Source organism: Acomys russatus, chromosome 22, assembly GCF_903995435.1.
Source record: "Acomys russatus chromosome 22, mAcoRus1.1, whole genome shotgun sequence".
In the NCBI taxonomy this organism is placed as follows: Eukaryota; Metazoa; Chordata; class Mammalia; order Rodentia; family Muridae; genus Acomys; species Acomys russatus.
Genome location: NC_067158.1, coordinates 32,619,849 through 32,743,419, shown reverse-complemented (window position 1 = coordinate 32,743,419; position 123,571 = coordinate 32,619,849). Strand labels below are relative to the sequence as shown.

Here is a 123,571-nt window from a genome sequence, read left to right as displayed (position 1 = left end):
CTATTTCATTGGAGTCCTTCCCCCTACAACTGACTCTTATAATCATTCTGCGTCATTGGCATAGATCCTTGAGCCTTTAGGTGGGGAGTTTGATAAAAACATTCTATTTAGGGTTGAGGGCCTCAAGATGTTTCACTTTCTGCACATTACCCAGTTGCGGTCTCTGTATTAATCACCATCTGTGGAAAGAAGCCGCTTCTCTGGTGAGAGTTGAGTGAAGCTCTGACGTATGGGCACGGCAGTGTGTTGTTAGGAGTCATTTTATTCCATGTCTGGCTAACAGGATAATTGTAGTAGGTTTTCTCCTAAGGCTCTTGACCTACCTTGTCTGAGGTTCTTGGCTCCAATAACAGTATCAGATATGGCTTCCATCATATAGAGTGAGCATTACAATAATTCCAGGGGGAAGAAAGTTGGTTATTACCCTAGCAGTTGTTCCACTACTGGGTAGGAACAAGGATTGTACCTTTTTTTTTTTTTTTTTTGCTTCAAATTGCAATAGTAACTCTTAGATTGTTAAGACTATAAAAAAAGGGGCCCAGCGTAGTGGCTCTCCCTTAATCCTAGCATGTGGGAGGCAAAGACAGGTGGATCTCTTCAAGTTCAAGGTCAGCCTGGTCTATAACAGTTTCAAGCAAGGGTTGCTCAGTGAGACCTTGTCTAAAAATTAAAAAGCAAAACCAAAAAATGACTAGAGCAGAATGATTTTGGAAATTACTTTCATTAGTGATGAGTAATAATATTTGAATATTCTTGCTGTACCTATCCATGAGTTGTTGAATTTTAATCTATCTGAAACTTTGTTGATCTATTATTAGTGTCCCTTTTTGTACCAGCTTCTTGTGACTGCTACGTAGCCCATTACCATAAACCTGGTAGTTGAAACTAACAAATTTCTTTGAGGTTGTCGGGACAGAGGTTCTAAATCAGTGCCGTTGGACTGAACTTAAGGTGTGGTAATGTGTTCCCTCTGAAAGCTCCACAAGAGAATTTGTTCTGTCTTTTTGCCAGTTTCTCCTGGCCACCAGCATTCCTTGGTTTGTGGCTGCATCACTGCCATCTCTGTTTTCATGGTTATATTGCCTTTTCCATCTGAGCCTACTCAGATTCCAGTTTGTTCTTATAAGGATATATGCGAATGAACGGGGTCTTGCATGATAGCCTTCTGGCCACAAGATCCTCAACCACACCTGAAAGTTACTTCTTCTAAATAGGTTACTATTTGCCGAGCAGGCTCTCACATCTTTATCTGACCATTTTGTAGCCCACTACACTCTTCTTTTAGACTAAGTCCCACACGTTTGTTCACTTCATGTCCTCAGTGCTTAGAAGAGTTGTGAAGAAAGCAACACTCAATACTACTTGACAAATTAAGCATTATTGAGTTACCTTAAACATCCACAGAGTGGGGAGTTTTGGTTTGATTTGAGAAGAAATTCATGGCAGAGCAGAAGTATTACAATACAATTCGAATTTGCAGTGAGAACCTTGGAGAGATTATTCTAAGGACTAGATCTTACCAATTTATAGTATAGGTGTCTCATGCATGAACACACTCCTTGAATGGGGCGGTATTAAAATACAGTGTGTATAAGACTGAAAAGATGTTAAAGTCGGCAATGCAGTTGCAAAGATACCTCATTTCATAAAATGCCTGAGATTCTTCTCAAAACCTTTTGTTTATTCCTTGAAGGAAGGGGTCTAGTACGTGATCCTGTCATGAACACTGTACCTGAGAATCCACAACAATATTTTTATAGTTTGTGGATTAGTTTTATTAGTTATCCATACAAGATCATCTTTCCCGTTTTTGATTAAAAAAAAAAAAAAGCTTTAAGTTTTTAAAGTCTGATTTAAACCTTCTCCACTTGTCGCAGATCTTTAAAATACAAAACTATAGTTTCATTTTATATAGCGGCACCATCCTAAGCAACTTCATACACAACAGTTTTCCTCCAGCAACCTACACTTGTGAGATCCTGAGTGTGAAAAGGGCAAAAGATGCGCTGATCCTCCTGAGGAAGGTTGTTTTAACTTCATGGGGCCCCAGGGTTCTCCGGCCCACAGGTGAAGGCTGTGTGGCCAGTAGGATGGCACCCAGTTCACGCAATTCTGCCTTCCTAATGAACTTTGGAGTCTGCCTGTTGAGAGGAACGCGAAGAGTTACAGGGTAAAAGAGGACCCAGCACAAGGGCCCCAGGTCACTCCAAGACGACAACCTCCTTTTGCTCCACTAGCTCGGCAGGCGCCTCAGAATCGATCCTATGCGCGCGCAGTCCGAAGCGTCCTTGGCTGCTCAGATACAGACCCCGCCCCTGTGCTTCTCCTAGACTCCAGGCTTCCATGGCAACCAAACCTCGCCATGTCCCCGCCCCCTTGGACTAAAGCACTGATGGGAGTTCTGTTTTCAGACTGCATGGAAACAAGAAAGGAGGACAGACTCCCGAGAGATACTTTCATCCAATGTGGTTTCACTTCCATATAAAAACACGCTTGCTTCTGTCTCCTAACAATGCCCTCCGCGAGCACACCGCAACGCCCGGACCGCATTTTCCTTCTCCCCCATTGCAGCGTGATGGTTGGAGCGGGGCGGGGCGTCGTAGGAGTGACGCACGGGGGCGGAGCCTTCAGGGGGCGGGGCCCCGCGGCGGGAGGGGAGGAGGGCAAGATGGCGACCGATGCGTGATTCTCCCTGGGTTCCTTCAGGCCTTAGGAGACGCCGGGGCGGGGGGCCCACTCGTAGTGCCTGCTGGTCTTCTCACCCCCGCCCCCGGAGGTCTCCTCCTTCCCGTCCTCCACCTTGAGGGTGGGCCAGCATCCCGGGACACCATGTCAGACTCTGAGGAGGAGAGCCAGGACCGGCAACTGAAAATCGTCGTGCTGGGGGACGGCACCTCCGGGAAGGTTAGTCCTCGGTCGGGCCCAGAGGTCTGGGCTGCAGAAGCCATGGTGCCGCCAGGCTTGATGGGCCCACGGGATGCTGAGCGCTGTCCAGCTCGGCGTCCTCCGCTTCCGTCCCGTGGACTTGGCCTGGCTCGCCTCTGGCGGCGGCCTTCCCCCTCGCGCCTGCGCCCTGTGCGCGTGCCTGCCACCCGCCGGGCAGGACCAAACTTCTGGGGCGGGTCACTGCAAAAAACATACACGCACGGGGACGACGCACTGGCCGGGCGTCCTCCCTACATCTCAGCGCTGCCTTTTTAGTGTCCTATCTCACTCTAGTTCCATCCTTAGCACCTGTCGGTGCAGGTGTTCATTCAGAAGGTATTTATTGAGCTCCCGTGGCGGGCAAGATGTCCAGGGGACACTAGGACTTCTTCCTTAAAACCTAGCCTTCTGTGACCGTTGGTTGCCTGAATGACCGAATGGGCTCGCGCGGGAGAATACCCTCAGGCAGTTAGTCCCCTTCCTCTTAGGCAGGAGTTCTGGACCCGAAGTTGTGAGCTGTAATGGGATAAACATTGATTGCTTCAATGCCTGGTCCCCTAGGTGTCCTCGAGGGACTGGGGTTTACCTTCCAAATAAAGTGATGCCCCCACGTCTGGGCGCCCTGACACCTGTCGCTTCAGTCAAAAGCAATCACGCTCTTGGGGGAAGGTAGCTAAAGTTTCTCTTCCTGGGCCCATTCCAGTGCAGTGTCTTAGGGAACCCTTCTCCCGCTTCTGTGACTGATGCAGGTGGACCTGGTTTCCGTGGTGATGGCTTTTGCATCCTTCCCGGAAGGAAGTTCTGCACACACTTCGTGCTTTGGTTCTGAAATTTGGGTTGCTAGGTAGGGCAGCTACGGAAGGTTTCATTCTTCTGCAAAATCTGGAGGCGTCTGTTAATTCCTTCGTTTTCCCAGGATACTTTGCTGTAGAGTGCTATCCTGAAGAAAACAATTCACTATGATTATATTCTTGAGCAAAGAGCAGAAGTTGGCTCTAGGAAGTGTATGAAATATTGTTCACTTAGACGTTTGAAATAAGCAAATTGCTGTACATGAACATTATTTCTAAAGTTTCATTCAACAACAAATTAGATTATTTTTTAGGTTTCATTACTTAGCTTTTCTTTTGAAGGCCACTTCATGTTTTTATTTCGTAAATTCAGTTGCATTCAGTGAATAGCTGAGCTTTCCACTTAAAACCATGACCCTTCATAATATTATTATCCAGAAGACCCCTAATTACCTATTAAGTCTACTATTATATTTATATTTAAATTTTAAACATATCCCATCCAATATCTAAAATAATTGATATTTTTATCATATTTCTTTAAATTTTTGCTCATTTGTCTGCCAATATTTAATACACACTGAAATTTATTTATAGTTTTATATCTATATTTTAAAATTTAGACAGTCATACATTATTTTGCCTTTGTTACTAGTTTAGGGTAATTAGTTTTCACCTCTGTTTAAGGTTCTGTCCAGTGTTGAACAGCGTATAATTTTTTTTCTTCTGTATGTTTGAGTTGATGTTATCATTCTGTCCTGAAGAATGAGTGATTTTCTTATTATGGTGCTTTATCCTCATAAGTAATGTATTTTAAAATACCATAACTGTTCCAGCTATATATTTTGTGAAACGAGTCCCGGAACCTTAGCTGTGTTGCATTATTACTATAGCAAGCTTTTTAACAGTCCATTCAGCTCTCAGATTACTAACACCACCCTTTTCATCCTGCTTCTTTTGCTGTCCTTTCTTTAATGAAACTCAGCCTCATTTTCATTCTTATTTGTATCCTCATTAACTCTTTACCATTTGTAATATTTGTAATATTTGAACTCTCAGCATTTTTATACCCAAAGGCAAAAGCAATAAAGAACAGCACTGGGAAGACCAGTAATAGTCTGGAAAAGATATTTAGTTTATCCCTTTGGTACCATGTGTTTTTAAGCCTTTCTTGTTCTGTTTCATATTTTCAATTAAATTACACATTTTAAGATCTTTTTTTGAAGCAAAATACTCTTTGGTGTCATAATAAAGACAATGATACTTTTTTGGTATCATTTCAATATATAGTTTGGATAAAGAATATTTCCTAAATCAACACAAACACCCTGAATATATGTACATCAGCAACCAAATAGGAATATTTCAGATATGGTAACTGGTTGCTAACTTTAAGAAGGATATTTATATAATAACTTGTAAGAAATTACTGAATATGAAAAATGACACTAAGGGTAAAGAGCCAGAGAGAAACGAAGTGCCTCCCACAGATCCAGGTGATTCTCTAATTTTTATACCAAAATGTCAGATGATTTAAGAACCTAGATTAGTAGCCTGTGTGTGGTTTATGACCTAGACATTCAGCAGTTTATTACTTTAAATTTGAAAGTCTTGTGATTTTGAGGCATGTATTTGCCTTGGATTTTTGAGAGCAAGGCTTTACAAATCTGGAAATCCTGTTTTTAAGAAAATAACTTTACTCAGAAATTTTCCAAATATATATGTTAGTAAATGAAGTATTAGTTTTCATTATTGCATTTTTCAAATAAAATTTGCTTTGTTGTTTTTCTTCCCTGGCTTTGTTTTGCACTTGTGTCCATTTCTGAATATTACTGAATATAAAATAGTAAAATTTGAGTATCTTAAATGAAAGTGAAAAAATACCTCAAGTTTATGCTCTTACATATGCCTTGTTTCTTTGGCTTTGAAAGATTCTAACCATTCATATGTGAAACATTTGAAATACTTGCAGTAATGCAGGTAATGGCATTTTTCTCTAGATCGATAAGCCTCTTCTCAGATCCTTTGGTGCTCTGTGCTTCCCAGGCTCAATGGAATAATCAAAGCTGACTGAAAACCAAAAGGTCTTTGAAAAACAAATACTTACCTCTTTTATTCTGATTTCTCATTTTGATACTGTTACATGCTTCAATGATATAATAAATGTGAGTTTATTTCTAAATGTCTTGCTGAACACTTTCATGTGGGAATGCTCAATGAATACTTGATGCAAAAATGTTAGAAATTTATTATAATTACATTTCTGGAATACTAAAGAATTTGGAGGAGTTAGAGTGTGCAAATTGTCCTTTGTGGGAAAATAGGCCAGTGTGTAAAAGAAATGTAACTCACCTTCCTAAAAGGACTTGAAATATGGCCAAGTGTTCCTTAGAACTTCCATTCTTAGTACATAATTAACTAAAATGCACTATCTTGGAAACTATCCTAGTTTTCTTTAAGAGTTGACTTCAAACTTTGACTTTTAAAATATAACAAGTTTTTTTTTTCTTTTTTTAAAACTCTAACATCCTGTCCTGAAGCCTGTTAGTGAAACTCCTTTCCTCTACCTTTGGGTAGGCTTTCAAATAAGAGCAGTGCATTTCAAATCCACTTCATTCTGAGCTTGAAGTCGTTTCGGTTGTTACTAGAAGGATCTCTTGCTTTGATAAGAAATGACTCTCCAAAAGAAAGCCCTGGAATCCTTGAGTGACACTTAGAGCTTTTACTTAAAAAGTGCATGAATATCTGTTGTTTATACTATCTTGTGACTTGTTAGCACTATCTTCAGATAAAGAATCTTTATTTTGCACATTTCCTACTAGTCTCATAATATTAGCCTTTTTATTTAAATGGTAGATACTATTGTGACGATTCTGTATAGTTATTTTTCCTGTCCTAAGTGTAGAAAAAAAAAATGAACACAATGTTTCTTGTAGGAAAACCAAACATCTACAAGCAGCTTTCTCTTCCCTAATCAGTGCTGCTTCTTATTAATGTACAGCTACCTTCAGAGCATATAACCTTAGAAGGAAACTTAAAGAGTTCTCTGGAAATTTTATTGAAGAAATATGCAAAATTCAGATCTTAATCATATTGTCTAATTTCCATCAAGGAGAAGGAGCTTGAAAACCAGGGTACTTAATGAACTCTGGCTGATTGGATTAGTCTGCTGTCTCCACTGCTGGTTGTAGGGAAGTCCAGTTTTCATGGTGAGGGTGGGTCTCTACACTTGTAACTAATTAGAGCTGCTAGCGGTTGTTTGTTGGATTAATTAGAGTATAAATGTTAAGATTACTTAGTAAGTTTAGCAGTGGTCTTATCTTTTCAATAAAGAAATTAATTTTGCTCTTTTGTGCATCCGTTTTTTTAGACCTCCTTAGCTACGTGTTTTGCTCAAGAGACTTTTGGGAAACAGTACAAGCAGACTATAGGACTGGATTTCTTTTTGAGAAGGATTACTTTACCAGGTGAGAGTCTATAAAACCTACGAGATTGCCTAAGTCTCACTCATAGCACAACCTTACTAGGTAAGAGACTCTGAAACTTTGCCTGTGTGAAGTTACACGAGTCTCTCAGGAATATGTACAAGAAATTAGCTATCATTAGCATCTAGTGTGACAGTGTATTGTCCACTGGGGTAAGAACAAGTTTATACATTCCCCTATTCCATAGCTGTTACTAGCAACTGCATTTTTTTTTTTTTTGAGGATAAACAATAGTTGCTTATAAAATTCCAGAAGACTTTTAAAAAATCAAATGCTATACATTTGTTAACTGCTATTGTATTAATTAAATGTGAAAAGATTGGAGAAGGATTTAAAATACTATTTTGATTAGCTTCTGTTCAGTTTTTTGTTTTGAAGCTGGAACAGAAGTATAATGTAGCTATGGAACTTCTGTGCTCTAATATGTGAATGCTGTTTTATGCAAGGCAGCATGAAATTGCTGGCATTTAATAGACCACTAAAATTTAGGGTCCCTAGGCACTCATAAAAATACAGTTTGAGCATTCACGATGTTTCAGTTCACCATGCAAAGAAACTATTTAGATGCCAGTTGCAGCACATTTTGTGGGAAGTACAGGGAAATAATAACACAAAAAGAGTGGTTTATGTGTTAGGATAGTTTCTGAACAATTGGAGCTTTAAAATGTATCCCATTAAATTCAATGATTAAATGACATGTTTCAAATAATTTATTAAAAGTAGTTATCTTGATTTTTAAAACCATTGCCGTCTTTCTTATGAATTATAATATCAGATTCGTATACTGAAATGTGGATAAGTTCAGTATTAATAGAATTAGTTCCCTTCTCAAATGCTCATCAATTGGTAACTCTCTGAAAATTTGCGAGCAGTTAAGGAAAGCTTTTGGTAACTGGAGATGGTTCTTTATGTCTCGTTACTACTATCCTCTGTTACATATTTTGATGGCTTATGTTTGTGCCTCAGTCCAGAGTGGATTAGGTGATGTAGCATGAGAAAAGACACATCTGAGCTCTAATTTTTCCGTACTCAAGTATTGTTCAGAGGGTTAATGAGAAGCATAGTATATAGTTTGCTCTTTATTTCATTTATATTTTCTCTTCCAGTATTCAAGACTGAAAATGTCATGCCAGCCTGTCTTAGTTATGATAGTTGTTGGATGCAGGGAGCCTCAATACAGTATTTTGTTATCAGCTATTTTCCTGGAATGATTAATTAGTCAAAGCAACAATTTACCTCATTACTTTTGTTTAAATTTTCTAATTTTTTAGTAGAAAGGCTGAAGTAAAGGAACAAAACACGACCCAAATATTAATATTATAAACAAAGGGTAGTTTTGGGCATTTTATATATATTTGTGATGATTTCGGAACTGTTGCACAATGTTATGAGTTCAAAAATTGTGACTACCTTGTAAAAAATTGTGGATATTTTGAAATACAAATTTGTAATATGTTTAGATTTAGAAAGTCTTTAGGTTAAAAATGACATTAGGAAACGTATGCTTTTAATGAATATGTTTTAATTTTTCTGATGAAGTTTGATGAGCAGAATTCTATAAAAGTTATCAATATTTTTAGAAGACAGTTTTAGCTACATAATGGATTCAAAATTACCACAGATACTTCACTTTGAAAAATCATTTCAGCATATTTTGATTTAATATAAAATTATAAAATTATGGTTGTCTATAATAAGATACTTTGCACACTCTGATGCCAATGTCCTCTCATTGTACTGTCTAAGAATGATGATTAGTATTTTTATCATTTGCTAACTGAAAAAATACAAGAAGCTTTTTAAAATTTATAGTAATGTAGCATAGCACGTGGATTTAATATTTGTTATGAGTTTAGTCACATTGTTAGGGCTGTAAATTCCCTGTTAGTTTATTCACATTTTCTTCATGCACCTCTTCAGGGTCATTACTTTGCTAATACTCATCCATTTTAGTATTTCATGATCTGGTATGCTGTATAGTCTGGATGCAACCACTGTGCAGCTTTTGCTGCTTAAAATAGTGTATCTGTTAGTCAGAGATTCTGCTGATAGAGCTTCTTAAGAGCCTTAGTCAAAACATCTTCAGGAAGCTCGTGGTACAGTCCAGTAAACAGCGCTCTACTGTGAAAAGGATTTCTGAGTCTTTGGCACAAGCAGTGGGCAGTCCTGTGTTTTGAGTTCCATCAAGACTATGCAGCACTTTAAGTAAGGTTAACCAAGGCACCAAGTGTACTTATATAAGGTCACTGTTGAGTCCCTGTTGTGGCTTTGACTCATAACAGATGTAACTTACCTGTACTTTATCTTTTAATATAAATGCTGCTTCATTTAATCTTTTTTCCTAGTTATATGTCATTTCTTACAGAGGACAAGGATTGTATAGCAGTACAGTATTTGAGATTAGAATGCTGACAATTTCTTTAATGTTCTTTATTTGTTGGAAATTTGGTTTAGATAGATTTTTGTTTTAGAAAACACTATATTGATTAATGAACATCCTTCTATAGCTTTATAGCTGTATCATATTGAAAATATAATGGCTTTCACATGATGTGCTTACAAAAACATAAATGAAAATAAGTGTGAATCACAGCTTTAGGTTAATTTTGGTCCTCAGATAGAAAGTATCCATTTTATTTTTAGTACTGTGTACTAATAAGTCTAAAATTAAAATGTAAATGTTAAAGTATTTTTCTAAGTATATGAAATAACTGTGACTTCAGTATTTCTCATTGAAGGCATAATCCATAGTAATTGTTTTTTGCTAGTTCTTCTTTGCAAGCAAGGTTATGTTATTAGGTCCCCCTAATAATCTTAGGGGAATTTTACTTATTAGTCACTGGAATCAATATCTTAAGAAAATAAAATGCAAGCAAATAACAAAAAATATTTATTCAGAAAGATAAATATTTTTTTGTTTTTTTATTTTAATTATTTTATTTTTGTACATATGCATTTATATTATTACACATATATACAGTAAATTACCTATGGCAGGAAGAACCGTGACACAATCAGGAATTATATAAATGTTATATTCGTAGTGTTTTGGCTATTTGTATTTGACAGCTTTGAAGAAGACATCTTTCTTATCTTGGTGCATCTAAATTTCTGAATGTAAATCAATCTCCATCACATATTGTCATTATCAACGTAGAACAACTAAATAGACCTGAAAACACAGAAAGATAAAGATTTTAAAAGTACCTTCAATGCATGAATGTAAATCGTCTAGAAGGCAGACAGTTGAGTATCTGAGCTAGCTGCATAAGAGACTGTCACAAGAATTTGGAAGCATACAGAGAGAGTGTGCTTGAAGTTACAGCAGAAATATTCATAATGTGTAATTCAGAGAGGCCCTGGATATCAGAATGAAAAGTAAGCAGAAGAGGGGGGAAAGCATCATATCTGGCTGTTAGGTTAAGCAGTAGGGATTATTAGGCCTTGAAGAAATAGGATTAAATACTTAGTAATTGTTAATGTGTGGACTGGTATCTTACTCTGTGAGCATTACTACTGGGGAGAGCTGTCTTTTGCTGTAAATCGAGGACTGCAGCTTTGCAAGTGAAACGCAGGCTTCAGAACCTCATGGTACATCTCTAGTGACGGTTCGCTTGTTCCCACCTGATTTGAGATGGCATCAGAAAAGAAGAGTTTAGCTCTGGTTTTCATGTAATTTAGAATTTTAAGAAATTGGTTTTATACAGTCTGTTGGCCAAATCTTAGTCTTTGGTATTTGGGTTTCAAATTCATAGAGCTTTAAGAACATTTTGGTCATTACTCAACACGTAGGAGCTGTGTGTGTGGCAGCGATCACGGCGATGAACTTCAGTAGCCCTCATTAGTGCTAATGGATGTTCCTCCTGGACATCCCTGCACTGTAGCAGATGGAACACATCCACATCTAAATAATGGAAATCTTGTAATACAAGTCCACTAAGCTGAAGTGTAAAACCTTGGTGATTAATTAATTCACTGTTGTGTTTCTTTTCAGCAGTATAGTAAATGGTGCAACAGGCATTCTCTGATTTTAGTGTTTTACATTGGTTTAAAAATTTGTCTTTTTAAAATGTTTTATTTTTGAAGAGAGATAATTTTTTTTCAGCTTCTAAATTTTCATTTAAAATTTTAAAAATTTGTGGATCATTCCAAGTGTACCAGTTCAGACTTTGGAGAAAACAGTATAACTTTATGAGAAAAAAGTTTGGAATGTCCAACTAATATACATTGTATAGAGTATTTGACTTTTATATTCTAATAACTAGTTGTATTGTTAAGAGAAGTTTATTTAATAAATTTTTGTTCATGCCAATATTTTATAAAATGCATAAGTGAATTTCAGAGATTGCCTTTTACTCCTCTTGGATGCTTTCATAATGCTTGCATAGGGAAGGACATTACACTGTTAGGAAGGCTTTCAAGGACCCACAATAGTTTGTTTCAATTGCCACACTTTGTACAGATATGAATGATAAAGTTTAGAAATAAACTTTGTTTGTAAACACTGTTTGGTCTTTAAATAGAGTTCTAACACATGTATATTAGAGATTAAATATAGTATACAATTATTGAATGTGTTTACTTTTACATATAATAGCTGACATTCAAATTAAAGATTCATTTGAATTGAAATTTTGAGTCCATTTTTATAGTCTGTTTCGAGCACACAGAGTTCAGAACTGACAGCACAGTTCATAAGTGATTGGGTAGGTTTGTGAATAAAACTTCCATCTTTATTTTAAAAGGATTTTTCTTTCTCTTTATACATGTGTTTTATATTGATTCATTCTCTGATAAAAAAAAGGTCGTTTTTTAAGGCTTAAGTTTTGTAAATTAATTCATACAGCATCTTATTGATCTTATTTTCATCTTGTGAGCGGGGTCTCACTATGAAGCCCTGGCTGTCCTGGACCTCTGTGTAGATCAGACTGACCTGCAACTCAGGGAGAGTCTCTTGGAATGCTGGCATGAAAGACTGGCATCACCATGCCAGGCACTAGATTTTATTTTACATTAGTGAAATTATAACGATGTTTATGTAGAATATGGGGTAAAGTGTACATTGTTTTCAGTCTTAAATACCTGACTATGTAACCATGCAGAACAAAATGCAAATTGGCTTTGAGTTTATCATTGTTACTTACTGCTCTGTCATACTGTGCTTAGTTGTTGGACTGTTAGTCTTTTGTATCCCTATTTTATATTATTTTTATATTCTAGGAAATTTGAATGTTACTCTTCAAGTTTGGGATATAGGAGGGCAGACAATAGGTGGCAAGATGTTGGATAAATACATCTATGGAGCACAGGTATGACGTAAATTCTATGATTAACCTAATATTTTAAATACTTTACTTACAGAAACATTCAGTATACAATCATACATGTATAAACACAGATTTTTTTTTTTTTTACTTTCATTTCATGTCTATGGATTTTTCAAAATTGGTGAACTAATTTTACTTATTTTGCTTGCACATTATGTTTGGGCATCACATGCATGTGCTGCCTAAGGAGGGCAGAAGAGGGCGTCGGATTCTTTGGGACTGGAATTCTAGATGGTTGTGAGCTGCTACGTGGCGTCTGGAATCAAACTTGTGTCCTCTAGAAAAGCAGTCAGTGCCATCTCTTTAGATGGCTAATTTTATTTTTATTTTTTATTTTTGGTTTGTTTTGAGACAGAGTGTCACTGCATAGCTCTGGGTGGACTAGGCTGGCCTACAAGTCAGTGGTCTGCATGCATCTGCCTCTCAAGTACTGTCATTAAAGATAAAGGCTACCACATGTAGCCTGCTAATTTGATTTTTAACTGATATGTAGAGATTAATTTTATATGTGCTAGTCATTTGGTTTTATTCTTTCCAGACTACATTTGCAGTGGTTTGGTGAGAATTGGAAAACTCTTTAAACCTTTCACATACTTATTTTGCTAAATTTTACTGTCATTAGTTAAATAAATACAATGATGTGATTGTATGGTTACTGTCAGTAAACTGAATGAAAAATATTGAAGGAAATATATTGAGAAATATTGTTGGAAGGAACAAAAGATAATTTACATATCTGTCTATTTGACCTATGTATTGGCTTATTAAATAATTATAAATCATACTAATATATATAACCTTACACTGTACCAGACAAGTGATAATATGTATGGAATAATACAATAGTGTAATAACAACTGTTTTCAGAGGAAATTCTATGTAGAAATGACACTTGAGTATTTGCCTAAATTTTTTTTTTATAATTTGAACTTGTAACAGATAAAATTTAATTTATATTTGTGTGTGTGTATGTGTTTTTTTTTTTAAAGAGTGGATTTAATTCTATGGCCCAGGTTTTTCAGAGGAAAATCTATGTAGAAATGACACTTGAATATTTGCCTAATTTTTTTTTGTAATTTGAACTTGTAACAGATATAATTTATATGTGTGTCTTTTTTATTTTTTAAAGACTAGATTTAATTCTATGACCCAGGTTAGTTTGCATCTCATTTGTAGCCCATGCTGACTTTAAACTCAAAGTAGTCTCCTTCTGCTTCAGTCTTGTAAGAGCTGTTATTACAGGCGTGAACCACTATGCCTGGCTATAATTTATGTTTTAAATAAAATTATACAAATAGAAAATATACGTGTTAGCAAGACTCTTTAGAAATTACTCCACTTTAAAGATACCCAGTGAAGAATAATCACTTTTTTAATGCTTTGGCAGATTGCCTTTTCTGTTTTGACAGAGACTGTAGGAATGCAGTAATTCTGTTTATGTCATTGTCTGCTGAAGCAGTGTGTTTGTGGGCAGCTGAAGAAGTGCATGACACTTACTGAGCTCTTACATAGGACTGTGTATGGACTATTTGTTTTCGCTTGTGCTTCTGGTTTTAGTCTGCAGTTTCTTCATCATCATGAGGCATGAGAGGAATCTCTAAATGTTCAAAGTGCTTTATTAGAGTTTGATGTCTTAAGTATAGAAAGCATAATTTGGTTAAGTGAAACTATGTTTCTTGTAAAAAATGAAACAGTAGGGTAAAGACAGTACTTTATACAGTTTGGCTCTTATCAGTTACTGTGGAAAATTGAATCTATTTACTCTAGAAAATTTGTAAAGTATTAATGAGAAAGACAGGGTTTTGAATCATGTGTGACAGTTTTAGAGGCAGGTGTTTTCACTTTTGTTTGATTCGTAAGCCTTTCTTCTTTGTCTTTTGTGCATTATCTTGTTTCTTCTACAAAGTCTTTTGCTTTTGTTTCACATTTATACTTGTGATTATATGACCTGATAGTTTAGGCACATTCACTTTTTAAAGCTGTAGCTCATATTTATTTATTTATTTATTTTGGTCCTTTTTTTGCAGTTGTTTAAAGTTTTTTCCTCTGTGATGCTGGAACATCAGTCCTACAGCCTTACACATACTGGGCAACATCCCTAGCCCTTTTCCTCTCTTGTTAAACTGATTATGTTTAAAATAGATATTAACCAGAAGAGAAGTGGCTGGGCAGAGAGACGCAGGGAGCCACACTCCTTGTTTTACTTATGAGAGTGGTTAAATTGGATTTGAAAGCAAGACATCTTTTTCTTCTTATCCCATTAAATATATCTGTAGATCACGTACCTTTTTTGTTTTTCGTTTTTGTTTTTGTTTTTGTTTTTGAAAAAAATTAGATGGTCTCTATTCTAGCAATGATTGACTCAATGTGTCACAAAGAGTAGCTTTAATTTCTTTTTTAACTTTAATTGTGTTTATGTGTACTCACACATACATGCTACAGTGCACCTGTGGAGGTCAGAGAACAACTTTGTGGCATCTGTTCTTGCCTTCCACCTTTGTGTAGGCTTATCTGTTGTGCTTTCTTGTCAGCCCAGAATAGCTTTGTTTATGGTAGACAAATAGAATTACTTTATACATCATGGAACAGATAATATAAAAGTTGATTAATTCTTATTTCCTTTACTTTAAAATTGCACAATATACTGCACATGAATTGGATTTTGTTATTTTTGCTTTACTTTCAATCATGTAAAATATACCATTTAAATTATTTTAAGATGTATTACTTTAATATAAAAATAAGTATTGTTTGAAAGTCATAAAATATGCTAACCATTCTCAGGTATCTAATTTACTATATTTATAATATTTTGCATCCACATCCTTAAGTCAGTGTATATTTTATGTTGTTACATACTTGCGTAAAATGTGAAGTTGTATAGAACTTTTGTCAGGTATTTGTTTGTTTGCTTTTGGTTAACTTTTTGTTTTTTTGGGTTTGCTTTTTCTGAGATAACGTTTTTTTTGTGTAGTTCTGGTTGTCCTAGAACTGACTGTTTAGACCAAGCTGGCTTCAAACTCAGAGATCTGCCTGCTTCCCAAGTGCTGGCTTTAAAGGAATGTATCACTACATCTGGTATCCATAATTCTAATATTTACTTTTAGAGAACACTTGGGTTTGGTTAAATGAACTTCATTTCCTAAAAGAAAATAAGTGTTATGTGCCTTCTTAGAATGTGCTATGTATGGCTCTACCTTCATGTTACATGTTTACTTTTTATTCACCATTTTGTTACCAAGCGTCTACTTTGCTATGCTAGATAACAGCTTAATACAGTAATACAGTGTTTCTGAAAAATTCATCCTAAAGTATTTGGAATTCTGAGATGAAATAAATTTTCATAAGTCAATGATGATGTAATAACTTTTTATGCTTTCCAGAAATCCTTAACTCTAAAGATATGTAGAATATACAAAAGTACATTTATCAGTAGATTATTTTGTTGAAATATATGTAAATAACATACCTCAGCCAAGGATACCAACATTTGGGGAGTTAGATTTTAATAGGACATAAACTCTTCATTCATGCTGTTTTGTCAGTCTGTCTTAGGATGCCAGCTTAGTATGCTAATAGCACTCTGGTTTATGTTTCTGACTTCTGCATTGTTTATAGAATTATCTTCTGTAGTTCTCATTTCTGTACTGTAGAAGTCTTATATCTTATATAAGTCTGGGTCATTAAGTAATAGAGCATTCTTTCTCGTGTACATATGAATGTTTTTAAAGCATCAGTATGCAGGAAGAAATTTATTTGAAAGATGGAAGTTTACTAGGCTTTAGATAAAATTGATGATTTTACTTTCTTCACTTTTTCTCCTAGTAACATTAAAGTTTAGCAAAAAGTTCATTGAATAGTGATTGAAAACAAGTGAATTGACTTCCAAAAAGAACTGAGATATTTTGACAAGAAGTAGTTTTAAAAATTAAAATAAGTCTCAGTTAAAATGCCTGAATTTTAAATCAACTTAAAAATTTCTAGAAGTCTTCAGTAAGATGTTATAGGCTATTTTTCCTAGCGGTTAGGAGCAAATACACAGTACATAGTGTTTAGTGCCCTGTAACCTGTGGCTAACAGAGGCTAATAACAAACCTCAGAGAAGGACTGGACGTTTCATTTTGTAGCTCTTTCCATCCTGGACTCTAAGTGGTTTGCAAACAGTGCTCCACTGAGCATAAACTCAATGAAGTGTAGTCATTTGTGAGGGAGAACACAACTGGTATTGTGCATCAATGCCCCACACAGACGAATCTGCCTGTTAACAACCAACAAGATGATTTGGTGCCAGCATGACAGCTAGGGAAGAGTATATCTAAAAGCTTGACTCTTGAAACATTCTACTATCTTTTTCTATGATTATTTTATTGGATATTTGCCAAATATACCTATATTTATAGCCTTCTTGCACTAGCATTCTTCATAATTTTTTTATTTGCAGTTTTAAAATTTAAATATATTATTTCTGCTTTCTCTCTCCTCCCTCCAATTTCTTATATTTTTGATTGTGAGTCTAGTCGTTAATGACTGAGCCATCTCTCCAGCCCTCCTCCCTCCAATTTCTATTCCTCCTTTTGGCTCTCTCTCAAATTCATGCTCTCTTTTTCTTTAATTATTATTCTTATGTACTTATAAATGCATAAATACATAAATACAACCTGCTGACTCTGTTTGTACTAATATTTTTCTAGATTGTAAGTGTACTATGTTATAGCCATTGCATAGTATCTATGATTTAATTACTCTGTATAGCTACAAAATGAAATAAATTATTTCTTTTGCAGGTTAGAAAAAGAAAATCACTATTTTGAGAGTCACTATTTTTGAGATTATGATATATTCAATATTTTATAGTTATTAAGACTAAGGTTATTATACTCTTAAAATTGTAATAAAGGTAGTCACTAGGAAAATATTAAGATGATGAAATATTTAATTAAAATTATGGTATCATTTGCCAATTGTAATAAAATTATAATAAAAATGAGGAAAAATTGTTAAGGCCATGAAATATTGCCACCAATGTATGCTACTTCCAAACTATTTACTGTGAGAATGCTGTGTAGTTGTTGTAAAGACTAATGCTTATTAAATACATGAAACAGATGCAAAGCAACTACTCCATAAAGCAACCTTGTATTTATGTAGAAGAGTCTTGACCTTTACAAAGAGAAGTGGTCAATTTTCTTGAAACTGCAAGGGAAGGTCTGGTACAGCAGAGACACTGGAAAATTGAAACGACTATTTCTTAAAGTTGAAATATGCATCCCAAAGGTCATTTGAAAAGTTTGGGAAGAAAAGGAGCAACTGGAGGCTAAATTAGGGAGGGAAACAGAAGGGTGGCATGGACATAAAGAAAGGAGAAAGATGATGGAAAATAGGTGGTAAAAGGTGTTTGGAACAGGAGAAATGCTGATGGCTTTAGATGGCACTGCACTGCAAAGATATTAGATTCTACAGTTGCCAGGATTGGTCTGGGACTGGAGTTGAAGTTAAAATGTTTTTCATGTCTGAGAAAGTTGTATTTGTTTGTTATAGTTTTTGGAGGGAATCAGAAGAGCCCTGGGTTAATTGATGTAGCAAGAGACTCAGCTTCCCTTGAAGACTGAGAGACAGCTTGTGGAGCCGACTACCCAAGAGGCTTCTAGGTGCTGAGGGTGGTAGTAGAGGCCCTGAGAGTTGAAAGGTTTGGTAATGAATGTCAGACATTTGGTCAGTTTCACCTATATTACCAAATTTGTGCCATGAAGTTGATAATAAATCCTTTTGATATCAGTGATGTCAGCACTGATGAGTTTTTACTCGTTCTGCTTCTCTTCATTGTGTCTTTCCCTTGTAATTGTGTTTTTAAAGAATAGTTTCTATATTGTTTTTCATTTTTCAACTTTATTGATTTGTGTGCTATTTTTAATTTCTACTCCCCTTTGCTTGCTTTAGTATGCAATTTTCTTTATTTTAGTTTCCTATCATAGAAACTTAGATTATTGATCTTTCTTTTTTCCTAATAAATGTATTCAACCCAAACCACTGTTGTTAATTACTTTTCTGTTGCTGTGATAAACCATCATGACCAATGCAGCTTATATAAGAGTTTCTTTTGGTTTATGCTTCCAGAGGGTTAAGAGTTCATCACAGTGGGGTGGCAGGACGGTGGGTGCCAGGCATAGTTGCAAGGACAGGGAGCTGAGACATTGTATCTTCAACGGCAGACACAAAGCATCCTCACCAGAGTGGTGATGATTCCTTGGGAGAGCCTCTTAAGAGGAGCTTTTGACTGCTGATGTGTTGATGTTCTCGTATAAAAGAGTGGGGTGGGAAAAAGATTATTTGCTCTAGAACTGAGATTCCAGTAGCTCCCTCCCACCCCTGTCTGCCAAGTGCATGCAATTCTGTCCTAATTGCACATGGCTTTTTTTTTTTTTTTTCCAGACAAGGTTTCTCCGTGTAGCCTTGGCTGTCCTGGATAACTTTGTAGACCAGGCTGGCTTCAAACTCACAGCGATCCGCCTCCCTCTGCCTCCCAAGTGCTGGGATGAAAGGCATGCGCCACCACTGCCTGGCTGCACATGGCCTCTTGGTCTTGGAAATAACTGGAATGTGTAGTGTGTAGGCGGTAACTGAAGGGGACTCTGTCTGTGCAGCTATGGGGAAGCCATCATTCAGGCTGCAGGGAGACTTATAGCTGTTTCAGGGCTACCGATGTTCCTACAAATAATATCTCATCCATGCTCTGTAAGTAAATCCTCTAAACTTATTAGTTCCTTAAGTTTGATTTTGGTGGAAGGCACCAAAGATGGGTAGATGTTTGTTTACATTTCCTCACCCTGGGAAAGAGTTCCTGCAGCAAATGCCTTATAATTTTCTATTGAATGACGGACAAAGTTGGAGAATAACAAGAATTCAGGTAAACGGGCCTTGGTATGAAGTTTTATGTTGCTTTGGCTCTGGATGTGTTGCCACCTTTCACTTACACCTGTAGGTGCCAGAGAAACCAGTTCCTTTAGTGTCTTGTCTACTTTGTCCCACCCCTTTTAGATATCTCAAAGAGCTCTCCTCAGCAGAAGTGTGTGCTTGCCCTTGTTCTGATCCTGGAGTGCTGCTGACACTCTGCTAAAGAATGGAGGACAAATACAGCTCTATATTCTAATAAAGACAAGTCAGCCTTTGAGTGGGCTCCAGCTCAATGTGAGGATGGCTGGAAGAGTTGGAGGTTGGAAATTTTCCTTCACCCAAGGGATATAATGCTTTGGAGAGTATTGACATGGTTACTTCTTCCATGTCAAAACCAGGAATAGACCCCCCCCCCCCCACCACGTTCCCGGAGGTAAATCCTATCCATGTGTGGTGTGATCTGAAGACTGGGTTGGTGATACTCCCTCATGCTCCAGTCAGTCCACAGTTTCTTGCAGGTTGCCAGCATTACTGTGTAGATGGTTCTCTAGCATCTTGGGATCCAGGGAAATAGGTCTTGTCTGTAATTCTCTTAATTTAACTTTTTTTCCCCCAAGGTTCAGGGTGGTGATTGTCCTACAATCTCAGATCTCTGATGAACCCCTAAAAAATCTGATCTTTATGTTGTAAGGACAGAGATGATGACCAAACTTGTCAGAACCCAAAACTTCTAAAGTTTCTTTTTTATTTTTGTTTTTGTTTTTTTTTTTTCATATAATTTTCTCAGAAATTTCAGTATAACACTGATGGTCAAAACCAGTAATAATTATGATGGTAAGAACAAAGGACAAAATAGTATTTTTATGTTAAATTGTGTTATTTGGATTGGAGGATAGCTAGGTTAGTGAATGAAGTTTATCCTTATTAATGAGTCTAAACAGCTTCAAAAGAATCTTTTGATTGAGAAGTCTGGGGACACATTGGTCTAGAGTAGGGATTGGACGACTTTCCTATAAAGAGGTAGATGTAAGCATTTCAGGGAGGCCTGGCAGGCGGTTACTGTCTCTTCTGCAGTGAGTCAGCTTGGCAGCTGTGATACTGAAGCACCACTCATAATTCTTAAGTGAAAGTATAACTGCATTAAATAGAAGCTTATTGAGTACACATGGACTAGAGCCTTTGATGATATTCCGCATGCCTATTTATCCCGAATCCTAGGCGTAAAGACATGTGCCACTGTGCTAGCCATCTGTGCACAGTGGCATGCATGGTCTACTTGCATGTTTTGTCTTACTCAGCAGTTGTTCTACCTTGAATAAAGGTTTTCATGTATGAGGCTGGAGAGAGGCTCAGCTGTTAAATGCTAGGCTTACAACCAAAAATATAAGATTTTCATGTATTAATCAAAAGGTTTCAAAATCTCAGGGATTAGTTATCACGTGTCTGAGCTTTATTTAACCAATACAGAACACCTCAAAGTTACCATGAGAATGTGATTAACATTGAATAAAAAAATTATGTATGATTATGCAAACTGCTAATTTCACATGATCTGCTTGGTATGTTTTCTTATTCTCTTAGTAATATAGGCTTGTTAAACATTTTTGAAGGGAGTTCACAAGGATAGGTAGCTGGTGTTTGCAGGCCTGGAGTCCAAGGGTAACTGAGCAAATGATAAATACCGTCACCCACTACAGACAGAGGTAGAGTCAGGAAAGTGAGGGGTAGCTGTCTGTAGAGGTCAGCTTTGAAGCAATATTCTTCAAGACATTGACATTGTACTTGTTATTTCAGAGAACTCTGTTTTGGTCAGTGATCAAAATAATCTTGGAAGAAAGAAATAGATGTTGTTACCCAAATAATCCAGACTAGTGGTGTTGTGTAAAATTTACGAAATATTCATATTTTTGTTTTATTGAGATAAATTTTTATCTAGCCCAGGCTGCTCTTGTACTTACTATGTAACTTAAGCTAGCTTTGAATTCTTGATCCTTTTCCCTCTGCCTCTCAGGTATTATAAGTGTATGCCACCATGCCTGGCAAAACTTATGTATTCTTTTAAAAAAGTTATTGAGACTGGGTCTTGCTCTGCACTGGGTCTTGCTTTGTAGCCTAGACTGTTATAGCGTTTACTGTATAGTAGAGGCTAGACTCAAACTCAGAATAGCCCTTCTGCCTTAGCTTCCTTATTTCGGGGATTATAGCTGTGAGCCACCACACCTGACATTAAAATTTCAGAATAATGAAACTGAAAAAGATCTTGAGACAATCAGAAATCTGATTTTAAGTCAGTCATGAGTATGGGTATTTTGCTTGCATATTTTATCTGTGTGTCACATGTTTGTGGTACCCCCAGAGGCCAGAAGATAATGTTGGACCTCTGAAACTGGAGTTATAGACTGATGCCAGCTGCCATTTGAGTGCTGGGAACTGAATCCAGGTCCTCTGGAAGAGTAGTCAGTGCTTTTAATCCTTGAACCATCTCTCTAGTCCCTAGAAAACTACTTTTGAAGACAAGAAATAGTTGATTTAAGAGTCAGTGTGGTTTAATAAAAGCTCAGTATTGGAAGGTCATAATAACAGCTAGTTTGTTCTAGTTTAGAAACTCAACTTAATTTTTGACCGTTTTTGTGAGCCAGTTGTTAAATATACTCATGGTTAAATTTTCCATAGAAACTCCAAAGTGTTAAAGATGCTGTGTGGTCAAAATGAATTATTTACTAATTGCCCTAATTTCTGGGTTCCCAAGGTTGTTCACGTTTATAGTTTATGTGTTGGGTAGAAATGCTATGTAGTAGTGTCCTAGTAGGGTATGTATTCAGTAATGTCACATTGATAGAGGCTGCAGTGGAACTCCAAGCTCATTATCAACTGTGACTACTCTGTTGTGTATGACCTGTTTATATGCCTGGCTTTCCTGGAAGATTTTCTTCAACTTTAGCGTTCTTGAAGTTTAGCATTCACATCCCTAGCAGTCAGCATAATAAAGTCTGCAGACAAATGCATTTAGTCATTTAGTTCTTGGCTGAAGTCTGGTTCCATCAATTATCTATCTGGATCATCTTGGTTATTATAACCTTCTTTGAGTAAACTGGAGATACTGCTAGTATCTTTAGGCATGGTGAATATTGGTGTAAAGATCTAGGTCTGTGTTTGATACATAGCAGATGCAAGATTAGTTACATTCTTATGACATAAGAAGTAGACATGAATACCATGAGTGACTTATCCTGTAAGCAGAGCTTTGTATTAAGTGTTTGCCACAAACTGGATGAGAATCAAGAATGTAGTTTTGTTAATTTTTTTTGTGTACACACACACACACACACACACACACACACACACACACACGTTCTCATTCTTCCTTCACAACATAATAGGATAAATTAAAAAGGAATATGATATGTAAGGGACAGGAAGCAACCCTTTTCTTATATTTAGCTTTTCTTGGGCTCTTATTACAGTTTCATGTCCAGTTTTACATTGCTCATTTTATAGAGGATGTCAAAAAACTCTTATGTAGTGTGTCCTGGGAAGACTCAATAGCCATGATTAAAAGGACAGAAAATAGGCCCTTTGAGGCAGTTTTAAGGAACTGAGTTTATTTACTCTGGAAGCAGACTGGTAAGGAGTGACTTAACTGTCTTTAAGTGTATGAGGTGTTATTATAAGAAGAATGCTCTCTCATTCTCTAAATGCACAGAGGACTAAAAGAGGAAATCCACAATTCATTTGAAGAACATTGTGTTAAACACCAAAATTGCCTATCAAGGGATGTCATAAAATCTTCATTTTTGAAGACATTTAAAATTGGAGATGCAGCAGATGGTTACTTATTGAAAAGTTTAAATGTTTGATTTTGTGAAGTTCTTGCAGCTTTACTGTGATTGACTTTTTCTTTCAGTATTCTTTTTATTTTTATTTTTATTTTTATTTTTATATTTTGAGACAGGATGTGATAGAAATTTTTTATCTTCAATCTGCTAAGAATTTTTAGGTATCTTGTTGGAAAAATAGAGTTTTGATAAAATTATGCCTTAGCTTGCATTGCACATTTGTTTTAGGATTTATTGTAAATGAGATTATTTAATATTGTTTCTACTTATAACTCATTTAAGTTGAAATCAATTTATATATAGAAACATAACTGCATTTTACAGTATACCTGATATATCTGAAGCACTGATGAATTTGATTAATATTTAAAATTGTGTTATAAATATTCTGCATTCCTTTGTGACAGGGAATCCTCTTGGTATATGATATTACAAATTACCAGAGCTTTGAGAATTTAGAAGATTGGTATTCTGTGGTCAAGACAGTGAGTGAAGAGTCGGAAACTCAGCCCTTGGTTGCTTTAGTGGGCAATAAAAGTAAGTTGATACTACGTACTTATGTGCAGTAAAGTTTATTTGTTTCTGTGCACTGAATGTTTGTGTCTTCCCACCACTGACATATTGAGACTTGAGTTTCCAAATGGTGGTAAGTGGGAGTATAGTTTTCAACAAGTCATTGGGTCTTGATATGGGCCTCATGAATGCGATTAGAGGCCCTTATACGAAGAAACATAGGCTGGGCGTGGTGGCACATGCCTTTAACCCCAGCACTCAGGAGGCAGAGGTAAGTGGATCTCTGTGAGTTCAAGGCCAGCCTGGTCTATAGAGAGAGTATAGGACAGCCAGGGCTCTGTGTGACAGAGAAACCCTTTCTTGAAAAACCAAAAAAAAAAAAAAAAAAAAAAAAAAAAAAAAAAAAAGAGAAGCAAGAAACAAACATGAGAGGATTCTTTTCCTCTGTAATTTGAAGGGACAGCAAGAAAGTTGTCATCAAACCAGGAAGAGGACTCTCACCAATATCTGCTGGCCTGCTGGCACCTTGATGTTGGACTTACCAGTCCCTGAAACTATAAGAAATAATGTGGTCTGTTTATTGGTCTTTGATACTTCATTATGGTTGTCAAAGCTAAGACCTTACAAAGGCATTTGCCTATCTTGTTGATCATTTTGTTTCTAAAATATATTTGATACTGGAAAAGGCTTTTAGTTTAAATAGAATATTCTTTTGAATGTGAATAACCATCTAACAAAATTTTCCCCTATAAGTGACATCTACTCTGAATCATTTACATCTTTTATAAACTTTTCCTCAATTTTTAAAGCTTATTTCTGAAATGCAGTTAATTTGGGGGGCATGGGGGTCAAGTGTATTGTGTTATGGAGAGGTACAGTTCTTGGTAAAAAGTATGAATAAGTAACTTTTTGAGATCTGTTTCTTTAATTATGACATATAGCATGTAGAAATCATAAGACTGAACCTGGAACTCAACTACTATTTGTTTCATTTTGAAAAGAAGACATTAATAAGAGATTTTAGATACATGAGGCATTGTTCTCTTACCTACTTGAGGTCAGAGAAAGAAAAAAATGAGCTTAAATTATACTCTGGAGGATTTAGTTGGGAACTGTTTCCTGAGTACAAGCGTTGCTAAATCAATGCCTATCTATATTACCAAGAGAATTGTCTTCTCTAAGTTTGCATTTTTCTCTGTAATGATTTAGGAAATAGTATTTCCTAAAGGGAGAACTAGATTTCTGCATTATGTAGTTTTACATACTGAGATGAGCATTTAATAATCCTAATCCCTAATTTAATATCATTACAAAACAGGTGTGAAGCCATTTCTGTGCAGAGTAAAAATTATACTGTCAGCTGTCTAGAAAAAAGTATTGCATGTCACAAAATGGCATAGCCTTTGGTAGAAATTGTAGTGTTTTGTCCTTAGTTTTAACTAAAAATTACACAACTGTTTCATAAGTAATTCTTTTGGAGTGAATCATAATTTGTAGTTCATTGAAATCTCCCTTCCAAATAATAGGTTTTGGTCTCTTTGGGTTCTATTTCTATGTGCAGCTTTTCATTTTAGATGATAATTTCTTGGTCAGTTGTCATGTTACCAGAGCTTCACTTATACTCTACATAGACTTTTGTTGGAGGTTTCCCATCACCGTATGGGAAGCTGTAGAGGAGAGAGGGGAATTGGGATTTGTTTTTGTTTCTTTCAGGATATAACCATTATCTGAGATAATGGCATAGTAGTGTGTAATTATATACAGTGTGCTATGTGCTTAGATTATCCTGTGACACATCCACCATTGGTTAATGTCAACAACAGAATACTAGACTAGATGAAGCACTGGTCTAGGCTGCTGGTGGTATGCCCATATGTTAAAAAAAAAAACCTTATTTAAAATTAATAGATTGTTATATTTGGGTTTACTATTATAAAAACTCACGCTTTTTATCTTTGACTTAGTAATAAGCCTTCTTTAATGTATTTATAATATATTATAAATGTATCTGTAATAAGTCATTATAAAATGACTTATAGTCAGAAAGTCTGTTTCATATGTGAAACAAATAAGTTACGGATGAATGTTTCCTGGCTATTATCTACTGCATAATCTTTCATTGGCCCAATTTTATGTGATTATATAGTGAGGGATTATTCCACATTTAAGCCTATTAGGTCTTTAACTCTGAGTCTCTTGAATATTTTACAATTCGTCTTTCTAAATAGGTGTTACATTAATTAATATAATAGTGTGTGTTTATTTTCTTTTGGGGAATACAATTTTATTAAAAAGTAGCAAAATTCACAAAAGGCCACATATTGCCAAATCAAGAGAAACATAATGGATTCAGTGTGGAAACTGGATGGTTTCACTGTTGTTTAAACATGACAACATTAGGATGAAATGTGTTTTTACTTTCTTTATTTTTATTTACTTTTTTCTATTATTGAAAATAGGTTTTTCTTCATACAGTATATTCTGATTACTGTTTATCCTCTAACCCCTCCTAGTTCTTCCCCATCCAGATCCATACCCCTTCTGTCTCTTCTTAGAAACCAAACAGGCATCTAAGGAAGAATGGTGAACTAAAAAAGACACACACTTAGCACACACAGGAATTCCATAAAAGCACAAAATCAGAAGCTATAACACACACACAAAGGACTATAAGGTTATTGACTTCATTTTGTCTTGGCTATCTACTGCTGGTGTAAATCCTTGCAGGTCCTGTCCATGCTGTCACAGTCATGTTCACATATTGGTTGTACTGTATAGAAGGTCTTGTTTTCTTGGTGTCTTCTTTCCTCTCTGGCCCTTACATTCTTTCTGCCTCTCTTCTGCTGGCTTCACTAAGCCTGGAGGACAGGTATTTCTGGACACATCCTGTTTAGGGCTGGTGTTCCGCAGTCTTTTACTCTCTGCACATTGTTTAGCTGTGAGTCTCAGCTTCTGTTAATCACTTTTGGGTGTAACCTCTCAGATGACAACTCTGCTAAGCTCCTGTCTGCAAGCGTAGTAGAGTATTGTTAATAGTGTCAGGGGTTGGCTCTCTTCCATGGGGTGAGTCTTGGGTTGGGCCACACATTGGTTGGACATTCCCTCAATCTCTGCTCTATCTGCGGTATCTTTATCCCTGTACATCTTGCAGGCAGGGTAAATTTGGGGACAACGTTTTTGTGGGTGGGTTGGTGTTCTCCCTCTACTAGGAGTCTCATCTAGTGAGAGGGTGTCCTTTTCAGTCTCCATGGCCTCTGCTACTAGGAGTCTCAACTAGGGTCCCTTCATATGCTCCTAGTAGCATGTCCTGACTTAGGTCTCTAGTTTGTCACTGAGATGCCCCTGGCCAATTTCTGTTTTCTCTGCAGGCATTATGCCTTTCCGCTCCCACTCTTCCCGGGTCTGATCTCCTCCCTCATTCCTCTCTACACTCCTTCTCCTACTTTGTTTCCTCTCTTCAACCACTACCTCTGTCTATTCTATTTCCCCTTCTGAGTGAGTTTTAAACATCCTCCCTTGGGTCCTCCTTGTTACTTACCTTCTTTGGGTCTGTGCATTGTCGTATATTTATCCTGTACTATATGGCTAAAATCCACCCTAAATGAGAACACACCATGTGTATCTTTATGGCTCTGGGTTACCTCACTCCAGATGATCATTTCTAGTTCCATGTATTTGCCTGAAAATTTCATAATTTCCTTGTTTTTAATAGCTGAGTAGTACAGTTTCTTTATCCATTCTTTGGTTGAGAGAGATCTAGGTTGTTTCCTAGATATCTGGGATTCTGGCTATTACGAATAAGGCTGCTATGAACATAGTTGAGCAAATGTTCTTGTTGTATGGTAGGGCATCTTTTAGGTATATGCCCTGGAGTGGTATATCTGGGTCCTGAAGTAGCATTATTCCTAATTTTCTGAGAAAGCTCCAGATTGATTTTCAAAGTGATTGTACAAATTTGCACTCCCACCAACATTGGAGGAGTGTTCCCTTTTCTCCATATCCTCACCAACATGTGCTATCACTTGAGTTTTTGATCTTAGCTATTCTGATAGGTGTAAGATGGAATTTCAGAGTAGTTTTGATTTGTATGACTAAGGACATTAAGCATTTCTTTCTTTCTTTCTTTCTTTCTTTCTTTCTTTCTTTCTTTCTTTCTTTCTTTCGTTCTTTTTAAAGATTTATTATGTATACAATGTTCTGCCTGCATGTACACCTGCATACCAGAAGAGGACACCAGATGTCATTATAGATGGTTGTGAGCCACCATGTGGTTGCTGGGAATTGAACTCAGGACCTCTGGAAGAGCAGCCAGTGCTTTTAACCACTGAGCCATCTCTCCAGCTCCCATTAAGCATTTCTTTAAGTGCTTCTCATATACCACAGTTTTTTATGCATTCATCCATTGATGGTTATATAGGTTATTTCTAATTTCTGACTATTACGAGTAGATCAGCAATGAATATGGTTGAGAAAGTGTCTCTATAGTAGAATAAAGCATCTTTAGGTGAATGCCCAAGAATAATATAGCTGGATCTTGAGATAAACTCATTGTTGTGTTCTATTTCTCACAACTTAAAGAGAAAATGTATTGTAAAGAAATACAGTCTGTGGAAATGTTAATAGTTTAGTCTTAGCTAAAGTTAGTTGTGAGCTTTTCATTAGTAGACTGATTTACTTTTTATTGAAAATAAGAAGCTCTTAGAGATTTGGACTGATGACAGAGGATAATTTTCTGATGTTTGATTATGTGTTTATTAACTCTTTTGTGTTACTAATTACCTACTTGCTATTCTTTTTTTTTATTAATTTATTCATATTACATCTCGATTGTTAGCCCTTCCCCTGTTTCCTCCCATTCTTCCCTCCCTCCCATTTCTCCCATTCTCCCCTCCCCTATGTCTGTGACTGAGGGAGACCTCCTCCCCCTATATATGCTCTCAGAATATCAAGTCTCTTCTTGGTAACTAGCTATCCTTCCTCTGAGTGCCACCAGGTCTCCCCATCCGGGGGACATGGTCAGAAAAGTTCGTTTGAGAGTCAGATCTCACTCTCCATTCAACGGTGGAGAATATCATGTTTGTCGGCTAGGTCCTGGTAGGGGTTCGAAGCTTACTGCCTATGTTCTCCTTGGCTGGTGCCATTGTTTGAGGAGGACCCCAGGATCCAGATCTGCCTGTCATAAAGTTCTTCTTGTAGGTTTCCAGGACCATGTGGGTCCTACTATTTTCTCTTTCTTCCATGCTACTCTTGCCTAAAGTCTCAATTGGATATCCTCTCCTCTGACCCACTTTCTTGGTAAGTAAAGATTTTCATGGTACGTATCCCTTGGACTGGTGTTTTGATATAAGTGAATATATACCATTTATCTCTTTTTGCTTCTGGGTGAACTCACTCATTATGATAATTTCTAGATCAATCCATTTGTCCACAAATTTCGGGAATTCCTCATTTTTAATAGCTGAGTAGTATTCCATCGTGTAAATATACCACAGTTTCTTAGTCCATTCTTCTACTGAGGGACACTTAGGCTGTTTTCATGCTCTGGCTATTATGTATAGAGCAGCTATGAACATGGTTGAGCATATGTCCCTGTTATGTGGTAGAGCATTTTCTGGGTATATTCCACCTACTTGCTATTCTTTATGTTATATTCTTAGACTTACTCAAGTAAAGTAAGTTAAGGAAATAGCTATATACAGAGAGAGACTTGGTTTAAGAAAATGGTCAGAATGATTGGTATACAGGACTTTATTTACTTCAATATATAATACTAAGTAGATATAATAATTAAAACACTATGTTTTAGCCTATAGTGTATTCTAAAAATCTGTCAGACTTTAGCTCGTGACTTTTTTTTTGTACAATCTTAGATAGTATCTAAGAATAGTGTGACTTTACTTACAAATACAACTTCTACATTTACTAACCTGTGTGCCTTCACATATTTAAGTCTTAATTCTTTACATCTAGAAATGAGAGTAGTAGTTTCTGATAAGTTTAACAACTAAATGAAATACTGTATGAAAAACAGTGAATGTTTCATATATAGGAAACACTAAATTTTTATTTTAATGTTAATCATAATAGTTTTTTCAAAGGATGTAGTAAGCATAGGTTCTTTCTGAATGATGACAAATTAAGTCCATTAGATTCAAAATACATACTATGAAACTGACAGGAGGAAAATGTTTTTTAGGAAATCTTTTGCCACTGTTTTATTCTTTTTCCCTTCCTTTTAATGATTTTTTTTTTTTTAATTTTAACTATGTGCTGGGAGGAGTGCTATTTAGTAAACAAACTTTAAAATGATAGCTATGTCATATTAGCTCACCATTGTTAATTTTCTCAAAGATTGAGCCAGAGGTACTGCTAAAGAAGTGGTTGGTGATTCTGTTAAGATCTTTGGCCATCTTACATCTGGCAACAATTATATGCATAAAAGACAGGGAGCTAAATCCACCTGGTTTAATCCCTGTTTTTCTGATTTGAAAGTCTTGCTTTTCCAGCTTTGGGGAACTCTTACTTGAAGAGGCCATGTTGCAGAGCTTAGGAGTATTTGATTTATTATGTTCACTTATAGCACCTTGATGGGTCTGGCCGTACAGATAGCCTCCTGACTGGTGTTCCTCCTCCTTGCTGTGCTCAGTTAGTTGCCATAGGAAAGATCATAAGTTGTTCCTACTTAAAATCGTTAGTCCTTTCTCACCATTTGAAGAGTGAGATCAGGTCTCCTCCAAGATTACGAGGTCTAGGTGATTTGACTCTTACCTCCCTTGCAGATTTCATCATCAATATATTTCCTATGCTCAAGGCTCATTGACCTCCTTTCCCTGCTTCTGTTCTCATAAGCCATTCCAAGTTCATTTGCACCTTAAGAGTCTCTTCTGCATGACATGCTTTCTCTCTGGTCTTTGCTCTCTGTTAGCTCTATTTTGTCACTCTAATTTCATTCTAAAAGTCATCTTAAAGTCACTACCTTTGACAACCTAATCTCAAAGAACTACCGAGGCCTTTGTGTTGTCCTTATGTTCAGTTATTTTTGTATATTTATTATCATGTGGCATTGTTTGTTGTGTATTTTCTACACTAAAACTAAACTTCGTGAAAATTAAGAATATCATCACTTGCATAATAGGTAAAAAGCCTATTCATGAAGACGATTAAAGCTACAAGTGTTGTGGCCCAGGATGTGCTAGTTAGGGAAAATTATTTTCATTCTTTCTTAAAAAAATTGTTTGTGAACTTCATAAATGTATACAACACGAAAACATGAAAATGAGTTATTTCAATATAGATGGCCTAAAGGCTAGTTGGTCGACTGGCTTCCACCTTACAGAATATTGACAGTGGAGGTTTGGTAGAAATCAGATCAAAGTTGTATTGTGGGGCCATGTTTGAAACAAAATATAGATTTCATGCCATTTGTTAGATTACATAAATATAGAAACTTCAGAAAGTTTGCTGTTTTCTAACGTGAAATTTTCATGTTAGAAACTTGTATTTTGGCTTTATTTTTATGATTTTAATTTTTATTTGTATTGAAATATATTTTTAATTTCTCTTTAGTGATTTAGGTAAGACTATAACAAATAAAATGAAAATGTGGGAATGTTAACTTTTTAAAAATTGATTTAAAACTTAGTCCACATGTTATAATTACATAGCATCTTTGTCATTTTCTCTCGTTAACTGTTATGTTTCTTACTATCTGATCCATCAGCTAGCGTCTTCCCCAGCCAGCTCACATTTTGAGGTGGACAGATTGTAAATAGAGTTAACAGGGGTTGCATGGGAGCTGCCCTGTCTCTGATTTATGACTTCTTGGTTAGTGGTGGTAGGGTGGTTATCAGGAACACGGATTGGGGGCAGGAATTACCATGCGCCAGCATAGAGTGGATGGATGAATGATTTCTGCTCTTAAAGATATTAACCAGATCCTTTCCCAAATAAAGACTAATAACTCAGATTTTTAAACAATCTTCATGACAGATGAGGGCATAGAGAAGAGTGCATCAGGGCTATTTAACAATGTTGAGTGTATATTCTCCCTAACAGTGATTGATTGTTCCTGGAGTACTATCTGCCCAGGAAGTGCTGTTTTACATTGGGAAGTTGAAAGGTTACATTTTAACATACCCTATAAGTTGTGTTCTCTGTACTCAGTGGACATGGATTAGAAAAATAAGAACATTTGAAGCTGAGAATTGTGTTGATGTTCTCAATAAAATTATCACAAGGCTTTTAAAAGCCCCCTCCCCCTTTTTTTTAAGAGTGTAAGAAATGACTGAGTAGAATTTACAGAAACATGTTTACTTATAGAAATCCTTTGAGACACTAAAAATTCTTTTATTTGGACAGTAAATAGGTGAGACTACGAAATAGTTAACATTTGAGTTTCACCCTGAAGAGTTCATATCAACTCCTATAAAATATTTCAGCTACAGTATTATAGCAAAGACATTTATTTAAGAGAACTGTAATTTATAAAACATGAACAACTGTTTTGAAGATTTGAGAAGTTTATTCTGTTTATAATTCTAAACTGAAGCCTCTGCTCCTTTCCTCATTTAATACTCTCCGTCTTCTTGCTCTTCTTCCTTCTCTTCTGCCTCCTCCTCCTTTTGACATTACAATTCCAGAGCACCAGACCTAGTTGTCGTTTTAGGTGGGCCTGATGCATTTGTTCCAATTGCTTTTTCTTCTATCAACATATACATTTTAAGGCAGAGTTGCAGTTATTTGCTTAATAGAAGCTGTTGGAGAAAGATCTTGAGTAGAGATGAGAAGCAGCCCAACATTACATACATGCACACCTCAGGGACTGTTGCCCTCATTTCAGGTTTACTTGAATGAGTTCTGTTTCCAAATCTAGTATGTAATACCTTAAAATTGGTGCGGGAGTGAGAGCTTTTGGGGGTGAAAATATCAAATGACAACTGTTTTATAGCCATAATCAGAACATGGTTTTTACCTGATGCCTGCTTCAGTGATCACATTTTATTATTTTGTAGTGAATTTTAGATAATGTGCCTCAAAAAAATTTGACAGTGTAGCAAATTACCTAGCTGAAGAAGTAATGTGTCTTTAGTTTTGTTTGCTTTGTTTTTGGGAGTTCTGTAATCATTTGAAAATGTAGTTTACCTTTATGCATATTCATAGAATCCCCAAGAGCCCTTTGGATTCCCTAGGGCTGGAATTACAGGCAGTTGTGAGCTGCCCAATGTGAGTATTGGGAACTGAACTAGGGTCTCTGGAAGAGGAGCGAGTGCTCTTAACTACAGTCATCTCCTATTCCTTTTGTTTGTTTGTTTTGTTTGTTTTGTGGTCTACCACTGACTTTCAATTTTAGAAGAAATTATTAAATATTAGATTAGTATACTGTGTTCAGTAGATATCTCCGAGGTGCCTGCTCTTTTCTGAAGAAAAACAGAGCAGGAATGGATCTGAGGGCAGAGGGGAGGTGGGGAGAGGGGGGACTGGAAGAAGTGGAGGGAGGAGAAACCGTGGTTGGGATGTAGTGTATAAGAGAAGAATAAACAAATATTAAAAGCGGCTGTAAGGCACTTTTCTTTGTGAAAGGTGATTTGAAGATTTTACTTATAAAAATTAGGCTCCCTTAATAGTTTATTATAGTTTATATTTGTAGTAAATGTAGAACAAGTCTAATTTAAAGAAACTGAGGACCAAAAATTTTCTTTTTAACTTAGTGCTGTGATTTTTACCTTGCTGTGTAATCTTGAGAAATCTTGTATTTGACTTATACAATACCTTATTCTGATTGTCCTTCCTTCACTGACCATTTTTCGATTCTTTGCTGATATCTCTTCATTTCCCCAAATTCTTAAAACACCTAGCAACTCATAATCATCTGTAAATGCAGTTCCGGCACTCTGACAGCATCCTCTGAACACCATGGACACCAGGAATGTACTTGGTGTACATGCAGGCAAGACCTTCATCGATATCAGTAACCCTAAAAGAATTAAAAGAGGGAAGAGATCAAAGCATCATTGATACGATGCCTCAAATCATGTGTAGCTGTAGGATTGTGTAATTTAACATGCTTATTGTCCTGAAGGTTTAGGAAACTTTCATTCTAACTAGGTGTTGTAGGCAAGTAAGCACCTTTTTGCAGAGATGATTTTTTTCCTTCCATTTTCTTTTTTTTTTTCACCCGTCTCTCTGCCACCTGTCTCTGCCCCCTATCCTGTCCCCACTCACCCCAAGTCAGCAATGAAATCTGTTCTGTTTCCCCCTCCCAAGGAGATTCATGCAGTTCCATAGATGCCATCTCTTTACTTAACCTCTCTGGGTCTACAGATTGTAGCTTGATTATCTTTAACTTAATTATCATTTACTTATATGCACTTAAAAGCAAATACGTATCAACTTTATCTTTCTTTCTGGGTCTGGTTTACCTCAGGGTGGGTTTTTTTTTTTTTTTTTCTAGTTCCATCCATTTGCCTGCAAATTTCATGATGCCATTAAAAAAGGAGCCGAGTAATATTCCATTATTTAAATTTACTTTATTTTCTTTATCCAGTCTTCTTCTGAGGGGCATCTAGGTTTCCAATTGCTGGCTAGTATGAATAAAGCAACAACTTACATGTTGAGTATGTGTTCTTGTGGTAGCATAGAGCATCCTTTGGGTACATGCCCAAGAGTGTTATAGCTGGATATTGAGCTAGGTCCATTCCCAACTTTCTGGGGAATCATTATATTGATTTCAATATTAGATGTACAAGTTTGCAAGAGTGTTCCCCTTGCTCTACATGCTTACCAGAATGAGCTGTTACTTCTGTTTATACTTAGCCATTTTAACAGGTGTAATATGGACACTGAAAGCAGTTTTGCTTTACGTTTCTCTAATGGGTAAGGATGCTGAACATTTCTTTAAGAGTTTCTCAGCTGACTGGGCGTGGTGGTGCACACCTGTAATCCCAGCACTTGGGAAGCAGAGGCAGGTGGATCTCTGTGAGTTCGAGGCCAGCCTGGTCTACACGGTGAGTCCAGGACAGCCAAGGGTACACAGAGAAACCCTGTCTCAGAAAAAAAAAAAAAAAAAAAAAAAAGAAACCAAAACAACAACAATAACAACAACAAAAGAGTTTCTCAGCCATCTGAATTTCCTCTATTAAGAATTTTTTGTTTAGATCCGTACTTAATTTCTAAATTGGAACACACACACACACACACACACACACACACACACACACACACTGATATCTAGTTTCTTGAGTTCTTTACATATTTTGGATATTAGTCCTCTATCAGATATGGAGATGACTAAAATCTTTTCTCATTCTCTAGATTGTTATTTTGTTTGAATAACAGTGTCTTTTGTCTTACAGAAGCACTATTGATGTTGTGTTCAGAAAGTCATCTCCTGTATCAATACATTCAAGCTATTCCCCACTTTGTCTTCTGTCAGTTGTGTGTGTGTGTTTAGTTTTATGTTGAGTTGAGTTGTGTGCAGGGTGATAAGTATGGGTCTATTTGCATTCTTCTCTGTACAGTCACCAGCTTGACCATGAGGATGCCCTTTTTTCCATTGTATATTTCTGGCTTCTTTATAAAAAATTATGTATTCATATGTGTGTGTATTTATGTCTGATTTTCAGTTTGATTCCATTGATCAGCATATCTGTTTTTATGCCAATACCATGATGAGACCCTCAGCAGTTCCTTTATTGTTCAGAATTGTTTTAGCTAATGGGGCCTTTTGTTTTTCCATACAAAGTTCAGAAATGCCCTGTGAAGGTCTGTAAAGAATTGTACTAGAAGTTTGATGGGAATTGCATTGAATCTGTAGATTGTTTTTAGTAGGATGGCCATTTTTACTATGTTAATCCCACTAATCAATGAGCTTGGGAGATCTTTTCATCTTCTGGTACCTTCTTCAATTTCTTTCTTCAAAGACTTGAAGTATTTTCTGATACAAGTCTTTACTTGCTTGGTTAGAGTAACCCTTGGAAATTTTGTGTTATTTGAGGCTACTGTGAAAGGTGTTTTTTCCATGAATTCTCTCTCAGTCCATTTACCACTTATAGGAGGGCTACTGATTTTTTTGAGTTAATTTTGTATCCAGGTACTTTGCTGGAAGTGTTTATCAGGAGTTCTCTGGTGGGATTTTTAGGGTTATTTATTTATATTATCATATCATCTGCGAATAGTGATACTTGAACTTGTTTTCCAATTTATATCCCCTTGATCTCCTTCAGTTGTCTTACTGCTCTCGCTAAGACTTCAAGTCCTGTATTGAATAGATATGAAGAAAGTGGACAACCTTGCTTTGTTCCTGATTTTAGTGGAACTGCCCACCTGTTTTTCTCGCGAGAGAGTCCTATGGGTTAGCAGGGCGTGCCTGTTGGAATTGGGGTCTGGGATAAAGGGACTGAGTAGGGGAAAAGAGGTCAGGAGGAGATGGACTGTGGGGTCCACAGGAAGGCTGCAGCTGGTGCTCAGTCGCAGAGCTAGGGATGACACTGGGACATCAGTTGTGGAGGAGCAGAGAGAGGAAAGAAGCCTTATGGGCAGTGTACCTGGTTTTCTGGCAAACATGGAGCTGGTTCTCTCTGTTTTCTTCTATTGTGATACTAGAAATTGAACTCAGGGCCTCAGTTGTGTTAGGCAAGTACTGTAACACCATGCTGCATGTTCAGTTCTACAGAGAATTTTGGCTAGCTCTGTCATTCACTTGTTAAATTTAAAAAAGTCCAAATGTTTGTTTATATAAAAAGGTACTTAATGATAATAAATAACAACAATAATAATACCAATCGTAAAAATAGTGAGTTTGGCAAGTACTTGCTGAATTTTTACAGTTGGCCCTGCATTCCTTGTAAATGTGGCCAAATTCACTGTCTTTGGGGAAATTGTAAAAGTTACGCTGTGTAAATTTGATATGTGTGTGTGCATATATATATATGTATATGTGTGTATATATATATATATATGGACTTGTTTATTTATTTATATATATGAGTGCTTCTGTATACCAGAAGAGGGCATTACATTATAGATGGTTGTGAGTCACCATGTGGTTGCTGGTAATTGGACTCAGGACCTCTGGAAGAGCAGACAGTGCTCTTAACTGCTAAGCCATCTCTCCAGTCCTTATATTTGTATTTTATACATTTTACTTAAAATTGTTTCTGAAGTTAGAATTGAAATTATTTTGTTTCATTTTGTAAAAATTTTAATGTCTAGTCTTACAGTGTAAATACAGCAACTCAGAAGGTGTTTCTTTTTTAATTAAATTCTCCATTTAGTAAACATTCAAGTATATTTGTCAATTTTAATTTATTTCTATTTTATATGCATTGTTGTTTTACCTTCATGTATGTCTGGAATTGGAGTTATAGACAGTTGTGAGTCACCCTGTGGGTGCTGGGATTTGAACGTAGGCCCTCTGGTAGAGCCCTCTTAACTGCTGAGCCATCTTTCCATCCCTGAGTATATTAATTATTGATTTAGATATTGGGGATACAGAAGTGAACCCCTGACAAACTCCTTTCTTCATCTAGCTGTGTTCCTATAAGGGAACGCAGGCTTGTTAAGGAAGATATTAAAATACAAGCCAAATGATGATTAATATTATGGTGGTAGATAAAATAGTAAAGAAGAAAAAGAAAATTTGGACAACCTTATTAAGATCTCAAATATAGTAGAGGCAGCCTGCAAAATGACATTTGAGCATAGCAAGAGACATTTGATGCCTGGAGATGAGTTCAGGTACAGAAGGACAACCTGAACAGAGACTTTGGGGTGTAATAGTTCCTTCTGGGAACCACAAAGTGGTGGGTGTGAATTACCACATTGGTAGATATGTTCATATAGCTGTACGCAGTAACTTGTGTATAAGTATGTAGCTATAAATAGGGCGTAGTGGCTTAGGAGTAGGGTAGGAAACGAACAGGAAATACTAAGAAAGATGGATCCGGGAAGGGAATAGCTTCTGCCTTGAGTGAGATGGATAGCCAATGAAGGCTTTGAGCAAAATGAGTTAGCTTGTATTTGGAAACAGTTGCTGAAAATTTGAGACTATTTAATATTGGTTAAGAGTGGAAACAGGAAGACGAGGCTTCTTCTATAACTCAAGTGAGACACGTGGTACTTCTAATAACAGCAGAATAGTGAGATGCGCTTGACTTTTGGGTGTTTTGATCTCTTAAATCTGTTTTTAGATTTTGAGTGTTTTGCCTGAATGTATATATGTTCACCAGGTGTGTGCTTGGTGTCAGTGAAGGTTAGAAGAAGGACTCAGATCCCATAAAATTGGAATTGTAGATGGTTATGAGCTATTGTGTGCTCAGTGCTGGGAACTGAAACCTGGTCCTCCGCAAGAGCAAAAAAGTGCTCTTCACCATTGTGCCATTTCCTTCTATATAGATTAAAAGGCAAGACATTTAGACCTTCTCAGATTGGTTGAGGAGGAAAGGAGAAAGTGAGCTAATAGGAAAAAAATGTAAACTTACACCTCTGGAAAGGTACCTTGACCGAGAGGAGGAAGATAATGGGAAGAGTACGATTTGGGTAAAGGTCAAAGGTTTGGATCTGGGCAAGCTCACTCTGAAGTTCTTATTTTAAGGGCCAATGTAGTGATATTTAACAGGCAAGTCTGAAAGACAGGAAAAGTTGTATTGTAGAAGTAAAAACCATAGTCAGCAGGATGTGAAGGATACAGCTAGGAGACTAGATAAAATTTACCAGTTTGAAAAAAGAAAGGGTCCAAAGATAAAGTTTTGGGTGACACCGTGTTTTAAGAATTTGGGAAAATGAAGAGATATCAGCAAAAAAAATTTGGACTATGGCCAATGAAGGAGGGAATTAGAATGTAGTGTTTTGGATACCAAATGTCAAGATATTTTAAGAGAGCAGTAAGTAGAAAAGGATCAAGATGTGTTAATTAGCATGATTTCTGAATTTTCAAGTATACATATGTTAACCATGATGTTATATATTATAAATACGTACAAATTTTGTCAATCGTACCTTAATGAATCTAGAGGAAAACCAGTTACATTTGATGGGCTTGAGTCTAGTGTGGTGGTTTGAATGAGTTGTTCCCCATAGGCTTAGGCATCTGATGCTGGGTCCTCAGTTGGTAACACTGGAGAAATGTAGGAGGAAGTTTGTCACTAGTGGTGGACTTTGAGAGTCTGTAGTGTTGTCCTACTTGTAGTTCGCTTCTCTGCTTCATGCTTACAGTTGAGGATATGAAGCTGAGTGCTTCATAGCGCTTGCTCCAGGAGCTATGCCTGCCTACTGCCATGCCTCCCACCATGGTGTACTCGTCCCTCTCTGGAACCGCAAGTCCAGCAGAACACTTCTCTCTGTAAGTGGCCATGCTTTGTGTTGTCAAACCAGCAGAAAAGTAACTAATAGTTTATTCGTACCAGGTAAAATTATTTACAAATTACTTTATGTTATACATGCAGTTTTTAAAATCCAGTCAAATTCTTATTCTTAAGGGATATAATAAATTTTGTTATAGATTCAACTTTAGATCAGGTATGATGACACACGCCTTTAATCCTGATACGTAAGAGGCAGAGGCAGGCACTTCTCTGTGAGTTTGAGTATATTAGTGTGCTTAAGGCTGGCTACTCAGTGCTACACACTGAGACTCTATTTCACCCCACTGCCCTCTGAAAAACCTCAACCTTTTCAACAAACCAAAAGAAAATTAACTTTAAGAAGACAGATGTATATTTTCCTAAGGATATAATATGTTTAATAAACATACATTGTCAGTGTAACATGTTTAATATTCACAGGCAGTATATGTCTTAGACTTTTAATCAAGACACTTAGATGTTAACATGGATTATGTATTCAATATAAATTATGTATTCAATATAAATTTATTATTATTTTATGTAGTAAATACAGATTATAAATATACATTATGTATAAATCATGTACTAACTATGTGACTATGATAAATTATCATTTTGTACCCCAGTTTTTATATCTGTATAGTGAGAATAATAACATTTAGCTCACAGGGAGATTGTTGCAATAAATAAATACACAAAGTCCCTAGACCTATGCCTGTTATATAATATAGCTACCTGTGTTTAGCTACCATTGTCTTTCCTATTTTATATTCAAAACCCTGTCTTCTATTTATAGGCAAAAGTAGGCAATTCTGCTAAATTATATATTTTTTTCAGAGCAATGCTAAGGCTTGAACTCAAAGCCTGGCGCATGCTAGATAAACATTCTAGCACTGAATTGTATGTCAAGGCAGTGTACATTTTATAATATTATGATTTAAAAAACAAAAGCTGAAATTTTTGTTAAATACCTTGAAAAATCTAATGATTACAGTGTTGGCTATAACTGGTGTTTTGGAAATCAAAGCCTTTTCACTAATAGAAGAAATTTTTTTTAATTAAAAAAAAAGCTTAATTGTGGAGGTGATACAATTTTGACAGCCACACTGAATGGGGAAAGCTGTTGTACTATTGCTGTGAGTTTTTTATCTCAAGTTTATTTTGCTATTCAGACATGTGTCTAATGAAAAAAGAAGATGCTGCACAAATCCCTACTAGAGCTTGAATGCGCTTCTGTGTTTGGTTGAGTTATAAATGTTATTTCTGGCTGTGTCCTTCATACTTAGTTCTTCTTACAACAAGTGGAAAGTCCTTAATTTTACCTAAGGGAATAGTTAATCCACAGTGGACATATGGTGGACAAAAACTGAGTCTGGTAAGTGGAATAAAATTATGAATGGGAAAGATGTAAGTGCTTACAAAGGCTCGCAGTTATGACAGATCATGTATTTGAGATTAGCAAGTTTTGTGTGCAGAATAATACTCTCTTAGGCATGTTTATGCTAAGTGTGTGTGTGTGCACACATATGTGTGTGTTTGCGTGTGTGTGTGTGTGTGTGCTTGATTAGAAATGGTCTCCACAGTTGTGTATAAGTCATATCTTGTTTGCACTGTTATGCCTTGATATGTGGCTCTGACTCCAACAAGAGAGGCTGATGATTTTACGTTTCTTTAAAGTGACTGCTCCTTTAATTGGGGGCAGCTAGCATTAATTTAGAACAGCTCTTGGGCTCTGTGGATCTGGGCATCCTATGTAGTACACTCTCCAGTGAAAGGTTAAGTATTAATGGAAAATCGTCACAGTCCTTTTACTTAAAGGAAACATGTTACTTGTAAGTTTTCTTTTGATTTTGCTTTTACAGTTACATTGAATGTCTTCATTCATTTAGCCATCCATAAAGTAAATATTGTTTCACATGCAATGTATAATAAGTCTTTTTAGGACTTCTTGTGTGGTATGTCACAGATCATTAGCTGCAAGTGACCACCTGACTTGAGGGAAGCCTGGAAGCATCATTATAGGGGAATAAACTTTTCTTTAGGTATCACTGCAGCACACTGATTTATAGGAATGTCACAAATTGCTACTATGAAAATATGGTCTCATCATTTAGAGGATAGTAGAAAATGATAGTCTGCTTCAAACTTAGGGAAGAGGTGGAAGTGCTGAACTTCAGATACATTTTTATATTTTAAAATAAGGCCTAGTTATAGAAAACTAGACAGAAATCTTGAATTTTTCAATATTTGATGTACTAGAGTCCATGGTAGGCGTTTACTGTTTTTTTTTTTTTCTGATGAAAGCTATTGTCTTAGTTTTGATTTTCCTTTATTACTTAAATTCTACGTGAGTAAAAATACAGATAGTAGTAACTGGGCACACCTACTCAGCTTGTTTTCAGGGTTAGGGAGGTCACTTGCTGTCCCTTCCTTTTGTAAGCATCGGCCATGCGCTAGGCTCATGCTCATTGATCTCCACTAAAGAGAATTTAGATATATTTATTTTATGTGTATGGATGTTTTGTCAGCATGTATGTATACACACCATACCTGTACATACTGAGAAAGTCTGATGATGTTGTCAGATCCCTGGGGACTGGAGTCAGCTTGGCTGTGTGCCACATGTGGGTGCTGGGAACCAAACTCCAGTCCTCGTAAGAGCAACAAGAGCTCTTAACTGCTGAGCCATCTCTCTAGACCAGTGGGTCTCTCAACTTTCCTAATGCTGTGACCTTTTAATACAGTTGTGAATGTTGTGGTGACCCCCAACCATAAAACTGTTTTGTTACTACTTGACAACTAATTTTGCTACTGTTGTAAATCGTAATGTAAAGATTTGATATGCAGGATTTCTGATATGCAATCCAAAAGGGGACATGACCCACAGGTTGAGAACTACTGCTCTAGACTGGTGCTCTCCATCATCTCTCAAGTGCTGGCAGTACAACCGTGTATCATCATTCTTAGTTTATCACTCCTTTTTAATGATTTTAGTGGATAATAAAGGCCCATTAGGGCCTCATGGCATTTCGTATATAAATATTACTGTTTTGTCTTTATTCATCCTTTCTTCTAGTTAGTGGTTAGGAAAAAACCAAGGAAGGAGTCTTCCTTGAGACTCTGGAAGGAAACTTGACTCTGTCAACACCTTGACTTTTGGGGAGTATAATAGCATATGTTTCTGTTGTTTGAGACACCAGTTTGTGTTACTTTGATATAATAGTCCTAGGAACCCAATAGTCTTCAGCTGAGAATAAGAATGCTTTGTTACCTCATGTGGATTTTTTGCATTGTATTTCCTTATGGGCAAGCTTTCATTATTGAGAATAGTGGAATCCCCAACTCCTTTTGAGACTGTCTTCCATTTGCAAACTTAGATTGATGTCAAAGGCATTTCTTGCTGTTCCCATCCTCTCAGTGCTGGAATTACTGGTGTGTACTCCACACACCTAGTATTTAGCTCCATTTTTTTGAAAAATTAAAAAAATATATTTTATTAATTTATTCATATCACATCTCAATTGTTATCTCATCTCTTGTATCCTCTCAGTCTTCCCTCCTTCCCATTTTCCCCTTACTCCCCTCCCTATGACTGTGTATGAGGGGGACCTCTTCCCCCTGTGTATGCTCATAGGGTATCAAGTCTCTTCTTGGTTGCCTGCTATCCTTCCTTTGAGTGCCAACCAGGCCTTCCCATCCAGGGGACGTGGTCAAATATGGGGCACCAGAGTTCGTGTGAAAGTCAAACCCCACTCTCCACTGAACTGTGAAGAATGTCCTGTCCATTGGCTAGATGTGGGTAGGGGTTCGAAGTTTACTGCATGTATTGTCCTTGGCTGGTGCCATAGTTTGAGCAAGACTCCTGGGCCCAGATGTGCCCATCATAATGCTCTTATAGGTTTCTAGGACCCTCTGGATCTTTCTAGTTCCCCATTCTCCCATGCTTCTCTCATCTAGAGTCCCAGTAGGATGACCTCCCCTCTGTCCCACTTTCCTGGTAAGTGAAGACTCTCATGAGACATGCCCCTTGGTCTAGTGTCTCAATATAAATGAGTATATACCATTTGACTTTTTCTGCTTCTGGGTTAACTCACTCATTATGATCATTTCTAGTTCAATCCATTTGTCCACAAATTTCGGGAATTCTTTGTGTTTAATAGCTGAGTAGTATTCCATAGTGTATATGTACCATAGTTTCTTTATCCATTCTTCTACTGAGGGACACTTAGGCTGTTTCCATGTTCTGGCTATTATGAATAAGGCTGCTATGAACATGGCTGAGCAAATGATCTTGTTGTGTAGTGGAGCATCTTCTGGGTATATTCCAAGGAGTGGAATAGCTGGATCTTGAGAAAGCCTGATTCCCAGTTTTCTGAGAAAGCGCCAGATAGATTTCCAAAGTGGCTGTACTAGTTTGCATTCCCACCAGCAATGAAGGAGTGTTCCTCTCTCTCCACATCCTTGCCAGCATGTGGTGTCGCTTGAATTTTTGATCTTAGCCATTCTGATAGGTGTAAGATGGAATCTCAGAGTTGTTTTGATTACATTTATATTATTACACATGGGTAAAAGAAACTACACACAGCAGGAAGAACTACGAGACAATCAGGAATTATATAAATGTTACATTCATAGTGATTTGGCCACTTGTATTTGGCAAACTTGAAATAAACATCTTTGCTATCTTGTTGGGTCTAAATTTCTGAATGGAGATTAATATCCACTGTATCTCATCTCTATTAACTTAAAACATCTATCTTGATCTAAAAATATCTTAACCCCTAACCTACTTAGCTTAATTGAAAGACTAAACTATTTGGTTCAAACCCATCAGAGACATGAGAAGGTATAAAACTTAAATACTTGAATGAATCTGGAGTGCAGGTTAGCAGCTTCCAAAATGAAAAAGTGACAGAGACAGTTTACTGTCTGAACAGTCACCCAACACTCTCTGTAACCTTGGAACATCATCTTCAGCCTTCTGGCATAATATATCTGACAGACATATTTGTGAGGCAGGAACTGTTGAGGACTTGCTTACCCCTGTCTTGGCAGAGTTTGGCCATTGACTCTGCCTGCATCTAAACCTGCCCATTTTTAGGCAGAATTCTGTCTGTGGCAGAAATGACGTCATTTTGCCCAGTGGCTGGTTTGCCACATTTGAAGCCCTCTTTATAAGGAGATTCTTTGATGCTCGTCGTCTTCTTTGAGGTAGGCTGGGTATTGTCAGGAGTTAACTTGTCTTGTTGTCAAAGAATCTTTAGAATAATAAAAACATCTTTAAATGCCATGTTCTGTAGGTCTCTGAGGTTTGTGAAGACCCTCATTTAACTATTTTACCTCCTATATCTATAGAATCATATCTAAATCTATTAGACCTAGAATATATATTATTGTGATAAAATTAGACCAGCTTTTGACATGAGCATGATTTGCATAATATATAAAATTTAATACTATTGAATTAAAAAGTAACCTTATTTGTGAGTAACAATTAGGGCTTTGAGGGGTAGATTCACTAATCTACCTTTTGTTCTATCCTTCCTCTATATTTCTACATCTCCCTTTCTTTCTTTTCGGCTCCTATCTTCTTATCTACAAAAGAAAGATAAAGGAAAAGAGATATGTCCCTGAGTCAAACCTACTTTCCTTTCTGTAAAAGACCAATAATACTTACAACCAACTCCCAATGAAAATAAGCATCTGTAGACCAAGAGTGTAAACATAAACTTATCCAACCCCCCTTAGAGAAAATGGGACGCCATTCTCTTTAAGGGTTCTTCAGGCTGATTTAGGGTAAATAATTACTTTGAAGCCCCCCCCCCCCCACACAAATACTGGGGAAAATGGTTAAGTAAGCTAGGGAAAGCATTTGTGGTTCAATTTTCAAAAGTTGTGAAATTCCAGCCTTAATATAAGTCTTGTGTGGGACAGTCCGAATGACTGGACCAATTGGTATCATAATCCTGGAAGCTGTCCTGTGCTGATGGCTAACAGTAACTGAGGTGCCTGGGCCTGGGACATGGAGGGGTACAGGATATCAATATCCAGCTTGCTGAGAGTAATGAATCCTGTCTAGTTCTTTTGTTCTGAAAACATAATTTCTCAGAAGCATATTACAGTTCTAACACTGGGATTGTATGAGGTGTGCAGGATGCACAGAGGAATTAAGGCTGGTTCTCTGTTTATTGTATGAGCAGCAGTAAGACATCTGCAAATCTTCCTGCATGGCACACTAAGAACGGCCTCTATGTATAAGTCACAGGGAATCTGTGCCCAACATGAAGCCTTGCCTGTGCATAAACCTTCCTATCTCAGCCAGTCTCAGAGCTATTCCCATGTAGTGGGATTAGCAATATTAGTTACCTGCTTGTTCTGTAGTTTGAATTCTTTACATCCCGATTGAAGCCCCCTCCCTCATCACCTCCTGGTCCCACCCCCTCCTTCTTCCGCTTCCTATTCTATCCCCTCCCTCATCCCCTTTCCCTCCCTTCCCTAGTCTTAGCGAGGGGAGTCCTCCACCCCTAACGTTTGACCTCAGCCTATCCAGTGTCCTCTGTACTACCTGTAACCTCTTCCTCCACCACAACAAGCCCTGGAGATACTATCACACCCGAAGCACAAGAGAAGGATTTTAGGCCCATTTTTAATGCACAGAACATGCCTTAGAGATACATGGCTTTATAGTAGTGATTTGGTTCTAATTTTCTTGTATCTAACAACATCTAAAATGATTTTCCAGGTGGGATTTACACACACACACACACACACACACACACACACACACACACACACACACACACACTTTTATTTGTTGGATATCCATTGTATATAGTGAAGGGTTTCATGGAGATACAGTTTCTTTCAAGTGTATCATGCATTTTAACCGCATTGCCTCACATAACCTCCTTCTCTTTTCCTTCTCTCTCCTTCTGGCTTTTGCTTAGTTGTTCTGCTTTCATCTCATGTACATACATACTGCATGTATGGTCACACATGTACAATCTGTGATCCATAAGTGAGAGAAACATATCATGTTTATCTTTCTGAGTCTGGCTTATTTAATTTAATAAAATCCTAATGGCATTTGAGTGTCATATTGGCTCATAATTTGTATGACTTACATTTAAAATCCTTGTGGTTGCGCCTACTTATTCATCCATTCAATGTGCATTGATTGGTGTTTAGCCTACATATATATCTGTGTGGATATTCCTTTGGAATAGCCAGCCAGTGCTCTTCACTGCTGAGCCATCTCTCCACTCCCTTGTTGTAACCTTTCAAATGGGTTTTTCATTTTATTAGTTAGTGGTCTTGGTTTTATTATGTTGTAGTTTATTTTCTGTCTTTTGTTTTCTGTTTATCAACCAACTCTTTTTAAATGATTCCTTTTAGAGATTTGAAAATTTTCCTTTTAAAGTATATTTTTTATTGTCTAATTTCAGGCAACCTAATTTTATGCTTACAATGCATTTCAACAAAAAGTACTCTTAAGATTTAATAATATTTAGAATTATCATTTCATTATTAAACTCCAGTTTTATTTCAGAATTTCATTAGCAGCATAGATCAAATCTGCAGCCTTCTACCCCCCAAAGAGAATTATTTTTATACTTTGGTTTTTCTTGACATGGTTTTATATACTGTATTTCACATTCACATATCATTAGCTTTTCTTTCTTTCTTTTTCTCTCTCTCTTTCGCCACTTCTCTTGTTTTCCTTTTTCTTCTTTCTCTCTCTTTCCTTCCCTCCCTCCTTTCCTTCCTTCCTTCGAGACAGGGACAGGGTCTCTATGTAGTCCTTGCTGTCCTAGAATTCACTATGCAGACCAGGCTGGCCTTACTCACAGAGAACCACCTGATTCTGCCCCTAGTTTTGGGATTAAAGTTGTGTGCCACCATGTCCTGCTGACTTTTCTTATATACATTGAATTCTGTAATAGACCAGATGCTGTGTTAGGCAGCATACTTTAAATCTTAGTTGTTTAAAGTTTTGTTAACTTTTCTAACTTTTATTTTATATTTTATTTTGTTTTTTTAGAGACAGGGTTTCTCTGTGTAGCCTTGCCTGTCCTGGACTCACTTTGTAGACCACGCTGGCCTCGAACTCACAATGATCCGCCTGCCTCTGCCTCTCAAGGGCTGGGATTACAGGCGTGCACCACTGCAGTCCACTCTTTTCCAACCTTAAAAAAGTTATTTTTCCTGTTTTTTTACTTGAAATTCTTTCTCTCTTAATAATTGTAGCCATTGTTCTGTTATGCTTTGCTATTTAATATTGAAAATGAAAAATCTGAAGCTGAAGAGCTGGCTGAGTGATTGATTGTATTTACTGCGTTGCAGAAAACCTGGGTTTGACTCCCACCCCTACATGAAGTTCCCAAGCTTCCCAATAACTCCAGTTCAGAGTATGCAGCCCTCTTCTAGATCTTGTACACAGCCTGGTTTCACACTCACAGAGACCTGCCTGTGTGGCATATATAAACACATGCAGGTGTACACACATGCACATAAACAAATCTTTAAAATAAGAAAATGAAAAAATTAGATGCTTGCTTTTACCACTCCTTACACAATTTTACTCTCATGGAATTTAGATGATTTTAAAAGGTATTTTGTAATATTGAAATTTAGTATGTTTAAATTAAAGCAATGAATATATCATGGTACATATATGGTTCTCAGTTTTTAAAACTTTTGTTATTATTAGCTCAGAAAAAAATCTTTTCCCCTTCCTTCTCACCTTCTATTTGTAAATATTTGAGCTGCTTAATGTGTTTTCAACCATTCTTAGTTTGTTTTTCAGAGTGAGTCGCTCCTTAAATTTTACGTTTTTCTTCAGGATTAATACCATTTCTTCAGACTTGATACCAAGTCAATATCCATTTTATTTGGAAAGTCAGTTTTCAAATTTCTAAGGACTATCCTCTGTATCCTTATCTATTCTTGCTTCACTTTATTTTTTTGGAGCAGTGCTCAGCATAGAACCTGGGCCTTGTGTATGTAGGTAAGGGCTCTACCACTAAGGCACTTCCTCCTTACCCTACAGCTTTAGTTTTACAAAATATACCATATATAATGCATATATATGTATACATGTATGCTTTCTATTACTTTATGTAAGTACATACAATATGATCAATCATAAATTGATATCTAAAACTTCCCTTTTTAAGTTGGATCACCTGTTTCAGTAACACAAGAATCATCACTGTAAATGGAGTCAGTGTCACTAATTTTTCAGTCAGATTAGGTATTTATATCAGATATGATAAGATTTAGTTTTTTATTTTGATATGTTGGAAAGAGGCAGAGTTGTTTAGTCATTTGCCATCTCTGTGAATCAGATTAAAAAAAATATTTATTCACTTTACATCCCTATTGCAGCCCCTCCTTTCTCTCCTTATGGTCCCACCCTCCCACTGTCTTCCACTTTTTCCTCCCTCCCCTTCTCAGAAAAGGGGAGGCTCCCCTCTATCTCGCCTAACACATTAAGTCAGAACTAAGTGAAATCCTCAGAGGCCAGAGATGGCAGACCAGCTAGAGGAAAGTGATCCAAAAGGAGACAACAGAGTCCATGTTACAGAAAGCCCCTGCTCCACTTACTAGGCGACCCACATGAAGAACAAGCTGCCCATTAGTTATATATGTATGGGGCGCCTAATAGCAGTCCATTCATTGCATGTTCTTTGGTTGTTTCTTCAGTCCCTGTGAGCCTCCATGGTTCTTGGTTAGTTGAGTCTGTTGGTCTTCTTGTGAAGTTCTTGTCCTCTCTGGGTCCCTCTATCATTCCCCCAACTCTTCCACAAGACTCTCCTAGTTCCATATAATATTTGGCTGTGAGTCTCAGTATCTGTTTCAATCTGCTGCTGGTTATGCTAGTTGCCTGTTTGCAAGCATAGCAGAGTATCCTTAATAGTGTCAGGGGTTGGCTCTCTCCCTGAATTATATGGCTAATAGCCACTTATAAGTGAGTGTAAACCATGTGTATCTTTCTGGGTCTGGGTTACTGCAGGATAATATTTTCTGGTTCCATCTATGTGCCTGCAAATTGCCTGATTTCCTTGTTTTTAATAGCTGAGTAGTATTCCATTGTGTAAATGTACTATAGTTTCTTTATCCATTATTGGGTTGAGGGACATATAGGTTGTTTCCAGGTTCTGGCTATTACATATATAGCTGCTGTGAACATAGTATGTGCTGACATTTGTTTCATTTATCTTTGCCATTCTGAGAGGGGTAAGGTAAAATTTCAGAGTATTTTCTCCCCATATTTTTATTTTATTTTTATGTTTATAATATAATTATATCATTTCCCCCTTCCACTTTGTCATCTGAACCTCCTATATACCCCTCTTTGCTGTCTTTCTAATTCATGGCCTCTTTTTTTAACCACATGCATGTGCTTGCGCGCACACACCCCCCCACCCCCAAATATGTATAAGTATTCCTAAACATAAATGCTACTTGTATGAATGTTTTTATTTGGTGTTGGTTAACCAATTGGTGTGCTCTTCCCTAGGAACGATACTTCTCCCACTCTTGGCATTCCTTAGTTGCCTTTAGTTCTTTGTTTAGGGTTGAGGTTTTGTAGGGTTGAGGTTCCACTTTGGTATATCCATTGATGTCCTTGGTTACCTCATACTTAGGCAGTCATGCTGTATGTGGATGTAACTTCTGACATTCGTGTGAGACAGTCTCACAGCAAACACCCTGATTTTCTGGCACTTACAACCTTTCTTCCCCTTTTTTTGGTAATGTTTCCTTAACCTTAGACATGGGATGTATTTAATGGGACAGAGTTCCGTAACTGCATTTTGATTGATTCATAGTTTTCTGTAATGTTCTTTGTTGCAAAGAAATTTTCCTCGATGAGAGGGGAGGAGTATACTTATCTGTGGGCCTTTTATCTGTTAGTGAGTCTTACCTCCAAGCTTTTTATTTGACTTTCTGAGTTTCTCATTTCAAGTTTGATTTGAATTTGGCTTTTCCTTGCTGATTCTGTTTCTTTGTTCTTTGTTTCTATGTTGAACTGTTTTCATTATTTCATTCAGCTTGTGTGTGTGTGTGTGTGTGTGTGTGTGTGTGTGTGTGTGTGTGTTTATAGTCTTTATTAAGGTTTTTATTCATATCCCTCTTAAAGTCTATGGAGGCTTGAATGAAAATGGCTCCTATATGCTTATATATTTTAATACTTGGTCACTAGTTGGTAAAACTGTTTGGGAAGGATTAGAAGGTGTGGCCTTGTCAGAGTAGATGTGTTACTAGGAATGGGCTTTGAGATTTCAAAAAAAAGGACAGCATTCTCAGTTAGCTCTCTTTGCCTCATGGTTGTGTCTCAAGATGTGAGCTTTTAGCTACTGCTCCAGCACCATGCTTTTACCTGCTTGCTGCCATGCTACTCACTAGTATGGTCATGGGCAATAACCCTCTGAAACTTTAAGCCCTAAATTAAAAACTTTTTCTGATAAGTTGCCTTTATAACATTGTCTTATCACAAACAATAGAAAAGTAAAATAGAAATTGATACCAAGAAGTGGGAGTATTCCTATAACAGACCTGACCTCCCTGTGTTTCTGGAAGACATCAAGACTTTGGACTAAGAAAGCAATTAAATGCTTTAAGTGGTTCCTAATAGGCCATCCTAATAAAAGCTCTCAGCTATTGCTCCAGTGCCATGCTTGCCTGGCTGGTGCCATGTTACTCTACTAGTAGTGTCATGGACTCTAACCATCTGAACCTATGAACGCCAAATTACCTCCTTTCTTTTTTTAGTTGCCTTGGTCATGTTGTCTTATCGCAGCAATGGAAATAAACTATGACAAAAATCTTTTGGCGTATTCATGATTGCTATTTTGAAATCCTTGTGCTTTTCGCCTTTGTTGGGTGGTTGTCCTGTTCTTTGGTTGCTGTTGCTCAGTCTGGGTTCTAGCCAAGCGTGGCCATTGTGAGAGCCCTGGTAGAGAACAGTTCTGTAGATTGGATGTGAGACACAAAGATCTGGAGGTAGACCAAATGGAATGGATGAAAGGCAGTTAGGACCAACTATGGGATCCCTGGGTCGGCACTATGAATCTAAGTCTCAGGAGCTTAAAGGTGCGCTATGAGGATTATATGTGGATTGTAAAGTAGAGAATAGGTACTACATGCTTATAAAGTCTAGAAAATGTAGACATAAATAAAGAAAAAAGTTTACTCACTAAGAGCTTCAGTGAGTGTTAGATTTCAGCAAACTGAGGAAGTGAGAAAGTTGGCTATTTAGTGAAAAATTCTCATTACTGTTGGTACCTGAAATCTACTATACTTATTTGCTATAAATTCCCATAGTGTATTCTTCCTCTATTCTTTGGATAGGTACTACTTAGAAAAAAAAATGTGAATCAAAATCGACTACCTCCCCTTTAATTGCTCCCCCGTGGATACAGCATTTCCTATTAAATTTGTATGCTGTCCATAAATACTGATTGTATTTCTGACTTAATAGAAGCTTGTCAGCTTCTCTGAATATCTTTCTTATACTACTCAGTAAAAGACATATATTATATGACAATGCCAGAACATGAATACACATTTAAAAAGCTACTGACCGAGAGAACTGTGGTTTTCAGAAGTTTCTTTAACTTCCTGTCTATCCCAAACAAGCTGACAACTGTCTTTAACTTCTTTTTGGTGTAAACCCACATGTTTATTATTTCAGCTTCAGAGAGCATATTGCATTTATAAGCTTGACCACTGGGGTTTCATGCTGAGCGAGGAACATTGTGTGCTATATTTGAATCTGTTTTTCAGAGTATGTAATTTCCTAGAAGACATCTCAGTAAGAGAGAGGCTACTGATGTTAAGTCAGATATTCCTGGACTGAGATTTTGACCCTGTGTGTCTTTCAAGTGAGGACATTGAAAGTATTTTAGCAAAACATCTTTTCTTTTCAATAAGAGTTCAAATTGTCATCTCCAGTTTAAAATGTCCTACACAAAACACTAACTTTAAAAAGTGAATACATGAATGTGTAGTTTACAAAGTACTTGGTAGTGACTCAAATGCATTTTTAGAATTATCTGTAATTTGGGATTAAGGAAAGAAATAAAGAGGTTAATTTTAAGAAAAATGTAATTGTATGGCAGATGACTGAGCAAAAAGAAGCTGAAATTGTCAAAATATTAAGTAAAATTGTATATTTTATTTTCTTAAAATTTTGGGGCTATTTTATGTGCATCAGTGTTTTGCTTGCATGTATGTCTGTGTATCATGTGTATGCCTGGTGTCTGCGGAGGTCAGAAGAGGATACTGCATTTTCTGGAGGTCTGGATAGCTGTGAGCCACACTGTATGGTAATGGGCATTGAACCTGGGTCCTCTGCAAGAACAGCACATGCTCTTATGTGCTGAACCATCTGTCCAGCCTCTTCCCATTTTATTTTCTTAAAAAAACCTTTTTGATTTAAAACTGAACACATCAAAGATGGATAGTATAATTTTGCTTCTGTCCTTATACTAACTTCTTCCCCACAGTGCCATTTATATCCACAGAGTTATAATTTGATATGCTAATATACTGGGACTATGAACTAAAGGTTTGCAAAGGAGAATATTTTTATGGCTTGAATTTGAGTTGCCTGTTTCTTCATACTTTTTTAAGCACTAAAAATCACTCATCAGTATTCTATATTTTTATATAAATTGGTGAAAATTAAGTTTTGTACTTAGTCTTAGTTCATTCAGAAATTAATTTTTCTTTTCCAAAATGATTTTTTGCCTTTTTCTTAAATAGATGCATTATTTTCCTTAGAAGACTCATTTTTTTTTTTTTTAACATTTGTCTTATTTATTTTTGATGCATTGGGATAGCAGTGCCTTCAAAAATGTGTTATACCACATTTTACCATTACAACCTAAGGAAATTGTGCAAATGATCTCAGCTTTATTAGAATTTAAAATTTACTTAATTAAAGTGCTTTTTTTAAAATTTAGAAACATAATTGCATACTAGATTTAGTTTTTGTGTAATGGACATCTTCTCACATTGTTTCTTCTTGTTTTTGTTTAAATTACTCCTTCATTCATTTATTTACTCATTCATGAGTGCCTCATATGTATAGCACAATGGTAGAAGAGACAGTAAAACAGAATTTTCTTAGGGTGATGTACTTGCTATACATAGAGATGGAGGGTAGGATGTGAAAGCCGCTGATTTAGGAAACACAGTGGAGTGTAAGTGGGATTTATAAAATTCTGTCATAGCTAGATTATGGACTATAGGCAGGATGAGTTTGTATTTTATTATAAGAACTATAGAAAGCCACTAAATGGTTGGAGCAGAGGAATTTGGGTAGTAGTGTAAAGCAAAAATCAGTAAATTATGACCTATGGCCTCTTTTATTTATTTTTAAATGAGCCACTAAGAATGTTTTTGCATATTGAAGTAATTAGAAAAATCGTAGATGAAGAATACCAATTATGATACCTGACCAATACAAAAATCAAATGTTAATATCTGCAAAGAATGATATTGAAACAGAACCATATTTAATCTGCTCATAGAATTGCTTTTTCACTAAAAGTGCTGAGTAATTACTTCAAAGAATACGTGGTTCACGAAGCCTAAGGTATTCGTAAACTGGCCTTTCGTAAAAAAATGTTTTCAGAGACCTGATCTAAATATAAAATTTTAGAGATATCCATACCAGATAGAAAGCAAGCTCAACTCTCTACTGTCCTTAAAGAACCCACTTAAACATTAATGCAGATATAGATAGATTAAAAAAGTAAGGAATGTTGGCTAGAAAGGTGGCTGAGCAGTGATGAACATGGGCTACTCTCGCAGAGAGGCAGGTTCAATTCCTAGCAGCCATGATCGGCTTACAGCCATCCATAACTCAGGTAACTGCAGTTCCAGGGCATCTGATACTACCTTGTAACCTTAGCAGGAATGCATGTGGTACACAGATATACATAGAGGTAAGAGGATTAACTTTATACACATAAAAATAAATTGGGCAGTGCTGGCAAATGCCTTTAATCCTAGCACTCAAGGCTGAGAACTGCATGATTTCTTATTCTTTGTATGGTGACCAGTTGTGCCTCTCTGTGTTAGTTTGGCATTGAAATAGAATCTGTTCATGTGATAAATAAAAAATAAATGTAGAAACTGTGGGGAGGGAAAAGCTGTTTCTAGCCTATATGTTCTGGAGAGATTCTGAATTATAGCTTTCTTTTTAAGGATTTATTTCATTTTATATATGTTGTGTGTGTGTGTTGTCAATAGACCTATTGCTAAAGGCATCACATGCCTGAGTCATAGAACATAGAAAAAATCAAGCTGGTATTGACATGGAACCTTTATCCCCATTACTTCGCTTTCATAGTGTTAGAAGGCACACTAATGGAGGAGAAAAGTAATCCTCAGTCTCACTCAGCTGTGAACCCTGTGAGATATGTTAATGACTTGCCTAGAAAGACATTCTCAGTGATGTAGTAGTGACATACATGCAATGGGAATCACCAGCCACTTTCTCACTGGACTTAAGGTCTGCTTCACAAGAAGGCATAGTTACTGAGGCCAAGAACCATAGGCCTTATGGGAGAACCTACTGCTATGAGGAAGCTAATGGGACATAGTAGTAAGCTGACTTCTACTGGGTTCTCATAATATCCACATGTTAGTGCATCTTTCAAGCAACAGAGAAGCTGTTCTTTGCCAAAGGCTACATTGTTTTTAAAAAAAGGTACAACAATCTTAAATATGTATAAACCCATAAACAGAACTGAAAATTACAAATAAAAACGGATGATACAGGAAGAAGAAAACAAATTCACCAATTTACTTAGTCTCCTCTATCTTTACATGAACAAACAGAACTCAGACAGTTGGAGATGGCCTAAATAATACCAGCCATCTGGACCTAGTTTTTAATAGAACATTCTAAATTGACTGACTCCTATAATCTCTATACTTGGGAGGCGGAGGCAAAAGTTTTGGCAAGAGTTTGAGTTCACCCTGGGCTACAGAACAAGACCCTTCAAAAAGAAAAAAGGAAAAAGGAAAAAAAGTAAAACAATGAATGAAACAAAGAGAACCTCATGTGTAACAACTGAATAGATGTTCTTTTTAAATTCACATGAGGTATTTATCATGATAGGAGACATTCTCACCTATAAAGAATTAGAAAGAGAATCCCCTTCTTGGCACTCCACAAATCATTTTAGTGAACATCCATATTTTATATAAATTTACTAAAATGATTCTTTAAAAATTTTTATTATTTTGTATACAGTGTTCTGCCTGCATGCATACCTGCAGGCCAGAAGAGGGCATCAGATCACATTACAGACGGTTGTGAGCCACTGCGTGGTTGCTGGGAATTGAACTCAGGACCTCTGGAAGAGCAGGCGGTGCTCTTAACCATTGAGCCATCTCTCCAGCCCACTAAAATGATTCTTATTTGCAAAAATTGAATAAGTAACTATAGTAAAAGTTTCAAATATGGAAAATGCTGTATTTGTTCTATGACAATAATGGAATTAAAGTAGAAATCAGTGCTAGAAAAATATCTAAACTGTGCCAAAACACTCAGAAATTGAACAGTTCACTTCAAAACAGGCTACCAAGGAATAGAGAAATCACAAAATATACTTTGAATTGACCAAAAATGAAAACATTGTACCAAGTTTTGGTGTGTGCCACTAAAGCAGTATTTAGAGAAATATTAGTAGCATTATTAAGTGCTTCTATTTTAAGGAGATAAAGCCTTTGCAAATCAATGATGTGTTTTCTCCTTAAGAAAAGGAAAAGAAAGGCAAAGACAAAGCAAGCATAAGGAAGGAAAAAGTGAAGATTAAGAGCAGAAGTTATAAATAAGAGAGAAAAGAAAGAATAAATGTTTTTATTTCCTCAGAAGAGGGGATGAGATGAGAGCCATACCCAAGCTTTACAAATACATGGCTTGGGCTGAGCCCAGAGCATTTCTGTCTAACTATCCCTTGACCTATGCCTGGAAGCTTCTAGCCTCTGTACAATCTAGTCTGTAAGACGGAGCATTGAAGGCTTTAGCTTCCAGCCTCCATATGCTAACCTACATCTAGAGTGTTTTCATCCTCAGAGACTTACTGATGAATAAGCTCACTTGTTAGTTCTTTCTGAACGCTAGCTGGCTGATTCAACTAAGCTGTTCTGGCTCAAAATATCTCTTTGGAAGCTAACTGATTCAAACTGGTTTCTCTGGCCTTCTCACTGAATTGTTTTGCTTGAAAAAACTGCCTCTGAACTCCATGAATTGAACTGCACAAGCTTAACTTCACTTAACTGAATTGTACTAAACTGAACTGCACTCCTGAATTCTACTGTACTGTCTCCACAAGCTTTCTGTTCTCTCTCTGTGCTGCTTTTAAAGTGGATTCTTTTTCCTGTCTGTTCTTGTAAGAGTTGAGTGTATCCTATCTCTAACTCAGTAGGTCAAACCTTTAATTTGTCACTTTGCCCTGCCATGAGACAACATTATTTGGGATTAAAGGTGTGTACTAAATCCCAGCCAGATGGGTTAAGGGTGTGTTCTAGCCAAAGGGATTAAAGGTGTGTATTTAAGGCATTGTTTGGGATTAAAAGTGTGTACTAAATTCCAGCAAAGGGATTAAGGGTCTGTACTAAGGGCGTGTCTGTATTTGAACTAGATCACAGACCTAGGTCTTTGGAGTGATCCCCTGCCAGAGTAGCTATGATGCAGGATTAAATGGAAGAAAAGAGGAGAAGGGGAGGAAAAGGAAGGGAAGGGAATGGAATGGAAGGGAACAGAAAAGGAAAAAGGGAAAGGAAGGACTGGCTGATGAGAAAGCTTAGGGTGGTAAAGCTCTTAATGCAACAACCATGGTGAACTAAGTTTTATCTCAGATCTCATAGTCCATTAAGATAATCAATAAGATGACAAACCCTATCCAAACTAGCTATTAAAAAGAAGATTGGAGTTACAGGTGTCAAGAATGAAAAATGTAAGTCATTACAAATTCTTCACATATTAAGAGGTGTGTAAGGAACTGATATGAAAGGCTTGCTTTCATCATTCAACAGTTTATGTTAAATTGATAGGTTCTACTTAGACATAGACTATTGGAATCTGCTGAAGCAGATATGAATGGTAATATCTGCCATATTAATGAATTTTTTTTACCACTCAAAATCTTTCCACAAAGAAAACTACAGGTCCAGATGGCTTTTCTGGTCAGTTCTACAAGATGTGTTAGGAAAAATAATACCAACTGCTTGTAGAGAGTCAAACATAGTACAACATTGTCCTAAACTAGTTTTTGGTAGCTCTAATCCAAAACTTAAACCAGAGCTATGAACTTGCCTGTTAGAGCTATCTCCATTGTGTCCCATAAGTTTGGGTATGTTATATATTCATTTTCATTCAGTTCTAGAGTTAATTCTGTCTTAACCCATTTTTCATTCAGTAGTGAGTTGCTCAGTTTCCATGAGTTTGTAAGATTTCTGTTGCTGTTGATATCTAGCTTTAGTCACTGGTGGTTCTGTAGCATAGAAGGAGTTATTTCAACTTTCTTATATCTGTTGAGACGTGCTTTGTGTCTAAGGATGTGGTTAATTTGAAGCAATGTTCCATGAACTGCAGAGAGGAGGATATATTTTGTATTTGAGGGAAATGTTCTGTAAATATGTTAGGTATATTTGGTTTGTAATATCATTTAGCTCCATCATTTCTCTTTGTAGTTTTTGTCTGGATAAACTGTCTAGTGCTAAGAAGTCTCCTATTATTTATGTATGAGAATCAATATATGATAAACTATAGTAATATTTCTTTTACAAACTTGGGTGCCTTTGTGATGGGTTATAGATGTTAAGAATTCAATGTCCCCATGGAGTTTTCCTTTTAGTATGTAGTACCCTTCCCTGTCTATTTTGACAAGCTTTGGTTTGATGTCTGTTTTGGCTACACCAGTTTGCTTGGAGCATCTTCATCCTTCTTTTACCTTTGGCTGATGTCAGTCCTTGATGTTGAGGTTTATTTCCTGAATGTAGCAGCAGTCCACTCTGTTACCAGTCTGTCTTCTTATTGGGGAATTGAGACCACTGATGTTGAATATTGATTAGCAGTGTTTGTTGATATTTTAATTTTGCTGTTGTTGTTGTTGTGGTGGTGGTGGTGGTGTGTGGTGTGTGTGTGTGTGTGTGTGTGTGTGTGTGTGTGTGTGTGTGTGTGTGTGTGTGTGTGTGTTTTCCCTCTTTTTATTTGCTGGTCTGGGATTACTTATTCCTTGTGTTTTCTTGGTATGGTAAACCTCTTTAGGTTGAGATTTTCCTTTTAGTAACTTGTGTCGAGCTGAATTTGTAGACAGATATTGCTTCAATTTGGTTTTATCAAGCAATGTCTTATTTTCTCCATTTATTGTGATGGAAAGTCTTGCTAGATATAAAAGTCTGGTCTGTCATCCATGTTCTCTTGTATATAACAACTGTCCAGGCTCCTCTGGCTTTTAGAATCTCCATTGCGAAGTCATGTATAATTCTAGTAGGTCTGTCTTTAGATGTTACTTGTTTTTTTCCCTTGCAGCATTTAATATTCCTTTTCCCCCCCTGTATATTTAGTGTTTTATTATGTTTTGAGAAGGCATTCTTTTCTGGCCCAGTCTATTTGGTGTTTTGTATGCTTCTTGTACCTAAAATAGGCATCTCCTCCTATCTAGGGAAATTTTCTTCTGTGATTGTGTGTTGAAAGTACTTTCTGTCTCCTTGACCTGGCTTTCTTTTCTTTCACTATTACTATTATTCTTAGATTTGGTCTTTTAGTAGTCCTGTATATTATGTAGATGTTTTGTGCCAAGATGTAACGTTTTCTTTGGCTGAGGTATATGTTTATTCTATTATGTCTTCAATGCCTAAGATTCTCTCTTCCTTTTCTTGTATTTTATTGGTGAGTCTTGCCTGTGACATTCTTCCTGGAGTTCTTAAATTTTTCCCCTCCAGGTTTGTTTGTTTCTTTCTTTCTTTCTTATTTAGTGATAATCTTTCCACTTTTAGATCATCAACTATTTTATTCATTTCCTTCCACTGTTAGTATTTTCATAGAGTTCGTTAAGGAATTTATTCATTTCCTCTTTAAGCACCTCTTCATGAAGGCTATTTTGAGGTCATTGTCTTGCACTGTGGCTGTGTTGCAATCCCCAGAGCCTACTGTCATAGGATTGCTGAGTTCTATTGGACATATATTTTCCTGGCTAATATTGATTGTGTTTTTAAGCTACCATGTAGGCACCTGGGTTTGGGAATATTAGAATTTTAGGTGTTATCTGGTCTTCTCTCTGTTGGGTGGGTGATTTGTTTCTTGGTTTCTCTGATTCTTAGGAGTGTGTGTTGCCTGGTAGCAATTCTTCTGGAACCCTTGTTGGTGTGACCACTGGGGATTCTAGGTAAAATGTGTCTAGGTATTGGGAGCTGACACTTAGGATATAAGGATGGGCTAGTGGACACCAAGGGGGCTCCACAGGAGGGAGAAAAGCAGGTCATTCTACTAGGATCCACTTAGGTAACCTGGGGTTGGGGGCAGAGAATGAGGAGAGGCCAAGGACAGGTAGTCTGCTACAGACCTGGGGATATGACTAAGGGATTGGATATGGAGGAGAGGAGGTAAGTGAAGCTAAAAAGGTTGCTTACCTGCTTCACCTGCGTACTTGCTTCTTTGGCAAGCCTGGCTGGCATGTTCCTGGGGAATGTCTGCTGGATTTGGAGGCTGGGATCACATAATGAGTGGGGGGGGGTAAAGAAGGTTATAAAAGTTGTATGTATCATTTGGTGATAGGGATCAGAGAAGAAGTAGAAACCATAGCAAGCGTCCTGCTACTGAGCTGGGGGATGAGGCATCAGAGTTGAAAGCGAGGCTACAGCTAAGAGATGGGGATGAGAGTTGCAGATTGGATTTGGAGGAATGGAAGGAAAGGTGAAGACCTGCAGTTAGACTACCTCTTTCTCTGGCTGAACTGGCCTTCAGGTTCTCAGGGAATGTCTATTGAAGTCGAGGGCTGGGATTAAAGTAGTGAGTGTGGGGAAAGGAGATTTGTAGGGGAAGATCTGTTTGATCCACTGGAGATAGGGTGGGGTTGAGAAAAGGGAGGCTGCAGAGAGTGGTTTCCCATAGTGCTGAAAGGAAGACTAGGGAATTGGATTTGGAGGAAAGGAGGCTTAGGTGAAGATGTGCAGTTGACTTATCTTAGCTGCCTTGGTTGGAGTAGACTGCAAGTACCCAGGGAATCTTTTCCTGTTATTTTAAGAATCTAACAACTATTTTTTTCCAGCCAGTCAATACTTTGTGAGTAACTACTATATTTGGAAATTTTGTTTACTTGTTTGTTTTGTTTTCAGCTGCATATAATAACAGTAAGCGTGGCAGAAATACTTACAGCATTATTATATCAATGATTTTGAACTTTATACAATCTTAATTTTGTTACTCAAAAGTATCATGAAAGATCTGAAAGGAGGATCCTAACCTGAGCAGAATTCTTCCAACAAATATGGAAAGTATCATCGTTAAAAGATGTGCTTAAACTAGTGGATAAGCAGGCCAGTAGAAATTGGAAAGAAGAGACATCTCATGAAAAAGAAAAAGAAAAAGAAAAAAAAGAAAAAAAGGTAGTGTATAGAAAAAATGTTAAATTGCCTTCATATCTTAAACTGATATTAGAAACAAAAGTAGCTTCTTCAGTGTTGCAGTGTTCTTTTTTATCCCTGTATAAAACTCAGTAATATTCCAGGCAGTTTGGTAAAAAGATTAATTTAAGAAGCAGCGAAGTTAAAAGTCAACTTCTGGTTATTTTTTTATTTTCTTGCATTAGCAATTCTTCAAATACTGCATGATTTACTATGGCATCATAGAAAGACAGCATTAGAGAGTGTACATGGCAGGGTAAAATTAAACACATGCTCACAATCAAATTAATGTATCTCATCTGTCTTCAACTAATAACAGTCTGTCATGTTATCTATCTGAGTAGGGGCATAAACAGTTTATTTTGTGTTTGGAGTAACTTCCTGGAGGTAGTTAATGTGACAAGTAGTTTGTTTGAATTGAGTATAACCAGATCAACACTCTAGATGTTTCCTTGATAACTTAAAAATTACTGTGAAAATCTGCACAAGTGCTGTATTTATATTTTGCTGTTACTTCTTTAAGATCAATTGTGGCAGCCTTTATAATTTCACAGCAAATATTCTGTTGTTGCTTTTATGTCTGGAATGAGGTGCAAAACAGTTGATATTTTGAATGCTGTCTTCTTTAACAAACACTGGACATTAATAGTGTAACTAATTAGCATTGTAGAGTACTTTCCCGTTTCTTCAAAGCATGAAGTAACTGATTTGAAGGAAAAAGTCATATTAATTACGACTGTGTTATGAGATGTTGGACAAGAAGTATGTGGGAAATCAGAGTTTAAGGGCAGCATAAAAATAAAGCAGGTTTGTTATAAACTGTTTCAGACTTTAAACTTGTGTGTCATTTAATCTTATTAGTAGCTCTAATTAAATTTTATATAATTAAGTTAAAAATCTATTATATTGAATACTTTTGCCATTGACCACAATGATCAGTAAGTATGTAGGTAGTTGCTGTGGAAATCTTGAATAAGATGAATGAAATACAGTTTTCTTCCAACGTCCTAACTTGCCTTGTTTTATATATTTTAACACATTAGCTGCCAGATCAAGGAGGAAGGTCTGCCACAGCTTCATGGTTCTCCTGTATAGTATTGTAGTTGCTTACCTCACTCTTCTCTTCATTATCATGCTCTTTATCTGGTCACGTTTTTGCCTTTCTATTTTGAGTTATGATAATTGCTATGATATATTTATTTAGGTAGGTCTTGAGGGGAAGATCTCTATATGAAGCCCAGGGTACCTACTTAACACTGTATAGCTCAGGCTGGCCTTAAGCTCATCTTCCTGCTTTATCCTTCTGAGTACTGGGATCTCAGGTGTGCACCACCACACGCAGAAAATTCTTCCATTTATTTTCATGTCATCTTGTTTCTCATTCTTTTTTCTCTCACAGTCATGAAGGGTAATGTGCTCACTGATTTCATGCTTGTGCTCATTAGCATAGTGTGTGGCAAAGTAGATGCTCCTGTTGATTTCCTAAATTTAAGTTATTGCTTTGTTTTTAAGATTTATTTATTGATTTATTTGTATGAGTGTCTTTCCTTATGCATGCGTGTGCACCATGTGCTTGCCTGATGTCCATGGACAACAGAGGAAGGTATCAGATCCTCCAGAACTAGAAGATGCTGGGAACTGACTCTGCCTTCTCTGTAAGAGCAGGACACTCCTGTACACTGAGCCGCCTCTCCAGCCACGTGTCACCCATTTGAGATAAGGAATTGAAATACCTTTCATATTTCTGTTTGTTCTATGTGACTTTTCATAGCCTTCAGTTAATATGAATTCTTTTTGTTGTTGTTGTTTTGTTTTTTGAGACAGAGTTTCTCTATGTAGCACTAGCTGTCATAGACTCAATTGGTAGCCCAGGCTGGCCTCAAACTCACAGAGATCCACCTGCCTATGCCTCCTGAGTGCTGGGATTAAAGGCGTGCACCTGTGTATAAGATTCTTATTCCTTGAAGGAGGAAGATGTATACAGTACTATTTCCAACTCGTATTTAAAGATACACAATCATTTGTGTATACAACATGGCGACAGAAAATGTAATATTTATATTATTGTAAGAGTGTCTTGGCATTTATGTGAGGTTTTCTCTGGGCTTTCTGTATCATCTTTGGAAGGCTTCTTGTTTAGCAAATGGGATGGTGCTTTCGGCATTCATTTGAAGGCTTGTCTGATTCTTGAGCTAATTCTTGCTATGGCGAAGCAGACTCTTCATAGCATTACACTGCTAATTGACCTTACAAAAGATTGTAATGGGTAAAACTGCTGTGGGTAGTTCTTGGGTTAAGTTCATAATTTGACTTGGGGAAAAAAGGAGGGGCAATGGGCAGCTTCTTTAATAATTTATGTTGCGATGACAGTATCGTTAAAAGTGTGATGTTTTCTGGCATTCATAGGATAGCAGTGCTGTCTTTCAAAATTACATTTTCATCCTAATCAAAGTAAACAAATAATTCATTTTAACATCCTTTTTGGCTCTGTACCCCAATTTTAAATTGGGTTATTTGGTTTGTTGGTGTTTAATTTCTTGAGTTCTTTTTATATTTTGAATATTAGCCCTCTGTCAGATGTAGGGTTGGTGAAGGTCTTTTCCCCGCCTATAGGCTGCTGTTTTATGCTATTGATGGTATCATTTGCTTTACAGAAACTTTTCAGTTTTATGAGGTCCCATTTATTAATTGTTGCTCTTAGTGCCTGAGCTATTGGTGTTCTGTCAGGAACTTGTCTCCTGTGCCAATATGTTCAAGATTATTCCCCACTTTTTCTTCTATCAGATTTAGTGTATCTAGTTTTATGTTGAAATCTTTGATCCACTTGGATTTGAGTTTTGTACAGAGTGATATAGATCTATTTGCATTCTTCTACATGAAGATACCCAGCTAGAGCAACACCGTTTGTTGGGGATGCTTTCTCTTTTCCATTGTATAGTTTTGGACTCTTTTTCGGAAACCAAGTATCCATAGGTGTGGGGGTTTACTTCTGGGTCTTCATTTCCATTGACCAACCTGTCTGTTTTTTTGGAATTTACTATAATTTATTAATATTACATCCTGAATTTTAATATCCTCACTTTGATCTTCCTGTTCCCACTCTCCAACCCTCTTTTTCCCTATTTCCCTCCCATAGGCCTCTGACAGAAGGGGACCTCCTCCCCCACCATATAACCACAGCATATCAGCTCTTATATGATACCTGCTTCCCCTTTCTTTGTGTGCCCACCAGGCCCCCTTACCAAGGGACACTGATCAAATTGGGGGCACTAGAGTTCATGTCAGAGGCAGTACCTGCTAACTCCACAACTTTGTAGAATGAGCTGTCTATTGACTATATCTGAACAGGGATTCTAGGTTACTGAATGCATTGTCCTTGGTTGGTGCAACAGTTTGTGCAGGCCATACTGGGTCCAGATCTGCTGGCCTTGATGGTCTCCTGTGGGCTCAGGAACCCTCTGGGTCCATCCATCCTCCTATTCATCCATGCCACTTCTCAGTGCTCCACCCAGAGTCCAGGAGGAATCCCAACATCTGTCTCAGAGGACATCCATGTTGGGCTAATGTCAACTTATAAGTGAATATGTACCATGCATGAATTACTGGGCCTGGATTAATTTACTCAGGATGATAATTTCTAATTCCATCCATTTGACCGCAAATTTCAAGATTTCCTTTGTTTTTAATAGCAGAGGAATATTCTATTGTGCAAATGTACCACAATTTCTTTATCCATTCTTCGGTTGAGGGACATCTGAGTTGTTTCTACATTCTGGCTATTAAGAATAAAGCTTCTATGAACATAGTTGAGCAAATGTCCTTGTTATATGGTTGGGTATCTTTCGAGTCTATGCCCAGGAATGGTATAGTTGGGTCTTGAGATAGCACTATCCCAATTTTCTGAGAAAGTGCCAGATTGATTTCTAAAGTAGTTTTATTTGCACTCCCACCAGCAATGAAGGAGCATTCCCCTTTCTCTACATCCTCCCCAGATGTACTGTTACTTGAATTTTCGAACTTAGGTATTCTGGTATGTGTAAGATGGAATCTCAGAGTCCTTTTGATTTTCATTTCCCTGATGACAAAGGACGTTGAGCATCTCTTTAGGTGTATCATGTTCATTTGATGTTCCTCTGTTGAGAATTCTCTGTTTATCTCTGTAACCCAATTTTTAATTTTATTAAAAATTTTTCTTTTTTCAGTTTTTATCTTTTTACATATATATTTATATTGTTACACACATATAAAATAAAGTACCACAGCAAGAACCATGAAACAATCAGAAATTATATAACTGTTATATTCATAGTGTTTTGGCTATTTGTTTTTTGGCAACCTTGAAGTAGATATCTTTCCTATTTGGTGCATCTAAAATTCTGAATGAAAATCATTTTCTATCATATCTCATCTTTATCAACTTAAAACATCTATCTAGACCTAAAAACATCTTAACTCCAAAACAACTAAGCTTAATTGTAAAACTAAACTATCTGGTCTTCAACTCCATCAGAGATTTGAGAGGGAATAAAAATATTTATCTGAGTAATCAGGAAGTGCAGGTTAGCAGCTTCCAAAATGAGAAAATGGCAGAGACTGTTTGCTTCCTGAACAGTCATGAAAAACTCTCTATAATGGTGGAGCATCATCTTCAGCCTTCTGGCTCAATATATCAGACAGACATATTTGTGAGGCAGGTCTATTGAGGACTTGCTTATCCTATCTTGGCAGAGTTTGACTATTGGCCCTGCCTGCATTCAGGCTTGCCCATTTTTAGGCAGAATTCTGTCTCTGGCAGAAATGAGGACATTTTACCAAGTGGCTGGTTTGCCACATTTGAAGCCATCCCCATAGGGAGGTTCATTGATGCTCATCATTTTTGAGGTAGGCTGGTTGTTGCTGGGAGTTAACCTATATTATTGTCTTCAGGTCAAGGAGGGTTTTTTGTGGTTTCTGTGGCCCCTGGGATTTTGAGTGCTACCTTTGCTTCTAGGAACCCTTGTACCATCCTGACCTGGGGTGCCTGGTGCTGGCAGGCCTCCAGGAAAGCAGGCTGGGTTGTGGGCTGGAAAATAGGGTCCAGGGTATGGGTGCAGTTTAAGGCTGATGGAGGTGTTTTAGGGGAATGTAGTGGACAAGCACTTTGGGTTTGTCCTTGGTGGCTGCAGGCCTCCAACAGTGCAGGCAGAGTTGTTTGGTGGGAAATGGAGCCCAGGGTATGGATTGCAATTTACCACTGTTCAGGATGCTTTTTGGCATGGGGTTGGCAGATAAAGGCTTGGAGAGTGGATGGGCTTATCTGATGTCCCTGTTGCTGGCAGACCTCCAGAAAGCAGACAGAGTTGTTCAGTGGAAAATTGAGCACAGAGTATGGGGTGCACTTTACTGCTGTTTGGTTTGATTTCAGGCAAGTTGGCCGGTAGGGCATTGGGAGAAGTGCTTACCTGGTGTCCCTGGCTCAAGCAGGCCTCAGTGAAAGCACACAGAGTTGTGGATTGGGAAATCTGGCTCAGTATATGAGGTGCAGTTTACTACTGCTGGAGATACTTTTAGGAGAATTCAAGGGCAGGGGAGGACCTTACATTTTGTCCCTGAGTCTGGCAGGCCTCCAGGACAGCAGGCAGAGTTGTAAGGCGGGACATGGAGTACAGGGTATGTGGGGTACAGTTTGTTGCTGTTGGAGATGCTTTCAGGTAAGTTGGTGAGTAGGGACTTGGGGAAGGAGGGTCTTACCTGGTGTTCTTTGTACCTACTGGCTTCCAGGAAAGCAGGCAGAGTTGTGGGGCAAGAAAGGGGACACAAGCTATGGGGTGCAGTTTATTTATTTATTTTTAGTGCTGTTAGAGGTACTTTCAGGGGAGTTGGTAGGCTGGAGCTTGGCGAGGGAAGGGCTTCCCCATTTACATTGGGTCTGGCAGGTCTCCTGGACAGTAGGCAGAAAATGGGACACAGGGTATGTGGTCTTAATTTATTTCTTAATGACTTCTTATGTTCATAGTATTGGTGGTAGCTTTTTGAGAGACTAAATGGTGTGTTGGTTACTAACCACCTACTACAGTGCCTGCTGTGTAGTAGGTGCCCAGTAAAAGCTCGGTGAAGAGGCTTTCCCATCGAATAAATTAGTACTCATTTCCTCATAGTTATCTTTATTAGGGAAAAAGCTCTTGTTTCCGAAGTTATAGATAAATTTATGTGGTAGTTGAGGGGTTTGATTGGAAGGAGAAAAGACCAAAAAAATTTAGTTTCAATATTATTATAAACCAGATTTTTGTCAGTGCTATAGTTTAGTATTTTGGTTTTTCACAATTGATGATTGTGGCATCTGGACATTTTTTAGCCTTTTTGTAAATTAGGGCTCAGTGCTGTTTAAGCAACAGCAACTGTGGCCAGTATTAGGTCTCAAACCCAGGACAAATACCTAACTAAGATCCTTATATAATCCAGCCATTTTGGTTACCTAGTTCTGTCTGTCTGTTTATCCCCCCATCACCAGACTTTCTGTGTATTTTTTCTTTTCTTTTGTTTCTTTCTTTTTCTTTTCTTTCTTTCTTTCTTTCTTTTTCTTTCTTTCTTTTTTTTTTTAAACTATTTTTCCCTTTTGGTCTTCTGGTCTTCCAAATCTCCTTTTCTCTCATCTCTACTCTCCTCACATGGTCGGCTTCAGGTCGTGTTTAACCTGAACTCTCCCAGGTGTCTCTGCCTCTGGCTTTGCTCTCCCTCATATCTACAATAAACCATCTTCTCTCCCATGCCTAGGAGTGAAGCAGTAATGCCCTCTATTTATTTATTTATTTATTTATTTATTTATTTATTTATTTATTTACAAGAAGAGATAAAAGCAAAACAAAATCCAATTCCCTATTTCCAAATAAATGGGGTGCAGGATTCCTATGTTAGTTCAGAACTCTCCTAGAGAAACTTTAGCCTTCATCCCAATAACTCAATAAGATTTTAAATAAAGCATTTTGTGAAATGACAGAGCATTTTCAGCTGATAATTGGTGGTATTATGTAAGCATTCTAGACTTTTACAAGTTGGGTAAGTCTCTTCCTCAGGAAATCAGTTTGCATTTCTAAAAAAGTTTTCTGTCTTGGCTCAAAGAGCCTAGTTCTCTTTTAAGTCTTGTGACTATAGTTGTTGTCCAGTTTGATGTCATTAAATAAAGACCCTCAGAGGCTTATAGTATTGTACACAAGAAACTGTTCAATAAAGGATTACATATGAAAAAACTGTGCTAGGTAATAGTAGTATTAGATATGAAATCTATACTCTACATTATATCTGTTGACTGTTCTCAAAGTTGATACTTAACAATTTGGAAAGCAGCTGCGTCTATGTGAACATAAACCGTAGTGTGAATAAATTAATATAACTGTTATATAAAGGATTTAAAAAATGTTTTAATTATTAAATTATCTTATAAGTAATTAAGCTATTTCTAGCCAAATATGCGTGTGTTTGTAAATCCTTTCTTTAATTAATAACTGCTTAAATGAAGTACATTGAGCAGATGTGCTTTGAACTTTGTCATGCTGAGTGGTGCTACAGTGTGGTAACAGGTCATATTTTTGAGCACTTGGTTGCCAGTCTTTGTTTACTATTTTAATTCTTGCTAATTCTGAATTGATGCTGTATTAAATAGGTATATTTATTACTTACAGCTTATAAATGTGGAAACTGAGGCACAAAGAAGTTTAAAAATTGCCCAATATTACACAGTTGGAAATGATATTGGAACGTAAGTTTTAAACATGTTAAAATACTTTTAAAAATTTCTAATATTGAGTTTTGTTCTCTCTTTAATATTTTCTAGTTGACTTGGAGCATATGCGAACAGTAAAACCTGATAAACACTTACGATTTTGCCAGGAAAATGGTTTTAGTAGCCACTTCGTTTCAGCCAAGACTGGAGACTCTGTAAGTAAACCAGTAGAGTGTGTTGTAAGTGATGCTCTGTCTCTCTAATGTTCTTGGGACGTTCATTTCTGCTTCTTAACAAGGAACACATTGATGCATTTGGAAGGAAGACATAAATAGAATAGATGAGAATGCTTATTTTGGTTAGATTAATTTTATAGTTGACTTAACAAGAATTATAAAATAGTCAAGTCACCCATAATGCTGACCTTCAGAGACCATTCAGATCCTCAGAGGGCTCTTTCATGCGTTCTCTGAAGGCTGAACTCACTGTGCACACTCCGTGCTTATTTTGTAATGGGTGTTTTATTAGTCTGATTATCTCTATTGTGTAGATGTGTCTTCTAGAGTTCATGTCACAGGGCTCACTCCACATAGACATTAAGTGGTAGAGATATAGTTTGTGGTCCCAAGTAATGACATTGCAGGCCTACCATTTTAACCAAAGCAAATGTTGATAAAAATTAAGATCATGGCCTAGAAATAGTTTTATATAGTGCTTCCTTTATTTAGCCTTTTTATCTGTAAACTATATTCCATATCATTCAATGTTATAAAAAATAAATTTATTCATTTATTGAACATTTCAAATATATATTTAATCATGTACTATTGTTGCTGGGCGTGTAGGATTTTTTTTTCTTAAGTTTCAAATGTGAGTTTTATTATGGAATTTTGTTAACAACTTTTGATGCTTTGATTATTTCTTTTAGATAGATTCTTTGACAGGGGATTGAAACATGTTGCCAGATGCTTAACAGAAAGACTAAATTTACCTAATATTGTAAGACTGCTCTACTACTGGACCTTGAAATACTAAAGATTTAATTGTTTTTAAACTTTTGCCCCAGTGGTAGGCCAGACAACAAATAACAATAAAAACCTCACTAATTTTGAATTTCTTTCATGAGAGTTTAGGTTGAAATTTATAGTTTTATTAAATACTCAATTTCTACTTAGCCACTTACATTTTTATTGTTTTTAGACAACACTATATCCACATTTATATTACAGATGATAAACGATTGTTACAGGTCTTGCAAATATTTGTTTATGTTCAGTTTTTTGTTTCTTTGCTTATGTTTTTCAAGACTAGCTTTTTTTTTTTTTTTTTTTTTTGAGACACGGTTTTTTTATGTGGCTCTGGTTGACCTGGAATTTGCTCTGTAGATCAGGATAGCCTTGAAGTCAGAGATCCACCTGCCTTTGCCTCCCAAATGCTAGGATTAAAGACATAAGTCACCATTCCTGGCTACCGGCTAGTGTCTCGTTTGACTTAGTTTTTCTCTTCTTTTGGTGCTGGGGTCAAATATAGCACCTTCTTTACGACTATTACTTTTAAAAAAAAATAACAATTACTTAAAGATTTATTTGTTTTTATTTTCATGTATGTACTTGCCTGTGTGAAATTTTTTTCTGTGTCTCACATGTATGCAGGACCCTATGAAAGCTAGAAGGCATGGGATCCTCTGGAACTGGAGTTACAGGTGGTTGTGAGCCACCATGTGGGTGCTGGGGAGTGTGCCTGGGTCCTCTTGACCAGTAAGTGTGCTTATTTTCTGAGCCATCACTGCAGTCTCCTGGAAAGGATTACGTTACTATACTTGCAACTTATGTTCCGTAAGTGATCTGAGATGAACTGGGCTAGAAACCTGCTAGGATAGCTATGGAGCAGAGGAAAGTTACATAGCAGAAATGGTCAGACCTGAAGCTCCAGAGATTGTAGAGGACCTGGCAAAAGCCAACCACATATTAAGTGATGTTTATAGCAATGTTCATAATGTATAGCTGTAATGGACTCCATCATTCCTTTACCCCAAACTGATAAAATACAATAAATATTACCAAGTTGCTTTACTTAGGGAATAATGGAGAGTTTTGACAATGATAAGAGAGACAAAGGAGTGTTAATGGTTTGGAAGGCAAGACCTGTTAAACAAACTAAAGTCAGCTCAAGAGACCAGCATAGAGCTGTCAGTCAAATACCAGAACAGTAAATACTATGTTAACTTATTTTAATTTTCTTCAGGAATTATGAGAGTTTAGTGTGCTATCAGATGTGCTAGTGTGTTTTTTACATTTGTCATGGTAATTGTTATGTTAAATCCTTAAAAATGGGTCTGGAGAGATGGCTCAGTTGTTAAGGACACTTGTTGCTCTTGCAGAGGACCCAAGTTTGATTCCCACATAGTGGATGCTGTAAACGATCTGTAAACTCCATTTCTACGGGATCTAACACTTGCTTTTGATCTCCTTAGGTACCAGGTACACATATGCTCTACATATGAACACTGTCAAACACATACAATAAAAATAAGTCTTTAAAAAAATCTTTAAAAATATGTTTTCAGTAATAAATGCATGTTTAATTTAGCAAACTGCTTGGATTTTTAAATTGTGGTTTAATTCTTTAAAGACAATTTCATTTTATGTGTTTCCATATTTGACAAATGGGGTCATTTTTAGAATACTTGCTGTTTATGCTTCTTTAGAAATTTAGTGTATTTGAAGGTAACTTAAGCATGCCTGTTTTAAATCATTTAAGCTTATTTTTGTTATGTAGGTCTTCCTGTGTTTTCAGAAAGTTGCGGCAGAAATCCTGGGAATCAAATTAAACAAAGCAGAGATAGAACAGTCACAGGTGATTATCTTAAAGTTTATATTTTAAAAAGTAACAGATTTCTTGTAACAATTTTTATGCATGAATTCTTTCCCATTTTCTGTTTACATATTATCTCAAAGCTTGGAAATAGATTACATGTATAAGTGAGTGTTTATTGCAGAAATTGGAAATTAATTTTAAAAAAATATATTTTATTAATTTATTCATATTACATCTCAATTGTTATCCCATCCCTTGTATCCTCCCATTCCTTCCTCCCTCCTGCTTTTCCCTCCTCCCCTCCCTTATGACTGTGACTGAGGGGGTCCTCCTCCCCCTGTATATGCTCATAGGGTATCAAGTCTCTTCTTGGTAGCCTGCTATCCTTCCTCTGAGTGCCAACCAGGCCTCCCGATCTAGGGGACATGGTCAAATATGGGGCACCAGAGTTCGTGTGAAAGTCAGACCCCACTCTTCACTCAACTGTGGAGAATGTCCTGTCTGTTGGCTAGATCTGGGTAGGGGTTCAAAGTTTATTGCACGTATTGTCCTTGGATGGTGCCAGTTTGAGCAGGACCCCTGGGCCCAGATCCGCCCGTCATAATGTTCTACTTGTAGGTTTCCAGGACTCTCTGGATCCTTCTATTTCCCCATTCTCCCATGCTTCTCTCACCTAGAGTCCCAACAGGATGTCCTCCCCTCTGTCCCACTTTCCTGGTAAGTGAAGACTTTCATGGGACATGCCCCTTGAGCTAGTGTCCAGATATAAGTGAGTACATACCATTTGACTCTTTCTGCTTCTGGGTTAACTCACTCAGTATGATCATTTCCAGCTCAATCCATTTGTCCACAAATTTCGGGAATTCCTTGTGTTTAATAGCTGAGTAGTATTCCATAGTGTAAATGTACCACTGAGGGACACTTAGGCTGTTTCCATGTTCTGTCTATTATGAATAAGGCTGCTATGAACATGGTTGCACAAATTTTCTTGTTGTGTGGTGGAGCATCTTCTGGGTCTTGAGGAAGCCTGATTCCCATTTTTCTGAGAAAGCGCCAGATAGATTTCCAAAGTGGCTGTACTAGTTTGCATTCCCACCAGCAATGAAGGAGTGTTCCTCTCTCTCCACATCCTTGCCAGCATGTGGTGTCACTTGAATTTTTGATCTTAGCCATTCTTATGGGTGTAAGATAGAATCTCAGAGTTGTTTTGATTTGCATTTCCCTGATGACTAAGGAGGTTGAGCATTTCTTTAAGTGTTTCTCAGCCATTTGATATTCCTCTGTTGAGAATTCTCTGTTTAGTTCCAAGCCCCGTTTCTCAATTGGGTTATTTGGTTTGGTGGTGTTTAATTTCTTGAGCTCTTTATATATTTTGGATATTAGACCTTTGTCAGATGTAGGGTTGGTGAAGATCTTTTCCCAGTCTGTAGGCTGTCGCTCTGTTCTCTTGACAGTGTTTTCTACTTTACAGCAGCTTCTCAGCCTCATGAGGTCCCATTTGTTAATTGTTGACCTTAAGGCCTGGGCTGTTGGTGTTCTGTTCAGGAAGTTGTCTCTTGTGCCAGTGTGTTTCCGGCTCTTCCCTACTTTTTCTTCTAACCAATTTAGTGTCTCTGGTTTTATGTTGAGGTCTTTGATCCACTTGGACTTGAGTTTTGTGCCTGGTGACAAATATGGGTCTAATTGCATTTTTTTTGAAAATTAATTTTTACAAATTAATGATAATTTTATAATTTTGTCCCTTTTGGTGGGAAAAGATGAATAAAGTTTTTATCCGTTCTTATTTAATGGATTTTAAGGTTCAGAGAAACTTGTTCGAGCGAGGACCTCACTCTGTAGCCTCTGTTGGCTTCCTCCTGCCTTCTTCTCCCAAGTGCAGGGATTATAGGCCCTGCTTGTACTTTAACTTCTCTAGGGTTATTTGTTCATCTTTGAAATCATTCAATAATATTATTTCTTGATATTATTTTGTTAATTTAATAGCATCAGTTATTGAAGATATCTGTTCTCTTTCACTATTCCTATGCAGTTTTATAAGTATATGATAAAGTATCAGCAGTCAAGAGCTTAAAAATGCCATTATATCTGCTCTGTATGTCAGACATTTAATAGAATGAAAACTCGGAGCAAGAATAGTCTGCTTTGAAGCAACAAACTAACATTCCTAAATACCTCCTTACATCATTCTATGCAGCTGAAAACAATTGTTATCTTTTCACATCATTCAATATTTACTTGATAATTTTATAAATTAGTTCTGCGATATACTCTTATTGTCGTGCCTATGTGAAAGCAGTTAGAATTGGATCCCCTTTCTTACCCAATAACCCACTTTTACTTTTGTATCATATATGTGTATATACACACATACATGCACGCACGTACACACATGCATATGTATGTATTTATATTTCATGCAAGGTAACTTATGTTTAAAGGCATATGAGAGGAAATGTAGTATTTATCGTTGTGATTCTGGCTTATTCCTTTTAACACACCCATCTCCATTGCTATTTGCTTTCCTGAAAATGGAATACTCTCCTTCTCTTTGTCTGAACTGATCTACACAGTGTGTGTGCATCCCATCTCTTTATATGTTCGCCTGTTGCTTGATCCCTAGGCTGATCCCAAGTCATGCCTGTAGTGAGTGGTTCTTCTGTAAACATGGGTGTGCACATATCTGTGTAGTATGCCGACTTAGATTCCTTTGCATTCATTTGAAAGAGTGATAAGCTGAATTGTATAGTAGGTTAAGTTTCAGTTCTTGGATTGATTTTGATAATGACTTCCCTAGCTTACATTCCTACCAGCAATTTATACAGCTATCGATTCCATCCTTGACAGCATTATTTTTTTTTTTACCAATAGCCATTTTTACTGGGGTGAGAGGGAATTTCAGTGTAGTTTTGATTTGCTGTTTCCTGATGGCTAAGGATGTTGAAAATGTTTTTATGTGTTTACTGGTCATTTGTACTCTCTCTATACTCTCTCTGTATATCTAATTCCATAGGTTGAATGTTATGAATAGTGCTGCAAGAAACATAGATGTGCAGAGATCTTTATGATATGTTGCCTTAGGAACTGAAAAATAGCTAGATCATGTGATAGTCTATTTTAGTTCTTTAAAGACTATCCATACTGATGTTGACACTGTGTGGAATAACTTTTATTCCAATGAGCAGTGCATGGGTTCACTCCCCCATGGTTACCAGTATTTGTTGTCTTTTGTTTTCTTATTTTTCCCTTCCATTTATTTATTTAATCAATTATAGCCTGATCTCAGGCCCCTCCCTCCTCTCCTAGTCCCACCCTCATGCCCCTTCACCCCATTCACTCTCTCCTTCTCAGAGAAGGGGAGGCCTCCACGGGGTACCAACCCACCCTACCATCTCAAATCGCAGCAGAACTAAGCACATCTTCTCCCACTGAGGCCAGACAGGGGAAAGGGATCCAAAAACAGGCAACAGAATTACAGATAGCCTCTACTCCAATTGTTATGGGACCCACATGATGACCAAGCTGCAAATCTTTTATGTATGTGTAGGGGACTTAGATCCAGCCCGTGCATGCTTTTTGGTTAGTAGTTCAGTCTCTGTGTGCCTCCATGGGCCCAGGTTAGTTTACTGTGTAGGTCTTCTTGTGGTGGCCTTGACCTCTCTGGTACCCTCCATCCTTCTTCCCACTCTTCCACAAAACTCCCCAAGCTTGGCCTATTGTTCGGCTGTGGGTCTCTTCATCTGTTTCCATCAGCTGCTGGATGACTCCTCTCCGAAGACAATTATGCTAGCATTCTGTCTGCAGGCATAACAGAGTATCATTAATAGTGTTAGGAGTTGGCTCTCTCCCATGAGGTGGGTTTCAAGTTGGGCCAGTCATTGGTTGGCCTTTCCCTCAACCTCTGCTCCATCTCTATCCCCACACTTGTAGGCAAAACAAACTTGGGGTGGAAGGATTTATTGGTGGATTGTTGTTGCCCTCCCTCCACTGGAAGCCCTGACTGGCTACAGGAAGTGGCTATTCCAGTCTCCATATCCCCTGCTGCTAGGAGTCTCAGCAAGTGCTGTTTGGGGAGATGAGAGTGAAGCTGGTGTTGTTCACCCATGTGGCTCCTTTCCTCTTTGGGCCACTTCATTATTTTCCTCTATTGACACAAAACAGAGAAACTGGATGTATGTTAAAAGTCTTATAAATAAGCCAACTATTGTGACTCCACCTACCATGAAGTTTATGATATGGAAGTTGCATTTCTCTATTCACAATTCACAAAGCTTTGAATCTTCAAAGCCTTTGCTGCAGCATCAGGTTTGGAAATGTCATGTACAACAATCAGAACCCCAAGGAAAATTTGGTCTTGTGGATTACTCATTAATTTGATAAAATGAATGATAAAAACTGGTCATTTATGTTAGTTAGTACTCTGACCCCAATGTCTTACACACGGGTCCATAACTTGGCCATGTTTATAAATAGATCTTAAACAGTGTTTTGTTTGATGAGTGACTTATTTACTGGTGGTGAAAATCCCTTTTCTTCGTTGTAACCTATAGTTTAGTATGAAACAATTATGTTGAGGGAGTTACATATTGGCATACCTTTTATTGATGTGACTTGCTTGCATCTTGTCTGTCAGTTGGCAATGCTTCTGTTGCTAGCATCAGGCCAGGTGCCTAGTAAGTGAAGAATTTTTTCTAGAAGTTAACACTTCCCACTAGAGAACTTATACAGAACCCAAATAACCACACACATTCGTATAGTACAGAGTCCTGTCATTTACTCTCTGTGTTTATCAAATCTTTATTAAGAAATGTCTTCATAGACAACTACTCGTGTTAAGGTGAATTCATTTTAATAAACAAATATAAGCTTTTAGGAAGAGATTTCTGAAATCAGGTCTGCGCAGTCATGCTCCTGCTTCAGATCTACAGATGCAAGGAACTTGTTACTTCATGGCGCCCTATTATGGCGCCAAGGAAATGATCACTAACATGTAGTACTGTGGTTTTGTTTTTTTAGCAAAACCCTTGAGAGCAAACAGCTGTTATGCTTTAATAATGTAGTTCATGATTTTTTATTTTACACGACAACTGCATTTGAAGTGATTTCTATGTGAATGTTGGAAATGTGGAGGTTGGGGTTAGGAGAAGTGGGAAGTACACAGCAGAGGAAACCCTGGGAAACTAAAAATTATAAATATGAGAGCAGTAAAGGGTACATGGCTACCTCTGAATTCTGAAACAGCAGAGTTTTCCTCCACCCTTGTGTCCCCATAGCATCACACTCACTAGCAAAGCTCTTAACTTGTGTGACAACTGGTTGCGTGTTCTTTGCCCATTAGGTCTAGAGCAACATGTGACTAAATCTTTCAGGTGATTTAGTCATGCCTGCCTAACACAGAGTGACTGACATAGTAGATCACCAGTACTGTTTGTCAAGGGAAACAAACACTTTTATTGCACTTTAGCATAGACAAGTCCAGTAAATCTTCATAGCCCTCTGTGATGCTGAGAAGTTAAAGGCATTTATTTCATTGGCTGAACAGAATGATAAAGTGATGTTTATTGGGCCTCTCTTTGCTTTCCTTTTATGTGTGAACATCCTGCTGATTCTTTTGTGATATGTTTAAATTCATGTTAATTTTTTCTGCTTTGGTGTTCCCTTCTATTGTTAGTCATTAAACATACTTTTCATTTTGTCTTTCTCTTTCTCTTTTTCTTTCTCCTACATCTTGTTTATGTTGTACGGAATTGACAGCATATTGTCAGGGCAGAAATAGTCAAGTATCCGGAAGAAGAAAATCAACACCCCAGCTCTTCTCAGAGTAGAGTCTGTTCTGTACAGTAGTGCAGGTACTTGTGGGTGAATTACTGCCATTGGGAGGGGGGGCAATGGGGGCTAGTTATATTATCTTGTTTTTCTTTATGAAGGAACATTTTAAGTTAAAATGATAGCGTGGTGGTCTGGAGAGATGGCTCAGAGGTGAACAGTGCTGCCTCTTCTTCCAAAGGTTGGATTCCAAGCAACCACATGGTGGCTCATAACCATCTAAAATGAGATCTGGTGCCCTCTTCTGATGGGCAGGTATACATGCAGGCAAGATACTGTATACTTAATAAGTAAATAAATATTTTTAAAAAATGACATCATGGTTTAGAACTTTGAAAAATTGGTTCTTTGCCGGGAAACTTACAAATTAAACAAGAAATTGAAAACAAATTAAAATATCATTTCAGTTACTTTCAAATGTGTTTATCTCTATGGGTGTTTATTACACACACAGTGCAGAGGATTGAAGCAGTTATTTCATTAGTAATTTCTTACCATTTTCCTCCTGAAATAGATGGTAATTGAAAGGTTATTATAAACTCCTTAAAGGCTTGAATTGTTCTCTCTCTCTTTCTTTCTCTCTCTCTGTCTGTCTCTCTCTGTGTGTGTGTGTGTGTGTGTGTGTGTGTGTGTGTGTGTGTGCGTGCGCGTGCGCGTGCGCGTGCGCACATAGACTTTATCAAAGCTGAATCCAATAGAGGGTTTGTTTTAATTTCAAGTTTTGCTTAGTGGTAGAATATTAGACATTTTGCTAAATTTGTTGTTTCAGACTGAGCATGAGAGAGAAGGATGTGTGAAAGTATCTTTTGGTTTAAATTGATTCATAGGCATGGATATGAGGTGATTTAAAAAAAAAATTCCTCATTATGTCATGTTTTATTAGAATCACTATGCATAACCCCTAGTGAACTATCTGGAAGTAAGTGTTTTGAGAGGAATGTCTTGAAAACTGGAAGCATTTTTTACAGTGGGATTTCTCAGAACTCTTCCTCTTTATGTGTGAGTCCTTTACAGATACCTCTTCTAATTCACAAAGTTATGGCCAAATGTAATGATCATGAAAGGACTAAAAAAAAATAATGAAAATCTTTGTCAGGCTGGAGAGATGGTTCTCAGGTTAAGAGCACTGGCTACTCTGCCAAAGGTCCTAAGTTCAATTCCCAGCAACTACATGGTGGCTCACAACAATCTATAATGAGATCTGGTGCCCTCTTCTGGTGTGCAGGTGTTATGTGCAGACAGAACACTGTATATATAATAAATAAATAAATCGTAAAAAAAAGAAATAGTGATATCTTAGCTATCGACTATATATGAATGATTTTAACTTTTACTAAAATTATAACCAGGATTTAGGTCTTATTATTGAATTGTGTTTTTAATAAAACTTGTGATAGCCTCAGTTACTATTAAAATTCATGACCAAATTGCTACCTTAAAGGAAAAAAAAAAAAAAAAAGACAAACAGGAGAACTCCAAATCTCACTGTTTATTATTCTGACTGATTATTTTAAATACCTGTTTTATCTATCATCTTTGTTATTAGATGTTCACCAGGGCTCAGAAAACAATAGATGCTTAGGTACTTTTTCTGATATCCTTATAATAACTCTTTTCTTTTATGGCAGAGAGTGGTGAAGGCAGATATTGTAAACTACAACCAAGAGCCCATATCAAGAACTGTTAACCCACCTCGGAGCTCCATGTGTGCAGTTCAGTGAGCACACACCATATTGATAGCCCTGGCCCTGGATTGGGCCCAGGCTGTCTAGGAACGTGTTTTGTCAGTGACCATCTCTGTAGTCAGTTCACATTTTCCTCCTGCTCAGCTCCTTCATCCTTGGCAGCTCCCTGACTGGAAGGAACTCAGCTTCTGGACCATGCATTTTGAAATCTGAATGGAGAGTCCATTCTCTGGACTGAGACGGCCTCCTTGCTCTAGAAGAACCATGTTGCTTCTTTATGTCCTCACTTCTTTTTTCTCAGATATACCAACATCTAACCACATAGGAAGATGCTCCAAGCTTTGATCATCATTTTCTATCTGAAGTTGTATATGTGAATATGTACTTCAGAGCACTGATAGAGAAACAGTTACTCAAGAAGGTGTTTCCTCGCTGGCTATTAAGAGTAAAATGTACAAAGCTGCATCTAATTGCAAGTGCTTCAAATGAGGCTGTAATAGAAATATTTTTTTCATTTTTAAAAGGAGCCTAACTTGTTTATATTGTAGTTTATAACTCACAAGTAGTGAGTATTTGATATTGTATTTTTACTACTGTATCATGGTCATTGCATATTTTATCCTATTTGGCTTTAGATGGCTTTACGAATTTTGATAAATGGTTCAGCTGATCCTTCACGTGGAATTTCTTGTACAGACTGCATGAGAGTGCTTCCAGATGAGTCATGACATCCTTGGATCATTGTGGATCGATCACACTGTACCTGATGTTCAGATGTTTTTCTCACATAAATAAATTTATTTAAATTACATTTTCTGGAATTTTCATTCATTCATCTTCTTTTGTGTTACAGAAAACCAAAGTAGATTTGATCAAATGGCTAGCAATCTTATGACGTCTAGTGTGTAGTCAGCTACTTAAGAGCTCCTGGTAATTTTGTTGGATTGTTTATAGACCTGTTTCTACAGCCTGCCATTTCTGGGCCTCCATTAGTCCCAGCTCATTTTCTACCTAGCTCATACCACTTCTGCCTCTGTGTACATAAAACTGGATTTGTTCCTATCTCTTGGCTGGTACTCTACTCTCTGTTCCAGCTGCACAAATCCCATTGCTAGGAATCTTCCCCTCCCCTTTTGACCTCCCTGTTTCCGTACCCCCTTCCTTTCTTCTCCCTTCTTTTCCCACAGTGTCTGCCTTCTGCTCTATCTTAAGTCATCGTTGTGCTGTGTATGCTGTGTTTTGTGCAAAGGCCTGGTGCTCAGCACATATTTGCTACTAAAGTAGGAATGAGTCCCCATCCCCCTGCACACACACATGAAGTTATTCTCATATCAGTACCTCTAGGATGGTCCCTTCCCTTTCCTGTCGTGATACACAAGGTATAACTTCTGTAACTCTGTGAGTCTAGTATTATTTTTATAAGCTGGGTATCTTCTTTCTCATGTTCTTTAGTGTAAGCAAATTTCGCGTCTCTGGAGACTTGCTGCAAGTGTGTGCAGAAAATTGGAAACCTGTGTTTAGAGCTCTTAGAGATGTTATAAAAGTTATTATCATGTACATCTAAGGAAACTCAACTGAGGAAAGAAACATATTTGTTGAGATGTTGGAATGTGAGAGCTAGATCTGGTGGAACATCTGTTTTTGCTTCAAGGAGCTAAAGGTTAAGATTAAAAATTGTGACTGTACTCAGTAGGTTGTAGGGTATAGCCTTTAATTTTATTACTATTTTAAATTGTCTAATAATTTAGCACCATTAAGCCCTTCCAGGTGATAAGCCCTTTATCCTTGTCCAGCCTGCTGCTCCTGTCAGCATGTGCCTAATGTTTGCAGGCAAGGGCATTTAGGAGAAGATGAAACTGAATAAGTGAGGTCTGAACCTTCTCAGCTATTAAAAACAAGGAAATCATGACATTTGCAGGCAAATGGATGGAACTAGAAAAGATCATCCTGAGTGAGGTAACCCAGACCCAGAAAGACACACATGGTATGTACTTACTTAGAAGCAATATTAGCCATATTGCAGGTAACCATACTACAATTCACAGACCCCAGGAAGCTAAGTAAAGCCTCAAGGCTTTTTCTGGGCTTCTAGGAGAGAGATTTGTTGGCTTTAAATGCTGTTGTTGACTGAAGCCCATGGCTGAACTAAATTAGCTGAGGCTTTACTTCAGTTAAGGGGAGGCCATTCCTCCTTGGCCCTTTCGTGATGGTTTTTACACGCGGATGGAAACATGAGGAATTCAGAAGTTTATACCTCTCTGATGTGCGTGTGATGGTGCAAGCTGAGCACTGTGAGTATCCAGGGGGCAACAATCAGAAAGGTCTGTGGTGACAGTGAAGAGTCTGTGCTGGTGTGTTTTTAAAGTTTGAACTGGCTGCAACTGAGCAGGGGAGGGAAGACAATGGCCTTTGTAGGTTTGTTCAGTCATGGAGGATTCTACGCCTTGTCATTTTTATGACAGCTGACGAGAGAAGAATCATCCCTTGTCATGAAGGGAGAATGGAGCTGAGAGAAAATATCTTTGGTAAGTGGCAGAGTTAAGAACCATACAAAATACTTCTGATTGAGAACAGAATTGCCTGATAATGATGCTTGCTTTACATTTGTGTCACTCAGCTGACCTCCTTCCTGGGAACTGAACAGGTCAGGGTGTGAGTGGTTCTTTTAAGAAGTGCTGATTGGCTTGTGAGGCTCCATCCACTTTCTTGACACTGCTTCCCTCCCCCCCCCCCCCCCTTTTTTTTTTTTCATCTCCATTGGTTTTCTGTGTGTCAGTTAGGTGTGACCAGGTATTGAGAATCTCAGTTCAGGTAAAGCAAACACAAGCTGCATGCACAACAGCACAGGGGAAGCAGGCTTCTGAGTTCTGCATTACCAAGTTTTCCTATACCTCAAGGTTTATTTTTGAAACAAAAATGTAGAATAATTTTACTTTGACTGTTATCTCTCTTGCCTACAGTTTTTAATTTTAAGAAATTGTAAGTTTTTTCCATCTACTTTTAGACACTTTGTCTCTTGAAGGCACATGCTGTAATGTTTCAAACATACTGTGGTCACTTCTGCTGCTTACTGAGCTTTTGAAAAACACAAAAGTCTTTAGCCTGAACTGGTCATTGGATGCCGCATCTCAAGTGCACCCTCTCTTACATGTGGCAAACCACTCTGGAGTGGTTTTTTTGGAGTGGCTCGAAGAACTCCTGGGACAGCTGTATTATTCTGGGAGGAGGTAAGCCGAGGATTTAAAGTCAATAACTGAAACAGTGATAGAGCGTGATAAAATAAAATAGAATGTTTAAATGTTTGTGATGTTTAAAATAGAAAAGGGCTTTCCCATAACCTATGCTAGTATGGGCTGGAATGCTGGATGTCCTAAACAGTTTCAAGATGCAGGAGAAATGCAGGTCTGTTATGGTAGATGTCTATGAGCAGACACAGTTTTTTTCATTCTTGATAGAGTCCCTCCTTTCTAGCCACTCAGTTCTAGAATCTGCGTTAGCTTAAGTCCATTAGGATATAAACTCTGTTTAGAAGCGGTTAAGTCCATCAGGGCTAATGATGAAACAAGAGGATGTGTGCTCAGCTGTCTGAAGTAGAAGAAAAACCAACAGCAGTAAGAACAAAAACCCAAAATGACCCAGTCAACCAAATGAAGAACATCAACAAAAAATATCCAAGACTATTTACCTATTGGAGAAGGATGAAAAAGGATGTAGCTCTGAGGGACATTGCAGCCATCCTGAAGTCACAAAAGGAAAACCTGCACAAAGAAAGGAGTGGGGCTCATGATAGAAGCAGGATGGGGGAGGGTCAGCCATAATGCATTTCTGTATCAAGCTGTGCCTTGAGCTGTTTAATAGTATGTCAATTTTCCTTTGTCATTTGCTCTAATTTTTAATTCTTTTAAAACCATATTCTTCTTATATAAGCAAATGGTCTGTACTAGAGGTCTTAGGTTCCCAGACAGATACCAAGCTAGATCTTTATTTTGCCCTTTAGACCTAGGCACATCAAAGTGTAAAATCCTTTGTCATGATAAAACATCCCTCAAGGACAAGTGTGGTTAAAAACAGATTTTAGATAGAACAAGTACCAATAGCATAACACAGCTGCTATCAAGAATTAGTGTAATCTTAGGCTGCATTCACTATGTGAGCACCTGGGTAGTCAAGTGAGCAGGGCAGCAGGGCTTGAGGTTCTTCATTTATATTAGGCTTTTAAATGGTGCTTATGCTGCTGTCCTTTTAAAATTGTAATGTGGTTTGTGAGAGACAGTACTTGTGCCTGCATTGCCCATCATGGATGCGGATTTTAAGAGAAGAATAGCACATTCCAAGTAAGGTGAGGGGATCTGACACCATATTAAATAGGTAAAAGAAGCTTATATTTAGTTCTAGTGGAAGGGAGAAGGGCAGGGTGAGAGGGCCAAGATAGTGGTACTCAGCTAGATGAGAATGGCCTCTAGGAGAAGAGTAATAGGCTGCCAGAAGTAGGACGAGTGGAACAGAGTGGAGAAGACTCAGTCTGCCCTAGGAAGGAACCATCAAATGCTTGCTCCCCAAAGATGGGTGTTTCACTTTATGCCTTGTTACCCTGCCTTGCAGGGTTGTGAGCTTCTGCTTCAAAGGTCTGCACAGCCAACAAACAAATGAGAACTACTCAGAGTAGAAGGCAGTGAGCAGTGGTAGTGACTAGGAATTAATAAAAGCCTTCTAACGCAGTTTTAAAAGTTCTTTTTGCCAACTAAAACTTATGTGTGAATAAGACCTTTCCTGGCACACATGCAAGGCAGAACATACTCATTCTTTTCCAGGCCCCTTTACTTCCACTTCCCTCTTTGGAGAACCTTTTTATGTTTCGTAAGAACAAGACATTTATTTCTCTGTCCTGGAGGGCCAATGAAATATCTAATACACTGGTACTGTGAATGGTGACCTGGTGGGTAGCCTGGACCAGACTTCCGCAGACCATATGCAGCCCTATGCCTGTGAACCTCAGCCTTTGGTTATAAAGCTGATGGCATGTGGCCTCGTGTCATCCTGGGTTTTCTGAGACTCCATCCATGGGAAATGCGATACATGAACCATGTATAGCAAGTTAGTTCACCTGAGTTGGGGCAGAAGGAAGGGAGAAAAGTGATCACTGCTTTCGAGTGACAGCCCTTCGCCACACACTTCCCATTGGAAATTAACTTGTCTGTGTACTTAGCTCGGATGCTCCAGTTCTTTCTAGCCCTGCAATGGTCCAGATTTCTGGGCATCAAGTTAGGAATGAGAGCAGTCCACTCTCATTCCAGGTTGTTTTCATTACACTCAACAGTGCACATGGAAGTAGAGCCATCGGTGCACAGTGTGGGGGGATCATACCACCATACTGCCCATACAACGGCACGTTTAGCCACCCTTGGCCCTGCCTCTTGACTGCCTCCTTTAATCCTTAGTGGCATCCACAGGTTTTATGTGGTAGGACTTGCTAGCTTCATGTCTCTCAATCCTCCCCTTTCCCACCAGTGCAGCCCTCAGCCCCTGACGCTGAGGACTCCAGCACTGGTCAACACACACCCCTGGGAATGAGTTTACCCATGAGTTCAAGTCACTCTTTCAGAACTTCTCTAAAGTCCCATATGGCCTTTTCTTTTCTTTTTTTCTTTTTTAAAAATTAATTTATTCATATTACATATAAATTGTTAGCCCTTCCCTTGTATCTTCCTATTCTTCCCTCCCTCCCACTTCCCCCCTTCTCCCCTCCCCTATGTCTGTGATTGAGGGAGACCTCCCCCTATATATCTTCTTGGTAACTTGCTATCTTTCCTCTGAGTGCCGCCAGGCCTCCCCATCCAGGGGACGTGGTCAGAAAAGGGGCACCAGAGTTCGTGTGAGAGTCAGATCTCACTCTCCACTCAACGTTGGAGAATATCCTGTTCATCAGCTAGGTCTGGGTAGGGGTTCGAAGTTTACTGCCTATATTCTCCTTGGCTGGTGCCTTAGTTTGAGGAGGACCCCAGGACCCAGATCTGCCTGTCCTAAAGTTCTTCTTGTAGGTTTCCAGGACCCTGTGGATCCATCTATTTCTCCATTCTTCCATGCTACTCTCACCTAAAGTCTCAATAGGATGTCCTCTCCTCTGACCCACTTTCCTGGTAAGTAAAGTTTTTCATGGGCCGTATCCCTTGGACTAGTGTCTCGATATAAGTGAGTATATACCGTTTGTCTCTTTTTGCTTCTGGGTGAACTCACTCATTATGATCATTTCTAGTTCAATCCATTTGTCCGCAAATTTCGGGAATTTTTTGTTTTTAATAGCTGAGTAGTATTCCATAGTGTAAATGTACCACAGTTTCTTAGTCCATTCTTCTACTGAGGGACACTTAGGCTTTTTCCATGTTCGGGCTATTATGAATAATGCAGCTATGAACATGGTTGACTTACACCCATCAGAATGGCTAAGATCAAAAACTCAAGTGACACCACATGTTGGTGAGGATGTGGAGAGAGAGGAACACTCCTTCATTGCTGGTGGGAATGCAAACTAGTATAACCACTTTGGAAAGCTATCTGGCGCTTTCTCAGAAAAATGGGAATAGGGCTTCCTCAAGACCCAGCTATTCCACTCCTTGGAATATACCCAGAAAATGTCCTTCCACACAACAGGGACATATGCTCAACCATATAGCCTTTTCAGTCAAAGGCAAGTGGTTTTCTCAGTGTGACATTCAGAATTCTTTAACAGCTCTCCCGCCCTTCCTGCTGAAGCACCTGCTCTTCAATCTGGTGAGCACTTTGTTGTAACAGGTGGGCCCCGCACTCTACCATCAATGGGATTTCAGAGAGGAGGAGAGGGAGAGAGAGAGAGGGAGGGAGGGAGGGAGGGAGGGAGAAGAGAGGGAGAGTGAGAGAGAGAGAGAGAGAGAGAGAGAGAGAGAGAGAGAGAGAGAGAGAGAGAGAGAGAAAAGAAGAAGAAGAAGAAGGGGAAGGGGAAGGGAGAGGAGAGGAGAGGGAGAGAGGGGAGGCTGCAGAAGGCAGTTAGGAAACCACCTGTCTGAAGGACTGCTGTCTTTCTAACCAGTCAGACCACCTAACCCCTTCCTCATCAGAAGAAACAAGAACTGGACCAGAGCAGTGGTAGGGACCCTTTAGCTGGGTTCGTTACCCTGGTGGTTCATTTAGGACAGTGTGGATATTCTGTATTATGTGTAAGCATATTCCCAACTTAATGTCTGGCATAGTCTGCCTTCCAGGTGACCTCTAGGATTCTCACTTCCTGGCATTCTCATCTTGGTGTCATCTTTTCGTGACATGTAACCCCATAATCATGAATGAAGAAATGGTGGTGTGTGATCTCCAAGGACAGGCCACTTTCACCTCGGCCTTTTGGATTGCTTCTTCGGGGAGAAGACAGGCACCATGTTGTGTAAAGAAATCTAGCATCAGGCAGACATAAAAAACGACATTCTCCCTGACAATCCTTTATTGCAAGCAGCGTAGAGGCATTCTCCGCACCTGTCAGGCCTTAAGGTAATTGTAGCCTTGGCTTCCTATTTGAGTTCAGCCTCAGGGAAGAATCCAGTCTTAGTCAATGTTCTTTTGCTGTGAAGAGACACCATGATCATGACAACTTTTATAAAGAAAGCCTTTCATTTGGGCTTACTTACAGTTTCAGAGGCTTAGTCCACTCTCATGTGGGGAGCATGGTGGCACACAGAACAGTAGTTAAGATTCTACAGCAAAAGGCAGCAGGAAGAGAAAGACACTGGGCCTGCCTTGAACTTTTGAAAATCCCAAAGTCCAACCTTAGTGACAAATTTTCTTCAACAAAGCCACACCTCCTAATCCCCCTCAATTAGCGCTGCAAGGACATTTATCTACTGCCTCTATTTTGACCCTACATTCTTTTCATCAGGTTGTTGTATAAAATTATTTCAGTGTCGAACTTTTTCTTACATACCAAGTAAATACCCTTGGAAATCTTTCACTGGAGATTGTTTAATTTGTATTGCATAAAGTTATGCACACATGTATCTTTTAAAACAGAAGTAGCTACTGTTGCATGTAAGAAGCTTTTGCCATTTGGATTCATCTTTCCTCCTACATAGAGGTTACTATCTTCTTTCCCTGGCACATGTGCACCAAGCCTTCTCCCCTTGAAGTACCATCAAGGCACACTGCTTCCAGGAGGCTTCTTAGCCTATTATTCCTCTTAAGGCCAAGAACCTGGACCTCATGCCAAAATATACTTACTGAAAATTTGTTGAATGAATGAAAGCAATCTGCATTGTAAACTGTCGTCGACTGTACACAGCTTAGGAGTGAACTGAGCCAACTCCGTGTAGAAGCTAAGTAGAGGGACACATTTTGACCTAGTTACAAACCAAACTCTACTCTTCTGCCAGCTTCCTCTTTACCTTCAGTGAATTTTTTGGGTGTTATAAGAGGGTCCCAAACCTGCTTGAGCCTAATTACCAGGGAAGCTGGAAATACCACTAAGCATTGGGCTCAGCCTAGACACAGGGCCCTGGGTTCTGCCTGGGGATCATGGGGCACAGTCTCTATGTCTTCCTTTCCCTTATATGCACACTAGTGTTTTCAATGGTGAGCTTCAGTTTGCAAGTCTATAAAATGAGAAACCATCCTGATGGCATTTCTTAAGTTTCTTAAGGCGGAGAGAGGCGGTGGAAGTCAGGATCCAAAAAAATCTGAATTCCAGACGAGTAGGTAAGCTGCAGGTCTGCTTGTCTTGGAGAGACTGGAAGTGCAGATTTGGAGACCAGACACTGCTATAAAACTAAGGTTCCCCTTTGTTAGAGAAACTTAATTCCCTGTGAGGTTCTGTCATTTTCATCCTTCACCAGCAGTCCAGGTTCCCTTGATGTCCCCTCATTTGTTGTAACATTCTCCAAATCTAGTCTGACTTGGGCAAGGAAGTTTTGCTTCCTCAGGCTTGCTCAGTTTCCCAGAGGCCATGGCTCTTGAGTTAGCCATTTCCTCTCACACTGGCCCTGCCTCCTGCTCTCTTTCCTATACCCTGACTTTCCTAAATGTGTCTTCCAAATTGGCCAATGATGCATTTGGTTCTGTGGGCTGGCCTGGAGGCAGATAATGATAGTATAGAAAGTTGAGCAAAGTGAGCTCTTTCCTTACTTCTTTCACAAACAATTGGTAGAACCCACTTTGATTTTGCCTCCATACAGAACACCCCTCAGACAGCTGAAGAGGTGGGAAGGCAGAACCAAGGAACTGAAAATGTACCAAGTAACTATTAACACACCAGGTGCCGAGCTAGGTATAAACAGTTTGATAATGGCCAACTTCTTTACCCTTTCTGCCCCACAGTTCACCTCTGTTGTGGTCCTGGCCTTAGACCACTGTGAGATTTTATATTCTTATCCTTAATAGACCAGGAAGCTGTGAAGTAGAGGAGAGAAATAATCTTGTCCAAGATCATCTCACCAGCAAGAGGCAAGACTGGGATTTGAACTTGCCTTCCCTGACACAGGAGCTGCCCTCCCTGACAGTATTCATGCTTATTTAGGTTCCATATTTAGCATTTATATTTCCAGGGAAATGAAGCTAGAATGGGATTTCTTGTAAGTTTTTGGAGCCAAAATTATTTTAATTTTATGGCTGGGAAAAATGTAAACTTACATTTTCAGCAGACCAGAGATGATAAAGTATGTGTTTGTCAAATAAAATTCTTTACTGTGATAAAGTAAATCATTCTTTGGCCTTGTAAAAAATTAGGCCTCACTTGAACTGTTTTCACTTGGGCCTTTGCTAATATTTCTGTTATCTCCATTAGGGATTACCATGACAAATGCCTTTTATTCGCTTCGTTAAGCACTTGGGTGAACGTGTGAATATGCAGAGCTTCATAAGTCACAAAGAAATGAAACAACATGGTCTTTTGGAAATAGCTTGAAAGCTCAACAAAGTGAGAGTAACATCTGGCTCCACAACTTAGGGACTATGGCACTCTTGGTCAGATTTCTCAGCTTCTCCAGGCTTCAGTTTCCTAATATGTAAGATGTGGGCATCACTATGTCTAATAATTTTAAGAATAGGATGGGAAGACATTCTGTAGCATTCTACAAAGTTCCTGGTAAGCGACGAGTGCTCGCTATATGTCTTGATGAGTTGTATATAGCTCTCAGGGTAACTACAGGCTAGCTACTTACTGACCATACTGTTTGCCTCATGGTAGGTGAAAATATAGAAAAGAAGATCCAGGACGGGGCCAGGACATGCTCCTACTGACCCACTCTCTCTACTGTAGTCCTATCCTTTGCCAGCAAGTAGAAGCCTAGCACTTACCACATGAGCCTGTCTAGAACACTTCAGGTCCAACATTGATGAGAATATGGAGGTAAGAGCAGCTGACACAGATGAAGGCGCAACACACTTAGTTAATTTTACTGGGGGACAGATACTTCAAATTCAGATTTGAAAATGTAATTGGCCTGTCATGGGGTGGCTGTGATATATTCTCACAATGTTGACATTCCTCAGTGTTTGGAAATGTGCCTAGGCAGGATTGGGTAGGAGATTTTTTATTTCTACTTAGGGCAGAGTGAGTTGTGAGTTCTGTGTGGATTTCAGGGTAGACTGAGCACCCAAAGCCCATTCTTAACTGCTTAATGGAAGTTTGGGTATGGCCAGCCTCCTCCTCCTCAACCTGATGGCTTCTTTATCTGCCTACTGTCCAGGAAAAGAGTCAAGTGTAAACTAACCATTCATGTAAATGGGCTGTCAGGTTACTGAACCAATATGTTATGGTTAATCTGTTAAAACAGCGAGGTCCCTGGATTTGTAAACACTCCTTGATAAGCTCCTTATAGCATATACAACCCAAGAAAAATGAATGGCACCCACCACCTGTCCTGGAATCTGCCCATAATCCACACTGCTTGTCCAGATGACCTCTCCATTGAGTTCAACCCACCCCTACCCCTTCCAACTCATATGACACCACCTGACCTCAACTATGTGCTGTCTTGGGGGGGGAGGGTCAGAGATTTCACAGAAGTGCAGAGAGCCTCCAGCTTTAACACGCTCAGAGAATGAGAGGGAGTGGGTGGGTGTGAAGACATACCAGGACACTGTTGGGAGATTTGTAAAATACCATTTAATTCATTCATACTGTTCTGTCCTCACCAGTATCCCAACTGCCACCTCATTGTCCTACTTGCCCTTAGTCCTTGGTGCTAATACATTGCCATAGAGTTGTCTTATTTCCATAGATCCTCATGTCAACATCTGATCAAATTATAACATGGGAGGGAAGGTCCCACCATATGTTAATTTGATGGATGGGAGAAAGTTTTCTGGGGAGGGAAAAGGCTATCAGAATCTCAGATTCTTGGCAAAGTTAACATATATGAAAAAAAATCATTGTCTATGGAAAACATGGTGACTGTCAAGTCCATCCTTTTTTTACCTTTAGTTTTTAGAATCTTTTAAAAACAAATCCAGTTAAAAGGTAGTAAATTAAACTATGCTGGAAGCAACAACAAAATCTCTCTACAGAGACCTCGAAAACTTGTTCTAAAACTTACTTGAAGTTTCCTTGAGACATAATTGTAGCTCTCCTGTTTGTCACCTTTCATCCTTTTCATTTGATGACTTTATCAAGTCTTCTTTTTTGTGAGTGTGACTGTTTCCTTTGGTAAACATGTCATAATTACATATTGATATTTTCCCACGTAGGTGGTTTTCCTAGCTCTGTGTTAAATGGTTCAGGGTCCACTGTCAGCCTTGACAACTCGGTCTACATGCCTGCTGTGCTAATGGTCTCAGACAGCTGTTCATCGCTCACCTTTCACTCTACTGTGGTTTCTGTCTTCTGCCTATGCACCACCTCCTATGGGATCTTATACAGAGGGGACAATCCCACCTCCCCCTCTTTCTTTTCAGTCTTGAATACAGCAACTTTTATGCATTCTGTTCTCTGAAGCCCTTCACTTTGGATGTTCCTAGCTTTTCTCTATCCTGACTCTCATGCTTTACTTCTATGTTAGATCTCAGGGAATTCTGATTTCTATCTCCTCTGACTCCCCGAAGCAGCTTTTGAGGAACCTTGGTGTATGTGTGTTATGACTTGTTATCTCCATTTTGTGGTGGACCAGTGTTCATGGTCTCTGTCCTTTCATCCACAATATTGGTTTCTTCAGCCTCTATTTCCTTGTACCTGTCTCTCTCACCCGTTCCTCTCATGTTGGCTGTCAAAGGATGCTTTTGTCTTTCTTCTCACCCTTGAGATAGTCTCTGTTTCTTTTTTTTTTTATTCTAGGTTTAGCTACCCTCACATGTATGTTAGCCAGGATTTTTAGATAGCAAAGCCTGGATGGAGGGATAAAGAGACAGGCACTTAGGGGAACTGCACTCATGTAGTATTGGAGATGGAGGAGTCCCACATCAATTTTGCTTTAAAGCTGAAAAGTCAGGCAAGTGAGTTGTAAAATTAAGTGTGGGGCTGAGGCCTGAGCAATTGATAATGTAAGTCATAAAGCCCCAGGGACTCTAATGTCTGTGGATAGAAAACATTGGATGTCCCAGCTTTAAAACAAACAAACAAACAAACAAACAAATGACAACAACAACAAAACCAGGTATCTGCCCTTCTTCAACCCACAGCTGATGCCCACCCCCACTGGTGAGCTGTGTGGTGGTTCAAACTTTAAATCTCTTCTGGAAACATTTTTACAGAAATATTCAGAAGTGAGGTTTTGCCAGCATTCTGGCCATGTCTTAGCCTATTCATGTTGATATGCAGCGTTATCCCACCATCCTCAGAACACTGCCAACCCAAACAAACCTGTATTTTTGTCACCTACCCTCGGATGAGATTTAGTCATGCTCCCATGCTTCCATTCTACAAATATACATAAAAACTCTTTATATAAGTGTGGTGGAGTGTCTTGCAGATGAGCCCCAGGGAGCTACCTGTTTCTGCTCCCCCACAACTTCCTGCACTGTGATAATAGAGATCACAGTAGGTATCAAAGACATAAATTTTGGAGAACAAACTCAGATTCTTGGGTTTGTAAGACCAACACATAACCTCCTAGCCTTGTCCACAGTGTTTCTGGCTCTGGGTATTAATTCCTCCCTGCTCTTTTTTTTCCCATTTTTTAAATTAATTTATTCATATTACATCTCAATTGTTAGCCCTCCCCTTGTATCCTCCGATTCCTCCCTCCCTCCCACTTCCCCCCTTCTCCCCTCCCCTATGTCTGTGATTGAGGAAAACCTCCTCCCCCTATATATGCTCTTAGAGTATCTTCTTGGTAACTTGCTATCCTTCCTCTGAGTGCTGCCAGGCCTCCCCATCCAGGGGACGTGGTCAGAAAAGGGGCACCAGAGTTCATGTGAGAGTCAGATCTCACTCTCCACTCAACGTTGGAGAATATCCTGTTCATCAGCTAGGTCTGGGTAGGGGTTCGAAGTTTACTGCCTATATTCTCCTTGGCTGGTGCCTTAGTTTGAGGAGGACCCCAGGACCCAGATCTGCCTGTCCTAAAGTTCTTCTTGTGGATTTCCAGGACCCTGTGGATCCATCTATTTCTCCATTCTTCCATGCTACTCTCACCTAAAGTCTCAATAGGATGTCCTCTCCTCTGACCCACTTTCCTGGTAAGTAAAGTTTTTCATGGGCCGTATCCCTTGGACTAGTGTCTCGATATAAGTGAGTATATACCGTTTGTCTCTTTTTGCTTCTGGGTGAACTCACTCATTATGATCATTTCTAGTTCAATCCATTTGTCCGCAAATTTCGGGAATTTTTTGTTTTTAATAGCTGAGTAGTATTCCATAGTGTAAATGTACCACAGTTTCTTAGTCCATTCTTCTACTGAGGGACACTTAGGCTTTTTCCATGTTTGGGCTTTTATGAATAACGCAGCTATGAACATGGTTGACTTACACCCATCAGAATGGCTAAGATCAAAAACTCAAGTGACACCACATGTTGGTAAGGATGTGGAGAGAGAGGAACACTCCTTCATTGCTGGTGGGAATGCAAACTAGTACAACCACTTTGGAAAGCTATCCGGTGCTTTCTCAGAAAAATGGGAATAGGGCTTCCTCAAGACCCAGCTATTCCACTCCTTGGAATATACCCAGAAAATGCCCTTCCTCCCCGCTCTTTATCTCCTGCATATGCTTTTCCAGAAAGCTCTCTATGGGTCTCCAGGCCTTAGGATGGCTTGTAACCACAAACATGCCCATATTACCTCCTGGATAAAACTTGTGATAGCTCCCATTGTATGTGGCATCATGTATGGTGCCCCCCCCCCAACTCTGTGCCTTGCCCTTGCTTACTTTGATATCTTTCTGCCTCTTTGGACTTATAACTTAAGTTTCATAACTGGAGCACTTAAAATGTAGCCTCTCATCCTTCTTTCTCTGTCTGTAGCCCCTCACCGTACTTTTTTACCTGTGTGCATTTGCCTTTAAACCTAACGTCAACTCTCACCCATTATAAAAAGCGTTGCCCGTGTTATTGGAGATCCTAGCAGCTGGGACATATATTTTAACCTAGCCAAGACCCTTTGTTTATCTGTTCACATGTCTGTTTGCTTTAGGAATTCAAATAAATGTTGAATAAATTAATAAAAACACCACCCATATGGCTTACCATTCTTGCATAGTTGTCTACTCCAACTCAGGATATTTTGTAGGGTTTCCTATTAGAAAGCCAGTGGAGAAATATGTTTGCGGGGTTCTCCAATTGGACAAAATATTGGAATTTCACCTCTGACCTCTCATCCCTGGCACATACTCTTAAGACCACAGCAAAGCTCCCAGAATTTCAAGGCACTGGACATTCTCTCTGCCCAACAGATTAATTTTAGAGTCATTGAAATTCTGCCAACTCTGGGGGGAATGATTTAGAAGTCAGGCTGACAGCCAGCAAAGGAGGAAATTGCTCTCTGTCTATTTCAAGATGAGAGAGTTGTAACCACGGTGCCTCCCCCAGTGATGCTGTTCGAAAACCCATGAATTTAATACGTTTATGAAATCTAATCTTCTCACCATAAGGGTTGTAGGGCTGGCTTTGATATTTAGGGAAAGCAGCGTGATGCCAGTGTGTTTTGTAGAATTTGGAGAGGGCGTTGCCTTGCATATACACAGAATAGCAGGGTCCCTGAGTCTCTGGAAGAGTCACCGTGGCATAAATAATTTGACAAATACTTAATTAATGCCTGCCATGTTCAAAACACTTGGGCTACAGGGGTGTAAACACGAATTTTCAGGTGAGAGGAGTGGGTGTTCATGTCCTATCTTAGTTCCCTGCTGGACACAAGTCATAGCAAATGTCGTATTTTCTTTTTTACCTGAGAAGTAGGGTCGTGCTATTTACCCTTAAAAAAGAGAGTGAGAATTTTGAGAGAAACAGTAAGAAAGAGCATGTCTTGTGTAACTCTCAGTACCTAGATGTCTATTCAAGGGAACCACAAAGAGTATTTGGTTCTCTGTAAATATAATCTGAGTTGTAAGCAGCCATGCTCTGCATCTTACTATAAGTGCTCTATATACAGGTAAGGAACTGTCAAACCAACTGCAAATGGACTTGTCTGAAAAATAGAACTACTGTCTAATTCAATAATCAGCTACTGGGTGTACATTAGAAGGGGAATGAAACTGCTACCTTTAAAACATGTCTACCTTTCCATGTTCACTGCAGTTCTGTTCATAATGGCCATCAGCAGATGAATGGATAAAAAAACTGTGGTGCATCTATACAGCGGAGTAGTACCCATCACAAAAGATGAGGGTGTACCATGTGACACAGCATAGGTGTGACAGAGGCCATTATGTTGTGAAATAACCTAGCTTGTTCTGTGCTTTTCTAGACAGAACTTCATGACACTTCACTCACATGGGGAATTTTAAAAAGTTGTTTTTGTAGAAGTTGAGAATAGACTAGTGGTTACCAGAGATGGAGGAGAGTAGAGTGGAGAGGCGGGGAGTTGCTAAATTACAGTTAATGGACCAGCGTTCTATATAGCACAGCGGGGTGGCCATAGATAACCATATACAGTTCAGAAAACTCCAAGGAAAGGGTTTTAACCTTTTCATCACAGACAAAGGGCAGATGTGAGGAGTGTCTCAGCACAATGTATCAAAATATCATTCTTATGCATTGATTTTGTGTCAACTAAAACTTTCTTAAACCTGTTTGGCTGTCATAATGGATGCTTTTGGGAAAAGTAAAGCTTTCATTAATAGTGCTTGCTATAATCACAGTGTAATTTTAGTTTTCTCTCAAGACTGATGACGTCCTTGTGTGTAGCATTGGGAAAGATGTAGAGACCAGTGTGGTGCATACGACAGAGAGTTATGATGACGCTGGCAATATGCAGGGTCTCCTGTGCTCAGACAAAAGAGAGCACGTACTATAGACCCCAACCATGGAGAGTGGTTTCTCTTGTAAACATTTAGGAAGTGATGGGTGGTTGCTACCATTGTTTTAAATATGGTTTGCTTAATTGTATGATTATGCGACTTAAGTGTAAATACTTCTGTATTTAATAAATGACCCATAAAGTTTCTAAACTTGCAATTTTCCACAAGCAGTGGATATGGGAGGTCCAACTCACCTTTCTACAAAGTTCTTATATAGTGAAGTAAATGCAAAGGTGGAGTGAAGATGAGGGTGCAATGCACACTTGTGTAAGTGCTCTTATGTATAGCCTGTTCTTATATAATCATTGTGATTATATACAGTGAATTTTTTAAAAACTAAAAATAAAATGCATACCATTTATCTCATGTGACAAAAAGCTAGCAATGGTCAGTTTAGGCCAGTGCTCTGTAAAGCCATCAAGGCTTCAGACTGACTTCCTGTGCATGAAGCCTCCCCCATCCTCTGTATTTCCTCAAGACAGCAATATGGCTGTTCTCTGCCTTCATGTCAGCATCCCAAGCAGGAAGGGGATAAAGAGAAGACTGGCCTGTTCATTTGGTGAAGGCTGCTGGATTGTCTTCTTCTGGGTGCTGTAATAGTGCTCCTCCAAGAAACAACAGTGGCTGCAAAGAATATACTTTTATCAACCAACAGTTCTGGAGAGCTGCAGTCCAAAGTCATTCTCCCTAAACCAAGGTTCAAGGGTTGCAGGGCTGTGCTCCTTGGAGATGTGTTGAAGCAGAAGGCTGCTTGCATTTTTGTCTTGGAATCTCTTGCAGCTTCACAGGCCACAGGGATTGGTCAAGTCTCTGTGCCATCACTGCGTCTCTGCCTCACTGTCATCTCTTCCTTTTATTGGTCCCTGTGATCATACCAAGGCCACCACACAGAGGTAATCATACTGAGGTAATGCAGTGGTATCTCCCCATCTCTAAACCACTAGGCATTCCCTTCTGCAAATCTCTTTTGCCAAGGAAGAAGACATATTCATGACTTCCATGGATGGGAATCATTGTGGGGTTCATGACTGGAACTAAGCCAGGACAGGCCAGCCTTGGTTACATGGAAGGCTGAACAATCAAGTTTTAGCATTTGGAACATACAGGAAATGTACATAAGATAGCAGAAGAGAGAAACAGCAGTGGGGTTATCTACACACTGGGAAATAAATGCCCAGGTGGATCTATACTTCATAGCTTGTTAAACACATTAATGGAATTTTGAGACATGCTATTTTATATTGGTAATGGGTACACTTATTATGTGTCCTTGTTAACTTTGACTGTCAACTTGGCACTACCTAGAAATTGCCTGAGAGGACAGTCTCAATTGAATTCCTTAGGTCAAATTGACCTATAGTTTTGTCTGTGGGGAATTGTCTTGATTCTTCATCGACATAGGACCCAGTCCATTCCTGGAGGAACGTTCCTTGGCCAGGTTGTCCTGAACTATATAAGCAATCTAGCTAAGTACCAGCATGTGTGAGCCAGCATGCAGCCTTCTTCTATGGTCTCTGCTGTGTTCCTTCGCTGTGGAGTAAGTTCTCTGACCAGAGGTATGGAGTATCTCCCTGTTCCCCTTTCTTGACTATGGGCGTGATATAAGTAGCTGTGTGACTTTCTGCCTGACTTTCGCTCAGTGATGGACTCTGAGAAGTGTGAGCTGAATAAATCCTCTTCTTCTCTAAGTTGCTTTTGATCAAGTGTTTTTTTTTTTTTTTTATCACAGCAATAGAAAGGAAAGTAGAACACTTTGTTACAGTCATTGCTCACTCATTCTTCTGTGCCACCTCAACTCGCTCCTCCCACTCCCTGGGTTTATCTCAAGTTTGCACGCCTGTGTTTGGCACATAGTCTGTCCTCACCTTGCTGTCTGGCATAGGGCAGTGAGATGCCATCCATCATTCCCACTGATGGGAGAATGCATAGCTGTCCTCCAAACCCACAGTTAATCATGTCAAAAAATGTGTCCCTTCTATCTCTTCTGTCTGTTCTTCTATGGTTAGGTGTTGTGGTAGGAGAGTGTGGTGGGTAAGAGTTTGACTGGCCACAGGCATCAGACAGGTCCACTGACTTAGAGAGCGGAGGTACCCACTGAGGAGGAAAGGCCTCATGGTGCAGGTAACCAAAATAGTTGCCATGGGTCTTGCCATAGGAGATGAATTTTTTTCCACGTGGCAGAATATATCACATATAAAGTTTGGAATACATTATTTCCAAGTTGGTCACCATAAAGAAAGTAGAACCCAAGATGAAAATGGTCTTGTGTCTCAGACAACAGATAAGAAGTAGAATTGGAACAACATCAACGTTTGTGAATTTTTTTCATATTTCATGAAGATGTTGACAATATCCACCATTCATTTGATGTTTCGTTTATAAAGTGAGGATCTTCAGAATTGTTTACCCATAAGAGCTTTGTTTGCTGCAGAATGTTACAGGCTCCTTTTAGTGGATTAATTCAATAATTTCAAGCCTGCATGCAATACATTTTGATTACTTTCATCCACCCCGTTTAATCTCCCTGTCACGCCTGCTATACCCAAACTTTCTATGGGTCCCATTACATGGTCATGGCCTTTTGCTTTGTTTTGTAACTCAATGGGTTTAACCATGACTGTTTGCGTTACTATGGGATGGAGCAATCCTTTGGAGCCTGGCCATCTCCTATGTGGATGAAGATACTGGCTTTCCCTCACCTAGAATCTTTCAGTAGCCAATGGTTCAGCAGGGAGAATTAGGCCACGGCCTTTTCTCACAGAGTGGAGTAGCATGCACGTGTCACTTTGGATATTTGGGGTTAGCATTATGTCAGTTTTGTAGTTTGTATATTTACTTCCTCCCTTTATTCCTCAGTATTGACTATTTTTATTTTACAAACTTTTATGTATAGATAAACATCATGCCAGGCATGGTGGTGCACACCTATAATCCCAGCACTCGGGAGGCAGAAGCAGGCGGGTCTCTGAGTTCAAGGCCAGCCTGGTCTACAAAGTGAGTCTAGTGAGCCTACACAGAGAAATCCTGTCTTCAGAAGCCAAAGCCAAAACCCACCACCACCACCACCAACCAACCAAACAAACCCATCACTAAGCAAGTCCAATTTCTATTATTTTCCTGGCCTTATGCTATTCCATTGTATACATTTACCATGTTTAGTTTATCAACACATCAGTTATCAATTAGTATCCCATTTTTCTTTTTCTTTTTATTTTTTTTAAATTTAGATTAAATTTTGTGAATCTAATATAGCAGTAGGATTTGCAGTTTCTTTTTTAAAATATATTTTATTGATTTATTTATATTACATCTCAATTGTTATCCCATCCCTTGTATCCTCCCACTCCTCCCTCCCATTTTCCCCTTACTCCCCTCCCCTATGACTGTGACTGAGGGGGACTTCCTCCCCCTGTATATGCTCATAGGGTATCAAGTCTCTTCTTGGTAGCCTGCTATCCTTCCTCTGAGTGCCACCAGGCCTCCTCATCCAGGGGACGCAGTTTCTAGGCCACGTGGAGTAGTTAAATTTACCTAGTTATCCAATGCGCTTGCTCATATCATTATAGTTTCTGTGGCTGGTACACTTAAATTTGATTTCATTTATGTTGAAGAGTACAATGCCTTGCCAGTAACCAGAATCATGCTGTACAATACACCTCTCTAACTTATCCCTCCCACTTAACTGTAATTATACATTTCTTTGGGTAACATGTGTCCTTCCTTACCTGTGCTTTACCATCTACCTCTGATAAACCACAATTCTATTTATACACCTATAAGATCTGTATGTTAAATATATATTACATGTCCTTTCAGTTAATCCACATCATTGCAAATGACAGGATTCAATTAATTTTTGTGGATGAACAGTATTATTTCATTTATTTGTTAGTTGATTAGACACTTAGGTGCTACTTTCTTGACCTATGGTGAGTTGACTATGCAGAGCTCAGCACATTAACTCATCTTCTTTGAATGTGTATCCAGGAGTGGGGTTGCTGATCATTGAGATTTTATTTGCACTTTCCTAATGTTTGATATAATTGAACTGCTTTCCTTTTTGCCACTATTGGTAATGTGTACATCTTCGGTGAAATATAATTATATTTTTTGCCCACTTATAAAGATTAAATAAGTCTTTTGAAATCATTTTTATGTGTATGGGCATTTTGTCTGCCCATGCATTGGTGAACCATGTGTGTTCAATACCTGCAGAGGCCAGGAGAGGGTATCAGAGGCTCTGAGAGTGATGTTCACAGACTGTTGTTAGCCACCATGTGGGTACCGGGCGTCAAACCTGGGTCCTCTGTTAGAGAAACAAGTACTCTTAAACACTGATCAATTCTCCAACTTCTTTGGCCCATTTTTAAAATGAGGTTGTTTCCTTTGAATTGAAGAAACTGGAGAGATGGCTCAGCGGTTAAGAGTACTGGCTGTTCTTTCTGAGGTACTGAGTTCAATTCCCAGCACCCACCTGGTGGCTCACAACCATCTATACTGAGACCTGACGCCTCTTCTGGCATTCAGTGTACATGCAGATAAAGTACTCACAAATAAATAAATCTTTTTTAAAAAGTAAGAAGGCAGGAAAAAAGAAAAAGAAAAAACAAATACTCGATCACAAGTCAGGTTGTAGGGAGGCAAGATTTTAAAGCAGACTATCACTGACAAAGAGGCCTTCCTACCTCCCTTCATCTCAAGCCCAAGACTTATACGTTTGTGTTTGGACTTATTCTGATTTCTTTTGACGACTTATGGGTGTTCAGCTTAAAGATGTGTCTGCAAACAGAGGCACTTATATAGACAGTTTGAATTCCAAGGGAGGAGACGTGGAAATCTGGCAGGTAGCCTCTGTTTGGGCAGAGGGCTGGAAAGGGTAGGGCAGAAAGTCCCATGTTCTAGTTATCTTCCAACCGCTGTTGGGTGGAGCCTACCTTACTGGCATTTCTTCACCTTGAAGGAACACAGGTTGTCCTTTTGCACATAGATCATGCAGATGGAAACCACAACAGATCTGCTTTTCCAGAGGAACACAGGTCTCCTTTATTCCTTTTAGAGTTTTCCAAATGCTTCTGAGAATCTCTAGAAGTTTTGTCTGTCATTTTTGTCTTTTCTAGGGACATATCCTCCTGCTATCATGTGGAAACCTTGCATCTCCTATCCTGTTCTAACTTGTGTTCACTTGTGATAGCAGCAGCTTCATCACATATCAGATAGGAGCACTGCATGGAGCTCAGGAACACGCTTAGACAGAACACATCAACAGTCCCCAGATTCACCCTTCCCCTGTGATGAGCAGTCCTCGGCTTTTCCTCTGGCCATGCTTATCTTGGCCTAAACACATCTTTAGGCTGAGTTTCCCCAATCGAGCTATTGTTGTTTCCCTGAGTAAATGCACCCTTTAGGGCCCCACTGTCTTTCCATCATTGGCAGTTGTGAAAACATCGTCAGAGCACAGGATCTTGCTCTGCAGGAATAGCACTGAGCTTCAGATTCAGTCACCCATCAACACATTTTTCTCTTGAGTTGGACCTGACTCAGGCATATTTCCATGCTTTGCCTTTTATGAAAATGATGATGATAAAAGTACATTTTGATATTTTCTTAACACATGGTCTCATCGTGATGTAGCCCAGGCTGATATCAAATTCCCCATAAAGCTGAGGATGGCCTTGAACTACAGGTTCTCATGCTTCCATCTCCCAAGTGCTGAGGTCGTAGGTGTGTGCCACTATGCCCAGAGCGTTTTGGCCTTTTATCTTTCTATTTATCCATCCATCATTTCCCATTTCCCAACCTTTGCAACTGAACCTAAGGAATTTAACAGAGTTTGGCATCTTTTTTGGAAAAGCTAAAAGAACAGCTACTAAAGGGTCACTAGATACATGCGTTATTCTAGACTCTCCACATGGTATTCTAACAAACTCCTTGGGTGGAGAAGAAACCAGAGCTCATTTTTACAGCATTAACACTTGCAGGTGGGGGATGGGAAAAGTGCTGTGCTCATGGAAGAAATATTTCCTTCTTTGACTTGGCTTCAACTTGTATTATAATAAAAAATGGGAGAAGCACTTACAGCTAATTTAACAGATCCATTAGTGAAAGAACCCTTAGAAAGCCATCCAGCCTTTTCATTATATAAATAGAGGGGACTTCTCAGATGGGGAAAATGCCTTGTTCAAGCTCAGATCATAGGAGCCAAGTGCCACTTCTTCGTCATTCTGTGGCCAAATAATTCTCTACAGCTAATTCTGAATCACAGCTCTCCCTACACTTTCCATTGATGGTTGTTACTGCCTAGTAATGGCTCATGGTGTTTACTTTTCCAGGGTCTAGCATTTCACCACATAGCTGGACTCTGCCACATTGGAAAAAGAAGGTTTTCATGGTAAAATCAGTTCAGACCTGACACAGCTTAAGAAACGTGGTGGACAGAGCATTGTTACCCCAGTAAGGTTTCAGCTTTCAATATTATAAGTGTCAGTTCTTAAAGTTACAGGAATTATTTCATGCATGACAAATCTATGGATTTTCCTTAAGAAGCGGGTCTTGATTAAGAAAGGTTAGTCCCCAATTCCTGATTGGATGAGACAAACCTTGAGAATAATAGTAATTTATTGATTGATCCTCTAGAAGTTCTTATCAGGACCATGCATACTTCTATAGTGGATGGTTGGTCTCTCTATTTCTCAACTCAGCTCGTCTCTGACTCAATTCTGGTTTGTGGTTCTTTTGAGGCTAAACTGGGACCTTGCAGCTTAGTACCTCTTAGTGGTAAGAAGATAACTTCCCATCCCCTCCATGGACCACATAGTGTTCACCATTCACTGAGATTAGAGGATGTAGCTTGACAAATCAGAGCCACCTCTGCCCTGATCCCTAAATGGTAAGAGTAACAATATTGCAGAAAAATGTGAAGTAGAGGAGCATGAGGTACCCAAAGACAGAAGGCTTGCAGGGCAGACAAAACTGGAACAGTCAGGATGCAGTGGTGGTTCACCACATCTTCAAAGGCTCTATGAGCAGAATATTAGGCAAGATAGTCTGAGTAGTATGGGCTACATTTTGGTCTCCTACTCAAGAAGGGAGAGTGCTTTGTTTTCTCACAGGAGGACATTTTGTTGTTGTTATTGTTTTGTCCAATTACCATGCATTGAGTATTCATTCTGCAATATAAATATTTTTGTGATTCCAGAGTCTATGGTAGGGATGCTGTCAAACTACTTGGGGCAAACAAAACCAGCCCTTATTCTGTGAAAGGGTTCTATTATAGCTCCTGTTCTGCGAATGCACACCTCTGAGTGACTCATGGTCTCATCACCTAGATGTCAGGACAGGGCAATATGCAGAGAGGTGCTAACACCTTTTGCTTTACTCCTAGTGCCTGGGGGTGCTATTGTAGCAGGTAGGCAACCCGGGCTGGAAACTTTCCAGAATTACAGGGATGCTTCACTTGTTTTCTCTGCCCTTTGGAATTAAATGATGTAACATCTTGCCACATTCTAAAGGGAGGAGTAACCCTTCCTGAGACTCGTGGACCATTATCTCCCTGGGAGAAGGAGACTGGAGAATGTTCTATGCAAATGGAGCTTTCACAGAGAGGAGAAAGAAGCTAATTCAATTAGCTTTCATTGAAACTAATGGAAAGTGCCTTCATGTTCCACCAGGACTCTGGTGACCTCTTAGAGTCTGTTGGGAAGGATCTTAACATCTAGGAATTCTGTTAGGGAGGCCAAATGGGATAGCATGGAGCTGCAAGAATGACAGAAAGTGAGGAGAAGTTTACCTCTGAGGCAGGTCAGCTGCCTTGTCTTGAGGACAAACGGCAGTGGGTGAATAGCCTACCAGGTGGCCACACTCCAGGGACTTAAGGCAAGTCCAAATGGTAGAATTTGACATGTCTTCTTTTGGCACAGCTGTATGACTCTAAGGACCTGTGGCTACCTAGGAAGAGTAGCTATGTTGCCTGATGTGGAGCACTGACCTTTCCATCTAGGGAGACCTACCCTGAGCTGGAGTGGAGGGAAAGGATTCCACTAGTAAGTAGCATTTAGGAAAATCAGAGCAACCTGATTGTGCCAGAGAGTTGACTATATGTGTCAGTACTTTGCACCCACTTGGGTGAAGACCCCTGATCTTTCCTAAATCCCAGGGGCTGAAGCCCAGAAATCATATTTCCCAGAATTCTTTGAGTCACATTTCCTAATCATGTTTCTTTAGTAACCAGCAAATAAGTTGCGATTTAGAAGGTTCTCAGAGACAGTTAGTGCCACCATTTCTCTGCTGGCAGCACTGAGTAGTGGTGGTTGTTGGGGGGAGCATTTTCTGAGTGTGAGGCTGTGAAGTAGCCAGCAGGTGCTATCCTCCAGTGGCCTGACTCACTGCTGCTGGTGAACCTAAAGGGGTGGGGAGGGGTTGGGGTGGGGGAGGGAGAGCACTCTCAGCTCCCTCCTGTCACTCCAGAGATTTCAACAGCATCTATGTCATCCTTCTTCGTGTTTGAAATACCCAGGGTATACTTTTCAGATAATGCCTGCCTGCCGCCATTAAAGCTGTGCATAGGCAAACCCCCTGTAAAGTGAGGGAGATGTGGAAAGCCATTCTTTTCAGAAGACCTAACTCCTGAAGCAGGCTTTGCTGCGGGCTTGCTGTAGACAGACAAGGCAAATATTTGGAGACAGAGAACCTATGTACATTTCTGGACATTAGCTATCTTACCTGAAAGACAATACTTAGTGTTATGGCATACTTTTATAGTTTGAACACACACATTTAACACTGAAGAAGACAATTCAGGTAATTGTTTTTTCAGAGTGACTTACTGAATGTACTGCTCTACAAATCCTTGGTGGGTGTTGCTGCTCAGATGATAGGGGGGAAGAATGTAGAGCAAATGAGGAATCTGCATCTCTATGGCTTTGGTTGCTTCCTCAGCTCCTTCAGGCTAGCCTTCCAATGTTATCCTAGTGCTCCTCACTCTGTTTCCAGCGTCTCCCACACATGTCTTTGCAGCTGGTCCTCTCCCCTCCTGCATCACGCCTCTCTTGGCACTCAGCATGGCATACGTACTGTGGACTGTCTTGCTTTTGCTGTCCTTCCTCCCACTGAGGTTGCCTACTGTGTCCCTTCCCCATAGTTGCCTACTGTGTTTATTGCTGTCCTCAGGATACAACTCAGCTTGGCACCTAGAAACTACCCAACAGATACTCATTGAACAACTGAGCCCCACTGCATGTGCAGGACTACAATTACTAGTTTGTTTTCTCCCCTTAGTGGATATAGCTGTCCCTTGGTATCCATGGAGATTAGGTCCAGGACTTCCTGCAGACACCAAAGTCCATGGATGCTCAGGTTACTTACATAAAATGGTGTAGTGTTTGCATAGAACCCACACAACCTTCTGCAGACTTTAAATCATCTTTAGGTTACTTGTAATGCCCAGAGCATTTAAAACGCTATGTAAGTGGTTGTTGTACTGTATTGTCAGGGGAATGCTGACAGGAAAATTGTTAATGTTTGTTCAATATAACACATTTTAAAAAATATTTTCAATCCATGAATGTGAAATCCATAGACACAGAGGGTCATTATATATACTTAATGTCATTCTATAAATAGCATCTTCTTGTTTAAGTACTACCTCCACCCCTCCTACTTGCAGAACTAACTGTTCCTCAATGGGAAAGAAATGAAGGTGCACAGTTTATTTCAAGTAGCTGGGTGTGGAAAGGATTGGTGGGTGTGGTACAGTATCTAACACTTGACTGGTCTACAAGGAGGATGTGACCTAGCTTCTCCAGGCTGGGGGGAGGCCATAGAGACTGCTTATGACCTAGAGCACACAGCCTCTCGAAGAAGTGGCCAAATATCACTGAATACCATGCAGAACACACGTTGCAGACTGTCTTACAGCTGAGAGGACATAGTTCAGATGCAGGGAACACCAGCCACACCAGGCTGAGCCTTTCATAGAGCTTGGGGACAGTTTAGGCCTTGTCCAGATAAAATGCAATGGTAATCACAAGTCATAACTGGGATTCTGAAACCTTTTGGGGACATTTGTTGATGGTACATACAGCCATCATAGTAACACAGAGCAAGAACGTCCATAGGACTTCTGTGCAGTATGATGTGGCAGGCACAAGCCACTTTGTGCTGAGCACTTGAAATGTGGCCAGTGATGGAAGATCTAGAACTTAATTTATTTTATTTTGATTGATTTGAATTTAAGATTAGTCACTGGTGGTGGTACAGAACTAGGATTTAAATTTCTTTATTTTCATGTGTCTTTGTTGGTATGAATACATGTTTATATGTGCATTAACATGTATATGTGTATATATGTATGTACATGTGTGTGTGCATGAGTGTGCAAGCCTAAGGCTTACAACAGGCATCTTTCTGAATTCCTCTCCACCTTATTCACTGAGGCAAGGATACTCTGTTGAACCTTGAGCTTGCCCTACAGCTGGTCCTGGCTCCAGGATCACTGCTCTCTTCCTTCTGAGTGCTGGAATTACAGACGGGGTCTCTCATCCACTTGGCATGTATGTATTTACCAAGTGCTTAAGTGGGTGTTGCGAAGTCTAAGTTTAGGCACTCACAGGTGTGTAATAAAGGCTTTATTCAATAAGCCAGCTCCTCAGCTCCTCAGGACACACACCCACACACACACACACACATACACACACACAAAGAAAACATAAGATATAACTAAGAATAAGAAGCCCAGGGAGTTCAGTGGCCTGAGATCTCCCAGCACATGACGCCTTCTCCTGCTCTTTAAAATATATGGAAGGACAAGTTCCTGTCATTCCAGGAAGGAGGAATGTTCCTGATGACTCAGTGTAATATATGTACCTGGCCACCCTCTATTCCAATTTGCCTGAATACACACACACACACACACACACACACACACACACACACACACACACACGTGTCATTTTCTGTTTTCCCAATAAGACAAACTGTTGGCATCTCCACAGTTCACCTCATCTTACTCCACCAGAGTTAGTTGTTTCATTCTTCCACTTCCAGAGATAATTCTCAATAAGGAGCCAAAGACATGGTTTTAAATTTAAAATTTAGTTCTTCCTGAGATTTTCTAATACTTTCTAGTAGCTTCTCCAGCCTTTGATTTTGAGAATCTTACTATGTTGCTAAGGCTAGCCCGAGCTCATGGTCTTTTTGCCTCAGCTTCCTCAGTATGCTAGCGCCACAGGGTATTTGGCAGACTCAGTCGGAGGTTTCTGTTTGAGTTTTTCATATTGGGCATCACACTCAGGGTCTCCAGCATGCTAGGCTAGTGCTCTACCTTGACCTACATTCTAAGCTTATGCTCCACACAGTGAGGGCTGCTTCTGTGGATAATATATAATAAGACCTACCTCACTGAAAATGGAAACTGGTGGCTGGAGAGATGGCTTAGTGGTTAAAAGCACACATATGGTGAACAGACACAGACAGAGGCAAAGTATTCATATGATAAAAATAAAGACTTTTTTTTTCAAAAATTAAAAAAGGAAATGGAAACTGAGGAATTAAAAAAATTAATGTCCAAGTACATCCTTTTAGATATCCTGATTTTGATACCATGTCACATGACCTATGGGACAGCTCCACTGTATTCCTGTGAGAGAATGAGGGTTAAAAAGGCAACTGAGAGTTCAGCATTATCAAGAAAGACTTCAGGGGCTGGAGAGATGGCTCAGCGGTTAAGAGCACTGACTGCTCTTCCAAAGGTCCTGAGTTCAATTCCAAGCAGCCACATGGTGTCTCACAGCCATCTGTAATGTGATCTGATGCCCTCTTCTGGCCTGCAGGTAAAGAACTGTATACACATTAAAAAAAAAAAAAAAAGACTTCGACCTTTTGGAGATGCCCTGAGAGGGTTTTTGCAACCTCATTGGGTCCCATGACCACACTAAGAACCACTGTTGTTATATTTCAGATCTGTATCCACCCCAGGGTCTCTGCTAACAGTGTTGTTCTACCCTGGCAGCAAACCTGTCTTTCATTCTGCTTCATTCGTGGGCTTTGATCATCTTCTATGATTATATTGTTACTCACTGGACTATTATATAATTCACCGGCTCTTTGGTTCTCTCATTAGAATGTGAGTTTGTGATGGACTATTTTGTTCATAAGCATATTTCTAGCACCTGGAACAAGATCTGGCGTGTAGTAGGTGCTTCACAAATATTCACGGCAAGGAAGAAGGGAGAGAGGAAGGAAAAAGGGAGAGAGAGGGAAGGAAGAGGGGAGGAGGGGAAAGCAGGAAGAGGGGGAAAACAGGAGAGGGGAGAATGGGAGATACAGACAGCTCTATGAGGCCAGGGACTTAAAACTGTATTATCTTCCTGACAAGTAATTGTATATATTTAAGGGACACCCTGTGATGTTTTGATGCATGCAAACACCATGGAATGATTAAGTGAAACCAATGAACATATCATCATTATCTAATGGTCCACAAACTGCTTTGTGGTGAGAAACATCTAAAAAGCCTTAATTTTTTTTTTTTTTTATTTTTAGCAATTTAAAAACACCCAACACATTATCAGCTGCATTTGCCATCAGTAAATCACTAAGAATTGATCCATCAAGCATTTTGCCTTACTCATTGCATCAGAGACTGCCAGGCAGGATCCTGAGCCCTGGTGCTTAAGACTGAGGAAAGAAGAAACGAAGCATTCTAGATTCCCACCAAGTGGCAGTGAGACGTTCATGTGGAAAAGCATGTGTCACTTCCTATTGGAACCTGAAGGACAAGAAGGAGTGTGAAAGTGAGAACGCAAGGGGCAGGACAAAGCACACTACCACCAAGAGGCTTCCAGAAATCCTTCTACTGCGCTTGGGCTGAGCAATGTGTACCCATCTGCATCGCGCGACTCTCCTACTGGACACAGGAAGTACAGTCCACGTGACTAAGGGGGTGGACTTCTCACTTTGCTCGGTTTTACTTCATTCCAGGGTAAGCCGCCGCATGTGGCTAGAAGCGGCTGTGCTGGTTAGTGTAGCCACAGTGGCTTCGCGCCAGGATCTGAGCTTTACAGGGACTCAGAGATGCCCATTGTGCACCGGGGCCGGTTTTGTGAGGAACTCTTCAGGGATCTGAGGGAGGAATGAGGCTAATGGTCATGGGGTGATGAAGTCAAATGAGAAAACGGCCCTTTGTATTTCTAATTAAATTCACACGTGTGTGAATGCATGTGTGTGTATGCTGAAGACCGAACCCAGGGCCCTGCATGTGCCCTGTGGCTAATGTGTGTCCCTAGCCATTGATCTTATTTTAAAGATAACTGTATTTGTCCTTTTTTTTTTTTTTACATCTAGGAGATAAATTGATAAACTGTGATCTTAGGGAGGAAACAGGACGGGCTGCATGAGAAGATAGGCAGCAGGGGCCTGGAGCCAGTTGTGAGGCTAAGGCAGTCAGAATCCTTAGCCTTCGGACTATTAAATGATCCATAGAAAAATAGTGAGTACCTGAGTTAATTAAGGTCCTCTTCTAACTCTCTCTCTCAAAGACACTGTTCTCACTGTTACCTAGGCTGTCTTAGCACCCTTGGGTCCAACTAATCCTTCTGCCTCAGCATCTAGAGTGTCTGGGTCTGCAGTCACGTGACACCACACCCCATTTTTAAATGTTTTTTTTTTTAAGGCAGCATACCTTCCTTGGCTGTAACTGTAGCGCTTAACTGTCAGCACCAGCTCCGCGTGTTGCAAACTTATGAGCCAGTTTAAGCAACAGTAGGTCATCAGGAGAAAGATAAGACACTGTGTGTTCTCTTTCATCCTAGCTTCTAATTTTTGTGTATAGTTAGTTAGGGATGGGTATAGAGCATACAAAAAAATGGTTACAAGAGAGGAAACAGGTTTTAAGGAAGGCGAATGAGGAGGATGATAAAACATGTGCCATAAAAGGAGAAAAGGAAAGGGGTGGTGGGGGTTCAAACAGGGAAGAGCCAGGAAGAAGAGGGAGGGGAATCAGGCAAAATTAAGTGTGAAAGTGCCATGGAGAAACCTGATTGTTTGTACCCTAATTTTAAAAAGTTAAAACAATTTTAGTATCACCCAAGAGCTGGAACCCAAGAGCTGCAGGACCCCAAGGGGACTGTGCAGCCAAGACAGGAGAATAAGTACTCCACTGTTTTAAAATATCCTTTTTAAAACAGATATATATTTTTCTGAGATTGTAAGTACACTATCTTCCTCTTCCCTTTCCTCCCTCCAAGCTTTCCCATTTACCCTTTGATGGGTTGCTGGCTCAGATGGTCTGATTGACATGGGTACAATAAAGAGTGCATTCAAGATGGCAGTTTTCATCTTTTCAGCTGTAACCACGGGCAAAGACACACCACTGTCGTGTAGTCCTGGTTCAGGTAAGAGTGGCGAGGAGGCAGGGGTCCACTTTGGATCCTGCAGCCACCACTGGAGATGCAGAGTCACAACCGTGATGCAGTTTGCAGGTATGAACACAGTCAAGGGTTGAGCCTCTGATGTACATCTGTCACTGTTCACCTCTGCCACCTTACTGTGAAAATGTCGACTGAGCTTGGGTCCCAGTTGAGAAATGAAGACCTGACAGGCATTAATGCCGACAATAAACACAGACAGCAGCTCAGGCATTAGAGTTGGCAGTCAGAATGTAAACACAGCCTGGCTGGGCAGGACTGCTAATTGTGCTTTCCTGCTGAGCTCATTAGCTCCCCTCTGGCCCACCTTTTACAGCTTGTGTTCCAGTCTTGGAAGCAGCACTTGCCTGCAGCTAGGATATACTCACACCTTTTATTCCACAAATTACCTGGGAAGGCACAAAGCATTTCATGGTTCAGTGAAGAAGCCCCTGAGATGAGAGGTTCTATGATGCAGCGTGATGGAAGAAGTGTAGAAAAGAATTATGCATGTAATCACCTCTAATACTGTTTGCAAAACATCATCACTTACTACTATTTCTATTAACTATTTATTACTGTATGTGAATGCAAGCCATGGCATTTATATGAAGGTGAGAGGACAGCTTTGTGGATTTATCTCTTTCCTTCCCCCTTCATGTGGTTCCAGAGATGCAAATATGGAACTCAGGCTTGCAGGGCAAGAGTCTTTACTTTTTGAGCCATCTTTCTGACCCTGACCTCTCATATTCTTGACTACTCTTTAAAAAGACAGCAAACTATAAATTAGACAACAACGGCAAATGCAAACCGAGCTACCAAATAAAGGTTTGGAGAGAAGAGACCACCTAGGGTCGAAATTGATCAAACCCCATTTGCTCCGAGGTGTGTGCGAATCACCCCTATGCTGTTTTGGATATACTATTATTATTTTAATGTACCGGGTGATCAAGGTGCTATGTATACTACTTATAAAGTTAGCAAATCAAGTTTTTTTTTTTTTAATTAAAATAGTGTAGATTTCAGAATAAATTCTGAATGGCATAATGGAAACATGGCCTCATGGTGGAAAGCAATAGGAATAAGGACATAAGGTGAAAGGTGAAGGACTAGCATTCTCCTCTCTTCCACAGTCACAGAAAGGCTCCACAGCCTTCGCATCAGGTCCGGTCTTTACCAGCTTGCCAATGGTTCATGTACTCATTCAGCAAGTACTTTTGGAGAATTCTGTGTGGCAGCACGAGAGCTCTTTGAGACACTCAGGGAAGTCCAGCGAATGAAACAACTTTGTTCCCACTTCCTTTGTGCTTTGATTCTAATGTGTGTAAGGATGGTTCCAGAAGACATGAAAGAAAAAGAAAAGCAGAGCAAACGCTTGTGAGCATCAGTGAGTATGTTGAAAGTGATGCTACAGAGAAAAACATAGAACAGGGTGAGGTAGCTTGGGTGAGTGGGTTCCATTTTAAACATGCTCCTCAGGTAGACTCGTTGAGATGGTATCGGAACTGGGATTTAAAAGACAGAGGGCATGCCAGCTTGGGTGTCTTGGGAAGAACCCTGGGGCAGAGGGCCAGTGAGTGTCACAGCTCTGCTGGGATAGAACGATTAGAACCTCTGTCACCTTTAAGGATCCAAGGTAACTAGGGAGAAACGAGCAAGAGGAGCAGTCACAATGAAGTGAAAGAAACCAAGTGATGGGCAGCTCCTGCAAAAGGCAGGGGAGAGGAAAGGTCATGGAAGCCAAAGAAAGGTGTTTGAAAAGCCACCAAAAGCTTGTGAGCAGGGAGTAATATGATCTGACATATGATTGTTTTTGGAGACATATTTTGCAGACCTTAAATTTTTATAGGAATCCCGTTCAGTAAGTTTTGAAAAATGTGATAACAGATGGTGGAGGTACCTAATGTTTTCCTCCTTGGACTTCACTCAGTACCCTTGTTATGAACCGAACATGTCTTTAGCAGAACTATGCTTCTCCCTTTGTACGGTGAATTTTGCACCCACTATTCCTCTGGAGCAGTTAGTTAATGCTTCATCGTTGAGCTGAAGCAGATATGACAGGAAAGTCCCTGCTGTGTGCTGGGCTCTGTAGCATGGATAAGGACTCACAGGAGACTAACATTCCCCCTCACCCACCAAGCTTTGTGCCTGTTCCTCCTCCTACACTACAATGGGACTATTAGAATGTGCAGCTGCCTCTCACCCAGTTCCTGCGACACCTAATGCAGACAGATCTTCTAATATTCCAAACGACTGCAACTTGTAGCGCTAGTCACATAACAGGGACTTACGTATTTGATAAATCAAATCATGGTATACATAGGACTTTCTCTCGTTGGGCTGCCATTCCAGCAACAAATCTCGGGACATTTGAATGGTTGTACCAGTCACAAACTGACTGGTTCCTCTGCGTTTCAGAATTATATTTAAAGACACGCTCTGTAAAATGAATCTAAGAGCTCTATGACATAGTAGGAGGCTAAGTGTTGTACTTCACCTTTGAAATCACAGCAGGCGATTTACAGGTGTGGTAAAGTTGCGTGGGTGAAACATGAATGGGGAGCGGCACACTTGCCCTACAGACAGAGGCAAGGAACGGTTCTGCATGAGGTCCCTCAGCTTGATAGAGGTCCAGCAAGCACACAGTCTCTGACCACACCGCCTTGGTGTCCAGTCAGAGAACTCTCTGCTTGTTATGTTCCTTCCCCAGGTGGCTGCGGGAAGGTAGGATGGAGAGCAGGAATTTGGGTTTGGGCACCAGTTGGCCTGTTTGGAGCTGTAGAGGAGTGTGGGAAAGAGAGAGGAAGCCGAAGGGAACAGCGAGGACTGCCTGTGAGAATAAGCTCTCAGTTCAGTCAGGGCTGCGGGCACCGGTGGGTGGCCTCCTCCCTGCTTCGTACTCCTCTCTGTGGGCTCAGGGTGGAAGCTTCTCTTAGGAGAGTCTGCTGCCCTGCGCTGTGCAGTCATGCCAGTGGGCGCTGAGTTCAGAAAAGAGCTGGGAAGGGCTTTTTTTTTTTTTTTTCTCATTCATGTCCAGACACTGTCTCTTTATTTTTTTTTATACCAGGTAGTAGTCTTCAGTGCCTTTGGGCTGGGGGGATGTTTTTATTCTATTGCATTAGGATGAATAGAAGAGAAGAGTCCCATTGCCCTGTGCTGTGTGCTGCCCCATCCCTGCCAAAGACTGCATAGAGGAACACATTTGGCTCGACCCAGAAGAAGCTCCTGCAAGAAATCTAACCTCATCGACAGAGGGATCTGTAAGCCATCTTTGTGCTGGAGTTGACTGGCTGTCCTTGGAGTGAATGCTCTTTGGGGTTCTTTGATTTCCTTGGACGATTTCATTTCTGGAGCATTGGATGTTTAAAGTGAGGTTACAGTGTAGGAAAACCTACGTTCCAGGCCTCACCAGGAAGCAGTTCTCCATTTGTGAGCAAGTATGGGTTGCGTACCTGTGTATCAGGTCTTATCTATAACAGATCCTAAGGTTATGATGGTGATGAAGCAGACAGGCTCACGACTCTTCCGCCTTGCAGTGGGGAGATACTGCACAGATACAGAATACGTAGCTTGCAATGGGTTCCTTGATGGGGTGGGGGTGAGAGCTGAGTTGAAAAACCATGGGGAGCTGAGCGGTGATGGCACATGCCTTTAATCCCAGCACTCAGGAAGCAGAGGCAGGCAGATCTCTGTAAGTTCGAGGCCAGCCTGGTCTGTAAAGTGAGTCCAGAACAGCCAGATACACAGAGGAAACCCTGTCTCAAAAAACCAAAACCAAACCAAACCAAAAAACAAACAAACAAACAAACAAAAACCAAAAAAAGAAAAGAAAAGAAAAATCATGGAGAAGCATATTTTAGACTGATCAGGGAAGACTCAAGGGAGTAAGGGACTTTAGGTTGAGATGTGCCAGATACGGAGAGAGCAGACATGAAAATTTTGGAATGTGGTCCTCTCGGCAGAGTGAGCAAGTCAAAGACTTAGAGCTGGGAGAGAGATTTGCACCTTTTCTGAGGGCTGGTGTACTCAAGTGGTTTCTGAGAATGGTGGGAAGGCCACTTCAGGAGGTGGGCAGGAACCAGGCAATGTGTGCCTCTGCATGGGTAGGTGGCCAGACTTTCTTGGAAGAGCAGCAAGAAGACACTGAAAACTTAACAGCAGGGGTCAACATCCATGTTCCTGGAATAGCAGGCTTCCCACAATGCCTTACTGAGGATGGCTTCATACAAACACAAGAAAGGTGTAGTTGAGGCTGTGTCATCTTCTCTCCTATTTCTGCTGTATTTTTAGTAATATCTTTGACTTTTATAAAGTGGCTGTAATGATAGCCACATAGGCCGATTAGCAGGTTCAGTGCAATGAACATAGCTGAAGACATGAATGAGGTTTTGGAAGGACTCCAAGGCAGGAATTCAGCTTTCTGAAGGAGAATGTGTGTTTTCCTTTTCACAAAGAATGGCAGGACAGTCTCTGATTTCTTCTCCTCTGTGGCTTCTATAAGACTCAGAATAAAATTGATGGCCCTAAATAGCTATGATGTGGCTTTGGTGACCATTATATTTTAAGTCTTTTCTCTATTCTGATATCTTCCTTTATTAAAAAATAAATACGCAGTTTTGCTGTTATGGAGGGAAGTTTCCCAATGGTCATCTTGACCAGCATGCTATTTTTCCTTATCCAGGTTAAGATTGAGCCTGTTCATTAGATTTCAGTGTAGTAGTCATTTTTATGATGCTACAATGAAACATACGGTATAAACAAATTGGAAAAGGAAGGGTTTCTTTTGTTTTCTGGTTTCGGGATGGTCAGGGGATGGTTGCCTAGGCTGACGTGCTTGTGTAGATCCTCATGGCAGCAGGATTTCAAGACAGAAGTTCTTCTTCACTTCTTGGCTGACAGGAAACAGCAAAAGGGTGGGGGCAAAGTACAGAGGAGCAGGGAGCTCTCAAAACAGCACCCCAAGATGGGGCCAAGCCTTTAAAATATGACTTTGTGGGTGACATCTCAAATTCAAAACACAGCACTGATGACAGTGCATGACATCTGTTTAAAGCTTTGACTTCTAACACCTGCTAGGTCCTTCCTAGATTAGAATCAGCCACCTTAGCATATGGATACTCTTGGTCCATTTGGCCCTTTAAGGCAAGAATTTATGAGGGAAGTACTCATAAATTCACATCTCATCTTAGGCAGTAAACAATTTACTTCAGAATTTGGGTGAAAATTTCTGTAAGTGGCTATGTTTGGAGTATCCAGGGAGTGACTGACCAAAATGGGTGACCTGGCCTCTGGCTATGGGCACATGGATGGATACTGGCCAGGTAGATGTCAACTGAACGTACCAGGAGTATTAACTAGTGGTCCCTATGTTTCATGACCAGGGCTAACCTAGAAACCAAAATTAAACAGAAAAAGTTGAGCATTAAGCTGGACGCTGGATGGGCATTTGTTAGTAAAGGACGCTACAGTAAAGTCAGGAAAGTCAGCAAGAATCCGTTTGGTGGCCCTAGAGTGCTTGGAAGGAGGGCAGTGGATGGTACTTGTACTGGCCTCTAGACAAGATACCTGGAGGGGGATGGGCCGGTTCCATGACTGGATCCAAACTCCCCAGAGTCCAAGTTCTGACTGTAGGAGACTAGCCCAAGCTGATCTTGCTGCAGTTCCAATTCGATCCATCCCCTTCTTGTCTAAGCCCAAGGCCTGGCAGGGGGCCCAGAGGCCAGCCCCTTCTTTGTTCTCAACATTCCCGGCCTCTCCCTCCCGAGTTCTCCTCACCACCATGTAGGTGGCAATTGACCCATAATGGACATGTTTTTATTACAGTAATGGTACCACTTTCTGCAGAAAAGGGCAATACAATTTTGTTAATGAAAGTCATGTGTTGAGACAGGCTTAAATGGGAAATTCTGGGCCTGGTTTGGCCCTGACTCAAAACCTTCCGGGAAAACACAAACTTTTAGAGCCACGCCCAGCGTGTCTTCGTTCCCCCTGTCAGGCGCAGCTGCTTTGCATTAGGGAGACAACCCCCACCCTCTCATATGTATAAAGTGTGCTGTAAAATGCTTATTAGGAAGCAGGCAACGGTGCTGGTGTTTTCTTTTGGTAGGACACTGAGGGTTAGATCCCACCAGTGGTAGGTCAGCTGTGTGTCTTTCCTTTGTGACCGCTGTGAGCCTGAAGACTCATGTCCAGAGAGCTCCTGCAAGAACTGCTGTACCTGCTCGACCCTTTTGAGGTTTGCTTTAAATAATCTAACACTGATGAAGGATTTAAATTCACTGACATTCTTCTGATTCCATCACCTGTGTCTCCTCATACCTTCTTCTTCTTCTCCTCTTCCTCCTCTTCCTCCTCCTTCTTTTTCCTTATCAACAAATTAAGGAGTCTTGTAGAATATTCATAAAAAAACAACACTTTTAAAGAAAGTCCAACCTTCCTTACTGAGGAAGCCTACTTGATTCCCCGTAAAACAATGATGATCAAGTCCCTCACAATGCAGGATTTAATCAATATGTATTTAGTACATACTGCTTTTAATACAAAGGTGTTCACCCATTAATTAAAAATATAGCATTATATTTACCACTAAATGGAAAAGTCCTTGGAAATGAGAATTCTCTCTTTTTCCTCATTTAGTCTTCTTCAGTATCCCACACATCACACAGCACATAGTAGAGATTAATAAGCATTACCTGGTGAGTGATGATGGATGGCATTAATATTTAGTTATAAATCTACACACTAAAAAAAGTTCAACAGAGTCTAATCGAGTGGTATTCATGTATATAACAGTAATAGCACACTCATTTTCAGATCCTCCTACATGCTAGAGCAGGGTTCCTATTAACTCCTTAATCCTTACAGCCTTTCTCTGTATTGGGCTGGAGGCTAAGGAAAGAAGAGGGCATGATCACAGTGCCTGTGTGACCAACCACTGCTGCCTGATGAATAAAGAGTCCCGGTCCCTCTTCTCAAGGGACCAACTGTTAGCTTGGGATGAGGCTGTGACTGGAACACATGCAAATCAAATTCATGTCATCAGTTGAACTTCTCTTTAGAAGGAGGCAGATGCCTCAACTCTGAGGATACTGAATACTGAGGCAAAGGCTGAATATGTGGGGCTCCCCGGAACTCACTAGACCTGCAGATGTTTCTCTTTTGTCTCTAATGATGGGCTGAGTACTTCCTCTCTGAAGTCAGTGAGCACGGCCCGCAAGTTGAATGCAGAATCCACGGCTGCTTATCATAGACACTGTAGTCAGGCTTCTACCTCGAAGAGCAGGAGAGTGTCGTGCATCTCTGCTCCCGGGCATTCTGGGATGAGAACTACTACATCTCCGAGTGGTTCCTTCCATCACTGGGTGACTCCCATGCTGAGCGGAAGCCATGCTCTGTATTTCCCCAAACCCTTTCTGAGTTCCCCGAGGCAAGTCTTCTGAACAGAAGAGGGGTTTTGATTGTTGTTTGACAGTTCATTCATTCCTTTGCTTAGGGCTGGGACAGCGGCTGGTGATGCAAGACTTTTCTGAGCCCTGGCCTTAGCTGGGCCCTCTGAGCCTTCACAGGACTGAGAGGAAGGAGAGGGATAAAGGAGAATTTCCTAGGCAGTTTGACGGAGGGTATAATGCTGGCTAAAGGAGGTCCACCAATAACACAGAAGAGACATGCCTTTCGTCAGAAGAATTAGCTTCTGGACCACTCCTCTGAGTGTTTCCTGCAGTTCCTTAGCCCTGTTCTCTCCACATCCTGTCCCTGGATGTCAGCTTAAAAGAAACAGCTTCAAGAAATGCACCAGGGAAAGTTACCATTACACCACCACTAGTGCAAACATCTAGACCTGCATGCTAGACCTAGTTGTCCACTTGCCTCTTGCTTTCTGACATTGTCACCCCAAAGCCACTTATATCTCAACACACCACCAACCAAATGCATGGCCTTTCCTGTAACACATTCTTTTTGTTGTTGTTGTTGTTTTTTTTTTTTTTTTTCTGGTCAAGGTACTTTAATCAAGTTCACGGGCAGCTGTACAGATTCCAAGGAAAGCCCTGCACCACCCTGCATGTGCTGGACTTGGTCTCCACTGCTGTCACTTGTAAGGTGTGGAAGGCGGGACCCATTCCTGAATCTTCTTTCTGGTGGTGGAATAAGGGACGTATTGCTCTGGAGTGTCAGTCACTTTGAATTTATGGCTTGCCCAGATGCATTTCCGAGGAGTCGGCAGGTTTGTTGTTGAAGGGTCATCAGTCATGCAGTGAAGCCAGCGGTGCCATTCAGGAGGCATCATGCTTCCATCCATATTCCAGAACGTGTTTTTGCCATTCATTTCAGTGGTGTACACAACCCACCGGTGACGGTCAAAAAATTGTTTGTTGTCCTCATAGTATTTGTTTCTGTATTTGTCTTCTCCCACCAGTGTACCTACCTTTATATCACTTGCCCTGAAAAAGACCTGCAGAAGGCCACGCAGGCCTCCGTGGCCGGTGATCTGCTGCAGCCCGCACTTGAGGACCTCCACCAGCTCCACCATGTTTTCCTGCACTCTGTGACACATTCTTGAAGCGGCTAACACAACCTTTTTGTCATTACACTGTAGGCAAGTAACAGCGGCCACATTCAAGCCCAGGACTGTCTTTATGCGCCCCACTGCTTGCCACGGTCTTAGGAACAGGAAGTGGAGAGGAATGGATTTGGTGTTTCTTGCTTGCTTAGTGTCTTCTCTCTGTGGCGGTCACTTCTACTGAACTTGAGTCATTTTTAGTGACAATTTATCAAGGCTCTTATCTCAGTACGAACCTTCGCTGATGAAATCTCCCTGTCTGAGGTCCTTGTGCTTGCACTAGATGCCTACTTCCATCACAACCTTCTAGCAACTTCAAACTGATCTACTTGCATTCTTTACATTAGCCCTAAGCTCCAGAGAAGAAGTTGGGTGTAGTTTATTTCTCAAATGTCCACTCCCTGTTTGGGCAAATTATTTCTACTCTAGATCAGGTATTTTTCTGGAGATCGTGTGCAATTGAAAGCTAACACTGGAACACTGAATTTGAAAGTCAGGTTAGTCATTCAGAATAGAGCTCAATTCAAGAAGCATTTATAGTGTGATTCTGGTGGCCCAGGTAGTGTACCCGGCACTGCTATCTCAACTGGAAGTAAGACCAAGCCACAAGCTCTAGGCAACTTCTAAGGAACACAGATCGGAGGTAGAAGTGCCGCAAGGTGTTGTCCCAAGAAACAGATAAACTGTACATAGCATCAATTAGGACCTCTGACGAAGGACAGAAGAGAAAGCAACTAACCCCGGAGTGTGAGGGAATGAGTGGAGCCTGGGGCTTAGCTAACCTCCAAGGACTGAGGATGCCTTTTTACCTCTTTTAGTTAGTCAGGCAAGATCTCTGAGTATCTTGAAGAGAAATCAGAGTTTTCATTAAAGTTATTTCAGAGCAAAAGTAGTGAACTCATCTCTTGGTATTCAGGAGGGATCTCTTTCAAGGACTTCAGGTCACCCAAAGCCCCAGGTGATTAATGTCCTTGCATAAAATGGTATAGTATTTGCATACAGCCTACACACACACACACACACACACACACACACACACACACACACACACACACACACACACACGAACATACACACACACACCCTGCTGTACAATTACGTTAGTCCTTGATTACTAATATTATATCCAATACAATGCAAGCACTATGTAATTCTGTTATAATGTATATAGTTGACTTCATGTTTAAGTGTGTCACGTGTACATGTGTGTGTGAGTAGATGTGTTGGCAGAGGCCGGGAGAGCCCATTGGAATCCCTGGAGTTGGAGTTATAGGCAGTTTTGTGCCCAGTGACATGGATGCTGGGAATTGGACTCCTGTTCTTGGTGAGAGCAGCGATAACTCTTACCCGCTAAGCCTCCTCTTTACCCTCCTATTAACCTATATTTAGAGAAAGACGGCAAGAAAAACAGTGCTCTTCAAGGCTGTCAAATACCAGTAGCCACAACAGTAAGAGTGTAACATTTATGTAATTCCTGATTGTGTCATGGTTCTTCTTCCTATAGGTAGTTTTTGTATATATGTGTAATAATGTAAGTGTATATGTAAAAATAAAAATGTTTAATAGTAAAAAACAGTGCAGATGTCTGGCAATGCTGCAGTTATTGTTTGATGCCAATTTTGATTGAATCTACATATGGGGCTTACTGTATCTGAAAACCCTCAGTTCAGCGGGCTTTCAGCAGCAAATTCTTCATCCTAAAAATCACCAGGACATCTACCTTGCTAAATAGAACCAACAGGAGTTGGCTTGATGATTGAAAGCTAAGAAGCAGGCCAACCTCTCAAATGAGGACCGAAGTCTCAGAACACAGGAGTGACAAGCTGCTCTGGACAGGAGTCTGAATCCTGGTGTGGCTCTGCTGTGGGTGTGGGTTTGGCCTGCTGAGCCTCTGCTGTCCGACAGCCAGACTGCCTGATATTAACCATCAGGTGGGAAAAGCAATTACATTTGCACAAGCTGGAGATCCGCTCGTCCCATTCTCCCTCCCTGCAGGCTATGTCAAAACACGAGGGCAGGATCCTGCTTCTTTTCACGTTTTAAAAACATACAGTGGACTTCTGTTTACAGTACCTCGAAGGGATGTGACGCGGAACAGCAGAGCGCGCCACCGCTGCAAAGAGCCACCCTGTGCTGCCCGCGGCTCTCTCCACAGCAGACCACAACATGATCTTTGGGCGCCAACTCAGTCTCGCCAGGGATGTCTCCGAGTTTCAGTACTTAAACAATGTTACACGCTGTGCAAACAAACAGCACCAACCATGATCTGACCTTGGATCCGAGCCTCGTCTGTCTGGGTCGCTCAGCCTGGGATTTTTGCAGTGGGGAAAACAGATTAGTATCAGAATTCCACTTCCAGACCCTGCTTTTTTCTTTCTTTCTTTCTTTCTTTCTTTCTTTCTTTCTTTCTTTTTTTTTTTTTTTTTGACTCTGCAGGACGATAGGTGGGCTCTTTAGTTATCCCCAGCTTCAGCTGGTCCTTCTGAAAAACTGGCAGAAGCTGGTGGGAAAGCTTGGCACCCAGCCACTGATTTTCATACTAATGTGTGTTGCTGGGAAATTTCTGTTAGAAATGGATTCTTACAAAGGCAAACCTCAAAGCTAACATGTTCTACAGAAGGCAGGAGAAAATGTCCACTCTGTCTTGTGCTCAGAAGCTTCTTAGAGACAGATGGATACCTAGCTTCCTCGTGTACATTGGACACACTGGACTTGGCTCTATGACCTCTCAGGTCCTGATTCAAGTATCCAATAATCCTTCAAATGTACCATAAATACCGAGTTACCATGGAGATAAAATAGTTGTGTATATGAGAAAGTGGTGTGTATATGAAAGAAAGATTATAGATTATAAGTGGGTGGTAAATAAAACATATTTCTAATTTATTTTTCCTGATTATAAATGTAAGGTATATTTATTTATAGAAAAGAAAGCATACTAGGCTTGGTGATGCATGTATTTAGTGCCAGTATTTGGGAGGTAGAGGCAGGCAGGCATCTATGAGTTTGAGACCAGCCTGGTTTCAGAGTGACGTCCAGAGCTACATAATGAGATCTTACATAAAAAAATAAAGGACTTGTGGCTCCTCTAAAAAGACTTTCCAGGCAGAATGAGAATGGCTTTAAAAAACACATGGGATGGGGGCCACTTGGCCTTTCTGATTGAGAGATGATCCCAACTTCTCTCATCTGTGCATCTTTGTAGAGCACACAAGTCACGCCTGTGTACTGGGACCCGTTTGATCTTCGAAGCCAGGTAGCGAGGCTGGAGAGATAGCTCAGCAGTTAGCAACGCTCGCTACTGTTGTAGAAGGGAGTTTAGTTGCCAACACCCACATCAGGCAGCTCACAGCTACCTGTAACTCCAGCTTCTGGGGATCTGTTGTCCTCTTCTGGCTTCCATAGACACCCACACTCACGTGTGTAAACAGAGACACATATGCTTAAGTAAAAATAAGATGAATGTGTTTCCAAAAGGCGAAAGGAAAGTTGACAAGGGAATAGTGTCGTACAGAGACTAAAAAGGTGCTCATAGTGCTGTGGGTGGGTGTGAGTCTCAGGCAGCTTCTGAGATCAGCCACACTCTGCTTGCCATCATCTTAATTCAGTTTCCTTCTTTTCTTGTCCCTTTTGCTTTTCTGGGGGAAGTTCTGTGTTCAGTGCTGACCCCAGATTGCCACACCCAGTACAGTCATTTCTGTGTCCTTCCATCTCTCCCCCAAGTCCCTAGCTTAGAGGACAGGCCCCCTAAAATCATGTAGATAAGTAATTGTTTTCTTCTTTAAACATTTCCTATTGTTGAAATTAGATTTATTTTCCTCACATAATATATTCTGTTACAATCTCCCTTCCCTCTACTCCTAGCTTCTCCTCTTTTTCCTACCATCCATTTTTCGTCTCTCCTTAAAAAACAAACGGCCTTCTAAGGGATAATAATAAAATATAATAAGATAAAACAAAAGCCAACATATCAGAATTGAAAACAAACAAACAAACAAAAGGGAAAGAGGCCAAGAGAAGGCACAAGAAACAGAGATCCAGTCATTTATACACTCAGGAATCCAGTAAAACCACTTAACTGGAAGCCATAATATATAAAAGAAATTGTAAGGTAAAAAGAGAGATGAAAAAATATATATAAGAAAATAAAAAATAATAGGATAGAATTCTAAAAAAAGAAAAGAAAAGGAACATCCTTGACATGACAGAATGAGACAAGGACCCTCCTACGAAGTCTTTGCCGGGCAGGAAGCCTACTCTTAAGAGTACTTTGATACCCCAGTGGGACTCTCTAGGAGAAAACTAAATGCTCATTTGCAAGTGGTCATCAATTAGAGATGGTTTTGGGGTTAGAAATGGAAATGTAAGACACATTCATATATAGAAATGAAATCATGCTGGAAATAGTGGCACGTGTGTTTGAACCTCTCTTCTTAGCTCTAGGACCCAGACTGGTGGAGACCCCTGCAGAGCCTATGCAGGCTGCCTCAGTCTCTGTGAGTTCATATGTGCCTTTTTGTCTATCTTCTCTGATTCTTACACTCTTTTCATCCCTTCTTTCTTCTGTGGGGGTCCTTGAGCCCAGAGGGTAGGTATTTGATGGAGACATCCCATTTACTGAGTGCTGTTGTAAGGTCTTTCACTCTCCATTTTGTGACTGTGTGTCTATGTATTGGCTCCCTTCTACTGCAGGAAGATGCTTCTCTTATGATGGCTGAGCAAAGTACTGGTTCATGAGTATAGCAGACTGTCACCAGGAATCCTTTATTGCTATCTTCTTTGAGTAGAACAGTAGTATTTGGTATTACCCTAGGTCCTTGGGATATCTGGTCTCAGGTTTTTGGTCACTTAAGCATTGTGAGGTGTGGAGTGCGCCTTAAGTCAAATCAGGTGTTGGCCAGTTACTCCCACAAACTTTGTGCCACAATTGCAATGACACACCTTGTACATAGGACAGCATTGTAGATCAAAGGGTTTGTGACTGTTTTGGTGTTTATAGTTCTCCTTTGGTAGCCTGCAGAGTACTTTCCTATACTAAAGATGCTAACATGTAAGTGCGTGTGTGGGTGTTGTCTTCAACAATAAAGCCTTGCCATCAATTGGTGGAGAGCACTCTATAGACTTGGCAACAGCATAGGGTTTGTTTTGTTTTGTTTTTTTGGGTTCCCTTGGGATTCATTTTGTCAATAACTCAGTTACATGTAACCCATTCCCAGCACTGGAAGCTTCATTTGATGATGAAAGGCATCCAGTGGGGGCTGTTTCCCCCTTTATTGGGAAATTTCATTGAGATCTTCTTCATCTATGTATATATATCTTAGGAAGTTTCTCTGTGTCAGGTTTCTATACTACCCCTCAAATGACTCTTAATTTTAGCTTTCTCTTCCCATATTCCCTCCCTAGTTTCCATTTTACATCCCCCTTCTGACTTGG

At 39.3% G+C, this 123,571-nt stretch overlaps 2 protein-coding genes across 6 annotated transcripts; one reads left to right on the top strand and one right to left on the bottom strand.

The window, feature by feature from the left end:
• The first annotated feature begins 2,636 nt into the window (after positions 1-2,636).
• On the top strand, positions 2,637-79,595 carry Rab28 (RAB28, member RAS oncogene family). Of its 5 annotated transcripts, none has more exons than XM_051165296.1 (8): positions 2,637-2,904; positions 7,087-7,183; positions 12,422-12,510; positions 23,663-23,792; positions 68,571-68,674; positions 71,256-71,315; positions 77,028-77,122; positions 78,728-79,595. In XM_051165296.1, the coding sequence occupies exons 1-7, from the start codon at positions 2,830-2,832 to the stop codon at positions 77,115-77,117; spliced, it is 645 nt and encodes a 214-aa protein (XP_051021253.1). In that variant the 5' UTR covers positions 2,637-2,829; the 3' UTR covers positions 77,118-77,122; positions 78,728-79,595. The 5 variants fall into 5 exon arrangements, with proteins under 5 accessions (XP_051021253.1, XP_051021251.1, XP_051021252.1 ...); XM_051165294.1 differs by having other exon boundaries at positions 71,238-71,315; XM_051165295.1 differs by lacking the exon at positions 77,028-77,122.
• Positions 79,596-117,616: 38,021 nt separating this feature from the next.
• Positions 117,617-120,306, bottom strand: LOC127205732 (NADH dehydrogenase [ubiquinone] 1 alpha subcomplex subunit 12-like). Its single transcript, XM_051164997.1, has 2 exons — positions 120,212-120,306; positions 117,617-118,238 (listed from the first exon to the last, which is right to left on the bottom strand). The coding sequence occupies exons 1-2, from the start codon at positions 120,304-120,306 to the stop codon at positions 117,668-117,670; spliced, it is 666 nt and encodes a 221-aa protein (XP_051020954.1). The 3' UTR covers positions 117,617-117,667.
• Positions 120,307-123,571: the final 3,265 nt, after the last annotated feature.

Coding starts and splice junctions, on each gene's coding strand:
- Rab28 (XM_051165293.1), top strand. CDS start 2,830: ATGTCAGACTCTGAGGAGGAGAGCCAGGACCGGCAACTGAAAATCGTC. Junction 2,905..7,086: donor GGGACGGCACCTCCGGGAAG/GTTAGTCCTCGG, acceptor CCGTTTTTTTAG/ACCTCCTTAGCTACGTGTTT. Junction 23,793..68,570: donor TGCTTTAGTGGGCAATAAAA/GTAAGTTGATAC, acceptor AATATTTTCTAG/TTGACTTGGAGCATATGCGA.
- LOC127205732 (XM_051164997.1), bottom strand. CDS start 120,306: ATGTTGTGGTCTGCTGTGGAGAGAGCCGCGGGCAGCACAGGGTGGCTC. Junction 118,239..120,211: donor CCGCGTCACATCCCTTCGAG/GTACTGTAAACA, acceptor CCTGTTCCTAAG/ACCGTGGCAAGCAGTGGGGC.